Source organism: Peromyscus eremicus, chromosome 17 (assembly GCF_949786415.1).
Source record: "Peromyscus eremicus chromosome 17, PerEre_H2_v1, whole genome shotgun sequence".
NCBI classification, from domain to species: Eukaryota; Metazoa; Chordata; class Mammalia; order Rodentia; family Cricetidae; genus Peromyscus; species Peromyscus eremicus.
In genome coordinates, this window is record NC_081433.1 from 27,212,082 (window position 1) to 27,356,260 (window position 144,179).

The following is a 144,179-nucleotide window of genomic DNA, read 5'->3' on the forward strand; positions in this document are numbered from 1 at the left end:
GTTACGTGCAAGGACATCTTGTGCAGCTTTTTATCAAATCAGACAAGAGAATCATCTTCTGGGGTAGGAAAACTGTCTACAATATTGTTTTAAATGTATTATTTATGATGCCAGCCTTAGCCCTTTGTAGGTGCTTTGACTGTATTATCTTAATGCTTATGACAAAAAGTCTATGATATAAATGGAGGCCCAGAGAAATCAAGAAGCTGACCTATCGCTGACATGGAGCTGCAGCTTGAATACTCTTGATCAGGATTCAGAGTTCATGGTCTTAGGTTCAAACACTTCTGGAATCACCAGTTATTTTTTTTGGATTCTATTTCTTCAAAACGAAAGGATTTTTTAAATAAAAAATCCAATCAATATTTGCTCTGTAAAAAAAAAAAAAGGTTTAATAGAGGCCATGGGTGACATTTAGACATAAGGAAATGTCTTTGTTGCTCTCCTGCAAAACAAAACACAGAGATGATTCTTCACCTGCCCGGAGCCATCACTAAGTCTTTGACCAGGAGCATCTTTAAGAAGATAAAAGTCTGTCTTAAAGTCTTGCTTAATAACTTAACATGCATGAGACAGAAGTTGATGCAAAAGAGCTCTGGACCCTTCTAGCTGACTCCATAGGTGCTAAATGACCAGGGGATGGTAATCAAATGCCAGCTTTGACAGTGCCCTAGGAGTTCACATAAAGAGCTTGTCTGTGGTGTTCCTTCCCCAATAGGCACGTATTCATGTGCCTGTACATGACCATACATACAACACTGAACACAAAATATAATGTTTGAAGTGTACAGTACCTTGATAAATGAGAGTTGTTGTGATGAATGTGGTGAAGCAAAGAAAAAGATAACTGCATTGCAAATCTCTACAGTGAGTTATGATTTGATCAAATTAAGGCATTTTAATTTGTGTACTTTAAATAATAAAGAAAAAGAGAAAACAAGCTTGTCCAAATTGGCCAACTGTAGGAATGATTTTTTTTCCTGTGTACCTACATTAAACAATTCATATTGTAAAGCATGATTGACTTTGAACCATGTGATTTAGACTTAAACCCAAAACTATTTACTGGTTGTTTTATTGCTCTGGAAAAGCTATTAGATTTGTCTGAGATTTCTTTGTAAATTAGACAATGGGAGTAATTATCGCATTGTTGTGGGAAGTTAATGTGGTAAGCTGCCTGACTCACAGGGAGCATGAAATGGATGCTGGCGTCTGTGTGATTATCCTTGGCATCATTTTCCCGTGGAAACAGTATCTTAATCCTTCAGCGCCAATTGGGTGAGACACAGCTCAGGCCCTCCATCATTCAGGATGGAGGAGTAGAGTTGACTGAACTAAAGTACTGAACTCTAAGACTCGAAGACTCTGGGATTCAATGTGTAAGGGCATCTCAGGGTTCAGCAAGAGGTGTTCTGGGAATGATGCAGCTGTACTGTCCTGGGTATATACCCAGAGAACTCTTCACTCTACCCCTCTAGACCACAGAGACACTTGTGTGTCTGTATTTATTGTTGCACTACTTACAATATCCAGGAGATAGAATCAGCCTAGACGTCCATCAGCAGATCAGTGGATAATGAAAATCTTTATCAAACTATGGGATGCTATTTATGTATAAAGAAAAATGAAATTTTCAAGAAAATGGATGGAGCTGGAATTATTAAACAAGGTGACCCAGACTCAGAAACACACGTTGTATTTTCTCTCTCATGTACAAACCCTAGTCTTTTTTTGAATGCAGAGTGTGGAAGTAATGGTGTCCTCGAGCTTGTACCAAGGTTTCAGAGAAAAGCCAATGAATCCAGCCACTGCGTGGTAAGGAAGGCCCTGAAGAGCAGTCCTGAGAGCTGATGTGTGAAGCTATGTGTTTTTAACACAGAAGGATTCTTTTCAGCTTTCAGAAAGAAGCCCTGCGGCCGATTCCAATGAAACATCTTTAGTAACACCAACCACCCTAGCAGGTGATGCTGGCGCAGGAATCCACAGAAGGAAACACCTTACTGTCAGAGGTGTTTCTTTGCAAAGGAAAGGACCTTTGAGTAGGGGTAAGGCCTCACTACAAGATGAATGTGCCTGAAGGCTGCGGTAGCCCCACGGCCTGAAGCACATGTGGCCTTTTTCCTGGGCCAGCTCCAACAGAGCTGCTCAGAGGTTAGCGCTTAGTCCAAGTGTGAGATGAGTTTCCTACTGAATGACTACACTTCCCAGCTTCCTTTGCAGACTATGGACAGTGTTTCTGCCCTTACAAGGGGCTGCATCATCCCTTCTTCTGTAGGTGTTTTGCGCTCTGCAGGCCTGGATGACAAAAAGTGCCCCCACTCCTAAGGTCAGATCAAGCCTCTCTCTTTCTGCCCTCTGTCTCTCTACAGCTGTCTTAAATAATCCAATAGGATATAAGGCTGTAGCCAACTGAAATTTCAGCGAGAAAGACAGCCAGACCAGGGAATGTATGACAAGATAGTGCAGGCCTTTATTTTTGGGGGAAAGTCTGTGAGGGGCCTGGGGTCTCTATAAGATCAGAACTTACTTACAAGCTGAGGTAGTAATGGGGTAGAAAGAGGGCCTGGGGAAGGAGGTTGAAGTCTCCTTTGCTGACCTGCAGTGCTCTAAGGGTAACCAGTGAGTCAGTAAAGAATGTCAGGTGATTGATCAGTATCTCTGGAGGCTGGACATTACTTGGTGTCCCTAGGGCAGGACAGTCAAGAATGTAGAGGAACAAGTTATGATAGGAAAGCAAATTATCATAGTTACCAGAAGTGCCACAGTTCAACCAAAATGGAGGAGTTATACAAAATGGCATGGCCCTGCTTGGCTCCATCCTGAGATGGCAGAGGAGTTGCAGGGGTGTGTGTGCTGGGGGAGGGGGAGATTCCCTCTACAGTAGCAGCAGCTGTGATCTAACACTATGAAACTGGAGGCTAAGTTGCAATGGACACTTGCAACTTAGTGGTGGAGATGCAGGGAACGCAGAATGCATCCCAAGGAAAGATGAACTGAGCAGCAACTCGTGCTTCAGGTCACAGGGCACCAGATGCAGCACTATCCAGTTGCCACTTCTGTGAGCCCCACAAGTCAGACTCACAGCGAGGAGCTGGTGTTTGCCCCGCTGCTTGGTTAGCATTTCCTTTCTATCCTCTTGTTCTCCCCATTTGAAATGGGAACGTCTATAGTGTACCGTGGAATATGGGAAGCACACGACTTGAGCTTAGCTTTCACAGGGGTTTGCTTGCAGCTAAGAGGTAGCTTTAAGTTTCAGAAGAGTCTCTTGATTTGGATTTTTTGAATGACATTGGTGCTGTGGAAAACTCCACTTGTACAATGTAAAGATTTGTCACTCGAATTGGTTTGATAAAATGCCAAATGGCCAGTAGCCAGGTGGGAAGTGTAGGCAGGCTGACCAAACTAAGGATGATGGGAAGGAGAAGGGCAGAGTCAGGGGTCACCAGCAAATGCAGAGAAGCAAGATGAGGATGTTGTACTGAGAAAAGATACCATCCCATATGTATTGGTGAAATTATTAAGGCCACTGCACATAGTTAAAAGGGAGGTTTATTCTGTGGGGTAACTTACAAGTGAAGGGATAGGTAACAGGGTCTGGGAAAGGTGTAGCGCAATCCGGCGGTGTTCTCTGAAGAACTCTGCTCAGTCTACCTCCAGCATACAGGGTCCAGGAACCAAGAGAGCTGGCCCATCCGGATCTCGGGTCTTCAGGGTTCTCTTTCAGCCCTGCCTTGTAGGCGTGACAGTTACTGAAGCCTCAATGGGGGTTGGAACTTCCAGATCAAAGCTGGAATGGCTACCCACTACATACATGGCTAAATGTAGAGAAGAATTATGGGTTAATTTAAGTGTAAGAGTTAGTTAGTAATAAGTCTGAGCTACTGGCTGAACATTTATAATTAATATAAGCCTCTGAGTGGTTATTTGGGAATTGCAGGTAGGAAGGAATTATCTGTTTACACATTGGGGCAGTTAAGACTGCAGCTTCTTGAAGTTGAACTGAAGGTGGTTTCCCTTATGAGGTGGCCATGAACTTATGGTGGTGAGGGGGGAATATTAAGGTTTGAGTGTGCAAGGTCCCCTCTGGGTTCACATGTTTGAGCATTTGGTCTGAAGCTGGTGGAACTGATTTGGGAGGGTATGGAACCGTTTGGTCATGAGGCCTGAGGTGGCTACAGGGCTGTAGGGGTGGAGCCTGAGAGTAACAGGCTTCCTGCCTCCTGTCTTGCTTTCGGCTTCATGGCCACAAGCATATTAAAAAGCAGCTGCCTCATGCTCCTACCGCCAGGGACGGGAGTGGTCTCACCACCATGCCTTTCCCACCACAACCAACTGTTTCATTTGAAATGTGAACTAAAACTAGATCTATTAATTCTTAACTTGTCTCTGTGAGGTATTTCACCACAGTGATGAGCAGAATTCAGAACTACTGGCTCTGATGTAGTCAGTAGGTGAGCTACAGTGGTTTAGAGGTGACAAGGAATCATGAAACCCTACACTTCTTTCTACTCGAATGCAGTTTGCACTGATCACTTACTAACCCACTCAAAGGGGGAATTTGTTCCAGTGTGAATAACATCAGTGGTGTTTGTTACAGGCTGTCACTGTAAGCTGCCTTAACTTGGACTAATAAAACCCAGCTGCTGACATTATATTTTTTAAACACAAATCCATGAGTTTTTTGAAGTTAGTATTAATTATCTTAGATACTGTCAACCAGCTAGGGAACAGATGCAATGGTGCCAAACAGCACTCATGGTGACTGGATACTTGCTTTGATTCATGTGCAATGTGCAGCTTGTAAGGGACCCTTTGGCGTATGTGAAAAGTGGCCATTAAGAACATGAAGCAGTAATGCCAATATGCTATGCCAAGACTGAGTCTGTAGGTGGCAGTACAAACTCAGGTATGGGAAACACAGTCCTCCAAGGCTAGTTTTAGTGGCCTCAGGAAGACCTGCTAGTTTTAGTGGCCTCAGGAAGACCTGCATGCTGAAAAAAAAAAAAGACAGTGTTTTATTAGAGTCATGACACCATTTTCTAAGATCATAAATAGTAACTTAAAAATGTATCTGTGTTCCTGTATTATTCTATATTGTTTAAAGAATCAATCAGACAGCACCACTTGTAAACCCACAGCTAAGCCTAGAGATGACATCAACGCTATTGGTTTTGAATTTCATCTTATTTAATATTATCTGGCTTGCATACAATTGCATTATATCTTTACCTGCTCCTTGCATTTCAAATTTTCTGTGAAAATGTGTAAGTGTATCTCTTGTGAATAGCCTCTAGTGTTATATTTTCCTCATCAAATCTGGAATCTTTCTCACTTGGCACTGGAGTTCAGTCCCTCCATGCTTCTCACTGTATGTAAGAGTTTGTATTTCCTGTCTATCTTCCTTACTTCATGTGTGACATTCATCACATCCACCATTGTTCAAGCTTAAGCAGGGCGGGAACTTTAAAAACTCTCTCACCCTCCTTCCCTCTCAAGCACAGTGTCAAAGCACTCATCCCTTATTCGACCTCACTCCTGAGATCAAGTTTACTTGTCCTCTCTCTGAGCATACTATACGTCATTAATCACTCTGCCCCTCAGACACAGCATCATTCCAGGCTCCTCCCTGGTGCAGGTGATCTGAATGCTTTTGCTTTCTTCTTTACTCTCATTCCTAACTTGGACATTTTGTTGGTAAAACTGGGAAGTCATCACCATACATAGTCTTTGCAACATTTTAATTATGTTAAATTATGTAACACATCTTTACACAATTCTTACATAGTCCACAACATAAGAAACATCTCTGCTTATTTGAAGTAATCTTCCACAACAGTGACACACACAGTACCATTGTCAGTCACATCAGTTTATACTGGTGGCATTTTCCCACCTATGGCCATGGTCCCTATTTGGAAGCTGACATGCTCACACACTCTTCAGCACTGGCCATCCCTTCCCAGTTCAGGGTCCAGAGTGGGGTTAAGATCATTTACTTGCCATGTTTCTTTAGGCTCCTTTAATCTGGAGAGTGTTGTCTCCCTGGCATTAAGAAAAACCGAATGTTTCTCATGTGACTTTTGTTATTGTTACTCCATTGTGATTTGGATACAGGCTATCCACTCTTGGCTCATTCTTACAGTAGGATATGTTCCCTCAAGGGTGCATTAAATTTGAATGATCTGCTCTTGTCTTGAGTGCTGTGTCTACCTATAGGAGGTGATCAGGCCATAAGAGCTGTGCCCCATGAGTGGGTTAGTGCTCTTATGATGTTGCCTGTGGGAGCTGCCTTGCTCTTTTAGTGTAAATTGCCCCCCCACTAACACCCAATCTGCTGTCCTCAGACTTCTAGGCCTCCAGAACCTCAAGGAATAACTTTCTGTTCTTCCTAAGCCACCTAGAGACAGCTGGTAGCTGTCGTCCACAGTGACGTAACTTGGCCACCTACATGGTGTTTGTCTGATTTCCCTCCTCGATGGCTATGGCTTTATTTACTTCCTGTGCAGTGAAGAGTCTGGAGTGAATTATCCTGGATATTGTTTCATTTACATACACACACACACAGGACTGGAAGTTTTTCCAGTATGTGCCTATTACAAGACTCATAATTTATTTCAGTGTAGCAAGAGCAAGAGAACAAACACTTCATATGACTTGAACCCATTCAAATGTATTGTGATTTTTTTTCTCTTGCAGGGTTTGGGTTCTATCTTTGTAAGTATCCCAAGGACGCTGATTGAAATTTGTGTCTGGCTGATATTGAGTGGTGTGTTCTACAAATATAAATCATTACAAGGTGATCTCTAGTGTTGTTCAGATTTTCTGTTTATTAACTGTCTACCGACCTACTAATCATTGAGAGAGCCATGATTATTGAGATATCCAAGTAGACAGAGACATTTCTATCTCTCTTTGCAGTTCTGTTTGGGTTTAGAAGCTGTAGTGTTAGATATATACACATTCAGACCTGCTTTAAAAAAAAGGATGGAAAATTATTTCCTGTATAGATGTTAATGAAATTAAAGATGCAATTGCTTTATTTATATTACATAAGACAGATATCAGGACAATTCAGAGACAGAAATGATAACGTCTGCTTCATATTTAAAGTGGATTTATTATAGACAGCATAGAAGGTGGTCTTTTAAAAATCCAGTTCCTTTAATGCTGTTTTCTTTTGTAGTATATTTAGATTATATCTTAGCCTATTAGGAATGCTGTGGCAAAGTGTCACAAACACTTTGGGGGTTTATAAAGACCAGCAAGTGGTTCCTTGTGGTTCTGGAGGCTTAGCAGTCTGAGCACTGCAGTCTGAAGTGTTGTAGAGAGCTGACTAACTAATTTACACTGGAGGAACAGGTATTTCCCACAGGCGAACTCTTCACAGGCACAGCAGTCTGCTCATTCAGCACTGCTCTTGTGACCCCACTGCTCCGGAAGGTAGACACAGCGTTCCAAAAACAGCAGGTTAGTGCAGTTCAGGGCATCTACGTGGTTGAGTTGAAGTGTGACGTGCTTACCATTCACTGTCTGCTCATCTCTTCTGCACTGGTTGGTCTTTACTGTCAACTTGGCATACACTAGGGCTACCTGGTATGAAAAAAATGTCATTTGAGGAACTGTCTAGATCAGGAAGAGACAGAGAGAGAACCAGTAAGCAGAACTGCTCTGTGATTTCTGCTTCAGCTAATTAAGACATTAAGACTTTTTTTTTTGAAGATGAAGAATAAAAAAAGATTGGTTATTGGTTATCTCTAAGGAGCAGGGGTCTTGAGAAATGGTGAGAAGGAGGCACGGGTGAACACAGGGCTCCTGTGAGTGTACCTTTCCTGGAGGCCTTCCTTTTGAAAGCGTGTTGATGGGTGACATGCTCGACAATAGGAGAGTGCCAGAAGGAGCAGGAAGAGGGTTCCAGCGCAGCTGAGGTGAGGGAAGCCCGGTGCATGCTGTCATTGCCACAGATGACACCTGAAAGCTTTGGTATGGCAGAGGCTCTGCTTTCCATTCCGTTGCTGTGAGAAAACGCTCTCGTCAGAAGCATCTCAGGGGAGGGAAGGGATTATTTGGTTGACACTCCCAGTCATGGTCCATCATTAAGGAAAGTCAGGGCAGGGAGTCATGCAGGAATGTGAGGCAGAAACCATGGAGGAACGCTATTTGCTGGCTGGCACACAGGTTTGTGCTGAGCTAGCTTTTTTATAGCCTAGAGCCAGATGCCTAGAGATGGTGCTGTCCATACTGTGCTGGGTCCGGGTCAGTTAATCAAGACAGATCCCACCCCTCCACACACACACCAGACATGCTCACAGGCCAATCTGATCAGGGCAAGCCCTCACCTGAGGCTTCTCTCAGATAACTTTAGGCTTTGTCAAATTGATAACTTAGGCTAGCCAGGTCACCCAGAAAGAATTAATTATGGTGGTCAGGGGCTGAGCTGAGAGTTTGAACTTTCTGTAGCCACCAAATCCAAATAAGGGGTCACATGGCAGGGGTGCAGGTTAGAGATTCTGAATCCACTATACACGTTCACTGGAATCCAGAAATTACATAAACCCGTGGCAGATGGTGGCAACCAGGTTCCTCCCTGGTGGAGTGGGAAGTTACAGATAAGCAGGGGCTAGATGATCCATATGGCAATGGATTAGAGTTTGAGGTGTGACATCAGTGGGAACTAATTTCAGTTTCATTTAGATGCATGATTATAGGTGGAAGAAGTGTTTATAGATATGTGCATAGATTGAGTTAGCACATGTACGTAATTTCTGGTTTGATTAGCGAGAGCCTAGAAACTGTAATTCTCCAATAGCCTCCTCTTAGCATCTACTTCTTGGTTTGAAATACTGTCCTCCAGGACAGGGAGCTAGGTAGGGCTTCTTGAGAAGGTTCACCTCAGGGCCAAGGCTGGAAATAGCTAAGAGGTGGATGGGGCAGTCTACCGTGCTAGCAAGAGGGGAGATGCTTCAATACAACAGGACAGCATTGGTGGAAATCCAGCCCTCCCAGCAGTCAAGGTGGAATGATTACAGCTGCAGAATCTTCTAAAAGCAACATGGGAGTGTGACAAACAGCATCAAATCAGATCTGTGGGTCTAGATTATAGTGAGTACTTAAATGAATAAATGAGCGAATGGACTTGAGTGGGCACATTCCCCTGCCTTGGGTAGATGCTTGGCCCTCAAAGGATAGAGTACCACTCACTCCATTTTCTGATGCTTGGATGGTGACAGCTTTAAACCTGGCCTCTTTTTCTCCCTCTTCCCTTCTGGTATGCTAGGAAGGAAGGTGGTACCTTAGTTGACAGCTGGAGGAAACTCCGCCGCTCAGCCCGGCCCCTCATCGCCATAAAGAGTTTGCGTTCCCCGTTGCTCCGCCTCTCCCCATCCCTAGCCAGTTTTCAGGTGTAATATTTACTTAGCGATCTGTCTGTCTGTCTATCTGTGAATTAATTAATTTATTTTTTATGTGTATGCCCTGTGTGGATGGGTGTCCAGGGAAGCCGCAGAAGAGGACATGGAATCCTCTGGAGCTGGAGTCACAGGCACTTGTGATTTGCCGGATGTGGGTGGCGGGAACCAAACTTGGGTTGGTTGTCTGGAAGAGCAGCCCAGGCTCTTAACCACCGAGCCATCTCTCATAATTTTTGAAATGGTGGCGTTTAGCAGGCTTCCTTCTCACCTGGAGATGGAACCTCTTTCTTGTCCTTTCTGATGACCTTTTACTGTGTAAACATGTAGACTGTTAACATGATTTCAAAAGAGAGACTTGAGAAAAAGTCACACATGGGGGACTAGGGGGGACTGTGTCCTCTTGGCCTTGTCCCCATTTTCCACCCTGTTTCCTTTTGTAACCAACTTCAAGGACAGCCTTTTTTTTTTTTTCCTTGTGTTTCCCTTTATTACGGTAAGTGGGAGGATGTCTGTTTTCTCATTTTCCTTCTTTCTTGCACAGATATAGCATAAAATAAAATAACACTGTTTTGTATTCAGCAAGACAGTACTGGGGATCGAACCCAGGGCCTCGTGTAGCTCCACCAGTGAGCTGCATCCAAAGCAATTACTTTCTTCACTCCAGTTAGTAGCATTGGCAGTTCTAGATCTCTTAATGAATTGCTTGCAATTTGTTTTCTGTTCAAAGGCATTTATTTATTCACACCTAAAGTTTACAGATCTATCAGTATTATTCCAATAGGAGACAGAGACACTCCTTAAGGGTCGTGTAAGGAGATGTCTTTCTGTTTTCTGACAAAGGGACTCTCAGCCCTTATAGAGCTGATAAGTACAGAAGTTCTGGGTGAATATCCCAGAGTCCAGAGCCCGAGTGTGATAGGGAAAGGTTGCTTTGGCCACTGGAATTATGATGAAGAGTTGTACGGAGTTGACTGTGTTAAGAGGACCAATCCCTTCCTTAGAGGTACGTGGCCAGCCCAGGGGACTTGCCAGTGAGAAACACTCTGGCCTTGTCTCCTGTAGGACACCCTCAAGTGATAGCCCCAGAGCTAAAGAGCCCATAGTAGAGGCTATAGCTGGTCAGTCTGCCAGACAGAGTAGCGACAAGGAAGGGACCTTTGCACTCATTTTTGATACCCATTTAAGTGAGACATGCTACAACAATACGTATTCCAGTAACAATTAGTCCATGTTTTCTTATTTTCCATCATTTGGCCCTATGATTTAAAATAATATTTATGTTAAAAACTATTCTTGCCGGGTGGTGGTGGCGCATGACTTTAATCCCAGCACTCGGGAGGCAGAGGCAGATGGATCTCTGTGAGTTCGAGGCCAGCCTGGTCTACAAAGCAAGTTTCAGGAAAGGCGCAAAGCTACACAGAGAAACCCTGTCTCAAAAAACCAAAAAACATACATACAAACAAACAAACAAACAGAACTGTCCTTTCAGAATAACGTATACTTCCTTGGAAATGGTAGAGCAATGGCAGAGTTCTCAGTCTTCCCAGCTACCCTCCACTTCCTCTACCACCAGCTTTGACTGGTACCTGCTTACACAGCAACCCCAGCTTGCAATTCTTCCTAGAGGAAGTCAGCAAGTGAGAGGCTGAGGCTCTCTTAGCTCCTCTTCCTGCTCTAGTACCATTACCTCTGTCAAAAGTGCATTTTATCCATCCTTGATATTCAAAAAATTCAACCAAATATTCTCAAGTGTGGTGTGACTCTTCCTGGGGAGATATGAACACATGTCTACTCACCCCAGATGGGGCGCCAATGACAGAACATCTGATTAAATTAACTAGTGAGTGTTTAGGTTACTCACAGGAGTAGGAACCAGGGACTATTTACAAAAGATCAAGCCACTCAAAGACAGGTGCATCTTCAAACTCCTCCACCAGCACAAACGCTGTGTCTCTGGAGCTGTTTGTGTGGCTTGCGTGTAGCCGAGCTGTCTGGAGAATACCCTCTCTTAGCAATTGGTAATACTCACATAACCCTAAACAGGGGCTTGTGCAGGGGTGACAAGGTCACAAAGGGGGAACCCACAGAGACAGATGACCAGAACTCATGGGAGCTCACAGACTCTGGACCGACAGCTAGGGATCGTGAATGGGACTGACCTAGGCCCTCTGCATGTGTGTGACAGCTGTGTAGCTTGGTCTGTTTGTGGGGCTCCAGCAGTGGGACCAGGACCTGTCCCTGGTGCTTAGGCTGGGTTTGGGGAACTTATTCCTCATGCTGGGTTGCCCCACCCAGCCTTGATACAGGGGGAGGAGCTTGGTTCTGCCTCAACTTGATGTGCCATGCTTTGTTGACACCCATGGGAGGCCTACTTCTTTCTGAACAGAGATGGAGAAGGAGTGGACTGGGGTGGGGAGTAGAGGGGAGGCGCGCGCGGGGCGGGGGAGGGAACAGGGGGAGAAAAAGGAGGGGAAACTTCAATCAGAATGTAAACTAAATGAAAATTTTAATTAACAGAAAAATAAAAAGAAGGGGCTTGTGAATCTTCAGCATCTCAGGAGCTAAGACTTCCGGGACTGCCTGCTTTCTGAGTCTTTTGCACCTCTCTTTTCCAACAGGGAATGTTTCAATTTGCAGGAAATTGCTACACAACACCAAGCATGTATGTGTCTGTTCTCATTAATTCAGCCTGGGAATTGGCGAGCACTTTCTAACAAAAATAAATCTGCAGCCGAGAAATGCAGGATCGTATGCTCAGATCTACTGAAGAGGCCTAGATATAATGACAACATCCCAGATGCACATAATAAAACAAGCTCTGGCCACTGCCCATACTTGAGAACATGTTGCACTTATCCTGGCTGCTGGATGGTACTAGAATGGAGGCGTGTCCTGCTCGATTTTCTGTTGCAAAATACCTAATGCTGAGTTATATATAAATAAGAAATGTTCGTTGGGCCCACCATTTTGGTAGTTGAAGCAGTCAAACTGTATGGTGCTGGTGTCCTAGAACCTGTCCTCTGGCTGCATCATAATACAGTAGAAAAACACAGAAAACCAGCCCAGTACAAGAGAGATCCCAGCACATGGGGCCTGTTACTTTACAATAACCTGCCTTCCTTCACAGTGCTATCTAGTCACATGAGACCTGGAACCCTTTCAAAATAGCATTGAGCTCTTCATGGGAGTGTTGACCCTGTGACTTAACATCTTCCATCTCAGCACCACCACATGAGGGCAACTTCCCAGCCTAGGAACTTCTTTAGGACTCAACATATGGTAAAATAGAAGGGGTCCAAGTTATCATCATAAGCAGCAGCTGGCAATGACCCATGAGAACCCTGGATGAACAGAAGACTCCCTTGCCCCCCCCATCCTCCCACCCCCTCAGCCCCCAGCCCTCATTCCTCCACCCCCTCATCACCCACCACACACACCCTCCACCCCTCACCCTCGCCCGGTGGACATAGCGAGACTTGACTGCAAATGGAGCCAGGAACGGGCTTTGTCCAACAGCCCACAGTGACAATCGAAGATCTGTCTGCCCTAGCAACAATCCATCCTCCAACAGAGCTGGCCATGGTAGAAGTGGAGGAGGGAGGTCAGAGCAGTATCTCTGGGTACCAAGTTGGCCAGAATGTCATCCCGGCAACTGGAAATTGACAGAAATCCCTGGGTGCAAACTGTCTTGTGGCACCCTTTTGACAAGAGAGTACTTGCTTCTCTACCACTGCCTTAGAAGAAGGGAAAGGGAGTCAGTCACCAACCTGGTTGGGAACCACTTTGGCCAACTTCAGTTGCTCTACTCACTTCTGGCTTGACAGCTTTCTTCTAATTGGTTCTATTCTACATTTAATTTGCATACCCCCCAGCCAATCAGGGCCCTCCAGGCTCTATATACTAAGATACAACACACCCGGGTTTGTGCTTGTCAGGCTCCCAGCCTGAGCCTGTCTCTTATCCTAGGGGCCTGGTTCTAGGCTGTTCACTGGAGAAAGAAGACTAAGAGCCCAGGGGGAACTCACTGCAGCTTCCGCTTCTTCTATTCCAAGACACTGTTTCTGCTTCAGAATCCATGGCTCTTGCCTTGGCCTTCAAGGCCGGCTGCTTCAGCTGTAAGCAAGGAACACTTCCTTCAGCCTTTGAGCCCAGAGAGAGACAGGAGAACTCCTCCTGTGCTTCCTGGTGACCTGCTATTTCCAGATTGCTTTGCTAGGGACTGCTCCCAGTTGATATCTTGACATTCTCTAAGACTTGAGAGTTGTGATGCATGCTGGCACTCTCCTGGTGGCATCTTGAGAATGTAGCATGGACAAGCGCAGGCATCCTGCTGCTGCTGCTGAGGGTCTCGGGGTCTACCTTCCTGTTTGGCTTTCTACTTTCCCATTTGAACAACAGTCATTCCTGTGTAGCAAATAAAAGTTGCCCCTTGTTCACCCTTTGCTATCTGCCCACTCTGTTCGTAGAGGAAGGGAAAAGCAGGAATGTAACAGGAGAATGTTGAGGTTAAAAACTTTGGGTTGGGAAGACGGTTTAGTGGGTAAAGCACTTACCGTGCAAGTGCGAAGACATGAGTTCAAGTCTCTAGAATCTATGTAAAGCTGGGAATAGTTGTGCATATCTGTAATCCCATGCTCTTCTGGTGAGACAGCAACACGCAGCATTCCCAGGAGCTCACACACCTATGTAGTGGCAAACTGAACCTATCTCAAGTACTGCAGAAGGCAAGGTCTGACACCTCAGGCTGACCTTGTTGTACTTGCATTTAAGGCACACATAAGCCTGCACTCAGTTGTATGTACTTGTATGTACACATACAATACACATACACACATATACTATACACTCACATACAAGCATTTGAGACTTCCAGGTAGGATGACAGATTAGAAGCTTTACTGCAGAAACACTGAAAGAAAACAGGCAAGATAACACACAAGAGACAAGTCCTGCAAAGGAACTTATTAAGCCAAGGCAGAGCTCTGCAGGGAACCAGGCAAGCGCTCTTGAATTGGGGCCAGGCCTGCTGAACCGAGCTGCCACAGAGAGCCGCAGAAACTGCAGCGGAAGTGCTGCTCCTCACATACCCTGGACCTGCAGAATCAGAAAAGGGCAAGGTGGGACACGGGGGTCCGGGGGAACCACCAGGAAAGGACTTGCAAACTCCCCTCCCACAAGAAGATTCAAGTAAGGAGTCAGCAGAGCCCGGCAGCTCCACTCTTCTCTCTCCCACACAACACAGGGGGAGCCTGCTAGAGTGGGGGATCGGAGAACTTCACTGTCCAAGTCATGCAGCTGTCACAGAAATTCCTAAGTCCTCTCTTGATTTTATATTTTCAGTGTCAGTCTCCACACTTAGGATTGTTCAGTGTGTCGTCCCCCCCACCCCCACCCCTACCCCCCACCCCCCGCCCATTATACTCCCTCGACTATACTTTTCAGCCATCTCATTCGCTCTACTGACTTTCCACAGCTAATCTGTCTGGGTGTGCACCATACTATCCCAGTGTGTTTATTTAAGTGAAAAGGGCCATTGTTGTTAATTGGCCAGTGTAACATTCGCATGATGAGACTCAGCATCTGTGGGCATTTAGGACATCAAGTAGACAAGACCAGAAAAGAGTTTCCTTGTCACATTATAATTAGAACACTGACTATGTGGAACAAAGAGAGTGTATTGAAAGCAGCAAGAAATGAAGACCAAGTCACATAAAAATACAGGCTCACCAGGACAGCAGAAGATTTCTCAAATGAAACTAAAGCGATAAGAGCAGGACTGGAAGATATAGTAGCTATCACTCATAAGGAAGGAAAAACTTGCCATGATAAAAATAGGCTAAAGGAATTCATGACCACTAAGCTTTACAGAGGTACTTGGAAGAATCCTCCAGAACTGAAGAGAACAATAAATCCATCCATGAAGCTGAAGAAAGAATAAGCCATACTAGAATAATAAGTATGAGAAGAGGAAAACAACAAACATTACAAAATCAACACAGTATGAATCAATACATGTCTTTAAACAATAACTGCATGTTAATGGTCTCAATTCCCCAATCAAAAGTCACAGACTAGTAGATTGGATGGAAGGTCAGGAACAGACCTGTTTGCTGCCTTTAGGAAATACAGCTCACCACAGAAGACAGACACTACCTTAGGGTGAAAGGATGGGAGAAGGAATGCCAAGCACACATCTCTGTTCTAATAGTTGATGGACTAGACAGCAAACTAAAGCCAGTGAAAAAAAGTAAGGCTGCCTCATACCAAGTAAGGGAACAATCCATCAAGAGGACATTATGATTCTAAATGTGTATGTTCCAAACATGAGTGAAACTACTTTCATAATACATATACTACTAGATGTAAAGCCACAGATGACCTTCAGTACCACAGTAGTCGGTGACTTTAGTACCCAACTCTCACCAATTTACAGGCTCAGCCAACACAGACTAAAGAGAAATATCTGAATGAAATGACATCATAGATCAAATGTATTAAATAGACATCTACAGAACATTTCATCCAAACACTGCAGAATATACATTGGTCTTAGAAGCCCATAAAACTTTCTAAAAAATATAGCATATACAAGGAAACAACACAAATTTTAACAAATATAGGAAAATTGAAATAATTCCTTATATTTTATATGATCATAATGGAATAAAACTACAAATCAACAGCAACAAAAACTCTAAAACATACGGAAACTAATGTAGATTAAACAAACGCTATTGAATGATGAATGCACTCTTGAAGAATTAAAGAAGGAAATAAAAAGTCCCTAGAATTCAATGAAAATGAAAACGCATTTACCTAAACTTCTGGAATACAATGAAAGCAGTTCTAAAAGGGAATTTTATAGCTCTAACTGTCTACATGAAGAAATGATAGAGCACTCAAATAAATAACTGAATGATGGACCAGAAGGCCCTGTCAAAAAAGAACAAGCCAAACCCCAAATCAGCAAGTGGAAAGAAATGAAAGATCAAGGAGGATAGTAATTAATGAAATGGAAACTAACAACAACAACAAAATACAAGGGATCAATGAAATAAAGAGTTGGTTCCTTGAAAAGATAAACAAGACCCATAAACCTTAGCTAAGCTAACAAGAGAAAGGGCGAGAAGGACCAAATTAGTACCAGTAGAGACTAAAGGGGAGTCATAGTGATAGCTATCAGTGACATTCAGAAAACCACTAGATCACACCTTACAAACAATATTCCACTAAGTTGAAAACTTCTCAAGAAATTGTCTAGATCCAGATGACATACCAAAATTAAACCACGATGAGATAAACTAAGCAGATCTATAACAAGAAGTGAGATCGAAGTAGTAATTTAAAAAAAAAAAAAATCTCACAACTAAAAAAGAACAGGCCCAGATGGATTCACTGGTGACTTTCACTAGACCTTTAGGGAATAACTAAGACTCATGGTCCTCAAACTTGTCCATAAAATGGGAAAGGATGGAACACTGCCAAGCTCTTGATGGAGTTAGTAGTGTCCTGCTACCCAACCAGATAAACAACAGCAAGGACATTATACACCAACCGCTCTGATGAATATAGATACAAAAGTGTTAAACAAAATACAAACTGGATTCAAGCTTGTGAATTTCAAAAATGTCACTTATTAGGGTCAAATTAGCTTTATTTTAGAGATACAGAGATGGTTTAATCTATGTAAAGCAATAAATGTTATAAATTATGTAAATGGGCTCAAGTGTGGTGGTATTGTGTTCCCCAAAATATTGTGCACCCTAATAAACTTACCTGGGGTCAAAGAACAGAACAGCCACTAGATACAAAGGCTAGAAAATGGTGGCACTAATGCCTTTAATCCTAGCATTCCAGAGGCAGAAATCCCTCTGGATCTCTGTGAGTTCAAGGCCACATTGGAAACAGCCAGGCATGGTGACACACGCCTTTAATCCCAAGAAGTGAGCCTTTAGTCCCAGGGAGTGATGGCAGACAGCAGAAAGGTATATAAGGCGTGAAGACCAGAAACTAGAAGCTTTTAGCTGGTTAAGCTTTTAGGCTTTTGAGCAGCAGTTCAGCTGAAACCCATTTTGGATGAGGACATAGAAGCTTCCAGTCTGAAGAAACAGAATCAGCTGAGGAATTGGTGAGATGAGGTGGCTGTGGCTTGTTCTGCTTCTCTGATATTCCAGCATTCACCCCAATACCTGGCTCCAGGTTTGTTTTTATTAATAAGACCTGTTAAGATTCCTGCTACACTCGAGGAATATCACACTATGAACTCAACAGACACAGAAAAGGCCTTTGACAGATTCCAGTATTTTTTCATGATAATTTTATGGTCATAAAGAAACTTAAACTAAAAGGTGTTTTAGTTAGATTTCTTTTTCTGTGAAAAACATCATGACCAAAAGCAACTTAGGGAAGGGATAGGTTTATTTCACTTCACAGTTTATAGTCCATTATGAAGGGGAAAGTCGAGGCAGGAGCCCAGAGGCAGAAACTGAGGCAGACACCAAGTAGGAAATGCTGCTCACCTCCTTGTTCTCTATGGCTTTCGTGGCTTGCTTTCTTACACAAGCTAAACCACCTGCCCAGTTAGCTGGGCCTTCCCACGTTGACTATTAATCATGAAAATGTCCCCATACCTGATAATTGGCCAGTCTGGTGGAAGTAATTCCTCAACAGATGTTCCCTCTTCCCAAGAGACTCTAGTTTGGGTCAAGTTGACAGGAACCAACCAGCACAGGTCATGATCTAGTAGTACTGAGTAGAGAAAATTATTGAGGAAACCAACTTCTCTTTTGATGAAGTGAAAGGAAATTGATACTATCTGGTTCGGCCAGGGAACAGAATGATGAAGAGAAACAAATTGTTCAACGACACTGGCACTGAGTACAGTTTGGGGGCAGAGAACTGGGAGGGGCATGGGAGAGGCACTGAGGGTGGAGCTCAGGTTGGATTGTGGCCGTTTAGCAAGTGTGGGAGAGAGAGAAGAAGATTGATGGAATTCCTGCCCCACTGGACTCTAGACTGAACCACCAATGCAGGGTGAGCACAGTGCAGAGATGTTAGACCCCTATATTGTGAGCAGTTGCTCTTGCTAGTGTCCCTAAACACTTGGCTGAAAGCTTTCCATATCAGGGGTTCCCTTTGCATGATAATTCCATGCTGCAATGATATCTCTATATTCACGTTGCTTAGAATTCATACGCTGAAAGCTAGTCACCAACATCAGCTGTGAGGATGAAGCCGTCATCAGTGAGATCAGTGGGCCATTTTTCAGGCTATAACTCTGCCCCCAGCCCCTTTTATCTTCTATTGAAAGAAGACACAACCCAGACTTGCCATCTGCAAACTAGGGGGGAAGGCTCGCCGGACACTGAATCTGCTAGGGCTCTGATGTTGAACTTCTCAGGTTCCAGAATTGTGAGTGCTGCTCTTTGTAAACTCCTCAGCTTGCAGTCACATCACTGCATCTCAGACCAAGGTGCACGATAGTATTTACCACCACTGATTTAGGTAGCAAATGATAAGCTATGAACAAAACACCAACAACATGTTGTTTCTTCCTTTCTGCAACTTGAAGGTCTTGTCCCTGAAGTTTGCATTGCATCTTCTTTACATACTCTTTGGAGAAGCACAGGAAAGAGTTAATGAAGACAGACATAAGAGGGTACAAGAGTTAGCCCACTCTAATGGTTGATGACATTTCAATGACTTGTTATAAGTGGAAAGAGTGACATTTTAAGTTGACATACTTCATGAGTGACCCAAGTTTGGATGAGGAATGAAAACAAAATGGTTATAGGTGAAGAAGTGGCTTGTCACTAAAATGGACACAAATACAATGTCAGAGTGCCTGGTGTCAACACTAGAGTATGTCAGCCACCTGTTAACCACGCACATGTAAGGAGGGCTGGGAGATGATTCTCAAAATGTTCTATTAAAGCTAATGAGGGTTCTCACAAAGTGATGGTTGACCACATCACCCATGAACCACTGAGAAAATTCACCCTGATTTGACTCTTAAATAAGCCCCTGTTTTGGCTTCCTTTCCTTTTCTTTTCTTCTTTTTTTCCATCAAATTTCTTCTAAAGTTTCCTTTCTTTCTTTAAATCTTTTTAGACTCTTATCTCCCAGCTGTCGTCCTTCAACATCTTTATCCTTTTGTTGTTTCTTTTTTACAACATATGGGGACACCCACATAGTTCTCTGTTACTCATCACGAATGAGTCTAAGTGCTGAAGAATCAGCTCACGGATAGAGATTCACTATGCTTAACGAACAGAAATTAGCAAAGTTTATAGTTGGAAGAGACAATTAAAGTCAACTTACTCACTGTATATAGTCACTTCCATAAAGCGATTCCTATTCACTTCTATAAAGCTGTCCTAGAATTTTGTCATTAATCACACACTTTGGAATTCATGCCAGTAAATTTGAAACATCCAACTACATTCATAATGGTCACAGCCATCAGATTATTGTAACTTGTGCATATACTATGCTGAACACATGCTCCTGTTGCCATGAGTAATCTTTTTTTTTTTTTTTTTGGTGTGTAGTCTATTAATATGCTGTATTTTTTTTAGTTTAAGTTTATGCTTATGATTGAGTGGGATGTATTTTTTTTCCTCAGGGATGCAATGTTGACTTAACATTTTTAAATGGATCAATGTAATACACCATATTAACTAAATAAGGACTAAATTCCATGACTATCTTAACAGATGCATTACAAAAATCCAATGTCCATCTATTATAAAAGAATGCAGACTAGGTGGAAATAGAAGGAAAGTCCCTGACATATTTGGAAAACCCACCACTGATATCTCAATAACCAGGAAGACTGAGTGCTTCCTCACAAGATGGGAACTAGCTCTGTTCTTGGCTCAACATTAGAAGCCTTAGGGGAGACTAACTTGGCCAAGTTTGTGTTACATGCCTGCATCCTTCTATCATGGGCAGCCAACAGGGTCTAACTATGTGTATTGGTGGGAGGCAAGGACTAGGCACAATAGAAAAAGTAGATGGTTTTGGCAAGAGCCCAGATTCCAAATGGGCAAAAGGTCAGCTAAGTATGGACTTACAGTAAGACCTTCTTACTCTATATCGTGGTCATTTTTTTCTCACTGGTATGCTTTTAAAAGTGTGTCTCCTAGGTGATTTAAAATCTAGCAATGAAGAAGATGACTATTCTGTACTTGAAGCTCTCCTCCCCCAGCTGGATGGCTTCTTTACTTCCTGATGCTCATCCTGGACCAAGTGCAAATCTTTGTGCACCTTTGTGTACTAGGCGTTAGAATGCCAGGTCGTCACCAGCCAAGCTGCTTTCCTTCCTCATTGCTTCCCTGTGTTAAATCAGGACAGCATGGAGGGTGGTGGGCAAGGCACCATCTTTAAGTTAGTCCTTGAAAATCTTTAGGAGCCCTTAAAGTAGACATTTTGGCAAGACTGTGGATTTTCAGTATCATTCATATATATATTTATTTATTCTTACAAGTTTCTGCAGAGCAAATGATTTCAGATAAGAAATTTCATTCCTTTATCATTGTAGTTCAAATCTTGTCAGTGTTTTTGAAAATGTGCATTCAAACTGGGAGTGCACACCTTTAATTCCAGCACCCGGGAGACAGAGGCAGGCAGATCTTTGTGAGTTCAAGGCCAGCCTGGTCTACATACTCAGTTTCCAGGCCTGCCAGGGAGATCCTGTTTAAATTTAGAAAGAAAGAGGAGGGGAAGGGAGGAAGGAAAATGGAGGGATGGAGGGAAGGAGGGAGGGAGGAAGGAAGGAAAAGAAAGATAGAGAAAATGTATATTCATATTGTTATGTACCTATTTGTTAAGGGTTTTTCAAACGTTCTCCAGGAATTATCTTAACTCTTCAGGTACTTCTTGCCCTTGACCCACCTGTCTCTCCAGCTTTACATTTTGTGAATGCCCTGTAAAAAATCCCCCGCTCAAGAGATTCTGCACAAACAGCCGTTTTTAGATCCTTCATCTGTGCCTTCACATTTTCTATTCTTATCAACTGTAATGTTCTTTATGTGAATATCTTATCTATTTAATATTATCTCAGGATAGTGTACTCCTTGAAGCTTTCCCCAAACTGTGCCTCTCCCACTCTGATCCTTGGCTTCCCGTGTTTGCATCTGCGATGTACCCTGCATGCACATTCCTGGACCACACTTACCACACTGTTCTCCAATCCTTGCTTTGCTGGTCTGTTCCCACCGTGGGAAGTCTTGGGAAATGGAATTAGTCAGAGTTCTCCAGACAAACAGAATGAACAGGACAGATATGTAGACAAGTAGGTAGATAGATGATAGATTAGATAGATACATGATAGAAGATAGACAGATAAATAGGTAGATATATAGATAGAGAGGCAGATAGGTGATAGATAGATGATAGAAATTAGATAGATAGATAGATAGATAGATAGATAGATAGATAGATAGATGATAAATGGATGGAAAGATGGATAGATAGATAGATAGATAGATGATAAATGGATGGAAAGATAAATAGATGATAGATAAATAGATAGCTAGATAGAAAGACAGACAGACAGACAGATAGATAGATAGATAGATAGATAGATAGATAGATAGATAGATAGATAGATAGACAAAAGAGAATGAGAGTAATTGACTCACATAATGGCGGAGGCTAAGACATCTCATGATCTGCCATCTGCAGGCTGGAAGACCAAAGAAAATGGCGGGACAGCCTCCAGTTCAAATGGGAGCCCTGAGAACCAGGTGCATCAATGATGAAAGTTCTGGGCCAAGTGCAAAGGCCCAGGAAGCAGAGGGCTGACGGTGTGAGCCCCGAGGCTCCAAGGACCAGCATCACTATTCTGAGGGCAGGAGAAAATGGCTATTTGAGCAGAGGACTGCTGCAGCTCTGCCTCTGTCGTGCTGAGGCCTTCTATAATTTGATGCGGCCATCTGTACGAATGAGGTTATTTTCTTTTCCTGGTCTGAGTACTCAAATACTAACCTCTTCTAGAAATATTTTGACAGAAATACCTCCAATTAACATCTGTGCATCCTCTTGCCCAGCCAAGTCGACACATAATGAGCCATCACAGGCATGCATCTTAAATCCTTTTGAATCTCCAATGATTGGTGTTATGTAAAATTACAAAAAATTCTATGGCCCAGGGAGCGGAACCAATTATCTTAATATACTTTAGTTTAAATTGACTAGGTTTGAGCATGCTTGGTAGTTTTATTAATCTTGATGATGATGATGCCTTTGATATTAGATTCAAATCAAAAGGCACCATTTATATTTATATTTATATTTGATAACAATTCTTCCTAGAGATGATCAGAGGCTAAGGGACTAAAATTTAAAAATCAGAACTAAGGCAAGAAAAAAAATCTTAAAAGACAGGCTTTTATTTTTTGGTGTGTGTATGCATGTACGTATATCAGATGTGTGGCCAAGGAGGCCAGCAGAAGGTGTCTGATCCCCTGGAGCTAGAGTTCCAAGTGATGGTGAGCCATATGACATGGATGCTGGGAACTTCAGGATTCTCAGGGAGAGCAGCAAGCATTCTCAACTGCTGAACCAACTCAGGAGACCCCAAAGTAGAATGTTCAATAGCAGTTCAACTTAATATTTATTGCATATCTCTATGTAAAATACTAATTACTAAGATGTTGGTTCACTTTCAACCAAATATTGAATTTTATGGAAGTACATACTTTTATTATGAAAATATTTTAATTTTCTGCATAAATAGATCTTAACTCTAAGACTATAATCGTAAATGCCAAATCTACTAGAATATGTACAAAGATTGGATAACTATGAAATAAAAATTTTCCAAGAAGAATCTTAATCATGCATGAAAATTATCTAATAGAATTCTAGATGTCTGGAGTTTGAAGTCTAGATTTTGATTTTACAGGTAGCTCAAATTCAGTAGGAATCCATTTATTTCATGACACTATTTAAGGTCACTGGAATGACAAATTTCAAGATGTGTCAGTGGTCATAGATCCTCAATGTACATGACCTTACCTCATCTCAGAAGCTAAGCAGGGTCAGGCCTGGTTAGCGTTGGGTGGGAGAAAAGAAAAAATCTCAAGATGTGCCTTGTTGAGCCACAGCAAATGTCAATAAAGCATTTACACACCAGGAGCATCCTTCTGTAGTGGCAGAAGGGAACTGGCCTTGGGATATAGAACAATGGGTCGACTCATGCAACAATTTTGATTGGTTTTTCTTATCATGTATTATAAAAATTTCCTAGTGCTGGAGAGATGGCTCAGTCTATAAAGTGCTTGCCACAAAATCATGAAGACATGAGTTCATATTTCCAGTTAAAAACATGTCTCCAGTTAGACATGCCAAGGTATAAATATAGTCAAAGTGCCAGAGAAGCAAAGACAGAAGGATCTCTGGGGATAGCTGGCCGGCCAGTCTAGCCAAGGAACAAGCTCCAAGTTCAGTGGGAGACTGTGCCTCAAAACAAAGATGGAGAGTGATAGAGGGAGGAAATTATTAGGTCCCGCCTAGCCCCACAGTCTGGACAAATCTCTCCCACATGATCTCTCGCAGCTGCTTATAAAATAATCATTTAGAGGCTTATATTAATTACAAACTGTATGGCCTATGGCTCAGGCTTCTTGCTAGCTAGCTCTTACATCTTAACTCAACCCATTCTTACTGATCTATGTTTTGCCACATGGCCATGGCGTTACCAGTCTGTTGGCTTCTTGTTGCTCCTTGAGCGATGGGCTAATGTGTCGCCTCACCCCACCTTCTTCATCTCCGTCTTCAGTTTGAATGTACTGCCTAACCTTATTCTGCCTCACCACTGTCCAAACAGCTTTATTTACCAACCAATGAGAGCAACATGTATTCACAGAGTACAGAAAGACATCCCACAGCAGGAAGGCACTTGACATAAATCTCTGACACATGCATATCCCCCACACGAATGCACACACATGATCACACACATCAAATATGTTAGATGTTGGAGCTCAAAGGTGGTTTGTCTTAAAGAGTTAAAACTCTGGGCCGGGACAGCGGTGGCACACGCCTTTAATCCCAGCACTCAGGAGGCAGAGCCAGGCGGATCTCTGTGAGTTCAAGGCCAGCCTGGTCTACAGAGCGAGATCCGGGATAGGCACCAAAACCATGTCTCGAAAAATGAAACAAACAAACAAAAAACCTCTGGGAGTCAGGGAGATGATCAGTGGATAAGTATTCATTTTATAGGCATGAAGACCTGAGTTCAGAATCCCAGAACCCATCTAAAAATGGAAGCTAGATATGTTGATGTAGGTCTATAACCCCAATGCTGGGGAAAGCAGATACCTAGCCAAATGGATGAGCTCCAGGTTAAGTGAGGGCCTTGTCAAACAATAAGTAGAAAGGGATAGAGGAAGACACTCATTTTGACCTCTAGGCTCTACACACATGCACATGTAGGTGCATGGCCACCCTTATCCACACACCTAACATGTACATACACCACACACACACATATACACACAAATTTAAAAAGTAAAAACTTTCAAGGACACTGGATACCAGATCTGTAAAGAGACAATTAGAGTTCAAAGTTGGGCAATAATATCAGAATGCTGACTAGCTTTGTGATTTTTCTAGATTAGGTTAATTGAAATAGGGAGGCCATCCTAAGTATCGGTTCTGGACCAACAGTGAACGCCACGTGACCAGCAGCCTCAGGCTCTTGCCACCAGGGCCCACTCACCATGATGGACTGTACCCTCGAGGTGTGCTTGTCAGGACACTTCACCTTAGCAACAGTAACTAATATAATTGGTGATCCCCAGCCTGCCAGCAGAGTCAACGTTTTAGTACATTCAGGTAATTAAAAATGTTTTAAATGTTTATGCTTTCAATGTTTTTTTAAGTGTTATATTTAAGGCTTTTATGTCTGGAAACAAGTATATATTTTTTCTTTCTTTAAAATTCTTATTTATTTATTTATTATTATTTGGGGGACTGGGTCTAATGTACCGCAGGCTGTCCTTGAACTCACTATGTAGGTGAGGCTGACCTTGAACTTCTGATCCTCCTGTCACCGCCTCTCATAACCATGTATTTCTTTTAATTCTGGTAATATTTCATAATTTTACTTCATATTTTTGAAACACCTAATTTTAATGTTTACATGGTGTTTTAATACTATATATAGTGAAATAATTACACAACATCCAAGCTTGTTAGTATTCCACTGACACTTCACTGTATTTTTTTTTTTGGTATAAATACTGAATATCTACTCAGCAAATTTCAAGAATGCATGGCATTATTACTGCACTATAGATATAATACAGTGCATTAGTTTTCCTGAACATATTAATCTTATAACTAAAATTTCATAACCACTGACACAAATGCCCCCATTTTCCCACCCCCATCCCCTGACAGAACCATCTGTTCTCTGCTTTTATGAACTGGACTCTTTGGGATCATGTAGTGTTTGTCCTTGTGTACCTGGCTTATTCTACATAGCATAATGTCTGTGTTCACTCACATCATTGCTGATGGCAGAGCTCTCTTCTTCCATGAGGCTGAGTAGTATTCCATTGTGTCTATGTACTCCACATTTTCTTTGTTCTTCTACTCATTGGTGGGAGCTGAGGCTCTGTTCTTGTCCATTCTCTTCTGGATACTGCCACAGTAAACACTGATGATATCTCTTTGAGATACCGATTTCAGTGCCTTTGGATGAGTACCCAGAAGTAGACTTGCTGGATCATACAGTGAGCTCTATTTTTAGTATTTTGGAAGAACTTTGAGACTCTTCCCCCACAATGCCTGCATCAATTTAAGGTCCCTACTAACTGTGTACAGTCCTTTTATTCTACATCCTCATCAAGGCTAGATATGCAAGCATACCTAGCTGCTCTTTACAGGGAGCACTGAGCTTTACTTTAAAAGTGTCTGATACCTTTGTGACTACTAAAAAGCTTGGGAAGACATGTTCCTCAAACATGTGTGATGCTTGTTATCACTTTAACAAAAAAAAATCATAGTATTTGTTGAAAGTGTTGAAATTTAGAGCATCAGAGGTAAAATGAAAACTTCCGAAACTTTTATCTAATATCTTGGGTTTGATGCTTTCCCAACAGTTGCCTCATCTTTCCTCATGATGTCCTTAGAAATGTTAACAAATGCAATTTTATCATTATATTAAGAAGTGTGGACAGGGCTGGAGAGATGACTCAGAAGTTAAGAGCATTTGATGCTCTTGGGAAGGGCAGAGTTTGGTGCCCAGTACTCAATTTTCTGTAATTCTAGCTCCAGGGGATCCAATGCCCTCTTCTGGTCTCCTTGGGTAATTGCATGACTGTGGCAGATGTACACACACACACACATACACACACACACACACACACACACACACACACACACACACTTTTTAAAAAGTTGTTACTATTTGGAATGTCCCCATATCCTAATGAATAAGTACAGCTGATGAAGATCTACACAAAGTACCAAGTATAGGAACGGTGTTGGAAAGACAGTATGAAACGCTGACAGTTTCTGATTTCACATGGCAGCTCACTGTCAGGAAGCTATCACTTCTTAAGTTTGGGTGTTAGCGTCTGTACTAATTTCCCCGAGGAACAGAAACGTCTTGCCTCACAGATCTGGAGACAAGAGTCCGAAATAGAGGTGTGAGTGGGACTATGCTTCTTTGAATCCCTAGGAGAAGGATCCTTCCTGTGCCTGCCAGCTCCTCATAGCCCTGGATGGTTCTTGGTTCGTGGCATCATACTCCCTGACCCTGCCCCATCTTTCCATAGCATTCTCCCATGTCTTTTCATATATCTTCCCGTGCATTTATACCCAGATGCCCTGCTTCCATGATATTAATTCTATAGGATTTGGACCCACTGCAATCACCTCATCTGAACTGGTTAAATCTGTGATAACTGTGTTGTCAAAGAAGATGTATTTGGGAATACCAGGAGTTAGGACTTCAAAATATTCTTTTGTGTGGACATTTACTAACCATCGCCATTACAAAGGCAGAATCTACCATATCAGAAAAAGCAATACTTTTTTTATGGCCAACCACATATCTGTGTCTGACCAGATTTATTCATAGACTGAAATCAAAATACCATTTCCTAACAGACTGAGTTTAAAAGCCCATATGAGAATTCAGCTGTCTTCTGTGAAGGTCAGTAAAGAGATTTTTGACAAATGTAAAACAGTGTGGTTGTGCTCATTGGCTTATTTTAGAAAAAAAAATGAGTATTTTTCATAAAATATGTTATTAACAATATATGACATGCTTATTATTTCATTAACTACATTTTTAATTTATGATATGAAAAATATTGATAGATACAGATAAAACTTGATAAAGTTTCTTAGTGAGGAGAATCCTTTAATAGCTTTCTAGCCTTTGTTTGTAGGGATAGTAACGTGGGTATTCAATAACTTCTCTGAAACTCAAATGTGTCTGAACTTGATTGTATTGGTGACTTTTCCCCATGCTGTGGGACAGAACAGCTGACAGAGACAACTTAATGGAAAAAAGATCTACTGTGGCTGGTGCCTGGTGCTCTCAGATGGTTCAGCCCCTCGTGGCAGGAAGGGCATGCAGGAACGGGACACTTCATGCCATTGCAGGCCAGGAAGCAGGAAGAAGGGAATGCCACCATTGTTGGATTTTCCCTTTTAGTCCTATCCAGGTCTCCCATCCATGGGATGGTGCCACGAACCCTCAGGGTGGGTCCCTCTGCATTCCATTAATTTCTTAGGGATATGTCCTCACAGACACACCCAGAAGTGTGCCATAAACTCTGAGATGATCCTAAATCCAGTGGAGTTGGAATGAAGATTAACAATTGTCAACTCCAGGAACGGTCTAGTTTACGGCTTTGTAATAGCTATATTTTGTCTGGTCCATAGAATCCCACCTTAGAAATAAGTGGTTTAGAATTTAGGGAAGGACTCCAGTGAACCCGTATGCAGATATTGGCAGCCATTTTTCTGTGAAGCTTCCTGCTCTCTAGCTCTCTGGTCTTCAAGTTCTGGCTGCTCCACGCTGCCTCTTCAGTTCTGTGTCCTCATCTGCTTCCAGTGCTGGGAAAGGACTCGGGAGAGAAAGTCTAGAGATTAGAGGACTCCTTTGCACTTCCCTCACAGGGATTACTCTCTCCTGCTGTCTGTGCCAGATTCCTGGAGACGTTTGTTTGCCTCGGTTTTCTAGTTACATAAATCGCAAAGCCAGTATCTGTGCTGGCAAGTGTCTTGTCAACCTGACCCAGTCTTGGGAAGAAGAACTGCGATGGAGAAAATGCCCCTTCCAGCTTGTTCTGTGGGCATTTTTAAATTAATGATTGATACAGGTAGGCTCAGCTCACTGTGGGAAGCACCACTCATGGCCTGGTGGTTCTGGGTGGTTTAAAAAAGCAGAGCAAGCAAGCCATATTTCCAACCTTTGAGATTTCATTTAATTGTGCTCAGGTTATACTTTTAATTGTGAGCAAACACCCTTATCAACATCAAAATCAATTTACATAGAGTTTGCACCCCACTGAAAATATTATTCCAATGGGCTTCAGATCAACTTTTCAGAACTACTCCTGTGTGGTAAATAAAGATCCCCCCCCCCAAGAAAGTAACTTATCATTGCAGTAGGTATGTTAGAATGAATGGTTTCTTTCTTTTAATCTTCCTGAAGGAGACTCTGAGGTGAAGATTTAGTGAAAGTGGCTTATTTTTGGAACATGATTGCCAGAAAGATGGGGTGGGGGCGAGTGAGAAAATGTGACAGAAAAGAAAATGGAGCCCAAATGTTGCCTGGCTGCTGCCGAGGCCAGCTGCAGGATCATCAGAAAACATGCTCACGGGTTATTCTACTATACAGTGTGGGAATCGGGAGACTCAGCTACCAGTTTCTGTCAGCCGCTGGCTGATGGCTGCTTCTGGGGAGTGTGAATTCCATTATCTCACCTGAGAAGGCACAGTAGGATATGGAGACCAGAAAATACACACAGGGAATGGGAGTCCGCAGCTGGAAGTGTCTGCAGAAGTGGTAATGGATACGGAGGCTCGGACAGGACAAAAGTTTCTGCTACAGACAGTGATTTAGTTGAGGGTGGTCTTATACCTTCATTAAGAAGCAATCAGTGGTTGCTGGCAAGAAAGCTAAATGGACTCAATAGGTTATATGTACATGTGTATACACACACACAAACACACACATATATTCATATACATGCACACATGTAAATGTATATATCCATATAACAATAATAAAAGAAAAGACCATGAATTTGCAAGGGAGCATGATAGGAATTGGGACGGGGGGGGGAGTGATAGAGATTCAGGGTTCATGTATGAAGCCCCCCCAAAAAAAGTGTAAAAAAATAAAATTAATTTTTCATCTCCCTATAAACATATGAACTTGAAGTTTATCAATAATGTAAAACGTGTCATAGGCATTAAAGCAAAAATGTAGATAAGTCAAAAGGAAGAAGAGGAGGAGGAGGAGGGAGAGGAGGAGGAAGCAGTGTATCCTGCACTGCCATCTGAATACTTGAGTTCAAAAGGCTTGTGTCAACCACTTTGATGTCACGTAACTTAAAAGTTTAAAGCATTTACTTTTAATGACAAAAACCATTCTTTCCCTCTCCATCCCCATTTATCTTGGAGTTTAATGAATGTTCTTCTTTATTTCCTGATTACATATCAGAGATATAAATGTGTTGAAGCTCCTTACATCCTTACCTGTCTTCAACAGTAAAGCCAGCGTGGTCATTTACTATCGCAACATCCATTCGTCTCAAAATTACCTTCCAGTGAAGTCCAGTAGAACCTTCCTCAGTGGTGGAAACATTCCTTCCATGCCTTCCCCGCGCAGTATGGAGAACCTGGGCAGCCAAGAGCTGCCCATCAGTGTGGACACTCAGCACGTATGGTTAGGGCTGATGTGCTGGGTGACACATTCCCAGTGGCCTCCCAGGGCACTGAGTAAAAGCAGTCTTTGCAATGGCTGTCACCGCCTCTGCCGGTTAGCGTTTTGACAATCTGATACAAGTCAGGGTTATTTGGGAAGAAGGAACTTCATTTGAGAAAATTCCTCCATCAGACTGGCCCGTAGGCAGTTTAAGAGCTTTCTTGGTTAAGAGCTGATGTGAGACCCACAGGGGTCCAGGTCCCCCCATACTGGCCACCTGGTCTTGGGTGGTATATGAAAGCAAGCTAGTAAGTAGCACTAAGCCCTGGCCTGCTTCATTTCCTGCCTACCTCCAGGTTCCTGCCTTGGTTTCCTGCCCTGACTTCCCTGGACGATGGAACTATAAACTGTCAGCTGAAATCAACCCTTTCTTTCCTGAGTTGCTTTTGGTCATGGTCTTTATCACACCAATAGATAGCTGAGGAAGGCACGGCCTCTTCCACGCTTCCGGCCTCCACGCTTCCGGCCTCACTTCCTCAGCTTCCATCCTCACTTCCTCCACCTGCCCCTCACTTTGTAGCAGCAGCGCGGTCTTCTTGCTCGACTTTGTTTCCCCCACAGGCTTCTCATATTCTCCGCTTTCGGTGTTCTTTCTTTAAATATCTCATGGCTCGGTTCCTCCCTTGCTTTAATTGCAGAGTTTAGAACATTTACATTTTGTGTGCTTATTGATTGAAATCTATGCATTGCCGCCTCCATGGACTGTTTGTTTTAAATTTGTGCCATCTGTCCCTGGCTTCTTTTTTGGCCCCTTATTTTCTCCTGCTCCCCCCCCCCCCCAGTTTGCTAATGCTTCCTCCTTGGATAACCTTGTATCTCTGATAGCTCGTTGACCTCTTTGTTCCGTAACCTCAGTGATCGTTTCGGGTTTATAATCGGCATCTTCAATGGATCACATTCTAGTGTCAGATAACACTCCATCACCAGATGCCCCAACGCACACAGTCACCTTCTCAATGTCACGCTGCATGTAGATTCTTCTTCTTGGCCTTTGAGTCTCACCTGTCACATGGATTTCTCCTGTATATATCATGAATACTAACATTTGCCATGATTATTTCTACTCTAAATAGTTAACTACTTTTCAGAGAAAATAAAAAATGAGATGTTTAGTATTTCTGTTGCCTTTTTTCCTTCTGTAGATTTAAGTTTTCCTTCTGGATCTGGTGCTATTTCTCTTCTGCTGGAAAAATCCCTTAAACAATTTTTACTTACTTTCTTTTTTTTAAAGATTTTATTTATTTTTCTGTATGTGAGTGTTTTGCTTACATGTATGTACATGCACCACATGTGTTCCTGGTGGTCAGGAGGCCCGGAGACAGCATCAGACCGCCCCCCCACACACACACACCCCTAGATGAGAGTTAGAGACAGGTGTAAGCTGCCTTTTGGGTGCTAGGAACCAAACCTGGGTCCTCTGGAAGAGCATTCAGTGATCTTAACCTCAGAGTCATCTTTCCAGGCCCTCTTTTAATAAATCAGGTCTGCAGTTGACAACATCGCTCAGTTTTCAATCATTCTGTTTTTCCTGTTCAATTTTTTTTGTTTTAATTTTAGCTCCACGTACTTTTTTTTTTTTTTTTTTTTTTTGCTGTTAGCACTTTAAAGGCATTGTTTTGCAGTGTCTTGGCTGGTTGAGTTTCTCCTGAGGATTCTTCTGTGGTTTCTGTTTTTGTCTCAATTCATATGTATCATTTTGCTCTGTGGCTTTTGATATTTTCTCTTCATCATTGGATTTTCAATTTTCAAAAGAGATTTATTTTATTTGTGTGTGTGTGTGTGTGTGTGTGTGTGTGTGTGTGTGTGTGTGTAGACGTACACCCGAGTGAGTAAGTGCATGTGTACACATGTGGGTTCCTGAGAGGACCAGAAGATGTCAGATCCCTCAGTGCTGGAGTGACAGGTGGTTGTGAACCACTCACTGTGAGTGCTGAGAACTGAACTTGGGTCCTCTGGAAGAGCAGCAAATACTCTCAATTCCTGGGCCATCTCCCCAGCCTCCCCCCAAACCCCCCAACCCCCCCCCCCCCCCCCCGCCACCATTGGCTTTCACTTAATTATAAAGAATCTTCATATACACTTTTTGTATACACTCTGCTTGAGTTGTTGAGTTTTCTGGATGTGTGAGTAAAAATTATCTAATCTATAACAGGCTCTCTTAAGCTTTTTCTACTCACAACTCCTTTTTCACCAAAATATTTTAAGGTAGTCACAGATACATAAGTATACACAGTAGATACAGCATATCAAATATTTATTGATAATAAATCATAATGAAATGTGTTTTAAAATAACTATTTGGTATACATGTAATTTTTATATGTAAAAGTAAAGAAGAAAGCAAATTCACATATTGAGATAAATTTACTTGTTTATTTTTCTACAAAAATTAGTCTTAGCTGAATCTTTGACACTACAAGGTGTAGAACATCACCCGCCTTTTTTAGAGCTGACTGATGTTTTGAGTTCATAATCATCAATACTGGACAATACCTTGTCACATAAATGTGTAGTGGAATGGCTGAACTAAGCTCAAGGGTCATTCCAGAAGTTGTCAGAAATTCTGCCCTAATTCCAAGCCAAAGTTCATTGAACAAATTTTTAAAAACCAAATTTTAAAAGCAAACATTCTAGCATAATGCAGTCAAAGCTATAATAATTTGCTATTTATCCTCTGAGGCACGAAGGCAGGAAGACATAAATGTTTTTGTTTTGGTAATTAAACCACTGAAGTTCTGTAGAGTAGAAAACTTTCCATGTACATTTAAAGAATTCTAGTTCATAACGTATGATTGTTTCAACTCTGAGTGGGGTGTTTGGGGCAGTATCCATCAGTGTTAGGTGTCTTGACATCATGTAGGATGCAACACGTATGTTGAATGTCCAGAAGCAAGGCAGAAGTGAAGGGCACAGTGTACAGCGGGCAAGCACTGCCAGAAACATCTGGGGCATACTCCATATCTGAGTTTGAATTAAGCTTTGGTTGTTGAGCATTCAGAATCCCTTTACAATTGCCAACGTTTTCATGGCCCTCAGAGTTACAGGATTCCACTTGAGGTCATGACCCACAACTTAGCATCTGAGACCTAGAAAAAGTTTTCAGCTATTATTTCTTCAAGTATTTGTTTGACTCATTTTTAATGACCCTCGCTGCTTGTATATTGCATAGTTTAATACTATCCAGCATGTCCCTGAGGACTCTTCACTTGCTTGGTTTTTTTCCTTGCGGTTCATTTTAGATATAGTCTATTGTCATGTCTCCAAGTTGACAAATTTTTACTTCTACCGTTTCCCATCTGTTATGAATCATATCTGATAACTTTTCCAGATCCACAAATCCCACTTGACTCTTCACTCATTGCTTCGGGACTTCTATTTTAGAATTCTTATCTCCTAATTTTTTCATCTCTGCCTTCCTATTGAATGCCCTCGCTTTTATTGTGAATCTTCCTCCTGCTTCTTTTGTGGCCACTGATTTTTATCAGATATGAGATGCTCTTCAGTTTACAATGCTGGAGCTCTCATTGTGCTATATTCCTTTAAGAAAAACTTGACTTTACAGTAGGTCAAGTCACTCAGGAGTTCCTTTCACCCTGTTGAACTTGATTTAGGCTCCTTTGGGGAGGATCATGGATGTTTCCAATGTTCTAACATTGTGACATGATGTTGCCACCTACAAAATTCATCCTGCAGAATGATGCAAAAGGTTTTTTTTTTAAATCACATAAACATTTTTTAATGCTTTAAGTAAGTTTACAATTTTGGGTTAGGCCACACTCATACATAGTTGGACACATAGTTATACATAGTTGGACATAGGTGATAGAATATCATTTATTCTGAGAGGCATGTATGTACCAGGAACTCACTATGTAGACCAGGCTAGCCTTCCTTAAACTCACAGATATCTGCCTATATCTGCTTTAACTCAGGGCTTGGATTAAAGTCATGTATTACCACTATACCTAGTTAAGAATATTTATTGCCTCACTTACAAGTCTTGGACCTCTGAAGTCTCTCCCAAATACCTTAATGCTTATTGAAGTGTTTTCACTCTTACTGGAGAAGACTCAGTTCCTGCTAGGCAAATTTGGAATTGCTTACCATAAGATGTTCTTTCGTTTGTTCATTTTTTTAACTTGTATGTATGTGTGTAAGCCTGCATGGGTGTCAGTGCATCACATGTGTACAGGGGACCTTGAAGTTCGAAGAAACACAAGATTCCCTGGACATAATCCAGGTCCTGTGCAAGGGCAGTGAGTGCGCTGGAATTCCAAGCCACCTCTTTAGGCCCTGCAGGAAGTTTCCTTTCTCCTCTTCCTCCTGTCCTTGCCCAGGTTCATGGCATTTTACATGATGTATACTCAAACTAGTCCAGCATCCTTATAAAGGGTACCATGTGCAGATTTCTAAAACTTTCTTTGTATGGATTCCTTCTCTTTGGAGCTGTGTCCTGCATTCTATCCTCAGCCTCCCGAACTCTTACCTCTATGTTCTTAACAAGGTTGCCAGATCTGTGTGGTCTTCCTGCTTCTGGGATCTAACCTGGAAGTTACCTCCAGGGGAATGGTAGGCCAGTTGTTTCCTCTCAGTGGTCACCGCTCTGAACTGCCTGCTGTTCCCTATATTCCATCCAGTTTTCTTGTGGTGTGTGATGGTGTTTCCCAGTTCTCTGTTCTCCCAAAGAGAAGTTTTCATTGTCTTCTTTTTGCACAGGTGACACCTTCTCCATGAGTGCCGCATGCCAATGTTCTTGAGTATGGGAACACTACCCTCTACTTTCACCAGCTAATTTCACTCTATATTCCTCTTGCTTTATTTTCTCCACAAGAATGATCACTTTGTAATAAACTATGACACGTGCTAATTTATCTTATTTATTGCCTGTCTTTTCCTCTATCCCCTGTTGCCAGCCACATTTACTAGAATGAAAGCTCTACAGGTGGGTATTTTGTCTGTGTTATTTATCATTGCATCCCCAGGTCCTGGAATAGTGCTTGGGATATCAATCAATATTAGGACCAATGACGTTCTGTGATGTTGGAGTTTGAAATGAAAAGTTCATGCTTGGCGGTGGTGGCGCACGCCTTTAATCCCAGCACTCGGGAGGCAGAGGCAGGCGGATCTCTGTGAGTTCGAGGCCAGCCTGGTCTTCAAAGTGAGTTCCAGGAAAGGCACAAAGCTACACAGCGAAACCCTGTCTCGAAAAACCAAAAAAAAAAAAAAAAAAAAAAAAAAAAAAGAAAGAAAGAAAGAAAGGAAGAAAGAAAAGAAAAGCTCCCCAAATACACATTTTGAACTTTTGTTCCCAGTTAGTGATGGCACTTGGGGAGGCTGTGGAACATGTAGGGGCTGTGGCGTGGTTGGCAGACATAGGTCACTCTGGATGGGCCTTTGAAGGTGATGCCTAGGTCCTGTTCTCACTGTTCTCTCTGTTTTCTAGTCTGCCATATTGTCAGGAACCCCTGCTTCATACTCCTGCTGCTGTGAGCTCTACCATGATGGACTAAAAGCCTCCAAACTGTGAGCCAACATTAATCATTCTCCCATTAAGTTGTTTCTGTCAGGGGTGGTCACAGTGAAACAGAAGTAACTAATGGATTTAAGCCTGGTCAACAGTCCTGAGATTGACACCAGGAGGTCTGAATTAAAACACCAAGAAAAGAGCATACAAACAAAAAAACAAAACAAAACAAAACAAGAAATACAACTCAACATAGTTTCTGAACTCAAAAAGTCAGTTAAGGGCCAATGAGGCGGCTCAGCTGGTAAAGGCACCTGTGGCCAAGAGTGACTACCTAAGGTCAGTCTCCAGGAACTGTATGATGGATGGAGAGGACCAGCTCCTGCGAGCTGTCTTCTGGTCTTCACATATGTGCATGCTCCATCCCTCCCCCACAAGAATAAATAAAAGAAATGTAATAATTTTTTAAATGCAGGTAAGAAACCAGATTAAGTTAAAGATTCTCTAGACAAAGATAGTCAAGCACTGAGCTATGCCATGCAGGCATTACCTGCTCAGGAGCTCTCCCTAGAGGAGGTGAGCTCCAAGGAGGTACATGTTACGAAAGGGCTGTGAGGTTTTGGAGCCACAAAAGATTAGGAAAAACATTCTGAAATGCTTGCTCTCTGTGCTCCTAAAGCACCTATACTTCCTGCTCTCTGAGTCCACACCATCACGGGGTGGGGGGCGGAGGGGAGCCTTTCTTTTAGGTTGGTGAACAGACAAGCAGAACAGCTATGATAGGCAAAGGAACGGTGACATTAAAGATAGGAATGAGCTCACTGGGACTCTGCATCAGTTTGTCACTGCTTTTAAAGACCCCTATGAATGTCAAAACAGTTCAGGTGTGTTATCTCACAATCATGCCAGTCACTGGTCTCAAGTGGTTATGATAATAAGATGTTAGCAGGGTCATGCTCCTTCTGGTGGCCACCAGGAAGAATCCATTTTTTTTTTAACATTTTGAGCTCCTAGAGGCTCCCCACTTTCTTTGCTTCATGACACCCAGCCAGCTAGCTCATCTTTCTAACCTCAGTTCCTACCAGACTTCTCCCTCCCTGGTCCTGCCCCTCCCTCCCTCCTCATTCTCAAAAGGATTCTTGTGATTACACTGAGCCATCCAGGGTAGACTCCCATTTTAGGACCCTTAATTCAAGCACATGTGGAAAGTGCCTTGGCCATCGTCTTAGTCAAGGTTTCTATCACTGTGAAGAGACATCATGACTACAGCGACTCTCATAAAGGAGAAATTTAATTGGGCTGGCTTATAGTTCAGAGGTTTAGTCCATTATCGTTATGGAGGAACATGGCAGTGTGCAGGCAGACATGGTGCTGGAGAGGGAGCTGAGAGTCCTACATCTTAATCTGAAGGCAACAGGAAGTGATCTGGCACACTGGTCATGGCTTGAGCATAGGAGACGTCAAAGCCTGCCCCATAGTGACACACTTCCTCCAACAAGGCAATACCTATCGCAACAAAGCCACACCTCCTAATAGTGCCACTCCCTATGAGTTTATGGGGGCCAATTACATTCAAACTACCACAGCCATGTAAACCATTGTAGGCTCTGAGTATTAAGATGTAGACTATTTTTATTGGGTGGGACATATTCTGGCTACCACAGACTTAAATAAGAGACAAAGTGTCAAACATGGGGAGAGGGGGAAAAAGGAGGACAACACATATAACTAAAGGGAATGAGGTCCAAGAATAAAATGATTTATAGACAAATTAAATGTTACTTATTTATATCACCTACGCCTGCAGTTTCTCTGCTGCTAAGAGCTTTTAAGAGCCAATGCTATTTATAATAAAAAAACAATAAGGCAACCATTCTGGAGGTTATATGTTATGGATTACATGTTTGTGTCACCTGAAGTTTGCATGATGAAATTCTAAGATGATAGATAGTGATGAGATAGTATTAGGAGCTGAAAATTTTGTGAGTTAACTAATAATGAGGGTGGAGCCTCTATCATGGGACTAGTAACTATGTAATGAGGGTGGAGCCCCTATCATGGGATTAGTGCCCTTTTAAGGGGCATAAAAGAGAACTTTCTTTGTTTCTCTGTTCTTCTCCATGTGAGGATTTGACAAGAAGACAGCCTTCTGCAAAGCCTGAATTTTCCAGCACCTTTGTCTTGGATTTCCAACCTCTAGAACTGTAAGAAAATAAATGTCTGTCAGCCACGCCATGTATCTATGGTAACTTTTTGTAGCAGATCAAACTGGCTGAGACAACATATAATCTCATTCAATTGAGGAATGGTCCCAGGTGTATGGGTTTCTGGTACCTAACCCATTAGCCTTTTGTGAGGACAAGTCTATGTTCTCACAGCTCTGATTGGCTCTCTTTGTCACTGGATATCATTAAGGCATCTAAAATGATCTGATTTCAAAATACAAACATTTCAGAAGAAACCAACATCATCTCTTAGAAGAGTTTTGTTAAAACCAGGCATTTTTTAAAAACCTGCCTTATGCAATCAGAGCATACAACACATTTAATAAAAACTTCAGAGCATACGGCATTGTGGTGTCTTCCGGTTGGTGTGATGGGGCCACAGCGAACATGAAGAGGAGGGACGGGTTAAAGTGAAGCTGTTGGACTACTGTGCTGCAGATACGATCTAAGGAAGCACTTGGCAATTCATTTTTTTCTGTTTCTATTTTTTTTTCGAGTGCTTTACTGCTGTCTCTCATTCCCATAGACTATAAATGCTCCTTGCCAGTTTAGCATAATACATTCTAACTCCATTCTGTTCTTTCCAAGAAGCTGACATTCACCTCTGCTGGCTTGCTGGAGAAAAAAAATGTTGACTTCACTAAGAAAACGAGGTAGGAGGTGCAAGGTGGAAAGCTCCCGTGAAAATCCATCCACCCTTCCTGAACAGCGGTGTGTGAAGAGGATGACCAATAGCTAAGCTGCCCCGACTCTCTTGGGTTCATGCTTAATTCTGTTCAGAGGCGACTTGCCCAGTCAGGCATATGGACGGAACCAGGAGTGTTCTTTCAGACTGTGGCAGTGAAAGAATGATGTCTTTAGAGCCACCATCACCGTCATTGAACCTGGGTCACAGAAAGGATTTATTCTGTCTAGGTACACAGAGACGGGGGCTGGGAGGAGAAAGGAAGCAGGACCAGGAAAAGAGGCAGGGTCAGGATGCACCACAAACATGTGGGAGTTGGGGGAGAGGGAGAAACGGAGATAAGGAGAGAGGAAGAGGGCGAGGGTTAGAGACAGAGGGATCCTATGCTTTGCAAAGTGAGGTCAGAACACCAGGTATAGTGCATCACCTGAGAGACAGATATGCTTCAGGTCTGTAAAGGTAAAAATCTCTGAGTGAGGTTTCCAGGTGACTCCTGTGCAGACCAACCCTTTCGGTGTCCCTAAAGGACAGCTCCCAGTGAGCCCAGCTCTGTTTCCAGTCCCATTGAGGGTCCGTGGCACAAAGTCACCAGCAACAATGCAAGGAAACCTTCCTGGACAGCGGTAGGTCTCGCCCAGATAGTGGCGCGCACAAGATGCGCACCAGCACACCCGCACACCCCAGGCTTGGATTCAGCAGCCTGCAAGGAGGCATGGGAATTGCACACCCTCCTCCCCGCCACCCCACCCCCCCGCACCCCTCCTCCTACACCGCGTCCCGCGCCCCTTGCTTCTCGCTCCTCCCTCCCGGGCTTTCCTCACTCAAGCGCGCCTAGCGAGAGCAAGATCCCACAGTCTGTCCCTCCCAGGCATGTGGTGCCGGATGCTCCTGCTTCTTTTCTCCTTGGTGCTGGTATCGCTGGGCAGCGTCAGGCACTCAAGGGCAGGTGAGTGGGGCCGGTGGGCAGGAGCGCCCTGGGAAGGGTGGCAGCTCGGGTTTGCAGGGTGCAGAATGTGGGGTGCAGGGTCGTAGTATAATGTACTAGCAGCGCGCTGCAGAGACAGAAGGCGAACTTCAGGAGACCTCGCTGAGTGTGCTGTCCCCAGGTGTGCAGTGGCAAGTAGGGTGTAGAAGGGTGATGCTGAGCATCCTGCCGGGACGGTCCTGGATCATCCAGGATTGCCAGGCCCTTTTGCAAACCTGTGACTAGGAGGAGAGGTAAGATCAAGGGCAAAGGTTTTCTTTTCTCATGGAGTCACCCAGCAAATGCAAAAGGAGCTCTTTTCACCCCGAGAGCTTAGAACACCCTACCTCTTACTCAGATCCTTCCTTCCTCGAAGTCCAGACCTGGTGGTACTCTTTCTAGCTCTACTTTCCTACCAGCCGCCATGGGGTGCCTTAAACTGCTCCTTGGAAATGGAGTGGATGGGGGCACTTCCTGCAGGTGCCACTCCAAAGATCCAAAGATGTGATCAGGGGGAGGAAGGACGATGTGTCCCAGGGTGGCTGAGACAGGGACAGTTCCCAGAAGATGAAGTTACTAGCTGCTCATGCTGGCAGAGATCGGAAGGATCCAGCATTTGAGAAACACCTGCCTAGTGGGGCTGTCAATCCCGCCGCACAGGTGCCCGATCCTACCCTGATCACCAAGGGAAGAAGGCACGTGTGAAGTTATTTTAATGTTTGCATCTTATTTCTTGGTCAAGCCAACTTTAATCACTTTGGAGGAGACCTTCCAGGGCTCTGACCCTCAGGATTTGTGCCTAACCTGCTCCAGCATCTAGGCTAAGGCTGGTCTCCCCATATTACTTCTGAAACAGAATTTAAAGTTACTTGTTTTTTTTTTTTTGTTTTTTGTTTTTTAACTAAGCAGTGATTTCACACCTTTTAGTATAAAGGTATCTTTGCATGTGCTTTAGGACAACATTTATCTATGTTCGTGATACCATGATTATGAGAGCCATTATAAATTTAATGTCAATAGATGTTAGTAAGTACTATATAAATGCTTTAATAGTGAGCACCTATTTATATTTGGAAAGTATCACTAACCGGTCTGCAGGCAATGTCTATAATTTATATGCATTTTTGGTTCCTAGATAAGTAATCTCTGAGACAAAATGTTCTTCAGCCATGATTCTTCTAATGGTCTGAGTTTTTGAGGGTGAACTGCAACCCTGAGATCCTTCTGGAAGGATCTGCGGCAAGAGGTAGTGAACGAGTTCCTGGTTTATGAGCATTGATTGGCGGCTTCTGTGTCAAGTAGTGCTCTGCTCACTTGAGGCTCCAGTCTCCTTTTTAGGATCACTTATAGCCCAGCCTCATCGTCTGCACAGGGAAACTGAGGTCACGTTATCAGTGTGACGGAGGGTGCATTGAAGAAAGGGCAGACTTGACCACTCTGTGATATGGCTAAGGCTTTTATTGTAGATATGAGAGAGAGAGAGAGAGAGAGAGAGAGAGAGAGAGAGAGAGAGAGAGAGAGAGGCAGAGAGAGAGAGAGAAAGGCCAGAGGCATCTGGAAGAGTCCAGAGCAGAGAGAGAAATAAACAGTCTGAACATGGCTAGCAGACTGGATATGGCCAGGGCTGGGGGAGTAGGAGAGTGGGAGGAAATCACAGAGCTAGCAACATAGCAAGTGAGAGAGAATAGAGCACAGTGAGAGAGGGGAAGAGGATAATAGAGTGTAGACTCTCTTACACATTGTAGACTCCAGCCGACCCAGGCTGGACAGCTTATGTTTCCTAGGAACCAATAATTATCTTTTCCTCCCTAAGTGCTGGAAGAATAGAGAACAACCAGGTCTAAAGAGAGTGAGTAGCTAGGAGGAGAGAAGGACCATGAGACTGGTGTGGGGGCTTTGAAATGTATAACAAGTACTTGAGAATCGAGACCGAGGGAGCCTGGAGGCCAGCACTTGCTTGGATATGCACCCACAGGTGTATGTCAATAAAGCCATAGAACCCTTCTGTCAGAGGTAAGGGGGATGACTCCTTTTGACAGATTGGAATCATTTTCACAAGTTCCTGGAGAATGCTGGCTTTTATCTAACCACCAGATATTCCCTCTATATCCAAGTTAAATCCCCCTGTAGTCCAGTTCAGATAGCTTGAGACCTAACAGTCAGTCAACAAGTAGTCCAACCAAAATGCTCCAACCCAGGTGGTCTGTTGACTGAGCCTGTTCCCATGGTAACAATTAGCAGACATTGAATGGTCTCAACAGCTTTATTCATCTGACAGCCTAGATGAAATATGAGGAGATGCTAAAGGTGGCCACTAATCCAGTAATAAACAGTATCCCTGGGAGTTTTATTTTTAGTGCTGTCTGCAAGCGGCATTTGCTTTAAAATCAACTAAGTTGATAACACAATCTTAGAAGAAAGCAAGTCTCCTGAGAGGAGCGGTGTGTGCGTCAGCTTCCATGTCCACTTCCATCAATTAGCTACCCATGGTTGCTGCTGCGAGTGGAACTTGTTGAGTCTCCCACCCACAGTGTAGACCCCAGCAGGCTCAGGCCAGATAACCAATGTTTTCTAGGAACCAATAATTGTCTTTTCCTCCCTAAGTGTTAGCTCAATATAATAAATATAATATCCCTCTGAGGATATTCTACATCAGGCTTTTGGTTTAACCATTGAACACTAAGCTGAATAAATAGAAGTTCATGACTTGAATGAAACAATATAAATTCAACCTTTTGCAAATAACTGAAAGCTTCCAAATATTGATAGCATAGCTGTTAGAGAGGCATCCTTAAAGGGATGTTGTGTTGGACCCTAAACTCGACTGTCATTAAACATGGGTCTGTACATGCCTAAGATTAAATGAAAGTACTTCAACTCCAAGTCTTACAGTCTAGACCTCACGCTAGTAAGTGCTCACATTCTGTGGCTCTGTGACCAAGCTATTGGTCTATAATGACCAAGCTATATATCTATTGATACACAAGTGTGAATCTCCTTCAACCTACCAGGAGAACAGGCACACAGTAAATCACCCTGAAACTACTTACGATACCAGAAAGACCTGGTTCCCAAGGAATTTCCTGGTGAGCCCAAGTGGGTTGGGGAGGGGGAACTTAATCTTCCTCGAGGAAAGAAGGTCTTTCAACATGACACTCCATGGTTTCTTGTCATGAAGAAATGTTGTCTTGTGCTGTGGGGGCCAGAAATTCTCACAACTCTGCTTCTTGCTTGCCGAACGCAGGTGAACCAGAGTGCAACAGGACAGGGCAAGTGGCCTGTGGTGAAAAGTGCATTCCTGTGGCTTGGCTCTGCAATGGTGAGCAAGACTGTCCAGATGGGACTGATGAGCAGTGTGGTAAGCACTTTTCAAGATGGTATCATGCACCAGTCCTGGTTTCCAAGTCCAGGGTGGACATTCTTAATCTGAAAATCTGAAATACTCTAAAATCCAAAATGTTTTTGTACAAATATAATACCACAGTGTGACATTCCATACCTGACTTTATGTGATGGGTCTTAGCCAAAAGACAGGTTCACTGAAAATATCATCTAAAATTACCTTCAGATTGTGTGTGTGGAGTATATTTGAAACCCAAGCTAGTTGGGAGGCGGAGACAGGAGGATCACAAGTTTAAGGCCAGCCTAGGCTATAGCCTGAGTTCAAGACTAGCCTGGAAGAATTATCAAGACCCTGTCTCAAAATCAAATGGTTGAGGGATGGTATATAGAATGTGCAAGATCCTAGGCTGGTCTCCAATGCTGTTAAAAACAAAACAAAACAAAACAAAAAACCAGAATTATTTAGATTTAGGCCCATCCTTGTGATATCTTAGTGTGTTTGTGCATATGTATGCATGTGTGTGTGTGTGTATGTGTATGCATTTGTGTGTATGCAAAATAAATGAAAAAAAAACTTTAATCTGAAACACTTCAGAAAGTTCCCCGAATTTCAGATATGGGATATTTGATGTGTATTTGGTTGACAGTGTCCATTCTCATGGTTTTTGCCCCCTAAAGGGATATTCAAGCATGAGGAGTGTTCTGAGTGGTCACAGGCTCTCAAAGACCAATTCACACATCTTCAAGTATTAATGGAAGCATTGTGGGAACAAAATTTGCACTTAAATTTAGGCTTAAGCATTGGTAACCATATTAGCTTAACAAGACTAATCCGGAAGCTCTTTGGGAAGCCTTACAGACAGACCATAATACTCAAAATTCTTTTGTATGCAAATTGAGCAAAAAAGCACAAAACTGTTAGAAGTCAAGTTAAACATTTGGCAAATAGTTTACTGCTATAAAGCCCTAGTTCTCGGTGCTTACTGTGTTCAAAGCCCCGGGTGGGTCACCTGAACGCTAGTACAGGCAGAATGCTTCTTAGCAATGAGTCCTATTCTTTTGTCATGAGTATAAGATGGGGGAATAAAGTCCTCATGAAAAGAGAGAGAGAGAGAGAGAGAGAGAGAGAGAGAGAGAAAACCCAATGCCTTGGTGAGTATGTCCTTTCATTCACTATCCCCCTTTCATCTTCTTGGGTGGTCACTTGATGTTTCTGCCTTCACATGACATACTTGGTATCAAAACATGCTCAGGACTCAAGGTGAAGCTCCAAGGCTGAGGGTGTGCTTAACATATGCAAATCCTGGGTTAAACCATCAGAATCATAATAAGCCAAAACAAACAAATGAACAAATGGAAGTGTGTGTATGTATGTTCACGGTCGGAATACACTTTTATACTTGCTTTGTTGTGTGGCCCTCAGGCACACTACCCTGGCTCTCTAAGTCTCCTTCCTTAGGTAGAACTACTTGAAGGTGGATTTGAAGCAAAGTCTACTAGTTCCTGGCTTGTTTTAGATCTGGATATAGTCTTGGAGATCAAAGGAATTCAAAGAGGTAGACTGCCCTGGCTTCCAGCCACCTGTAGGGGTCAAAATGTATCTGAATGGTTAAATGTAAATAAACTTCAAGTCTGTTGTGCAAAACCCACCTTTCACGTGTTCTTTAGCTGTGCATGGCTAGCTGCCTCTTTAGACAGAACACTTACAAAGTGTTTCTGCTGTCAAAGCTTTTGCTAGACTACAGTGTTCTAAAAGACAGCAGTTAGTCTTCACTCTCACCTTGACAGGCTCTAGAATCATCCAAGAGGCACGCTTCTAGGCATGTCTGCAATGCTATTTCCAGAGTTTACCTGAGGAGGAAAAACTGACCCTGAATGTAGGTGGCACTTTCCCATGCACTAGGGCCCCAGACTGAATAAAAAGGGGCGAGGGGAGGCAGAAAGTGAGCCAAGTATGAGTGGTCCTCTCTCTCTGATTCCTGACTGAGGATGCATTGTGACTAGCCACCTCACACTCGGGCCCCTTCTCTGCCATGATGGACGGTATCCCTTATTAAACCGTGGACTGAAATTATCTCTTCTTCTCTCAAGTTGCTTCTGTCGAGTATTTTATCACAGCAATGAGAGAAGTAAGTCATACCATAGGGTTGATCTGGGAGTGTGAGGGGAGCCAGCAAGCTCAGGGTTGTGATCAGTGTCAAACTTAGAAGTAATGATTGCTTTGCTATTTAAAACGCATGACATGAAATCCAGCAAACTGACGAACCCTGACAAACCCATCTTCCTCCATGCCTGTTCTTGACGCCAACTCTGGCCGGCAGAGGAAACATGTCTTGGACACCTGCACGCCTGGCCGTGTGATGATGGGAAGTGTATTCTTACTAGCTGGCTTTGTGATGGTGCCCGTGACTGCTTAGATGGCTCCGATGAGGTTAACTGTGGTAGGTACAACTTACTTTTCAAATTACACCCATTTATTGCTTAGTTATGTGTGTGTCCAGGTGCACATGCATGTGTGTGCCCCATGCACCATCCCATGGGTGGGGAGGTCAGAGGACAACCTGGGGAGCCGATTCTCTCCTTGCACCATGTGGGTCCCAGGGATTGAACTCATGTCAACAGGCTTAGGGCAAGGGCTTTTACTTACCGGGCCATTCCATCAGCCTTGTGCAAGTTATTGTCGACAGCCCATCATCTCTCTGCTCACTCACAGCTTGTATCAGCGTCAGCAAAGCTAACTGAAAGTAAGCCATGGAAAGCCGTGGAATAGCCTGAGGCTGCGTGGGCTAAGCCAGATGTTATATTGTCTTTGGTGTTAGAAGGGACTCTTAGACCCATTTCTTTTTCTTTTTCCAAAATTATTAGCTTTATTGAGTTTTTGAAAACTTCTTTGGGGGAGAAACTTGAGTACAGAAAGTCACACCCATGTCCCTAATGACATCTAGCTAGCATCTCTTGACAGTGGTTTCATAGACCAAGTCCATGACATGGCCATAGTACTGACCTGAATAAGCATGTCCATCATAGTCCAGCAGTTCTGCCTTGCCCACCTAGCCCCTTCCTTTCAGAGAGCTTGGCAGCATGTCCGGATGACAAAATCCAGTGTCCAGGAAAGGCTCAGTGTCGGGATGCTTGGGAACACTGTGAAGGCCATCAGGACTGTGAAGATGGGTCCATACAAGCACACTGTCCCCACAGCCATTGCTTGGCTGGGCAGTGGCAATGCCGGAACCGGGCATGCGTCCTGAACAGCTGGAGGTGTGACGGCATCGATCACTGTGGGGATGCCTCAGATGAGGAGGACTGTGGTGAGTCTGGCTTCCCTACTTAAGTTTCCAGGGCAGGGTGTAGTGCATGGGCTGCTTTTTACTGGCTACATTCAATCCCTATCACTGAGGCTACCATCCTTCATCTAAAAACAGGATGCTCCCTAGCAGTGGCCAATGCGTAGTTATCCATGGCAACCCAAACGGCTGCTTAAGTAAAACCTCTTGTAATGTATGTGCTAAATAAGCACTGCCCAGCATGTTCCCAGTGCTGATGAGCAATCTATAGAACACCTGAGCACCAGTCTCGGCAGGGAGCCGAACAGCAGATGATGGCTGTTCTCTCACAGTGAACACTGATGGTGAAAAAACTCCCACTAAAACGCGGGAAATCCACCCCCAAAGTGTGGCGAGCAAGGCATTCCTCTTCCGGACACTCTCCAACCCCAGGATAGTGGAACCCCTGGTTTCCTGGTGAACCAAAATCTCACTCAAACTTTTGTGGAGTTAAGGCTGCAAATTTTAACATGCTCAGCTTCTAACATTTGTACCATTTAGTGGTTTTCAAAGGAATACTCATTTCGGGTCAAGTGACTGACTCCAGTCCAATTTTAATTCCAACTATTTAAAGTTACATCAGTCAACTTTAGCACGCTTTCAATCGAGTGCCCAGATGTCTTGCTATTTTTACGATTGAGTCTAAAGCCCCAATTCTCTGAAGAAGAAAAAAATAAACAACAACAACAACAAAAAAAAATCAGTTCAAAATGATAAGCTTCAATCTCCAACCTTGAATTGCTTGGGCTATGGAAATGTTGCCACACAAAACCTACGGAAAGAATTGTCTCTGACTCCATTCCTGCCCTGTAAGTAGTGAAAAAGACAGTTCAACTTCCTCCACAGCCTCCTGTCCAGAAGGCACTGTTCGCTGTGACGGAGGGAAATGCATTGCAGCATCTCGGATGTGTGATGGGGAAGCTGACTGCACAGATGGTACTGATGAACTCAGTACGTGTGGTAAGAAACCGCTTCCTCAGCTTAAGACAGGAGGTGGGGAGCCGGGAGGAGGCAGCTTACTGCTTTCCTTACTGTATTAATTACAACTCGCCTGGCTATGCCAAAATCCCTGACAGAAGCAATCAAGGGGGGGAGGATTGGGGCTCGCAGACAGAGGCGGGGTGAGGCGGGTCGTCCCAGGGCATCATGGGTGTGTGGTTGCTGCTTTTCTCATCTCCAAAGAAGGGGATGCAGAGAAATGGGGATGGAGCTTGAACCGTAAAAGACCTGCCCCCACTGGCCCACTTCTGCTAGCTAGTTCCCACGTCCCAAAGGTCCCACGCTTCCTAAAATAGCACCATTATCTAGGGAGCACACGTTCAGACACGGGAGTCTGTAGGTGACATTTCAGATCCCAAACCTAGCAGTTATCATCGGGGCTGACTCCTTGAGAGTATGCTTAAAGTGAAAGTCATACACAGGCAATTACCTTTGTCCCTTACATTTCACTACATTGCATTTCATTTATTACATTAGAGGTCCTAGCTTTGGTCTTGTGAATATAAGCAAAATCCCCTACCTTGCAAAATTTCAAGAGCTATTTTCACTTTGTAGCTCTAAGGAGATGGGTTAGCAAAAAAAAAAAAAAAAAAAAAAATCTAAATACTATACTGCTTCTAAAGTCTGGGATAAAGCCAGGAGTGTACCCTCTAATGCTGGTATTATCCATGTCACAACAAGGGCCATAACCTCAGCTGAGGCTCAGCCATCCGTAGCAACATCCTCAGACTTCACCTATCTAGATGATCCCTCTCTAGAGAACCTTTGCTGAGCCTGGTGCACACAACTGCTTGTGTTCGGCTTTCAGCTTGGGGATTTTATATGACCCAACACAGCTCTGCAGCTCCAGTACAAGAAAACCCCCAAACCAGTGAAAGCAATAGAAACCATTTGGCAAATGTCTGGGGGAGGAATGAATCAATTTGTTTAAGAAAAAGTAAAATAGAATTCTCCAAGGATTTAACTGAGGAAAAACCTCAGAAAGCATGTTTTCTGGTGAGGAGAGAGGTTATTGAAAAGTAACTCTGATTTTTTTTTTCTTCGAGACCTGGTTTCTCTGTGCAGCCCTGGCTATCTTGAAACTTGATCTGTAGACCAGGCTGGCCTTGAACTCAGGGATTTGCCTCCCAAGTGCTGGGATTAAAGGCATGTACCACCATCACCTGGCTGTAACTGACTTTTTAATCTTCTGATTTTCACTAGAAGAATCCCTGCTGCTCTGCTAGAGAAGTGTCTCGTTAGGGTTTCTATCGCTGTGATGAAACACCGTGATAAAAGAGCAAGTTGGGGAGGAAAGGGTTTAGTCAGCTTATATTTCCACATCGTTGTTCATCATCAAAGGAAGTCGGGACAGGAACCTGGAGACAGGGGCTGATGCAGAGGCCATGGAGGGGTGCTTCTTACATGCTTACTTCCTCTGGTTTGCTCAGTCTGCATTTTTTTTTAATAGAACCCAGGACCAACAGCCTAGGGATGGCACTACTCACAGTGGGCCCTCCCCCACTGGTCACTAATTGAAACAAAACACAAAAACAAACAAACAAACAACACCTTACAGTTTGATCTCATGGAAGCATTTTCTCAACTGAGGCTCCTTCTTGATGACTCTGGCTTGTGTCAAGTTGACACACAAAACCAGCCAGTACAAGAAGGGAAAGTGGGCATCTCACCTTAAGTCATTTTTGTCATCTGACTCCTATCCCCCATGCTTCTAAAGACTCCCCTAAAGGCTTCTGAAGAAACGTGGTCCTATAGGAACACAAGTAAGAGTAACTCAAAGCACTAATGACCAAACCAAGTATAGGTTTGGAGTCTGGCATAGATAACTCATTGTATTCATAAATACAATATACAGGGCCAAATGTCCTCATTACCCATGGACCCCACAGGAAACACATAATAAGGTCCTGGATTTTCTATAGAAGGACAATAAATACACCAGCACTTGAAATTGTCTACCTGGTAGTTTGGAAAGAAACACTGCTGCCCTACTCCTGGGTTTCTTATCTTTCTCAGCCCCATACTCCCAGGTGAGAGGACAGGGTCAAAGGTTGTCTCAAGTGGTCATCTGTTCTTCACCCAGCATAGAAGGTGTATGATACAACATGGTTTATAAAGCGTTAATCTCCACTGAGTTCAGTTGTTTTGACTGCTGCCTTGTCCCTACAGGTAAAAACTGTTCCTTGCTGAATGGTGGCTGTGAGGGGCCATGCAGTGATACCCACTGGGGTGTCCAATGTTCCTGCACATCAGGGTGGCAGTTACAGCCTGATGGATGGAGCTGTGGAGGTCAGAGCTCACCTGGGCTCATTCTTTAGAAACATTCTTATTGTGGCGACATGTACACATGAATTTTAGCATTTCAGCTGTTTTAATTGTCCTGTTGTTGACGTTTACATTTATAATGTACACCTGTCACCACCATGCATTTTTCAATCTTTTCATCATTCCAAACAGAAATTCTCCATCTATGTAACAATAACTCCCTATGCCCCATACCCCTTAGCTTCTGGTAACCTCTCTTGACTTTCTGTTTCTGTGAATTTGTGTATTCTGCAAACTGCCACAGAAGTGGGGTCACACAGTGTTTGTCCTTTTGTGTGTCACATATCTCTGGGGTTCATCTATGTGTCAGTGTTCCCTTCCTTTTAAAGACTGAATGTAATTCTATCTTATGCTTGCACCCAATTTCACCTATTTAGCTATTAATGGTGCATTTGGGTGGTTTCTGCTTGTGTGTGTGTGTGTGTGTGTGTGTGTGTGTGTGTGTATGTGTGTGTATATGATCATGAACAACACTAGCATGGCTATTGCTGTAGGAATATAAATTTGAATCCCTGTGGAATGGTTGGAGCACACATATTTCCACCAGGAACAAAATTCTAATTTCCTTGTCAATTCTAATTATTATTCTAGTTTGTGGGAATTGCAAGCCAAATATTGACCAAAGACAAAGTACTAAGTGTAGTGTCCTACCTTATGGAGTTCAAAGAGTTTCTGTCCTTGAGCAAATATCCTTGTTACTTCATGGCCAATCACCAGGTCTCTGCAACCAAGGCTGGACAGATTGTGGACTTGAAGTATGCTGTATTTTTTTTAATTCACTTGTCCCCTTTAGCTGACCTTCTCCAGGCCATTCAGTCCTCGGTTTTCATTTCTCTCTTTTGTAAAATGGGATTATGGAACAGGATGACTAAAATATAATTTACATGTCCTCATTATTCTTAATAATATGAAAAACATATGACTGGTAATTTATAACACCTATCTATAAATACAGGATGATAATTTAGGTTGAAACGTAACACAAGAATAGAGGATCTGCTGTGTTGAATGTGTTCACATGCAAGACAGGCTGAGCTCTGCTCTGAGCCCTATCTCTATACTGAGACTTTTCTTCATGATGGACCTGCAGGCCTACCCACCTGGGAAGGCTATATAGAAACTTTAAAATCATGTTCTACAATGGCTTTTATATTAAGATGTCATCAAGAGATGTTATGAACCTACTTTGAAGTTCATTACTTATAGTTAAAATCAAATAGATTGTAGTAATTAAATTTAATTCATCTTATTGTTTAAATTAAACCAATACTTTGTTATTAGATTTATTAATTCTTAATTAGAAGCTGGTCATGGCCCTCAGAAGCATCCAGGTAGAGTTGCAGCACACTTTTTGGGTTCTGATTCATGGCAAGGCTTGGCTGGTTACGAGCTTGACTGTAGCTATATATCAATTATACTCCTGGGACTGAAAAGTATTATGACCTAGGTTTGTGTGGTTTAGGAGGAATAATGTTTTCCTAAAATATTCCCCAAGGGACCATTTTCCTTCCTATTACAAATACATAAATCTCTCACAGTTTTGTCGTTTAGCTGATGAAGAGTCCTATTTGTCTCATGTGGTACGGGATAGAATTGAACTTACGATGTAGTTGAACATGAACTCGAACTCCTGATTTTCCTGTTTCTATCTTCCCAGTACTAGGTTAATGGGTGAGTGTCACCAAGCTTGGTTGGTGACCAGAGGCTCTGAAAACCAATTGTGCCTTAGCTCAATTTGGTATCACGTCTGTGAACATATCCTATTCCATCCTCTTAGATGAAACATTCTGTGGCATGAATAGTGAACTCTAGGCCCTGACACTTGTCATTCTGAAACAGATTCTGGTGTGACTGGCAGATGTATAGCCTAAGAATGTTACTAGATTCACACAGATTGTGTTTTATGCCAGCCAAACAGCAGGGTTCCCTGTTCTGTAGCTTCTGCTAATTTATATCCACACAAATGGGAACTCTGTGGTGAGCCAGTAACTTCTGTGCACTAAAATACTGAAGCTCTAATTCCCGAGTCATCTCTAACTTAGGACTCTCTGTCATCAGATATAGACGAGTGCTCTCTGGCATATGGTCCTTGTAGCCAACTGTGTCATAACACACCAGGCTCTTATTCCTGTGGCTGTATTCAAGGTCATCAGCTCTACAATGGCACAGACTGTCGAGTTACAGGTGAGTTCTATAGTCAAAGCAAGCCCAGTTTCTACTCTGTTCTTAATAGTAATTATAGAGGAAAGTGACCCTGATTATTTATTTTAAAGTTTAGTACTAGATGTGATGCTTTTCATTCCAAAGAAGCTGCTACTGTGATTGACATTGCCTAACCAGAATGTCAGTTGCATTGAGTGTCTTTAAGATAACATAGTCACTCTGTAGGCAATAGAATTAGGTGCTCCAGATAATCAACCAGTTGAGTTTTAATTTGGCCCATGCTCCTTTGCCTTGGGGTTGCCCACATGTGACTACTATGTGACAAGCATGTATTAGAGTTCTGTCTAGGTGAGCAACTGAATCTGAAATCAAGTAAGGCAAGAATATTCCAACAATTAGCTTTGAAGTTCTGGGATTGGGGAAAGGAGGCACCAAGACAGCTCACAAATCTCCTTGGAGTGTGCTCAGCCTATGCTTTAAGAATAAGCAGACTTAGGTTTAGAAGAAGGAATAACAACTGTGGTTAAAGGGAAAGATGTAAAAGAAAGCTCCAGAATAATTTATTACTATCTCCTTCTACTGCAGATGATGATGTTAAAATTCTCATAGCAGCAGATAAAGAACTTGGTATCCTGCACCGAAGAACAGGTGTCTATGAGATGCTGATCCCTGTACAATCAAGGCCCATTTCTGTTGCTTATGACCTGAACAGAAACATGTACTTCTGGGTAGATAAAGTCTTGAATGTGTTCACCTTTGGGAAGCCAAACTCTGTTCCCCTCTACCCAGGTATGTTCTTTGGCATTAAAATTTAACTTCTTACAGCTTCTTATGTTAATGATACAAAATCCCTGGGATTGCCAACCTTAAACAAGAGAAAAGGTTTTTTTGAGTTTAAATTTTGGGGGTGGTCAATTAGCCACATACCATGGCGGAAGTGTAGGGGAGAAAGTTGCTCACTCCATGACAGCTGGGAAGTAAAGGGAGAGAGGACAAGAACATCATCCTATATTTACCTTCAAGTGGACCCTCCTAATGAACTAAAACATCATATTAGACCCTTCATTGAAAGGTTTCTACTACCTGCAAACAATAATGCCCACAAGGTATTAGGGGACCAAAGGGAACCAAGCCTTTAACCTGTTGGCTCTTTGTGATACATCCCATGTTCAACTCACAACTTTACTTAAGCATACTGTAAGAAGTATCTATACCTATATCTGATCTATATCCATAGATGGGCAAGCTTTTGTGACTTACCTGTTATGAAGCATAAGAATATATAAAATCCCAATGTGAGACACATATGTGGTGGGCTGACTCAATAAGAGCATCACAGAACATTGCTTGTTGTGTGCATGAGAGTGCTTTTTTAATTTAAATTTTTTTTACATACCAACCCCTGCTCCCCCTCCCTTGCTTTCTTCCACTCCCTCCCACCTCCCCCTCATCCCACCCCCATCTGCTCCTCATGGGGGTAAGGCCTCCCTTAGGTAGTCAACACAGGCTGGCATACCAAGTTGGGGCAGGAACAAGCTCCCGCACCCTGTCCCCCACCATCATGGCTAAGTAAGGCATTGCACCATAGGAAATGGGCTCTAAAAAGCCAGTTCGTGTACCTGGGATAATCCTGGTCTCATTGTCAGGGGACCCACAAACACATCAAGACACACAAGTGTCATCCACATTCAGAGGGCCTAGTTCAGTCCCATGCAGGCTCCCCAGCTGTCAGTCCAGAGTCCATGAGCTCCCAATAGTTTGGATCAGCTATCTTTGTGGTTTTCCCCATCATGATCCTGACCCCTCCTCTATCTCTTGCTCTTGCAATCCCTCCTCCATCTCTTCAACTGAACTCCAGGAGCTCAGCCCAGTGCTTGACTGTGGGTCTCTGCATCTGCTTCCATCAGTCACTGGGTGCAGGTTCTATGATGACAATTAGAGCGGGCACCAATCTGAGTGCAGGGGAAAGCTAGTTCAAGCACCCTGTCCACCATTGCTATGACTCTTAGCTGGGGATATCCTTTTGAGTTCCTGGTGATTTCCCTAGTTCCAGATTTCTCCCTAACGCCTTAATGGTTCACTCTGTCAAGATATCTCTTTCGTTGCACTCTTTCTCCATCCCTCCCCCAACTTGGCCATCTCGAACCCTCATGTTCCCAACTCCCATCCCCTCCCCTCTACATGTCCCTCCGAGTTTACCCAGAAGATCTTAACCCTTTCTCCTTCCTGGGTCAATCCATGCATGTCCCTCTTAGGGTCCTCTCATGAGAGCGCTTTTAAGAAGTATATAAATCTTGGGATGTACCCTTAAGCCAGAGCCTTCCCATCACTAGGTGTTTGAACCCGGGTCTTAACTCCTTTGGCCTGCCTCTCTAAGATAAGGGCACTAGCCAGAATTTGTCTCACTAGGTAAGGGTAGGGATTAACCAGGCGGCACAATGAGGAAGGGCATGGCGCAGCAAGCATGGTGGCAGACAGAGTGATTCCCAGAGCCCTCTGGGGTGACCAGTGTCTGAGCTGAGGCCACACACTCTCATATTCTTTGGTTGTGCTTCTCCTTGGGTCCTCCATGCATGTTAGAGACTCCATGGAATACCTCTGGCCATTATTCCCTGCGTCCTCTCTGCCCCATTGTATAGAGCCAAATCGATTGTTGAAGAGTTGTGTCAAAGACTGTTTTCAAGGTAAGCACAGGCATGGAAAACTGCAGGCGTAACTCTGTCTCCTGTCAGCAGAACTTCCACCCGTGAGCAGTATTTCTCTGGACTGGTTCACGGGACAGTTGTACTGGGCTAGTAGCTCTGCGAGGGTCATCTGTGCTGGCTTAAGTGATGGCAGAGGCTATGTCAAAATCTTGGAAAAGGATCTCGTGCCAGAGGAGCTAGTGGTGTTTCCCGCAAAGAAGTAAGTAGAGTGTTTCTCTTGGCATGTACCCCAAAATCTCTTGGCACTTTACATACTTAAGAAGAACGCACGCCAGCCTTAAGATTTCATTTGTGCCACAACATTCTGATTTGTACATCTTAGACTGAATTTCATGCAGCCAAACTTTCCATGCCTGATGAATACAGGAGCTGGGCTTCACAGCTTTGAGTTGCAGGACAGAGACAAAGCTCACAGGAGAGAGCTAAGGGAGTTGTTGAGAAGAGTATGTGTACGCACGTGAGGGCATTTTTGAAAACTGTATTCCTTCTGCTTGCAGGTATTTGTATTGGGTAAATGGAGGCAAGAATGGGGTCAAGACCGTTGAGACCGCAGGAATGGATGGCTCTGATAGAAAGGTACTAACAGTGGTGACCACAGAGGAGCCTTTAAGACTGACACTGGACCATGTGACTGGCAGACTCTACTGGATCCGTGGCTATAAAGAGGTACTATAGATAGGCCCAGAAGAAATGGGGACTCTCTTTTGCTAGGAGCCGGGAATGGGTCTATAGATATGCACACTCTTCTCTGATGTCTAGCATTAACTCCACGAGGTAATTTGTGTTGCAAAAACAAGAAAAGCAAGGTTTAATTGCAGAGCGTCTTTGAGTAGAGCAGACTGTCCCAACAGCTTGGGAGACTGGGTGTGCTTTTTTTCTTTTTTACGTACTCTATAGCCCAACAGTGCTAAATTTCTGCAGTTATAAAGGTTATGATTTATGTTGTACCCATGATACAAGATGTTTTTTAAGATTTCTGGGAACTTCCATAGAAGCGTATGGTTACTTAGGCACTATGGAGCCCTGTACTCAGATTTCCAAGGCCTAATGTTGCAGTTTATAACATCCCAATTTGGGAAGTGACAAGCGAAAAGGTCATTATGACATAGTGACTAAAAGCAGAGGCTCCCAGCCTGGTGAGTCACATTTTCAAGTCTCATTTCCTCGTTGTGATTTTAGGCTCATTAAGATGCTCCTGTGAGCATTCATCGCTCTCTCTGAGAGTACATAAAACACCCACCTTTTGCAGCAATCACAGGACAGAGTGAACAGCATTGGTACCATGTCTGGATGTAGAGCACCTGGGATAGTAGCTAAAGTCTGAACGAGAACCACTCAATTGTGCTGACTTCGACCGTAGACTCCACAATCTTAGATGAATTCCTCCCTATCGGCTTGATGTCACGGGGATATTTAATCAGTGTCCAGAAATCCCTGGTGACAGTCACATCAGCAGTGCTTGCTGATGCTATCTCTAACTCACAGGACTCTAATCCTTCAGTCCATAGAGACAATGAAAGTGGACGGCAGTGGGAGGTACACCTTTCCTGGGGTATTTGTGGAAGATGAAGACCCCGTTGGCTTGGCTGTGTTTGAGAATGCTTTCTTCTGGGCAAACCAAACTCAACTGATTCGTACCTCACCTAGCAGTCCAAAGGAGAGAGAGGTGCTGCTCCGTACCTCCGCGTCTGCTCTCTCAGTCCTCCACAAGTCCCAGCAACCCAAGAGTAAGTGAACCACTTGCTTCTGAATTGCTGAGATGGGAACTGCCCAAGATGAGACCTCAGCCTGTGGTTGAAACTTGCTGTTTTGAGGCAGAGATATGTTCTAGTCTCTTCTCTTTCCAGTTGTACATAGGACTTCTAAGTATGGGGAGCAGATCAAAGGCACCATGGGGAAGCTCATTCCAAGTCCAGTGCCTGTGCACTGTGCCTGGCTAGAGCATCCTCTGGACTTTTAGGGTCCGGGGCATTGAAAATATAAGTTCTGGGCTGGAGAGTTGGCTCAGCAATTAAGAGCACCGGCTGCTCTTCCAGAGGGCCCAGGTTCAATCTTCATCACCTGATTTGTGGCTCACAACTGTCTGTAACTCCAATCCCAGGGGATCCAATGCCCTCTTCTGACCTCCTCAGACACCAGGCACATATGTGATGCATATGCATACACATAGGCAAAACACTTATACACAAAAAGTAATAAAATAAGTGAATCTTAAAAAATAATTAAGAAAAAGAAAACATAAACATACATGTAGGCAAAACGCTTATACACAAAAAGTAATAAAATAAGTGTGTCTTAGAAACTAACCATGGTGGAGAATATAGATCCCTTTAAGGGAGTCTCCCAGTAAACCAATGGGATACTCATTCTGCCTAAACTCCAAGGGAGTGGGTGCAGTTGGTTAAAGTTTGTTGGCCCTATCGTAAGACACATGGACACTTGTCTGACAGCCAGTCAGGAGACCAGCATAGTTCAAAGGTCAGCACTCCCATGGAAAGTGACAAGTGTATTTGGACTCCTCTTAAGGTAGACCATCTTACCTCTTCTTCGCGACTGAGTTTTGAACGGTTTGGACAGAGAATCTGAAACGATGTCCCCTGGTTCCGTTTAAACAGGCAGACACTCCACGTGTGTTCCAGGTTCTTGCAGTCACCTATGCCTCCTGTCCCCCGTCCATCCCAAGGGCTACAAGTGTGTCTGTCCAGAGGGACTGTTCCTTTTACCTTCTGGTACATGCAGCGGTAAGTGCCCTGGTGAAATGGGTGCAGTTCAAGAAGACTTGCTCCAGGTTAGCCTGGACATAAGGCAGATTCCGTTTCTGAATCAACCACTCTGTTCCGACACGCTCCGTTGATGACCAGTTTGTTGTCAAAACAACTTGATTCCATTTCTGTTTGATTGTTTTTGAGATCGGGTCTCACTGCGCATCCCTGAATGGCAAAGAACTCACTAAATAGACTAGACAGGTCTTACAAATCACGGAGTTCTTCCTGCCCCTGCCTCCCAAGTGCTGGGATTAAAGGTGTGTGTGCACCTCCATTCCCGGTCCCCTAGATTTAGTTTTGTGATAGTGATAAACTACCTAACAAAAACCTAACATTTAACCATTTTTAATTGTATGGTGGCATGAGATGCATTCATGTTTCTGTGCAACCTCCACCAAGATCCATTTCCAGAACTTCTTCATCTTCCTAAATGATACTCTTTGAACCTTAGACATTAATTCTACTCACTTTCCCCTGCCAATCACCATTTTATTTTCTGACTGTGTGGACTTACCTATTCTAGGTACCATATTTGGTGCAATTGTGGGATATTTGACCCTGGTGTAGTTCCCTTAGAATAACATCTTTGATGTTTGTCTTAGTTAGGGTTTCTATTGCTATGGTAAAACATCACGACCAAAAAGCAAGTTGGGGAGGAAAGGGTTTATTTGGCTTACACTTCCATTTTGCTGTTCATCATCAAAGGAAGTCAGGATAGGAACTCAAACAGGGCAGGAACCTGGATGCAGGAGCTGACGCAGAGGCCATGGAGGGCTGCTGCTTACTGGCTTGCTTCCCATGGCTTGCTCAGCCTGCTTTCTTATAGAACCCAGGACCAGCAGCACAGGGATGGCACCACCCACCATGGGCTAAGCCCTCCCCCATTGCTCACTGTCTTATGGAGGCATTTCCTCAACTGAGGCTCCTTCCTCTCTGATGACTCCGGCTTGTGTCAAGTTGACACAGAACGAGCCAGTACAATGTTATAACTCTATGTTCTAGCATGTGATCGAATCTCATACACACACCCTTTTGACTTTTGAAATGGGTCTGGACATACAATCTGGGGTGGCTTTGCATTTACTCTGTGGCTTGTGCTGGCCCCAAATTCACAGTCTTTGTGCCTCGGCTTCCTGAGTGTTGTGATCACCAGTGTGCACCACAGCTCCTGACTTCATCTTATTTATTTTTCAGTCTTGTTTGTTATATTGTGAGAAGGAGCACATATGCACTGCCATGTGCATGTGCCCATCAGAGGACAGGTTGGTGAGCTGGTTCTGTCCCTCCACCTTTCTGTGGGCCACACAGGGATGGAACTCAGGCTCCCAGGCTTGCATGCCAGGCACACGTACCCGCCGAGTCATTTCACTCCTCACTATTCCTTCTGAAGGCTAAGTGATATTCTACTTTATGAATATAGTTCATCTATTACTGGACAGTTGGATTGGATTTTTAAGGCATAAAATAGCAAATATAATTCAGGTTTACATAAAAATTTTGTAAGTAAATTAATAGAATTACATATCCTGACTTCGTTTTTAAGCAGAGTCTCTGCTTGGACACTGTTTTAGTCCGGTATTGTTAACACAAATCCTCCACGTTGCTGTTTTATCGCTAAGATATTAAAGTCTATACAATCTATTGACTTTCTACCTAACCAATTGGCTTTTAAAACTAGGACATGAAAGTTTTTTAAATTTTCATTTAAAAGTTTTTTTTCCACTTTACATTCCAACCACAGTTCCCTCTACCTCTCCTCCTCCCTCTCCCCCACACCCCACCTCACCCCTCCTCCACTTCTCAGAGAGGATAAGGCCAGCTGTCTCTGTGGGTTTCCCCATCATGATTGGATAAAAGTTTTAAGAAGAATAAATCATGTAAATATGTTTGTGCTCCAACTTATTTTTAAAAACACAGTTCACAGGGCCAGCTTTAAATGAAACCATGGTGGAATAAGCTGTAGTTGCTAAGTAATCAGCTCAGACTCAATTTTTAGCATTATATATTGTGTGCTGTTAAACCCACATACTCAACTTTTTTTTGAATAAGAGAAAGCATTAAAAAATTCTTTAGTAACTGGGCAGTGATGATGCACACCTTTAAGCCCAGCACTCTGGAAGCAGAGACAGTCAGGTGTCTGAGCTCGAGGCCAGCCTGGTCTACAGAGTGAGTTCCAGGACAGTCAGGACTGCACAGAGAAACCCTGTCTCTTGGAAGAAAGAAAGAAAGAAAAAACAAACAAACAAACAAACAACAACAAATCTCTAGTATCAAGACATTATTAAGTCAAGGAGTGCAGCATCCCAGTGATTCAGCCTTACCCTTCCATGGACAACCGGAAATATCCAGTGCCTCAGGACAGCTAAGTAACACTGGCATTTGCCCAAACGACCCATGTCTTTAGAGGCTATGGTAGTCATGTGGTCACGTGGTCATGTACTGCAGAGGCAGGGATGTAAGACACTGGATGTAAGACATTCGTATGGGTGCCTGAGCTTGAGATGAGGCTACTCTCAGAAGGGAACCCAGGATTCATCTGTTAACTGGTCAAATGGCAAATCTCTCCCTTCCCTTTGTAGAATTAAAAGTTGTGTTTTCTTCTGGCAAACGTCTATACTTGTTGAAAGTCAGCTCTATGGGAACCGCTGTAGAGAGAACTCTAGTTGAGGAGCATGCTGGGAATCTCTACTTACTGGATATTGATTGGAAAAGGAACTTCATCTATTGGTCAAATGCCCAGGGACATCTCGTTTATTCAGCTGGATATTCGGGACAAAAGCAAGAGATTTGGACCCAGCATACAGGTGAGCTGTGGTAGCCATCTTGTTTTCTTCCTTTATTTTCTGGTTCTAAATGTGTAGGGCCAAAAAAGTGTATCTATCCCTAATGTGAGTGTATTTTCATGCCAAAGACTAGGTGTGACTAGTTGAATGTGGTATCTGTTATTGACCCATTGTTCTTAGACATGACCACTGCCATCAGGCTAAATAGAGGTAGAAGAGGTTTTGTTTTTTGTTCTTTTTTTTTTTAAATTTTGCTTTCCTGGCCTTAAGTCAGAGAAGAACAGAAAAAAAGTCTTTCATTCTTCAGTTTTGCATTGCAGATTTTTCATATTCTAATTTAAAAGTCATTTGCAATGCAGATTTCAGGGAGAAAAAGCAAGATATTTTCTTAATATGGCAATATATACTTTCCCTTCCCACACTCCTAAATGCTGCACCTCACCCTCAAGCCCCCTTGTTCTGCCTAAATGCAGCCAACATCTCCTTTGTAAAGAACTGAGACTCGAGCTCCAGGGTGAGTAAGTAGATTTCTGAACATCTGTCCCTGTGTGCTCTGCCAAGTGCTAAGGCTAATGTCTCACTATGAGACGTGCCTTTGACACTTTCCTTGGGGTTGTACAGGACACCCAGAGGACTGGGTAAGTACAATGGCTGGTGAATAGCAACTTCTCATGCCCCAGTCAGAAAATATTCAGGACAACTAACCGTGACAGCACCTAACAGCTATCTGGGAGATGCTTGGTTGCAAATGTCTTCCCATTTATTGGAAATGCTACCTTCTCCCCGCCGGCTGGTCATCCTAATTGGCTTCTGTGTTGCAGTTATATCAAGGACTGCTGGTGTAATCTGAGCTGGCTCTATTGTAGAGCAGTGATAGCTTTCCATAACTATAATAAATGCCCAAGGTGATCAATTTGTAAAGAGAAAATCCGAACTGAACGAATAATGCATGAATAAGTCAGAAAACAAGTTTGTTTTAGCCCTTAGTCCGTTCAACTTTACACACTGTTTTTAGACCTCTGGTGGTGGTACTGGATGCCAAGGGTGGGAAGTGAGTTGTGGACTTCAAATTCTCACCTCCAGGCCAAAGAGGAAAAAAAAGAAAAAGAAAAAGGAAGAGACTGGATACTCACAGACACTTTGAGGGCACATATTCCCAGTTACCTGATTATCTCCCGTTGGTCCTCATCCATTAAAAGTCCCACAGCATCCCAGTAGCTCCACAGGCTGGGCATCAAGGCACTAGCATATGAACCATAGTGGGGTATTCAAGATCCAACCAAACTGGTACAGTTGTTAAAAACATAGCAAAGACAACAGTATCATTCCTGCTAGCCAGATGTGTTCATGAATTATGTGGCCTCCTTAAAACCCATCAGTACAGTTAAGTGTCCTGATATCAGTGTTTTCTGTTGGGCTCATTGCTCTTATGCTAAAGTGGAAAACTGAGGCGAAGAAAAAAATCCAGTTAAAAATTCTCAGTGAAAAAATGAGAGGACTTCATAGTCTATCTCTCTAAGTACCGATGTGACGTTGTTCAAAGGAATCCTGTGAACCTGGCAAGTAGGTTTTCAACCTCAAGTCTGCAAAGGGCAAAGATGAAATCCATCATTCAGTAGAAGAATGAGCGTTTCCTGTAAATTGCAGCATCTGACAGAGGAGAGAGAGCATTGAGCTTGGGCAAGAATGACTTCACAGATATGGAGAGAATTCCGACCTAATCTTACAGAAGTTCCTCCCGTGAGAGGTTGTGATGCAGTAAAGGAATGACCCCACCCTAAAGGAAGAACAACAAGTGGCACATTAAGCCCTGTGTGTACTGCTTTCCCCATGACACCCCACTCCCATGACACTCCTCCCCCATGACACCCCTCTCCCATGACACCCCTCTCCCATGACACCCACCCCCATGACACCCACCCCCATGACACCCCACTCCAATGACACCCACCCCCATGACACCCCACCCCTCACCATGAGTTACCATTCATGTACTTGTCTACTCTCTCAGTAGTTAACATTGTGTTCTCCCTATCATGCCCAGTAGATGAGCGGCAAAGTTGATGTGTTTAACATCTGGCTCTCTGCGTACTACAGTTTGGATAGGAAATGAACCTCATCCTTGGCCCAGTCATCTATTTCATGAAGACTTGGCTTCCTGGTGGCATAGCTAAGATCTAATCATTAGGATGCTAACTTCAATAGATGAAACCAGGGAGGAGTTCAGAAATGAATGGACTGTGAGAAGTCGGAGCCTGGCTGAGGGAAGTAGGCTGCTGGGGATATGCCTTGGAAGGGACAACCTGTCTTCACCCTGCCAACTTCCTGGCCATGGTGGGGTAAACCACTTTGTTTTCACTACATGCACTCTGCTGCCTTGTCCTGCTTTACCACATAGAGGCCCAGAAGCATTGGAGACACATGGCTGTAGACTAAGCCACGGGCCAGAATAAACTCTTCTTTCATTACTTTTTATCCCAACTCAGATACCTTGTTGCAATGACTAAAACAAAACAAAACAAAACAAAAAAACCAGGAACAAAAACATAATAGGAGAAAGAAATGTGTGTGCATGTTCCCTGGCATATGCTTATAGTAAAGCTTACTGATGAATAATACACAATCTATAATTTTTTTAAACCTAAGATTGAACACTCTTTCTGGTAAAGCTGTGGAAGAGTAATTTTGATTTGAGTACTATATCACACTTTCATTTCCATAAACAAGTGAAACAAAGGCGGACTGATGAAGAAGACATAATGGAATTAGCTCATCAGTGCCCTAAAGGGTGGCTTGGATGACCTCAATAATTATTATAAATACTCAAAAATGATTCTTGGATTATTGGATTTGTTGGATATTTAGGGTTTAATTAATTTCACATGTAAGTGGAATCAGTACTGGTAACATTTTTACTTCCTTTACATTTATTTTGTGGCGTGCGTGTGTGTGTGTGTGTGTGTGTGTGTGTGTGTGTGTGTGTGCATGGGTGTTCATGCACATGGGCCACGTGTATGAGTAGCTCAGAGGATAGCTTTCAGGAATCCGTTCTCTCCTTCGACCATGTGGGTTCCAGGGATCGAACTCGGGTCATCAGACTCGGTGGCACGCCCCTCTACCCATCATGCTTTTCTTAAGACTAAGGTTCACAAACTTTGTATGAAGTGCCAAAGAGTGACCACCATGTTTGGTGGATAGTTGTCATTGTATCGTGAAAACAGCATTATACAATGTGTGAATTGCTAGCTATATTCCATGGAAAGTTACCTATATCAAAAGGCAGTGGACCAAATTTGGCCCAAGGTCAATTATTTATCCACCTCTAGTCTAGAGAACAAAACACAACCAACAAGGAATCCCAAAACATACACTCAGATGTGTTGTACAGACTGTTTTCATGGTGTAAATACTCCCACAATGCCAGCTTCCAAGCTACCATGTGACGTGGTTAAAATGGAATGAGAAGTATTCTTGGAAGCAAGCTTTACACAGTATGTTCGCCGTTCAGGAATGATGGACTATAAAAACAAAAGCAAGCTACAGTTTTCCACAAAATCTCGATGTCCTTGAACATCTACATGATTCCATAGGTGGGAAATTCCACATCTGTCCTCATTTAGTGATGTGCAGGAAGTGTTTTATAGAACTACTTTGGTGCTATATGTATAATGCATACAGGAAACAAAAACAAATATCATATTTAGACTCATGTCCCATTCTCAAGCCAATCTGGAAAACTCCAGAAAGAGTTCCAAATCCAGAAACGTGTACAGTTCCTTGATAAGGAATTCCAAGCCAGTAATAGTAAATTCTAATAAAGCAATTAAGAATATATTAGTTGAATATTTATTACTTTTAGTAAATCAATAAGATTAATTTAATGTCTTATATTGAACCACCATCTTGCTGACTTCCTGGCAGTTGGGTGTTGTGAGCTTGTGTGGTCACCTTTAGTAACTTACCATAAAATAGCAGACACTATTCTAAGATTTCCTGTTTTAATTCTGCTTGTAACAACTCATGAGGAAAGCATCCTTATAATGGATTTGAGAAAATGGAGGCGTAGAAACAGGGAAGCATTCTGTCCTTCTAGCTTGATACTGCTCTTAATCTTAATGGTAGGCTGCATCCTACAGTAGATGAATCCTAGCTTAGCTCTGCCATTGGCTGGTTATATTGGGCATGAACAGGAAGGGAAGAGTGCTGGAAGTTAGTGCCTAACTCAATTATTCACATCTGAAAAATGATACCTGTCTTAGTTAGGGTTACATTGCTGTGAAGAGACACCATGACCACAGCAATACTTATAAAGGAAAATATTTAATTGGGGCTGGCTTACAGTTCAGAGGTTTAGTTCATTATCATCATGGCAAGAAGCATGGTGGCATGTAGGCAGACATTGTGCTGGAGAGGTAGCTGAGAGTTCTACATCTTGATCTACAGGCAGCAGGAAGAGAGAGTGACACTGGGCCTGGTCTGAGCACCTGAAATGTCAAAGCTTACCCTCAGTGACACATTTCCTCCAACAAGACCACACCTACCCCAACAAGGCCACAACTCCTAATAGCACCACTCCCTATGAACCTATTATGGGGGCCATTTTCATTCAAACCACCACAGTACCCAAGATTTTTATGTACTTGGTCCTTATCATACCTGTACCTTCTCATTTTAGATTTTATTCACTGTTACTCTTGGTGACCTTGCATTCTATCTAAAGTGATGTCACTCTGTCCTAGTCTATTTTCTCAAAGCAATTTTGAGCTCTAGTCCCTTGATTATATAATTGATTGATTTGCATATTGACCTGTGAGAAGAAGGAATGTTACTCTAAAGTTATAGGCCTGTGTTCAAATGCAGGCCACTTAGACATCTCTTTCAAGATGTAGTGGATCTTGCCAGGTGGCTGTGAGGACCATTGGAACTCAAGTGACAAGCTGCTGGATCCAGAGCAGGCATTATGAGGGTCATGTTGCAAAGAAGTATCTGCTCGAGGGGCCTGCCCCCCTTTTCTCCCTGACCCATTTGAGACAGTGTGCGGATACACCTAGAAGCCTTTTCTAATGCAGCCTCTATTCCTCCTACAGTCTGCTCAGCCAATGTGGACATATCCACCGGGAACCTGTTCTGGCTACCCTGTGACCGAGGTACGATTCAGAAGACCAGAGTTCCTGGCGCTGACTCGTACACTCTCTACAGCACTCGCAACATTATACTCCAGCTGCTCCTTGACTGGCCCAGACAGGTGCTGTACTGGGTAGAGAATGGGAAGCCCCTGCAAAGCATGACCCTTGACGGCAAAACCAGACAGGAAGTTTGGAGAGGCACCTGGGCAGCAGACACTCGGATGGCCTTGGACCTTGGATCTGCTAGTATCCTCTGGACCACCAAAGGGTTGGGTAAGTACTATACAACAGTTCAGTGGGTAGAGTCTGAGGCCATATGCCCAAGCTTCTTTTTAGTATAATGCTTCAAGTAATTTTTTTTACACTTGAATTATTTTTTGTGTTTGGGCTATGGTGGAATTTTTTGTTTTAAAATTTTAACTGACACATAATAGTTGTACATACATATGGGGTAGAGTATGATATTTTGACACCTGTATTAATACAATACATAATAATCAAATCATAGTACTTAATATATTCATCACCTCGAGCATATACTGTTACTTTGTATAGAGAATATTCAAAACCTTTCTTCTAGCTGTCCTACTTATTCTGAGCACTGCTTAGACAAAGACTTTAGTTTGAAATTTGACAGTTACTGCAAGGCACTTACTTCAAACCCATCTCTTGTCTAACAGTCTGGTTTAGGAATTTTTTTTTAAAAAGAATACCAGAAATAATAGACTTAAGAGCATCAAAAAATATACCTAGTTGTTTTTCCAAAATTTTGTTCCAAATTTGTTTTTTTCTTCCACAACTAGAAATAGCAGAAGCAAACATCCTCCACAAAGGAGGTACCAGGCTGCGGTTAGACCTTGGAAAAAAGGTGTAAGCTGTAACTGTGCATTGATTGCTCATCTTCTTAACCAACAGCTACCTTGGGGCCTGGTGGCAACATGCTGATAGCCATGGATTTTAGCATATGCTACTTTTCTATTGCTGTGATAAAAAACCGCGACCAAAAGGTTTGCCCAACCCTCCAACTTATGGTCCATCACAAAGGAAGGAAAGTCAGGGCAGGAACTCGGCAGGAACCTGGAGGCAGGAACCACATCAGAAGCCATGAAGGAGCTCTGCTTAGCTTAGCCGCTAGCTTGCTCCTCCTGGCTTTCTAAGTTTGTTTTCTGATATAACCCAGGACCTCTTGCCCAGGGATGGTACTGCCCACAGTAGGCTGAGACCTCCCACATCAGTCATTCATCAAGAAAATACCCCACAGGCTTGCCTCTGGGCCAGTCTAACGGTGGCATTTTTCAATTAAAGTTCCCTCTTCACAGATGACCCTGGCTTGTGTCAGGTTGACATAAAACCTAACCAACACAACACACATTGAGATAGTGATGTCATAGCTGGTGTCTCTGCATGGCAGACCTACAATTCCCAGTTTCCTGGAACTTAAGATATACATTAGTTGGCTGGACAGTGGTGGCACACGCCTTTAATCCCAGCACTCTGGAGGCAGAGGCAGGTGGATTTCTATGAGTCCAAGGCCAGCCTGGGCTACAGAGTGAGTTCCAAGACAGGCACCAAAACTACATGGAGAAACCCTGTCTCAAAAAACCAAAACAACAACAACAAAAAAGATATTCATTAGTTAACTTTAACCTATAAAACTAAAACCTGTGAAACTTGGAAGGAGGGCAGTGTGCTTCCTTGGAGTTTTGGGTCTTTAGACCTCCATCACATAGCACTATGCACCCCACCTTGCTCAGGGTCACAGGTCAATCTTGATTCTTATGCTTCCCTAGGGCTGCACAGTTTTAGTCTGCTAAAAAACCGATCATGTTCCCTAAACGCATCCTGGAGTGATGTGGTTATGGTGGCCCATGAGCCCTACCTGGTGACAGCAGACAAGGCAGCTCTTGTGCTGTGGAACAGGAAGACACTGGAGCCCTTCTCCACCCTGAAGGAGCCACACATAAAGAAAATGATCATCTTGGCAGAGAACCAGGAAGTGCCAGGCAAGTCTTTCTTTGTGGGGACGTCCCCCATGTTTTTTAGGGTAAATCCTGGGTAGGCTTTTGTTTATATTGACACTCGTCTCCTCTTCATTCTGGAAGCGCCCCTCCTTAACTTGTTCATATTCTGGGAGTGTAAGAACTGAACACACTTTTTCAAAGTTGCTATGAGATTTAGCCAGTTAACAGTGACCATAAAAGTTCTAGCAGTTCTCAGCGAGATCTACCCACTGTGGCCCTTGAGAGAAGGTCTTTCATGTTAGTATATTTAAGGCTCTTAGTCTGGGTATGAACATAGCTCTACATTATCCCCAAACTGATTTACTAAACAAGCCATTCTTTCATGAGACACATAGCCATGACATTGCACAGGTGGCCCTCTGTGATGTCCCTCCAAGGCTGTAGATACACATTGAATATCCTCTACCCAAAATATTTAGGACCACAAGTATTTCAAGTTTTGGATTTCTATTTTAGGCTTTGGAGTCTTTTTCAGATGCATAATGAAATATCTTATGAATGAAACCTAAGTGTTAAGTGTGAAATTCATTTATAACTCATGTACACTTTATACACCCAAGCTGAAGGTCATTCTCAACAACAGTCTTAGTGTGCCTGCCTTTTGAGTGTGACCTGACACATGAAGTAGGTGTAGTTTTCTTTTGTGACATCATGTTGGATTAAGAAAGTTTTAAGTCTTGGAGTCTTGGATTTCAAGTTTTTGGACTCAGCCAGTTCCAGGGACAGCATCATTCTTTGTTTTGCTGGAGGTGGGTCAAGGCGAAGCAGGCTTACATATTATCTTTTCAAATGATCCTTTGGTAGAGCAAAAAACATCCAGTCGTAGGTTATGAAGCAGAAAAAGAAGAATTCCCACCCCAGATTTCAGAGCCTTCCTTCATAGAAACAGCTGGGTGTATGAAGAAAGAATAAAATGAAAAGGGCAGAACCATTTCCTCTCTGTATCCAGTCCCACAATCTCCCATCTCCATCTTCTCTGTGACCTGTATAACTTTTTGACTCACTGGTTGCTTTATCCTGATCTTAGGAGTTACAAGCATCAGGTCTATGGATATATTCCTGAGGTGGTCATGCGCAGATATAGTTAATCTTCCTGCTTTAAATCCTATTCCGATCTCTAACACATCTGTCTGTTGCTGCTATAGTTGCCAACAAACACTAATTAGTAATTTGTGACACTGTAACTTAACGCATTTCAACAAATGAGTGCCTAGCTTATACTGGCGCTTATCCCATGCTAGGGAACCAGAAGGACTGTTGTGCATTACTTAAGGGCAGGGACACATTCTGAGAAACGTGTTACTAGGTGGCATCATTGTGTCACCATTATAGAATGTACTTATACAAACCCAGATGTAGACTGACAGTACACCTATTCCAAATAAGAGCAGTGGGTTTGTTCATGCCAGTTGATTGTAGTAACTCTGAGACAAGAAGTTTGGGGCTCTGTTATGCTCTTATGCACCACCCTGTGTGCAGTTTGTGATTGATAGAACATGATGTGATACACAGTGACACTCTGATTTTTTCCCTCAGATGCAAATAGAGCATCAGATAGCTCAGAGAAGAGAAAAGAACTTGCCCAAATTCAAAGCCAGTAGACAAGGGGGTCTATGCAGCTCACTTCCCTAAGTGTGCTTACATCGGGTGCTCTCACTGGCTCTTGTAAGGTAGAGCCAGGTGGATACTCAGCCCCGGTGTGGCTTTCCAAGGGAGGGGACAGTGGGAACACGCCCCACTGCTGGGCCCTCCTGGTCTGATTTGCTGAAGTGACATGGTTTGCTCTAGACCCTGGGCTTCTGGAGGCAGTGCCCACTGTCCCTTCCCCTCCTCCTCTTCTCTGCACCCGGTCCTCTGTCCCGTGCCAGGATGGGAAGGGATGCATTCCCAGGGAGTCCCTCTGCGATGGTGAGCGTGACTGTCAGGATGGCTCAGATGAAGAGAACTGCTCCCACGTCTGCCATCAACCAGGTTGGTCACCCTGTCCTCAGCGCTTTGTGCCAGGGTCATCTTCGGGCACATGATAGGAATTGCCAGAGTATGTTCTTAGTTGTGACATCCCAACTTCCCCTGGACCAGTTTGCATGCCATCATCTGTCGGAATCCTGATTCCCTAAGGATACATTTCATCCATCTGTCTGTTGCCTGGTTGCTTCCATAAATCTGGTAAGTGTTTCAACATTTGCCTTTTTAATAGGCTGGTCCACAGAACGACCTAAATGGCCCACTTACAAGAGTTGGTAGTGATTTGTCAAGTTGTCAAAGCAACCAAACACATGATGTCTTATTCAAATGACTTAGTTCAGGTTGGTAACATCATTGACCTGAGCACATTATTAAGCTGGCATCTGTATCCACTAGACATTAGAATGCAGAGCAAATGCCCTCTGTTGATCCCTCAGACACTGGAACAAGGTGAAGTCATCTCATTTTCAATCTTCCTTCTGACCAATGCAAGCCTTGGGACTTTTCCATGCTAGGGGTCTTCCAGTGTCTGGATGGAAGCAGGTGCATAGAGGAGAAGTACCACTGTGACGGGGCTCAGCAATGCGCTGATGGGTCTGATGAGCTGGGCTGCTGGAGGCCCCCTGAGGACTGTTTACTGCGTTGTGACAACAAGACCCGGTGTATCCCTAAGAGTTGGCGATGTGATGGGAAGCTAGATTGTTTGGACAGAAGAGATGAGCAAGGGTGCAGTAAGTTCCATGAGCTTCCCAAGGTGTGTGTGTGTTTGTGTGTGTGTGTGTGTGTGTGTGTGTGTGTGTGTGTGTGTGTGTGTGTAAAGAGGGGTGCTGAGTCTCACCATGTAGCCCTGGCTGACCTGGAATTCACAAAGGTCCACCTCCTTCTGCCTCCAGAGCTCTGGGACTAAAAGGATGTGCCACCACGCCTGCCCCCACCCAGGATGTCTGACCCCCAGGAGCACTTCCAACTGTCTTATAGTTGAATTATCCTGTTTTGGGAAATTGTGTTCTATAACGTTGTTCTGAATGATAACCTACACATTACCCATTGAGCCGGTAACCATTGCTCCTGGAAATAAAAATCTAAGGCTGGATTTTGTCAAACCTCTGGTCACAGCATCTTTATCACCTATTGGTAAAATAATAATAATAATAATAATAATAATAATAATAATAATAATAATAATATTGGGGTTGGAACTTCCAGATCAAAGCTGGAATGGCTACCCACTGCAAGCACCCAACCAATAAATATATTATTGCATTGTTTTTATAGCACTATTTAGAGATGCCTTTAAAGTGTTGATTTATTAACAATCACATCTAATTTGCTTTATTAGACCCACCAGAGCCTTTTTCTTGGTATGTGTGTTGGGGGGCATGGTTTGTTTTTTTAGACAGATCCTCAATATGTAGCCATGGCTGGTCTGGAACTTGCTTCATAGACCAGGATGTCTTTGCACTCACATAGATCTTCATGACTCTGCCTCCAAGCACTAGGATCAAAGGTGTGTGCCACCATACCTATGATGGCATCTCCTTGTGCTCAGAACATATGACAGAACTTTCGTTGCTCTCGGGTTATTGGAATAGAAAATCATCAGAGAATGAAATGTGACAAGTAGAGTTCTAAGTAGGCTGCACTAAGGACTCTGGATTCCAGTGTAAGAGTTGACACAAGAGGCACAGTGCTACCTGTGTATCCCAGCTGGGAACACATACACACACACACACACACACACACACACACACACACACACACACACACACACACGGTGCTGTACTTACTATAGAGATTTGATAGGAAAGGTTTGGAGCTAGAGGCATCTTGAGAGCCCTACCACACACACCTCTTTCCATCACAAGAGTATTTCCATTAGGGGAAAGCAGGTCTAGCGTCCAAAATTATTTTTTGTTACGTTAAAGCTCTACTTCCCGGAATACTTTACATATGGTCTTTTCACCCACTAGGCCATATCATTTGTAGGTCTTGTAATTTTCCCTTCATTTTTATGGGCTACAGAGTCTTTATTTCTCTTTCTAATGATGTGGTTCAAAGGCCTGCATCACCTTGTGGGACTGGGGTAGAGAACTGAAGTGAGAAGAGCTGGGAGGGGCCCCAGCAGGTTTGGTTGTGGAATGGACCATGTAGCCAGGGCTGTGATTGCATGTGGGGCCAAGAACCCATCAGGAGGAATGAGATACTTGAAGGAGCTTGTGCTCTAGATGGAACATACCTTTGGTACCTATTTATGTCCTTTTCTGGGGCTAAATCAAGTAGTTTTTGTCTGTAGGCATTGAGTCCAACAACAAAAATTATAGAACATGTTGGATGTTGTGAGAGAATTTTTTTATTGTTAATGAATAAAGCTTGCAGAAGAGGGTCCTCACTTTGCCTACACCAGGGTCTATGTTTAGGTCCTCTCATCCCTGTCCCTCGGTCCTCATTTGCTAGGGCCAAGACAGGACTAGGGTATTAGGTTAATAGTAAGTCCTTCCTAGTATAACTTACCTTGAGATGATTTCCTGCCTGATGGGGCTGGTTCCCAAGGTGACAGCTGAACTTGGGAGAGTCTCTAAAGTGTTTTCCTTGTCACTGGGTTTCTTCAGGGTTGCCTGAGCTCTTACCCCGAGTATTACCTTTCTCAGTTCATGAAAGGTGCAGCTCCTCTGAATTTCAATGTGAGAACGGCCAGTGCGTGTCTTCGTCTCTGCATTGTGATGGGAACCGAGACTGCCTGGACCACTCAGATGAGGAAGGCTGCCCTGTTGCCCTACAGTGTCCGGAAGGGGAGATGAAGTGCCCGAAGAGTGGAGAATGTGTGTTGGCGGAGTGGATATGTGACCATGATGTAGACTGTAAAGACGGAACCGATGAGAAGGTAGCCTACCCCTCCTTCAGAAATATGTAGAGGTACCAGAGCCCCTGAGTAGCCAAAGGGAGTCAGGTCTCGGGTTTTCCCAGGATGCCAGAGTGTATGGATGCCTAAGTCTGTCATAGGGTGTGGCATTGTGTTTGCTTAGAGTGGACCCATATGCTCCCATACATCAAATCCTCTTTAGACTACTTGTAACAACTAATGCCATGTTTATGCTGAGTAAATAGTTTCCACACAGTATTGTTTAGGGAGCAGTAACAGGAAGCAATCTGTTATGTGCATGGTAAGGATTCAGTTTTCAAAAATATTTTTGATTCTCTCTGCAGAACGGCTTGCTGACTGTAGGTCTCAAACGCCACAGTGACACATGCTCTCTGCTGGGAAATTCAGGAAAACACAGAGGCAGATTAGTCACCCATAAGCTGCATCTGAGTAGGACCGGGAGGCTGTAGTCAAACTTCTCAGAGGAACTTGTGTTGTAGGAGGATTAGAACGTGATCACCATGGCTCGATTAGCCAATCCAAAGCTGAGCTCTGAGACTGGACAGACTTGTCCCTATTTCCTTTGAATTGTCACCAAGGAGCTTACTGAAGCTCAAGGACTGTCCCAGACACTGACTGATTTCACATGACCTTAGTACTCAGAAGCTGAGAATGTGTCTAAAGGCTCCAAGGTTGGGCAGGTACACAGCTGGTCCCTCCCAAGTCAGAGGAGATGCTAAAGATGCTCTCTTTTATTATCTTATTTTTGTTGTTGTTGTTGTTTTGAGACAGGGTTTCTCTGTGTAGCCCTGAGTGTCCTGGAACTCACTCTGTAGACCAGGCTGGCCTTGAACTCACAGAGATCCACCTGCCTCTGTACCCTGAGTGCTGAGACTAAAGGCGTGTGCCAGCACTGCTCTGCAATGCCGTCAATTTTAATTCACTGGAGCATGTATCGTTGTGGCAGAAAGAGCTCTAGGTTCATTTCTAGATTGGATTCTTTTGCTTCTGTTATCCGGATGAAATGAAGACTTCCCAACTGGTCACTCCCCCACACTTTCTTTCTTTATTTTCCCAACTATTCACAGACCAGTTTCTTTGTTTGCCTCACCTGACAGGCCACCCCTTGTGAACAGAGGTACCTCTAGTTGTATTCTGCTTGGATGCCGCTGTGTCCACAAGAGGGAATGCTGTCCAAGGCAGCTCTAAGCTTGAGAACCCCAGCAGAAGTCCAGACTCAACCCCATTTGAGGTTCTTTTCTTCCTCAGTCTGGGTGGGTGCGTGAGTGACAAGGCCGGTGCCATGGTCTTGTTGCCATCCCTCATGGTGAAATGCCAGCCCTTCTCTAAGATCATGGTCTGCCGGAAGTTGAGGCTGAGCCTCACTTGGGTCCTCTCCAGGCATGGCAAGTTCCTTCCCTAGAGGCCAGATGACACCACCGGCCATTACCCAAGTCAAGGAGAACATGCCAGGCATGAAATGAGAACCACAGGGCTTGTGGCAGTCACTGTTCTCCTTGATGAAATTGTAAACAGCATGAAATAAAGTCTTCTAAACACAATAGGACGGAAGTACATAGGAACTCAGAGAGACTTAGGCAGCATGCACAGGGCCTGCATGGGTCTGCACCAGACGGGTCCCAGAATTAAAAGAAGTAGACACATGCCCCCAGCTTAGAAGCTATCTCCAATTGACAACCACTTACAAATGAAATTTTACTTTTCTCCAAGGGAGTCTCACTGGGCAAACAAGCTACTCTTAAGGGTAGGCTGCATGTCCAGCTACTGAAAGAGACTCACATAATTTGTGTCCCTTTTGGGCACTTAGATTTCATCTGGCATCCTTGCAGAAACTTGAGAGTAGTTTTGTTGGATGGGGCCTTGTCTAACTCTGCAACCTTCTCCCTTAGCTTGAGGGGGGCCACTGATTATCATTGTCTTCTTAGGACTGTGACCCCAAGGTGCTTCCATGTGGCCCAAGGCAGTGGGCTTGTGGAAGTGGGGACCAGTGTGTGCCTGATTTCTGGCACTGCGATGGACAGAGCGACTGCAGAGACAGCAGCGACGAGGCTGGATGTAAGTGCAGGGCATCCTCACTGAGGCAGGCAGAAGCCAAGTGCTTTCATGCAAATTCTGCAGAACCTGAAGTCCACCCTCATTTTCTCATTAAGGGGGTCTTGGTTGTGTACGGAGGAGCCTTGTAGGGGAGGGATGCTTAGGGCTGGATTGTAAAACTCTAGTGGAAGGCAACCCCCTCCCCAACAGGTGCTCCACAGAAGTGCCCAGATTCCGAGTTCCAGTGTGCTGCTGGTGCCTGCCTCAGCTTCAGCATGGTGTGTGACGGACGAGAGGACTGTGCCGATGGTTCCGATGAGGGTGGAGAGTGTTCTTCATCAGCGTGCAGCCCAGGGCAATGTTACCACTCCTGCTACCCGTCCCCAACTGGGCCAGTGAGTTGCTGAAGTTACTGTTTGTTCCCTATCAGCCACATCTGTGCCGAGAAAAGCCAGTAGTGAACTCATTCAGGTTGTCCCCAATGGCACCTTGATCTCAAGGACATATGCCTGTGGCCCTTCCCATCTTTTCTTGAGCTGTGGGAGAAATGTTGCATGGTGCTAAGACCCAAACATCTGGACAGGTCAGGAAAATGACAACTTGAAAGTTGCTTCCCTGTGGATATTTGGAATGCACCATGCTCTTAAGTCGGGAACTGGTTATGTTAAGGCAGTATCACTCAGCAGTGTGCAGTGAACTCGATTCACATAGTCTAGTAAAAGTGTTCTGATATTTGGTAACAGCAGCTCTCTACTGGCAGATGACCAATTCAGTTAGCTTCATGTGCTTCTCTTCTCATGAATCCAGTAAAGGCTCTGGTTTCCTGGGCTGAACCAACCATTGTTACTCTGGTTCCACAATGGCTTGAAGGGTGTAACAGGTACAGGGAGGTTGATGTGGCAGAGAAGTGACTGTTCAAAGTAAAGCTGCTTCAGTTGTCAAAATGGAATGTATCACCCTGTGAATTTCATAGGAAGATCAAAGTTCTCTTATCAATGCTGTTCTGTCTTCAGAATGTGTTGATGGCTTCTTATCTCTTTCAGATGTGTGCCTGTGCCCCAGGCTTTGAGCTGGGAAGCAGTGGTCAAATCTGTCAGGATGTCAATGAGTGCCAGCAGCCAGCTGGTCGACCTTGCAGTCAGACCTGTATCAATACTGAGGGCTCATATATCTGTGCCTGTCACCCTGGCTACTTGCTGGGCCCTGATGGCCACACTTGTAAGGCAACAGGTAACCTGGAGCTGGGAATGTCTTCTAAGTCCTGGATCATGAGTGTTGAATCCCTAGCTCTGTGACTGTGGGTCCACCTGACTTATCCTACCCAACATTTCGTTCCTGCCCATCTGCCCCAGTATTTCATTCACAGCCAGCTCAAGGCCTATTAACAAATGTGTGGATAAAGAAAATGTAGTGTATATACACAATGGAATTTATTTGGCCATAAAGAAAAATGAAATTGTGTTAAGGGCAGGAAAATGGGTAGAACTACAGATTATGTTAAATGAAATAAGCCAGACTCAAGAAGACAAATATTGCAGTTTTCCTCTTCTATGTGGAATTTAGATTTCAATATGAATAGATGCATGTCATAAAGTGGATGGGGACAAAGAGGATTGCAGAGGGGAGGATAAGAGAGGGTGATAGAGGGAAGAAAGATAGAATACCACGTATTTTCTCTCATATGTGGAATTTGCACATGTGCCTTGTGACGTAAAAGCAGAATAGGGACAGTTTGAAGAAAGGAAGTAGACCAACATTGTTGGGGAATGGTAGTGGGTGGAGGAAGTAGATATGAGCAAGGTACGATGATGTGTATAATGCAAATGTCAAAAGGGAACTCATCATTTTATCCACTAAATAAGAAAACAAAGGAGATGCTGCCTTTTGTTGTTGTTGTTGTTGTTGTTTTTTGAGACAGGGTTTCTCTGTGTAGTTTTGGTGCCTCTTCTGGATCTCACTTTGTAGACCAGGCTGGCCTCGAACTCACAGAGATCTGCCTGGCTCTGCCTCCGGAGTGCTGGAATTAAAGGTGTGCACCACCACCGCCCGGCCCAAGATGTTTAATTTAAGCTAATAATCAATGTATTCTATATACCTTTAAGGTTGTGGTTATTATTGTAACCATTGTGTTATGAAGCGCTCCTTCCATTTGAGCTAACTGGCAGCCCAGCCTTGGCCAAAAGCCACCATACCATGCCGTAGTCTTTCACTCTTTAGCACATGCTGATCTTTGCTGTATGAACTCCTCTATGGTCAAGTTGAAAGCTGTTTCTTTTTGGCAGGTGCCGAGCCAATCCTGATAGCTGCAATTGAGTTTAACCTGTTCCTTTCTGGACTGAGAAGCTTAAAAGAAGATATCCTGGCAACTACAGACAAGGACCTGGCTATTCACTCTCTGGACTATGACTTAGTGGATCAGAAAGTCTTCTGGGCAGATCCCAATGCAGAGAGTATAAGGTGGATAAGTATGGCCACGAAGAAGGATGGGATGGTGGTGAGAGGTATGAGCCTCTGGAAAGCTCTTCTTAAATGTACAGAGCATAAACAACACAGTGAGGGGCAATTGATGTAAACACGGGTTGGGATTTATCTCCTGGATTAGAAGGGACCAAGGCTTGCTGGTTAGTAAGAAATAGAAAGGCACAACCATTGTCATCTCAGTGGACATGGGTCCTACCATGCTGCGAACCATCGACCACTGCTCTTAATGATCATTCCTCTACGATAGTATTTTGGGATGTATTAATAGTTTTCTCTGTTGGATACGCATCTAGCACTTGGAAAATGAATGAATATGGCATGCAAGTCTAGAATCTCTTTGCCTACTGAAGTTACAGTTTAGCATCAGCATACCTGTTGAATGGTCTCTTTAGGGATAAAGCCAGACAGTATAGCGGTCGACTGGATTGGAAGGAATCTCTACTGGATTGATGGGAGAGCTGGCCAGATTTTGGCAATTCAATTAACTGCTGTTGGGAGAGAAAATTCTGAGTACACAGTTGTCCTGGATGATGCGATTCAGCCCCAGTCTTTGGCTTTGGATCCCCTAAATGGGTGAGTTAGGTGTCAAAATGCCTGGTCAAGAACTGTAAGCTGCTTATTGGGCCTGGTTCTACTTTTATGCTACTATACTATTTTTATATCCCTTTGTAATCTTTGTAAGTCAATGTTTTAAGAAATGAATGGATAGATGTTTTCTCCAAAGGCAATCTACTGCCTTACAGCCAGCTTTTATTCACACAGATTGATGTACTGGTCTGAAATCGGAGAAGAACCTCAAATAGAACAAGCTTGGAATGGACGGTAGCAGCAAGAAGATACTTGTCAATCAAGGCCTTGGTCGGCCCACTAGCATAGCTCTTGACCCGTTAAGGTTGGAAGATATTCTGGTCTGATGAGAAATTCCACTGCATTGGCTCTGCCAACCTAGACGGTAGTGGCCTTAGCGTAAGTGTCCTTTTGACATTGGGCTCAGTTGAAATACCATGTGTCTTGTGTAAAACTCACCCCAGAAAGCTCACCTTCACCGTTGTAGATGATGCAGCTAACAGAAATCAAGAACCCCTTTTCAGTCGCTGTGTTGAAGATGAAATCTTCTGGTCTGACCTGAAGACAAGAACAATACAGCGCGCAGAGAAGATGACAGGCAAGGACAGGGCTGTCCTCATCAAGCGCCTCTGGACAGCCCTTTGGACTCAAGGTAAGTTGGGTACTCTTAAATATCTTCCTGGTCCTCCACGAAAAAGACATGTCTATGAGCTACCCAATCACCGAGTTTAGTGGTGTCCGCCCATAGTGATTAAGAGCGTTGTCTGGCCTGTGGCTGTAGCTCCGTGGTAGAGTGGTACAGGCTAAGAAAGAGAGAAGGGAATAAAGAAGAAAGAGGAGGAGGAGCAGAGAGGGAAGGAAAGGAGAGGAAAGGAAGGGAGAGGGGAGGAGGGGAGGGAGGGAAGGAGAGGAGAGGAGAGGGGAGGGGAGGGAGGAGAGAGAGGAAGGGGAGGAGAGGAGAGGGGGAGGGGAGGGAAAGGGGAGAGGAGGGGAGGGGAGGGGAGGAGAGGGGAGGGGAGAGAAGAGGAGGGGAGGGGAGGAGAAAGGAAGGAGGGGAGGAGAGAGGAGGGAAGGGGAGAGGAGGGGAGGGGAGGGGAGGAGAGGGGAGGGGAGGAGAGGAGAGGGGAGGGGATGGAAGGGGAGAGGAGGGGAGGGGAGGGGAGGAGAGGGGAGGGGAGGAGAAGGGGAGGGGAGGGAGGAGAGGGGAGGGGATGGAAGGGGAGAGGAGGGGAGGAGAGGGGGAGGGGATGAGGGAGAGGAGGGGAGGAGGAGGAGAGGGGAGGAGGATGGAGAGGGGAGGGGAAGGGGAGGAGAGGGGAGGAGAGGACAGGGGAGGGGAGAAGAGGAGGGGAGGGGGAGGAGAAAGAAGGAGGGGAGGAGAGGAGAGAAGGATGGGGGAGGAGAGAGGAGGGGAGGGGAGAGGAGGGGAGAAGAATGGATTGACTTTCTATTGGAAAGGATTTAGCACTTAGCAGCATCCAGCTCTTATCTTTCAGATAATGCACGAAGTCCTCCAGCCCAGGTCTTCCAGTCCCTGTCTGGACATAGGATGTTCCCACTTGTGCCTTCTGAGCCCACGAGCCAAGGGAAGTTGTCACTGCCCAGTTGGCCTCCTGCTGGCAGATGATGGGATCACCTGTGTCTCCTTGCAAGAGTCTGAGTTTGTGTTCCCTGGTCTTGCCCACTGTTCTCACCCAGGTACTGTTCTAGAGCTTTCCTGACATGCCTGCGCTGAGTTTGTGTTCTGTTTTAGACTTTGAGTATTAGGCTTCTCCACATACAGTTGTAAATGGGAGAGGCCCCTTTCCCTTGGAAAATTCTTAAAATAGAAACTAAAATTCTTAAAACTAAACTTTGTTTAGTATTGACTATGCACTAGGTATCCTGTGCTGTAGAACATTTTGATCTTAAAAGGGCTGTGGTGACCCACATAAAGTTCCTTGAAATGTGTAAATGAAAATGATGCACATTTTAATTCCTTTAAGATAGTGGTTCTCAATCTTCCTAATGCTGCAACCCTTTAATACAGTTCCTCATGTTATGGTGACCCCCCCAACCACAAATTATTTTTTGTTACTTTATAACTGTAATTTTGTTGGTCATACTATAAATATCCATGCTTTCCAATGGTCTTTGACAACCTCTGTGAAGGGGTCATTCAACTTCCAAAGGGATCATGACCCACAAGTTGAGAACCATTGCTTTAAAACATTTTAGCACATTGGGACACAGTGAGATTAGAGAGTGAAAACACATTTGCCTCTGTTCAGTTACCCAAGCAGTTGTAAGGATTCAGCTTAGTTCTGATCCAAGCAACTCCCTGGGTTCCAGCCTGGGAAGGAAGCACATTTTTAAGGGATCACTTCTGTCTTACTTGGGTTTCTGTTTCTGGGAAGAGACACCATATACACGGCAACTCTTATTAAGGAAGACAATTAATTGAGGGGGGCTTGGTTATAGTTTCAGAGGTTCAGTTCATTATCATCATGGCAGGCACATAGGTGGACATGAATGCTTCAGGGGTAGCTGAGAGTCCTACATCTTGCAGGCAACATGAAGTCGACTGAGAAACTGGGCAGTATCTTGAGCATAGGAAACCTTAAAGCCTGCCCACAGTGACACACTTCTTCCAACAAGGCCATACCCACTTCAACAAAGCCACAGCTCCTAATAGTGCCCACTCCCTAAGAGATTATGGGGGCTAATCATATTCAAACTCTCACAATGTCTTAAGACTTAGAGTGCAAACAAGCAAGTCCCCACCCAGAGGACTCATCAGTTCTTGGCATTGTAAAATAATGAAACAAATTTTAGGGTTGAAGATCAGCACACTGGTGTCAGTGTGATATTAATTAATAAGTATCATTTAAAGAGACGGGCCTTTAACAGAGATTGTATCTTCAAAGTACGTGATGTGCTGGTTAGTTTTATGTCAACTTGACAGAAGCTAGAGTTATCTGAAAAGAGGGAGCCTCAGTTGAGAAAAATACCACCATAAAGTCTGGCTGTAGGGCATTTTCTCACTTGGTGATCAATGAGAGAGGGCCCAGCCTATTGTGGGTGGTGGCCATCCTGAGCTGGTGGTCCTGGGTTCTATAACAAAGCAGGCTGAGCAAGACATGTGGAGCAAGCCAGTCAGTAGCACCCTTCCGTGACCTCTGCACCAGTTCCTGCCTCTAGGATCCTGCCCTGTTTGAGTTCCTTTCTTGACTTTTTTTGATGATGAACTGTGATATGGAAGTATAAACTGAATAAACCGTTCTCTCCAGCTTGCTCATGGTGTTTCATTACAGAAACAGTAACCCCGACCAAGACGTGGATTTCAGGACTTCTAGTGCTAGAGGAACCAGGAAAGGAACAAATTAGCAGCTTTCTGCTTTCAAGAGATAGAATGTCTGAAAATATTATTTTAACAATACTAGCACCAATGTCATATTGAGATAAAAAAAATTAGAGTAGACCTGACCAGTACCATCTACTTAATTTTTCCCCATAGATCTATCTGAAAAAATCTTAAGACCACAGCACAACCAACGACTGTACCAGAACACAGAACACTTCCTTTTACCAGTGTCAACCAGCTGGCGTCAGTGGATTATCTTGTCCAGAAAAGGCCCTCTACCTGTCAGAGCTGAATGCCAGTGACATCAGGCTACTGCGGCTGAAGGAAACCAGGGAATTACTCTCATGGAGAAGAATCATATCTGGGAAGGGGACAGTGACTGACTTTGCCCTGGACTGGCTGGGTGGAAACATTTATTGGATTGACAGTGAAAATCCCCACATCAATGTTGCTTCCTCAAAAGGCCAGTATCCCATTGTCTTGCTCAGTGAAAACCTTTACCACCCCACCTCTGTTGTCCTCCATCCACCTACTGCTGTCATGTGCTGGGCAGACCTGGGTTCGCAGGATCATGGGAGACATGGCTCCAGCATTGAATGTGCCTCTATGGATGGTAGCAGGAGAAAGGCGCTGTGGCTGAAATCCCAGGTGCCTGTGGGCTTGGCCTTTTCGGATTCAGGGACCCGAGTGTACTGGGCTGATACTGGTAAGCAATTAATATCTGCACCCTAAATATGAACCTGACGGACCCTGCACTGGGTAATGAAGTTCTGGTCACTGATCTTCAGCTATAACCTTAATGAATGTTCAGATCTCATTTACATCTGCCAACACAGTAGAGACAAGGAGAGTCTTTTCCTAAGTAGCAGAGGATAGCCCACAGGGTCATGCCATTCTCCCTTGTAAAAGATAAGACTGAGAACTCAAAAAATATGAATAATAATAGGGAGATGGTTCAGTGGAAAAGCACCTGCTTTGCAAGCATGAGGACCTGTGTTTAGATCTGAAGAACCCATGTAAATCTGGGCACCATAGCACGTGTTGCTAATCCTGGTTGTCCTGTGGTGATATTGGAGGTGGGAGCTTATGGGCCAGTTAGCCTGGTATATGCAGTATATTCAGTAGTGAACAACAAAGAGCATCTGCCTCAAACAAGAAACCTGACTTTGTCAGCTGACCTTAAAACATATGCTGTGATATAAGCACACCTGCCCTCACATGTATACACATGACTTACATACACACACACACACACACACACACACACACACACACATACACATACCCCACATACACTATACATAGTGTATTTATATATATACTATGCATATATATGCAAATCACTGTGAATCATGCACACACCACATACACTAAGTATATAGTATTTATACACACTATACATATATAAGTATATGCATATATATGCACGTATATAGATGCAAATCACTATAAATCACTGTTACAGAGACATGAATGAGGAAGAATCAATTTCAGAGCCTGAATGGCAAACAGTGTCATCCGGAAGCTGGGACAAACAAGACATGACAAGTTCCAGGATATAGTACAGCTGTCAGGACCAAAGGAAATTAACTGGCCATCTCTTCCTAGGGCAGGGGCTTATTCAAAGTATTCAGCTAGATGGCTCAAGATACAGGGTGGACCACCAAGGAGTTAAGGATCTTCACCTCTTTGCCTGTGGCCAAGACATGATGTTGTGGACAACAGTTGATGACGGTAGGTCTTGTTGTACAGATTGATCTCTAGTCTGAATTCACTCCTGGAATCCAAAGAGTATCTGCTTCTGCTTAGCACCTATCCCTAGCAGTGTCTTTCTTTTAGAGGAATAACCAACTTCCCTAGCCTAGAGAAGGATGTGTTAACAATGCACCTGTGACTTGGAGAACCTGTCACTTATTTGGTTATTCTCTATAGCAGTGGTTCTCAACCTTCCTAATGCTGCGGCCCTTTAATCCAGTTCCTCATGCTGCTATGACCCCCAACCATGAAATTAGTTCATTGCTACTTTGTAACTGTCATTTTGCTACTGTTATAAATCATAATGTAAATGTCTGATATGTAGGATATCTGGTATGGGACCCCAGGTGGGTCACTACCCGGTGTTGAGAACCCCTGCTCTATATAAATAAGCTTAGGTCCTGAAAATTTTGTATGTCATTTGATGCTCCTTACTGCTGTGACCGATCTGTCACTGTGACAAACACCTCTGACAACCGATTAATGAGGGGAAAAGGACGATTTGGACGCACAGTTCCACAGGTTTCAATGCACTTGTCCCGGTTGCATTTGGCTCTTTAGTGAGGAAGTACATTATGATGGGTCATGTGATGAAGAGACAAATTCCCCCACGGAGGCCAAAAGTAAAGAGAGAGAATGAGGAAGGCCAGGGACCTAAAATTCCAATCTAGGGCATACCCTTAAAAATCTAACTTCCTTCCCCTTAGACCCGGGCTGGAGACCACGCCTTCAGTACATGGACCTTCGGGCAACCTAGTGCAAGGGAGAACTGGGCCAGGAGTTGGAGCTGGGTGGCATGCCGGCTCTCAGTTACTAGCTATTCCAGTTTACCAGTCAAATGACAATACCCGTCTTAGCTGACAAAGTGAATATGAGGTACAAGGTGGATTATACAACATGCTTTTGTTTTCATTTTTAAATTACTTTTTTTCTGGTTCACAAACGAAGACGTGGGTTTTGCTGTGACATTTTCAAACATGTTTATTGTTATAGTTGGTTCTTATTCAAACCCCTACTGCCTTTCCCAAAGCCCCATGCCCTCTGCTATTGGCCTCCACCTCCCCCCACTGACTCCTGCTTCTGCTTTCCTGACACACATACAGCTTTATTTGAGACTTGAATATGGGCCATTTCTAGGATATTAAGGGGGTTGCCCAAAAACCACAGTGTTCTAGTACATTACGGTGGCTATGCTTGAGTCCTGTGAATAAACGTCTGGTGAGTATCTAGACTTGGTGAAACTGGAGACAAGATTTAAAATAAACCTGTCTCCTTAAATGTCCAAATGTCAATCACAGCAGAGCAAGTTCTCAGATCAAGAATCTGAGGTGTGTGAGGAGCCATTTCCCATCCATTTTAGGATCCCTCACAGCTCCTCCTCCACATGAGCCCTTTCCAGAGATGCGTCCTAATGAGTTTTGAGACAAGGCCTCATTAATCACATAGAGTACATTTAGGTGTCACTTGTTTTAATTTTCTAGTTCAATATTTATTAATGCACTAGTTACAGTTTATTGACATGTGACTTGGACTTCGATCATGCTTGTGTGTTGTTTTTTGAGACAGCGTCTCACGCTGTAGCATAGGTTGATCCCAAATTTACAGTCTTCCTGTCTCAGCCTCCCACGGGGGGGGGGGGGCTAGGATTATAAGTGTTTGTTACTACACAGGCCTAACTTTGTGACTTTCTATGGAGGACTTGCCTAACATGTGACTTCATTTGGGTTGGAAATTTGCCATTTTTAAAAGTTCCCTCAGAATTTCTTTCTCACAATAAAACTCAGAAAAATAGGCAACTACTGTGAAAACTTCTTTTTGCTTCATTGGATCACACAGATGAGTCCAAGAGTCTCTACTGAACCCGTTTCTTTGCCTAGGAATGGTTCTGCCATGGATTTTATTTCTGTTAACAGTTACTCTCTGGCTTTCGTTTCAGCCCAGATCACCAAAGTTTGGTACAACAAAGCTCGAGTCTCAGGAAACCAGTGGTTCCAAGTAGACCAGAAGATTGTAGACTTAAAAGTTTATAGTATACTGAGGCAGCAGGGTAAGTACATCTCCAATGACTGTGACAACAATGCTGTCCGCTGAGTTCCCAAAGAGGGGACACTCTACCCTACCGTCTCCTTGGAATGTCTCTGTGTGTCCCATTGTGTTAAAATATTCTTCTCTGAAATTCTCACTGGTCTGCACAATGCTCTTGTATTTATGCAGTTCTCTACAGTCTGGGTCAGGTACACCATTGACCCCTTGTGAATTGTGTACCAAACATGGCCGTGCTAAATCCACTGGGCTGGGAGTTGGTAGACTTGGTGTCCTGGCTTTCAATGGCTATTATGGGAGAGAGCTGACTTCTAAGGAGCGGGCATTATTCGGGCTCATGGTTTGTAGGTTTCAGGAATTATTCTGGCTCGTGGTTTGCAGGTTTCAGGCATTATTCCGGCTCGTGGTTTGCAGGTTTCAGGCATTATTCTGGCTCGTGGTTTGCAGGTTTCAGGCATTTTTCTGGCTCATGGTTTGTAGGTTTCAGGCATTATTCTGGCTCGTGGTTTGCAGGTTTCAGTTTTCAGTGGCTGTCTCCTTGCCTTGGGATCTATGGTACAGCAGCAGTTCATGACAGGAGCGTGTGGCTGGCAGAGAAAATCTGTTCACCTCATGTCTGAAAAGCAAAAGAGGAAGAGACCAGAATCCTAGAATGCTCTTTGGAGTTGTGCGTCCAGTGTCTAAAAACCTCCCACTAAGCCGTATTTCTTCTATTTCCAGCACCTTTCAATAGTGTTGTACTGAGCTCAGACCCATTACCATAGGGACCTTTGGGAGGCACTTAAGAGCTACACTATAGAACCTGTGTTCTGTTTTCACTTTCGTTCTTTTAAGTTTTATTTTCATTATTTTTTTCCTCCATGTACCTTCCAGACTCTGGCTTCCAGTAGTTGATGTTTGATTTCCTTTTTTATGTTGTTGTTTTGTATATTTGCTGTGCTTGGGATCTCATCCAGACCCGGTGGACAGAGGGCCTGAATGTTACCAATGAGCAAGCCTCCTCCACTCACGTATTTTTAATTGAAAATCGATGTTTTCATACTGTATATTCTGATCTCTGTTTCCCCTCCTCCAATTCCTCCTGGACCATCACCACTTCCCCAACCACCCAAATCCACACTCTTTCTTTCTCTCTCTCATTAGAATACAAAGAGACATCTAAAAAATAGCAGAGATAATAAGATCAAATAAAAACAAACTGTAACAGGACAAAATAAACAAACAAGGGAAAAAAGATCCAAAGAAAAAGCACAAGAAACACACACAGACATTAAGACACATACCAGTCACATACACAGAAACCCATAAAATCAGAAACCAGAACCTATCCCTTTGTTCTTGTAGACTAAACAATACTAACACACAACAGTCACATACACAGAAACCCATAAAATCAGAAACCAGTACATACCACTTTGTTCTTGTAGACTAAACAATACTAGCACACAACAGTCACATACACAGAAACCCATAAAATCAGAAACCAGAATCTATCCCTTAGTTCTTGTAGACTAAACAATACTAGCACACAACAGTCACATACACAGAAATCCAAAAAAATCAGAAACCAGAACAGACCACTTTGTAGATTAGACAACACTAATGTTATTATAAATGAAACACCACTTGAGAGTTGAGAACACCTGCTGGTTGGTGCAGGCCCATGGTTCTAGCTTGGTGGGGGCTCAGGCAGGATGATTCCAAGTTCAAGGTCTGTCTGGCTTACAGAGTGAGTTCAAGGCTATGTGTGGAACTTAGTGAGATCCTGTCTTTAGAAAAAGGGGGGACTAGAGGAACAACTTGGCTCTTGCCTACTACATGTAAGACTTTGAGTCAAATCTTTAGCAACACACACACACACACACACACACACACACACACACACACACACACACACTTGAACTCTGAAGCAGAGCTAGCCTTCCTTCTACTCACCATCAGTAGTATCTATGTTGCTGTTGACTGAGCCTCGAAACATCAACTTGGGAATGGTCAGATGTGATTTGGGCACATTTGTCTTAAGAGAATACTGCTCCATTGTTTTTTTGCAAAAGTCAAACCTCCATGGAAGTGTGTGCTAGTCATGGGGAGGCTGCCAGTCTTGGTTCTATGAGGAGATAATTTTTAGACTTCCTCCAAGTGATAGGTGGTCACTTAAATTTTCTGTTGCTTAGTTCTTAGAGCTAGAAGGAGGGAGCTTTGCACCCTTCTGTATGTTTATCTGCATCACATACAGCTCTGTGCCCCAGGGCCTGGAATGTCCCACAAGGCCAGACCTCATTAGAAGTTAAAGACTAAGCCTTGAAGAATGATCCTAAATGAGAGATGGCTCCCTTAATCAGAGTATAAAAGGAATAATAAACCTCCCCGCTTCCATGCTTTCAACTAACAATAGTTTCACTTCCAAGGCCTTTCTGGTTCTGTCATTGAATGGGTTTGAGTGAAGCATGCCCACAATGTAATTTTGAATGATTAAGAGGTCCCCTCAATTTTTCTTAAGACGGTCCCTTGTGAAATGTTTAAAGCCATGTTGATCTATGAAGAACTATCAATTACTCAGACCCTAGTTAACTAAAAGGAATCAAATTGAAGAGCTAGGTAATTTGTTGGAAACAACTGCATCTTTTGAGGATAATGCATTTGTAAAAAGCTTGTAGAAAATTCTCCCAGAGCCTAACCTCACTTAATATATTTTTGGTTTGGGAATGGGGGGAATGTACAGGTAACAACAGCTGCTCCAAAGACAATGGAGGATGCAGTCATATCTGTTTACCAAATCCTGAGGGCAAGACGTGCAGGTGTCCCAGTGGGTACTGCTTGGTTGATGGGCACACATGTGTGGAAGGTGTCCAGTGCTCTCCGCCATCACAATGTTGTAAGGATGGTCAGAAGTGCATTTCCGTGGAGCAAGTTTGCAATGGTCATGTTGACTGTCTGGATGGATCTGATGAAGTGGACTGTGAGTATCTCGTACCCAGCATCAATCGCGCATCAGTGTTCATGGCTTTTGGAAATATCCAATTCAATACCATCCCTTAAATATTTATCCAGGATCTCACTGCCATGTTAGCACTGATTTTTGTTATTGAACAACGTGAAATCTCTACTTGTGAGCAATTGGATGTAAATTGTTATAGATTCCGCTGGAAAGCTAATATGCCTTCTGGTTGTTAGGACAGGAAGCATGAGAGTGAGCTGCAAGAAGCTGGGCAGTTTTACATTGTTTGAAAGGACCTCGATTCTACCAGTTTAAATAGAATGACTGAGTAACCATAACCTAGGGGAAGGAGGTTAGGCAAACAATTCCATGTGTCTTGGTTTTTACAGGTATGAATCCAGGTAAAATCCATTCAACACCAATACTTGAGAAGCTAGAAGCTTGGGAAAGGTGGACACCAGAAGCTTCCAAACTTTTCCAGGCTACTGAGTCTACCACAGGTGTATATTTAGGAAAAGAAGGAATGAGACATCCTGTCAGAAAAACAAGACCAGAGAACAAGGTCCCCACAACCAAGGGAAGAGAGGAAACTGTTCAGTCTGAGGATTTACAGGAGGCAAAACATATGCCCTGTAGCCAAGACTTTTGCAATGGGAGAGGGACATGCACCGTGGAAGGGAAGCTGAGGAGATGCCGCTGCCTACTGGAATACGGTGGAGAGTTCTGCGAAGAAGCACCCCACAGCCCTGCCACTGTCTATGTGGCTCTGAGTGCAGTCATTGCTTTGGCAGCCATTCTGGCAGCTCTGGGTCTGTTTCTACATTTCAGAAGAGAGCGTAAATTCAAAAGGTAAGTGACTATTTCTGTCTTTACCGGAGAATTACATTTCCAAGGCAGCTTATAAGATACGATGAGTGGGGTTGAAGATTGAAGTCCACTCTAGGAGTTCATTCTCTGAGGAAGGCTTGAGATGATGAGGCAACCTGTTAAACGACCTGGAAAAATAGTAACTGGGTCAGTCTCCTCGAGTGAGACCCGAGGTGTGCGACACAGCGTAGGTTGTGAGACATTTGCAAAGGTAAAATCCGATTTAACAGCTGTCGGCGAGGAAGCTACAGGAATGTAAGTGAGGAGAGTCCCCATCTATGAAGTAATGGGTGAGCACCAGCGATTACAGGTGCGTCTGTCAGGAGGTTGTGAATCTGCTAGGGTACCAGGCTGCGGGGTCACAGACAACATGAATGCGTGTTCTCAAGAAGGCGGGAAGGCTGAGATCTAAGAGTTTGCAGAGCTCTGTGCTTTGTTGTTCTCTCCTTGGCTGGTCAATGGTGGGGTGTCTCCCTTTCCCCTTCATAATGTCTCCCCCCCATGTGTGTCTGTACCCCTCTTCTCAGGGAGACACAGTCATGTTGTGGTGGGGTTCATTCTATTGGCCGCCTTTAACTTCGGCACCTCTTTAAAGAGCCTAACATCACCATCTATATTTCGTGGGTTTGGAGCATTGGCAGGGCATACTTAGTCCACATCTGGAGGTGAAATTCAGGAATAATGGCAAGGATTTACACTAAGTTTTATCCTAGGGCGAGAAAGCCGTTAAAGAAATGCACGATAACCAAATGGTACTTCTGACATTGTAAGATAGAGCAGGAAGGTGTGTTTGAAGAAAGTGATTGAACATACTGAGAAGGAACATTAAGCAGCCTAAGATGAAGGATTATAAAGGAACCTGATGCTTTAGAAGCTGCCCTGCTGTTCTGTCTTCGATTTCACAGACGGAAGAAAAGGCAGGAGAATGAACATGTCCAAGCAAATGCTGGTTAATACATAACCAGTTCACTCTTGGTCCTTCTGATATGTTTACCTGATTTCCTGCTGAACTTGTGTCCCACTGCCCCTTACCTGTCCTTGAAGTTATTCCTCATTGACTAGTCACTGGCCTTCCTTCAGGGGAGAAGCAATCCTACATTGCATAGTAACAAATAATAATTGACTCAAGTATTATCCACTCTAGATCACTGGCTTTATTTAAGAGATGGTTAAAATGAAACACCATTTCTGTGTAATTAACCATGACAGTGGATACGTAAGTACACACTTTTTAGACTTATTTGTTTTTACATTGTGTGTGTGAGTGTTTGTCTGAATGCATGTCCACTGTATGTGCAGTGACTTCAGAGGCTACAAGAGGCCTTTGGATCCCTGGAACTGGAGTTCCAGACAGTTTTGAGCTTCCTTGTGGGTACTGGAAACTGAATTCAGGTCCTTTGTAGAGCAGGAAGTGCTCTTAAGCACTGAGCCATCTTTCCCTTGGTTTTTATGCAAACTAATCTCTTGGTATTGTTTCTTTGATTGTAGAACATCATCAAGGAATTTGGACTATGATAAAGAAAAAAACCAAGAAGAAGAAAATCTAATGAATAGTGAGACTTTTGTCAATGAAGTTTATGATGAGCAGGTATGCTGAGGGAGTCTGGGAAGTCTCTTTGAGGAAAGGGGATGGTGAGACATGCTTAAAGAATTCGATTGTGAAAAGTGCAAGCTGGGTGAATGTGGCTGTTATTTATATGAACCTTCTGCTTACCAAGTCTTTGGTCTTTAGCTCTGGTTTGAAGAATTCCAATGAAACATGCATGAAATAGCCTAGACATTTCAGTGCACACACGGGGCTAATCATGTTGGGAGTGGGGTGTGCTGATATTAGAACTAGAGCTCCCCCAAAACTTAGGTACTCCTTCCCTGTGATCTCTACTAACATCTCTAGGTTCCATCAACTCTATTTTCTTGTTTTATGTAAATGCTACATATGTTTTCTAACTTCAACTCTTTTCCCACAGGAATCCTTAACCTCTTTACAAACGGAATGACCTCATTTAAAAAAAGAGCTGACACCTTTCAATAAATATTGCTTAACCAGTTCGTTGTATGCTGTCTTAACTTCCCAAACCATTGGTGGTAAATGGTGATTACTCCAAGTGATTCCTTCGTAAAGTAGAGACGGTCATCTGGTTCTGCTAGTGGATTTTTTTAAAACCATAGATTCTTAAAGATGGTGAGAATTCAGTTTGATTTCCATGTAGCTTAGGCTATGATTCAGCTACAAGTGTTCTTTACCCCAAGTCACCTGACCCAGTGCCAGTCAGAAGTCCTAGATTTAAATCTTGACTCTGACACCAACTTCAAGGTAGTTAATCCTCTGAACCAGTTTCCTAGGTTACCAAAGAGAGTGATCTTCTTGCATCTCAGTTAAAAGCCAAGTTCTTGTAGATTGGCCAATGTTCAAGTATTTGTTCTCTAGCCTCACTACCCCAGATAAATTTCACTTCTAGGTTGGGACTCATTTCTAAAAAACTGTTTCCTTTATGATAATGTCAGTCAATTCTGAAATGAATGGGACAGGTAAATAGACCTTGCAGATATGGAATTTCAGATGCATGATATGTCTGATGCTATTTAAAATGACGTCAGTGGCCATTGTGGTCATCAACATAGGACGTAGGCTATACCAGGGTTAATCCTAACTAGCTCTTGTCTGCTGAGGACCACACAAGTGCTTGGCCTTGCTGGGTTATCACTGCTTCCTGGGCAATCAAAGGCACTGAATTTGTGATGTACATAGGGTCAAAATGGTTGTGTGGTCTAAAATTTGGTAGGAGCAACCTTGGACAAATCACTCCATCCTGTATAATGCTCACGTATGGCTTAGCTTGGTACCCAAATCCAGTGACATGAGTCTAAACTGTAATAAACCCAATATCATTTAGAAGAGTTTCCTTGTTTGGATCCTTTCTAGACTTTTGCATTTTGCCTCACAGAATGAGTTTGTGTAGGCTGCTAAGCCTAATGAGAAGCCCTAGGCTTATTACTGTGGGAAAGGCATAAGATGTTCTGTGCTCTTCAATGAGGTATGACATCTCATAAGTAAAGATCAACTTGATCAGAAGAACAAACACCAGGGGAGCTGCCCTTCCTAATCAGACTGTGCTGGGTCTTTCTGTCTGGAAGATAGGACAAGCATCATTAAGTTGTACAGAAGTTGTACGTGAGAAAACTCATCTCCACCTTCCAGTACCCTGTGTCTCTTCACCCACAAAAGGAATTTCTTTTCCTACCTCCTAAAAGCTAACATCATTGATCATTCTGCCCTTGCCAAGTCTCTGTCTTCACTTGTCCATGCATGTATGAAAGTGACATGAGAAAAAAATCAGACTCCAAAGCAGGTATGGATGATGTACATCCGTATGGTTATTACTTTGGGTAGACTGGACCTGCTGCCTTGTTGCTCTCGAGACCTTTAGCCTTCTTGCAGACCCTCAGGACTTGTGTTCTGGCTAGGTCAGTCAGCTTCTGCAGGCTCTATGCTTGAATGTGACTCTTAGTCACTCCTTAGACCCGGATTCCAATGCAGACCCCAGAAATTCCTGCCATTCCCTTTGCTTTGGAGGAATAAGGTCGCTGGCCATTGTCATTCAGCTCCCTGTGTGTCGTGTGTCACCCGCCTCCTCTCACCATGTGTCTGACCTATCCATGTTTTCCCAGGAGTGTATGCGTAAGTACACTGCACCTGAATCTATTTTAACATATCTCTTAATGCTTTCCCCATTCATGGATTTATAAAATATACTGAATGTCCATTTCATCAGAAGGGCATGATTCCAGAGTGGAGTCTCAAGTTTGTATTCAACGAGGCAGTGGTGGGGCATGCCTTTGATCCTAACACTTGAGAGGCAGAGGCAGGTGGATCTCTGTGAGTTCAAGGCCAGCCTGGTTTACATAGTGAGCTCCAGGACAGTTAGGATGATTACAAAGAAAAACCCTGTCTTGAAAAAAGAAGAAAGTAAAGAAGTTTGTATTCAACGATTCTTAAGTCAGTTTCACAATCTTATCTACTGGTAGAAATGATACATTTTAAGCTATAAGAGTCTTCTAGTGTGACTGTATCTGTGTTATGTATTAATTTATCAGTTTCTTTACACCTAAATGTTATCGGAACCTCAAGTTTATAACTTCTTAGTTAGTACCTTGACCAAAGCAACTTGAGAAGGAAAGCGTTTAATTGACATATCCTGAACCACAGCCCACCTAGAGAAGCCAAGGCAAGAACTCAAAACGGGCTGGAACCTGGAGGCAGCAGGTGATGGCAAAGCCATGGAGGGGTGCTGCTTACCGACTTGGTCCTCATGGTTTGCTCAGCCTGCTTTCTTGTAGAACTCAGGACCACCGGTCCAGGGCTGACTCCACCCACACTGGGCTGAGCCCTCCCACATCAATCATTAACTTTAAAACAAATGTCCTACAGGCTTGCATACAGCCCAGTCTCACCGAGGCATTTTTCTCAATGGAGGTTCCCTGCTCTCAGATGATTCTAACATATGTCAAGTTGACATAAAAACTAGCTGGCACAATAGCCTAATTTGGCCAAACTAAATAAATCCATTTCCTTTACTAATGTCTGTTTCTAAAACTCTTTTAAAACATGGAAATTAAAGTGGCAGGTTATGGAGTCCGGTTCCTATAACACGAATAGACAGAGCAATACACCTATGATAGAAGTGAAATCTCTGGGTTTTCTTCTGGACAAATAAGGGTCTTTAGAAATGTTGATTGGCCTCTGCATTAGGCTCAAAGACATACCACACACTCGACTTCGCACGTCTGCTAGCAATTAAAAATTAAATTGGGCACTTAACACTTCTCATAGAAAACAACCAGGAAAGGGGGAATTCTGGGAGGGTGCTGCCATTTTCACTCCTGGAAGGCTTCAGGAACTCAGAGAAACCGAGAACTCTGACTATAGAGTTTGTGGCGCTCAGATCGGCTTCTAGCACGTAGGCCAGTCATCTACAACACAGTTCGAATTGTATGTCTGTGCTCTCAGCCAAGCTCTTAACTGTTACCCTCAGTGAACCAAAGTGAAGGCGGCCCTCTTGTTGTCTCCAGCAGCCTGTCCAGATTCACAGATGAGGAAATGAAGCTGGCCGGGGCAAACCTCACACCAGCAACTTAGACTGACCACACATAGGCCTGGGAAGTCGTCCACACTGTTCAGCCCCCGGCAGCCCAGTGATAAGAGGAAGCCATTTTGGAGCCCCATGGCATAAATGGCTGTTGAGGTGTGGGGAAGGAGTCGGCAGGGGCTTAGCCATGCAAGTGGCAAAGGGGCTTGACACCTGTGAAATAATATTCCTATTCTCAGACCCTCTCTCCACCTAATAATCCTGGTCCTTTCCAAGTGGAACAGTGGACCCACCTCCTTGTCAGTATGGAAAATGCTTAAATCAAGTCCTTGGTTTCATTCTTTGCTCTACTATCTCACACAGGTCTTTGCAATGCCTCCCAAACTGGCCTTGGACTCCCAGTACTCCTACGTCAGCCTCCCAAGTGCTGGGATTAAAGCTATGAGCCCACACTGAAGGCGCCCCACCATATCCCCCACTGAAGAAGCAAGTCCCTGGTCAGCAAGGTCCCCTATGCTGAGCTTTCTCTGAGCCTTCCTTGGTTTGAACAAGTTCATCTTTGTTTTCATGGCCGTCCTTCTTATCATGGGAGGACAGGGGAAGAGGTCTTTTTACTACTCACAGCTCAGTGAGAGGACACAGAGGAACACGGGCGGGGGGGGAGAGAGAGGGTGAGAATCTCAAACACTTTTTATTTTTATTTGAAGTGATAGATAATTGAGTCCTCATCATTCTTCCCACACAGGGAAAAGCAGCTCATCTTTAGTGACACCCCTCCTGGGAATTGGGAACAGTGGCCATAGGTACATAATAACTTTCTATATGCATGACAAGTTATATATGAGGAGAGGAAAAGGCTTTTAGTGTGTGTGTGTGTGTGTGTGTGTGTGTGTGTGTGTGTGTGTGTGTGAAGCAAATGTCACAATGTCCCTAGGCTGGCTTCAAACTCACTATATAGAGTTGTATGACCTTGACCTTCTAATCCTCCTGTCCCTCCTTGCCAAATTCCGGGATTACAGGCATGGCCCATCACACCCTGAGAATCCGGGGCTGTGAGCCTGCAGTGTGTTACCTGCCCGATGATGTATGGGGCGATTTGTGCCTTGACAGAATAAAATGTTCCTCACCAGCTCTTCGTCTGTCAAACTGCTTCTTATTCTAAAGGCGTGCTACAACACTGATTGTATTTGTTCTAGACTGTGTTTCCTACTAACGTCACTATTATTTGCCCAGTAAAGAGCAAATGTCAAGATGTGCCTCGTCTTAACTGCCAGCTTCCAGTCCTCACCACGAGACTATAAAAGGAAAGAAAGTGAAGCAGAGCACAGAAGGAAGAGAATCATGGGAGTGGGCTGGGCCATCCCCTCTGCCTGCAATACTCCCATCTCTCTTCTGTCATATTTCCGCTCAGACATTACCTTTTACCTTCTCGATTTTTTTCTAAAATATCATCCCCCTGCCTCCATCCATTGACCCTGGCTTACTGCTCTTCATCCTATTGTGTGGGATCTCCCACTAGAGTACGTCAGAGCCAAATTGTTTTGTTTTCCAGGGCTCACAAGTGTGCTTGCAAAATGTCAGCTGTTTAAAATACTTACTGGGTGGATGCGGCGCGCAATAAAGAAGAGGTGGTTTCTGGAGCAGCCTGCCAGCCCTTTCCACAGCCTCCAAGAAGATAAACAGCTTCACACACACACACACACACACACACACACACACACACACACACACACACCTCGTCCTCCTTGGTGAGGCTTGCATCCCCGGGAAAGCCTGAGTGGAGAATACGCATAGCCGATACGGGGGGTAAAACAGTCTCTCCTTGCCTTTCTCAGGCTCTAGAGGCCTCCAGGCAAACCTGAGCAGCCTGGAAAGACTGTAGCCATCAAATGGTGACACATACTTTATGTGCCGACCGACCGAGAGGATGTATCATAGGTGTATGGTGCAAGGTGGCAGTGCCATCCTACGTCAGTGAGCTAACTTCAGTACAGCATCTGATTGGCCAGCATCAACTCACTTGGTGGGGAATCACACTCACAGCAGGACTCCAAAGACTGGCTCCTCGAACTCGAACATTGTGTTCAAAGCCCATTGTCAGGGTGTGTTCATCTGTGGCAGGGAATGAGCACTGGGACAAGAAAAGATCCCAACCCCATGCAGCAGTCTCTCCCCATGCTATCCTGAACATTTTTGACCGAAAAAAAGAGTTCATTTTAAAAGGGAAGTTTGGACCCATTCCTGCTGATGGGGAGGGGGATAGTTTTAGCTTTCAGTGATTAAATATTGATCATCCCAGAAAGATGCTTTGCCTATAAGTCAGGGAGAAAAACTGGGAAGGGAGGAAAAGTAAAGGGCAGAAGAGACCAACTTTGTTCAAACTTAGTGCACACCAGCAGTACTTGGAGTCAAGATGCAGGTAAAATTCAGTACTTTCAAGGAACCATGGCCTCCAAGTTGTTAGCTACCTCTGGACTTCGAAACCTCCAGCTGCTACCTTTGAAGTGGAAATTGAATACATCCGGGCTACACTCTCTGTTCCAGCTCTGCACTCGCAGTATGCTGGCTAGTTGTATGTCAACTTGACATAAGCTAGAATGATCCGAAAGGGGGAACTTCAATTGAGAAAATGCCCCCATAAGATCCAGCTGTAGAGCATTTTCTCAATTAGTGATTGACGGGGGAGGGCCCAGCCCACTGTGAGTGGTGCCATCTCTAGGCTGCTGGTCCTGGGGTCTATAGAAAGTAAGCTGAGCAAGCCATGAGGAGCAAGCCAGTGAGTAACACCCCTCTGTGACCTCTTTATCAGCTCCTGCCTCTGGGTTCATGCCCTGTTTGAGTTCTTGTCCTGACTTCCTCCAGTGATGGACTATGATGTGGAAGTGTAAGCCAAATACACCCTTTCCCTCCAAGTTGCTTTTGGTCATGGTGTTTTACCATAGCAACAGAAACCCTAACTAATACACATAGTAAACTTCCATCTTCTAAAGCTTCTGTGTAGCAGGTGCTCTGAGGTCTGTTGATGAGTGGGTCCTGCCTCCAGCTGCAATTAAGTGAGGCAAAGTCCCAGCTGGAGCCTTGCCACTTGGAATGCCTCCAGGACTGTATATATTGTGGCAGTGGTTCTCAACCTTGCTAATGCTGTGACCCTTTAATAGAGTTCCTCATGTTGCAGTGACTCTCTAACCATAAAATTATTTCATTGCTACTTCATAACTGCCATTTTGATACCATTATGAATTGTGATGTAAGTATCTGATATTTAGGATATTTCATATGCCATTCCCAAAGGGGTTGCTACCCCCAGGCTGAAAATCACTGCACTGGGGTCTTCTGGGATCTACTTATGAGGCAGTTTCAGAGTCTGCAGCATGGGAATCTTCATTGGAAAGGGAATCTAAAGTGATATGCCTGCATGTTAACTTTGGGGTCCTCTAGAAAAAAAAGGTGATTTCGCTACTAAGTGGCAGGGATTGTGAATTCCTAACTTCTTGGCCCTCCAGAAACTTCAGTTTCTTCAATTTTTGCTTCCCATGGTCAGGGAACATTTGGTTGCCTGAACGTTTGGTTCCCACTTCTGTACTTCAAATAGATTCTGTTTGGTTAAGGGCACATTTAACTCCATTGCTTAGCAAGCCAGAGCTGCTGGGGATTTGAGCCCCTCTATGGAACACAGCTGCCTGCCTAGGACATGAAGTACCTGGGCGAGAGGAGGAGTGGACTTCTACCCTCCTCCCGAAACTGGCGCTTCTGGTTCTTTTCAACAATAGACTTGGCTCGCACTGAAACCAAGTGAGCCTGAAAACAAAGCAATCCGGGATTTCAGTGGGGCCCCTTGGCTCCTTTCAGTAATCTTAGGCGGAGATGAGAGTTCTTGATTGCAGACAAGGCGTCTAAGCCGCCAGGAAACTGCTAGTACCAAATGCTGAAACTCCCCAGGGTGACACCGGAGACAAGCTTTGGTAGGGATACGGACACTTACATTTAAAATCTTTTTATTTATAAATAAGATACATACGTACGGACTTTAGCCAAACGCAGCTCAACAGTTGGTTTTTTTTTTTTTTTTTTTTGTATAAAATATATCCCTGTCCGGGGTGAGGTATCCAGGAACAAACAGAATAGTGTAGTGTCAACTTCTTCATCCTTCTGGCTTCTGGAAGACAATCTTTTGAATAAGCTCAACCTCCCACACAGAAATAAGCGACTAGAGAAGAAAAATACTACGTAGGCACGAAGAAATATAAATACGAGTTGAACAAGTTACTTCACTTCACAAAGCCATTAAAACCGTTGGCTTCATAGAACATCCTTCAAACACAGTCAGACAGACATAGTTTTGACCCTTTGAGTTCTCTGGAAACTGAAGCAGGGACGGAGAAGAAAAAAAAACAAACAAAAAAAGCCAAATCACCTCAACAGTGACGTTTATGAAGACGCACAGGTAACTTAGAATACTGTACTTTCAAGGTGTTATACCGTCTTAAAGCCTGTTGGCTGGTTGCGATTTTGTTGTGGTTGCTACTGCGATTAACAGTATGCAAAATGCCACCCATTCTTGTCCCTGCATAAGAAGACCTGATCCCTCAGGAGAAAAGTGAAACTCCTTCAGAGTAAACGAACCCAGCCTAGTATCTGGGGAGGAGTTTGACCCCCGGAAAGGAAGTGTTGCCCTCCAAACAGTAAGGTGTTCAGGGTTCTGGTTGCAGACATCATGGCAACGCACAAACTCAAATCACCTCCAGACCCCAGGCGCAGCTCAGGTAGACGGTGGGTGAGCTGTGTCTACAGGTCGGAGTCACAGGGCAGCGAATTGTGGCAGGGCCGAGTGCTGCGAGAGGAGGAACCGCCTTGGGAGGAGGCGGTCTTCTCTTCTCCTTCAAGCACATCCACTGGGTTGGTGTAGGCCTTGGGCGGCGGCCGTGGCATCGGGAACCCGACCTTGAGCTTGCTGGTGGCCCGGTGCTCCTCGGCGGCGGGAGGAGGCCGATGCTGGCCCCCGCTGTAGTACTTGATGGCCGGTGTGAGGGCGGGCTCCGGCCAGTCCACATAGACGGTGCTGATGCTGCTGCGGCGCGGGCCTGCGGGGGGCGCCTTGCGACAGCGGCGACAGCGCTCTTCGCACCAGGGCGCAAAGCTGAGCGCCAGCGAAAAGCCGCCCAGCAGCAGCAAGCAACTACCGAGGTAGCCCAGCACCAGGCTATAGCTGACTTGCAGGGTGACCGGGCTGTCCGGGGCGGGCAGGACGTTGCGGTCCCCCAAGAAGTGGTTGTACCAGGAGACCGGGACGAGGCTGAAGAGGCCGGCGACGAAAAGCACGATGCCCGAGAGGCCCGCTAGCCCGAAGTGGGGTTCATCTTGCCAGCAGCGCACGCCGAGCGACGCCAGCAGCAGCCCCAGGGCGGTGATGGCCAGTGACGTGATCATGAGTCCCCGGGCCGCCTGCACAGGCTGGGTTTGGAAGTAGTTCCAGGGGTCGGGCTGGCCGCACTGGCGCTCGCGGCTGCTCTGTTCCCGACATATGTCCCACAGACCCTGGTACAGCACCATGTCCACTGGCTGGTCCAGAAAGCCCTTCAGCTGCCGCCAGCCCGGGGTCAGCGTACTGATGAGATTGAGCAGCAGCCCGCAGGGCGTGAACACCATGCCCAGAGTCATCACCACCGGCGTCCGCATCCTTTCGTAGCTTCGCGGGTCCCCAGCACCCGGGCCTGCTCAGCAGCGCACCCCGGACCCAGGGTCCCCAAGTCTGCGAGGCTGCCGAGCTGGGGTAGCAGTGATGCTCACTGCGCTCTCTGGACACTCTTTGTCCCCCGCGCGCGGGACTGTCCCCACTGAGCCTCTCGCACTGAGTCCCCTCCTCTCCGGCGTCCCCACCGCTCCGCCCTCTCGCCCAGCCGCTGTCCCTAATCGAAACTGGCTCCGAGTCCGGTCAGACCGAAACCGCGCGCCCAGGTGCGGCCCCCGCGGCCAAACCCTACCCCATGGGAGGGGCAGGAGCGGCAGGGCCACCTGGCAAGAGGCGACCTCGGACTCTGAGGACCCGGACACCCCACCCCGGCCAGGCTGCTTCGCCCCGCCCACTCGAATGGTTTAGGGATCGAGCAAAGGTCGCCCCGCCCTGGCTCCGTGGCGCCGCCCACGCTCTTGTGGGCGGGACGAAGGGGGCGAGCCTCTGGTGTCGCCTCACCTGTCGCCTGGCTGTGCACCTTCCTTGCTTCCCAATCCATCTCTGTTCAGAAAGTTTCACCACCCCCTACACACACACACACACACACACACACACACACACACACACACCCGACCCCTAGCCTCCTGACTCTGCCTGTGGGCCCTGCCGACTTAAGTCTTCCTCCACTCTCAGCTGGTGACCAGCGTCCCTGGAAAGTTTTGCACTGCTACTCGCAGCCACTCACGGTAGGGTGGTCCGCCCAGGATGCACAGGAGCGGTGTGCACCGCAGTTTCCAGGCTCCGGGTGTATTTGTATCCTAACAGTTGCGCTATGGAAACCTTGCTAGATTTGTTTAATTACGACTCCACGGTCCGCAGAAAGTTCAACTCCTAAAAAAGCGAGAGTGTGGAAAAGAGTGTGGATAAGATAAGCGAGAGTGTGGATAACTCGATGATTGTTACATTCAGGACTTGCAGGCCTATAACGTATTTCGGAAACGCCATGGTTTTATTTGTTCTGAAATGAAGCTTTCAGATAAATGCAAAGGGATGGAATATGCTTGATTATTGCCCAAAGAATAACAACTAGCTTTTTCTTCATGAAAAAAGACAAACTTGTAATCAAAGAAATATAATTAGAAGAAGCACCTTATTCTCCTTGATTGGTAAAAAAAAAAAAAAAAAAAAAAAAAAAAAAAAAGCTTCAAAATCTGTATTGGCAAAAGTAGGAGCCAACCAGTGATCCCTGATGTCATTGATTTAGGGTACAGCTTAAATAAGCCAGTCTGACAGAATACAATGTTTACAACACACATGTTTAAGTTTCCTTTTTAAAGGTTTACATATGATGAGCATATAATTGCACAGAATAATGAGTTTCATTTGACATCTCATACATGTACATCCTGTGTTTTACTCATTGACTATCACCTAGTTTGGTCCCAGTTTTCAAATTCATCTTAACTGTCCCATTTGCATATTTATGAAATATTTGCATTTTCCTTTGATTTTCACACTACACTGTTTCCCTCCTTAAATACCATTAAGCATTTCGCACATATTTACTTTACATTTGGGCAAAAGTCATGCTTTTACTTTTAAAATGTTCTTTTACAATATTTTTCTGTATTCTCTATATTCCTTACAATGGAATTTTTTTCCTATAATTTGTTACAAATTAAAACTATTTAGTAAAATCAGTCACTTTAAGTGTTGTAGTAATTTTGAACATTCTACAGTGGGCCATCCCAGGGATGAGAGGCACTACTTTCAGGGTTTATTTTTTTTAAATACGTATTTTTAATTAAAAATTTTAAAAGATTATATTTTTTAAACAGTGCGTATGTGTGTTTATGTCATCGTGTGGTGTGTGTATATGTGTGCACACAAAAGGGTAGACAATGATACTGGATCCCCGGAGCTGTAGCTTGAGGTGGTTGTGAGCCACCAGAAATGTGTACTAAGAACCATAACCTCATCCTACTCAAGAGCTGTATAAGCTGTAAGTCTCTTAGCCAACCCCATAGTTTAAAAAATTAGATTGTGGCTAAGGGTGCTGCTCCAGTTCGTTTTCTGTAGATGTGATAAAACACCAACCGAAGCCAACTTGGGAAGGCAAGTGTATATATGGCTTATATGGCTTGTACTTCCACATACATCGCAGTCCATTGTTGAAGTAAGCCAAGGCAAGAACTGAGAGCGGGAACTTGGAAGCAGGAACTGAAGCTAAGGCTGTGGAGTACTGGCTTGATTCTCAGTCTTGAGCAGTTTGCTTTTTTGTATAACCCAGGACCACTTTCCCAGGGGTGGCATCGTCCACAGTGGGCTGGGCCTTCCTACAATAGTCATTAATCAAGAAATGACCCTCTAGACTTGCCCACAGACCAATCTGCTGAATGCCTTTCTTTAAATGAGGCTCCCTCTTCTAGGATGACTCTAGTTTGTGTCAAGTTGATGGAAAGCCACCAGCATATGGACTGGCTATAAAATTTACTGGCTTACTCATTTTCAGCTGCATAGCTTTGCAGCAAGAACACACTCCCATTGTGCAACTCTCGACCCCACCCTGCTCCAGAACTTCTGGACATTTTCAAACTGAAACTGTCTGCTAAACAGTGACAAAGTGCATTCCTCCATTCCTGCAGCCCTCACCCACTACCATTCTACCTTACCTCCATAGATTTAACTAGATACTTCACGCAAAGGGATGTCAGCTCTGCTTGTGGCTAGCTTATTTCACTAAGCAGAATGTTCTCAAGGTTTATGCACATTGTAACTGTATAAACTGAACACAAGACCACACCATGGTATGGTTAAAGGGAAGGTTTTTTTAATTGTAGATATGAAAGAGAACAGCCAGAGGCATCTGGAAGAGTCCAGAGCAGGCAGAGAAAGTAGTAGACTGAACATGGGCCAGCAGACTAGAACTGACCATGGAGGGTGGGGTGGGGAAGAGAGAGAGAGAGAGAGAGAGAGAGAGAGAGAGAGAGAGAGAGAGAGAGAGAGAGAGAGAGAGAGAGAGAGAGAGCAGGCAAAGAAAAGAGAACATAGCTGGAATAGCAGGATTATAAGGAGAACGTCTAACCGCAGAGAAGGAAACCAAGATCTGGAGAAGTTTAGGGTAGAGCAGGAGGCGAGAAGAGCTGGGATGCTGTAATGGACAGGGAAATGTGTAGCAAGTGTTTGTGATACTGAGGGAGCCTGGAGGCCAGCATGCCCTTTGGTACGCCAATAGGCACCACAGATAGCCATGTGTCCCTTCTGCCAGTGATAAGGGAAATGGCTTCTTTTGATGGAGGGGAACCAGTTTCCCAATTTCCTGAGGAATGCTGGCTTTTGTGTGATTGCCAGAATTGGGGGAAATGGAGTTACCATTGGACCCGACAGTGACAGGTATCATAGTTCTTTTTGTTTTCAAGGCTGAAGGGTTTCCTATGGTGTCTGTGCCACTTGAGTTCAGCCCATTAACTCTCAACAGATGTTGGGTGATTTCAATGATTTAGCTGTTGTGAACTGTGCTACGAAGATGAGTGTCTTGACATCTTTTTGAAACCCGCTTTTTAATTCTTCTGAGTTATGTCCACAAGTGGAATTGCAGCATCATATGGGAAACAATAGCCTCCCTTTATTTTCCCACCTTGGCCATGGGAGTTCTGATTGCTCTGATCTTTTTTTTTTTTTAAATATATTTCATGTATGTAAGGGTCCACATGCCACAGTGCATATGTGGAGGCCAGAGGACGACTTTGGGGAGTCAGTTCTCTCTTTGCACCTTTATGTGGTGCTGGGATTGAACTCAGGTCATCAGGCTCGTGCAGCAAGCACCTTCGACTGCTGGGCCATCTTGCCAGATCACTATATTTGGTTTAAATGGATCTTTAGAGAATCCTGTTTCTTCATTTTTCAAAAGTACTTTTGAATTAAAGGACCTTTGAAATTTTCTGCTTTGATGCAAAGAACGAAGATGGGTATGTTGGTGTTTTCCATTGGGGTTTTCACAGGTATTTTCAGAAATGATGGAGAAAGGTGACGTGTTTAAGATGAATGATGTAGTACATCCCTGTATTCCCAGGGTTTGGGGTGCTGCGGGAGGAGAGCTGTGAATTTGGAGCCAGCCTTCACTGTATGAATGCATCACATAAAAATATAAAAGGGTGTATTTTAGTATTTTTGTTGGATATCTGTAGTTCACTTCTAAACTCACTACCATGAACAGTATGGCACGAAGGAGCTTGCTTCCATCTGTCCTGCAGTGGGACCTGTCCATCTATCCTGCTGTGGGACTTGTCCATCTGAGCAGATTACTGTTAGGTCTCATGAAGTGTGCATAGGCAGAAATGGCAGTCTTGACTTCCTCTAGGTTCCTGCCCTGTTTGAGTTCCTGCTGTGGGATATCTTTCTGTACACTGTGAATATGTGTTGCTCTGATTGGTTAATAAATAAGCTGCTTTGGCCTATTGGCAAGGCAGTTTAGAGGCAGGTGGGAGATCCAAGGAGACAGGAAAGAAAAAGGTGGAGTCTGGAGAGATGCCAGCCACCGCCAAAGGAGAAGCAGATTCCAGCAGACCAGTAAAGCCACAGAACATGCGGCAAAACATGCCTTTAATCCCAGCACTCAGGAGGCAGAGCCAGGCGGATCTCAGTGAGTTCAAGGCCAGCCTGGTCTACAGAGCAAGATCAAGGACAGGCACCAAAACTACACAGAGAAACCCTGTCTTGAAAAAAAAAATAGATTAATAGAAATGGGTTAATTTAAGATATAAGAGCTAGCTAGCAAGAGGTCTGCCATAGGCCATACAGTTTGTAATTAATATTAAGCCTCTGAATGATTATTTTATAAGCGGCTGAGGGACCTCGGGCCCCGTGGGACCTGAGGAATGTGGGACCACAGGGCCATGGTGAGACTGGAGAAACCTTCCGGCTACAAGTTCCTGTCTTGACTTCCTTCAATATAAATAGCAATATGGAAGTGTAAGCCAGATAAACCCTTTCCTCCCCAAATTGCTGTATGGTCATGGTGTTTTTGTCATAGCAATAGAAACCCTAACTAAGACGCTCCCCAATCCCCATGTATCCCCAAACTCTTGAGACAAAAGATTCTCTGGACTAGAAGGGCTGGAGCCATTAGCGGGGCCAGATCCCTAGCTCAGTGGTAGAGTGCTGGCCTAGCATGTCCAAGGCCCCGAGTCGGATCAGTAGTACTGCAAAAATACATTGAAATGGCAAAATCGCAGGTGTTTGCCTGAAAACAAACAACTCCTGGGATGTGCTCTCCCAGCTGTAACTACCCAGACTAGGTTGTTGTTAGTTAGCTTTTCTGTTGCTATGACAAAATGCCTGAGGAGGAAATGCTTGTTTGCTCATAGTTTCAAAGGTTTCAGTGCATGATAACTTCCTGTTTCCCCAGCTCCGGTAGGGCAGTATACGATGTAAAAGGGCATAGCAGAGTTTCGATTAATGCTCATACTGTGGGAAGGAAACGCATTGGGCACAAACTCTATCCTTCAAAGCCATGCCTCCAGTGGTTTACTTCCGCCTGCCAAAGGCCCACATCTGTGTGCTCATTTGGCTATGAACTCAGCAATGGGTTAAGCTATTGAAAAGGTCAGAATCCCCATGAATCAGAACCATTCCCCTCTCAGTGGCTCCACCTCTGAGCACCTCTGCCTCAGACCCAAACCTTCAACATGGGAGCCTCTGGGGTACATCCTAGGTCCACACCAACAGTAGTGAGTCTATAGGGCCAGGATTAAGAGCGTCTGCCCGTAACAGAATGAAAATCCAGTGGAGGAAGGCACACATTGCTGCACTAAAGCCAGACTGGTGAACAGACGGAGAGTGACATTATGGAACTGAGGAAGCTTTTGACAAGAGAGATGTCCATAAGGAAAAGGGGCTGTCTGTCACTCACTTTGGGGTTGGGTGGGGCAGAACCTTAACAGCAATGCCTGCTGTGAGAACACTGTAGTCAGAGGTTTTCCTGTGTCCCACCTGGTCCTGCAGCCACTCAGAACCAAGTGAACACACAGAGGCTTATATCAATTTCGAATTGCATGGCCATGGCCTATGGCTCAATTTTCTTGCTAGCTAGCTCTTATAACTAAACTCAGCCCATTTCTATTAATCTATATGTTGCCATGTGTTCTGTGGCTCTAACTGTATGCCATTTACATGCTGCTCCCTGGATAACAGGCTGGCATCTCTTCCACCTCTGCCTTTCCTCTTCCTGTCTATCTGCTTGTATTTCCCGCCTGCCTCTAAGCTGCCCTGCCATAGGCCAATACGGCTTTATTTATCAACCAATCAGAGCCACACATATTCACAGCGTACAGAAAGGCATCCCACAGCAGAACACATATTCAAGAATGCAAAATGGTCATTGGTTCTTTTTACCCAATAGCTTTTGATTCCTGTCATCCTTCTTCCCATCCCACCTCTCAGCCCTTGTTATTAAATTTAGGACACATAGGAGTCTTGTCATTATGGGAGGTTGTAAATGGCACACCATAAAGTATATGTAAATGGGCTATAAATGACTCTTTTACTTTCTTTTTTTTTTATTGCTGTGAAAAAACACCATGACTAAGAGCAACTTCAGGGAGGAAAGTGTTTATTTCATCTTCCACTTCCGGGTCACAGTCCGTCATTAACTCAAGGCAGGAACCCAAAGACCGGACTGCGTGCTATTCCACAGGGCATCACCTCTGCGCAAGGACCTGGCTCACAGCAAACCGAGCACAGAAAAAACCAGGGAGGATGCTGATTGCTGGCTGACTCACAGGTTTATGCTTAGCCAACCTTCTCATCCAGCCCAGAGATGCTGCTGCCCACAGTGAGTCCTCCCACATCAATGATCAATTAAGACAACCTCCCCCCACCAATGCCCACTGGCCAATCTGAAGATCGGATCTAAATGCTCCTGGAGGCTTTCCTCTCAGATGACTCTAGATTGTTCCAGGTTGACAATGAAAACCAAGTGGGCACTGACATGCAAGAAAATGCACACAAATGAGGTATAACTGGTGTGTATACTCTGCATATATCATAACCTGTTAAACGTATATATCCGTGCAAACACCTAGGTAACCAAGATGTAAGCACATTGTTGACTCTTAAAGTTTTCCCTCTGGTGAGCCATCTCCCCTCTTCCTGCCAGGCAATCCTCAGGAGCCCTCTGCCTGCTTTCTGTCAATACAGAATGATTTGTAACGTCTAGCATTTTGTATTATGGAGGCACGTGCTATACGTAGCCTGGAATAGAATTTCAGCTTGTCACCAGCAGCTCATCAACTTTCCAGTTTGATCACAGGGACCACCTGGGGTGCCTTGGCAAACAGGTTGCTGAGCCACATTCCAGACCCCCTGAATAGGGCTCTCTCAGGAAACAGTGAACCCCCAGTAGATTACAAGGCCCCAGAAAGTTTTCCGGCTAGGGAGAATAGTTTCTGCTTTTGAATGTGCTTCATAATTCACCTCCACCTTAGAATCAGAATTATTGTGTGTGAGAAGAGCATGGGTACATCATAAACATTTTATGACTTGAATCATCTTCCAACATCTTATCCGGGTGGAGTGAGCAAGCCGCAGGTATCACTTACCAAGGTGAAGAAGGAGCCCTGTTTACTACTTCTAAAGCCTTCCCTCTAACTCTTTCCCCTTCTCTCTCCTCCCTTCTCCCTCTCCATGGGCTCTTTCAGCTGACCAGCACTCTCCCATGCTGTCCTGATTAACTATACAAAGTTAGCTCTCTTCCCTGAGAGCCTTGTTGGCGGGATTTCAATGGAATCCGGTGCTGCATTAATCCTTCAGGAGATCTTGCACAACCCAGCCCTGGCTCTGTCCTCTATCCCGGCCTCTTCCTCCAGTTCTTACACCCCCACCGCCTCATGCTATTTCCCAAAGCTCCTGTTCCCTTTTACTTCAGAAGCTCTGCATACACCGCTTTCTTCCTCAGTGCCCTGTCTGCTTCTGCTGAGCCAGGAGGCACCCTTCAGCTCTTTGCCTGATGTTCGTTTTCTCCAGCAGTTTCCTCTTTGCCTAGGTTAAGTTACGTCGCCCTGGGTGGTACTTCCGTCACCCCACTTCTGTCAGCACACTTGCCATATCCCTTTGTACTTCAGGTCTTCTGCCTAGTGTGCCACCCTGTGAGCTAGGGACTTGTAGCTTGAGTTTTCCTGCCTGGCCCACAGTCAGGACAAATCTCTCTCACCTGCCAGGCCCACAGCCACTCAGACCCGACCAAGTAAACACAGAGACTTATATTGGTTACAGACTGTATGGCCGTGGCAGGCTTCTTGCTAACTGTTCTTACAGTTTAAATTAATTCATTTCCATAAACCTATCCCTTGCCACATGGCTCGTGGCTTACCAGGATCTTCACATGCAGCTTGTCATGGTGGCGGCTGGCAGTGTCTCTCTGACTCAGCCTTCCACTTCCCAGCTTTATTCTCCTCCTTGCCCCGCCTATACTTCCTGCCTAGCCAACGGCCAATCAGTGTTTTATTGATTAATCAGCAACACATTTGCCATACATCCCACAGCAGGGACTGCTCATCCTCCGCTCTCTCCTGGAGACCTTGCTTGGATGCTGGCCCACTCAGCCAATTGAGTTTGTTCTGTCTGCTGTGTTCTTCCATGTGGTGTGTGGGAGACCCGCTCCCACTTTTTCCCCAGGATGCTCTTGAGGATGGAGGAGTGAGAAATATTTAGATAGAAAGATAGAGGTGAGAGAGTGCTGTGGGATGGTTTGTATGTCAAATTGCTCTGATTGGTCAATAAATAAAATGCTGATTGGCCAGTGGCCAGGCAGGAAGTATAGGCGGGACAAGGAGAGAGGAGAATTCTGGGAAGTGGAAGGCTGAGTCAGGGAGACACTGCCAGCCGCCGCCATGACAAACAGCATGTGAAGATGCCGGTAAGCCACGAGCCACGTGGCAAGGTATAGATTTATAGAAATGGATTAATTTAAGATATAAGAACAGTTAGCAAGAAGCCTGCCACGGCCATACAGTTTGTAACCAATATAAGTCTCTGTGTTTACTTGGTTGGGTCTGAGCGGCTGTGGGACTGGCGGGTGACAGAGATTTGTCTTGACTGTGGGCCAGGCAGGGAAACTCTAGCTACAAGAGAGTCAGATAGAAACAAAGGATAGCCTCCAGAGGGCTTGGATCAATATCTCCTGGCCCCCTCTATCTCTTCTAAAGGGCTTTTTGTAGGAATGCCAAGGAGTGGAGCAAAAGACCTCCCCCTAGCACAGCCAGGTGCAGAGCCTTCCAATTGCCTGGTAACCATGTACATGGTCAAGTCATCCTCTAATGCAGCCCTGATGGGTAAAGCAAGCTCAGATCTCACCAGGAAACCTCTGTGGGCCTCCACAATGGTGTCCACAAAATCCTCTTAGGAATGGATGCCCGGTCAAGATAGATGATTACACACATAGCCACAAACACACAAGTCTGTGTATTGAAGGGTTTGTTTCCCTCCAGCATAGTAAATAAAGAACAACAGGCTAGGTCTCGAAACTCATGACCAAGAAATTGGAAGTCTGGGGGAGTTTGCTTACTCTGCAAAAAAGGGAAAGGGGATTGCACTGAGACTAGCGGCAGACAGCAGAGCTGGCCGGTTTGTTCTGCAGGCTCAGAGTTGAGGCTGAGAACCAAAGCCTGAATCAGAGCTGCAGGAGTGCATTACTAATGAGAGTGTTACCTGTGCCAGCTGCCCTTAGAGGCTCCTTTCTGAAGAGGGCCTTGCGGTCCTGTAAGGATCTGTTGGCTGTTGGCAGCCCCAGGGCTCAGGGTGCATGGGAACACTCAGTGACTATTTCTATTAGCATCCACAGTCTCGACCCCGGAGCCCATCCAGTACAAAGTCATGGCCTTCTGCACTGGTTTCATGGTGGAAAGTCACACCTCCAACTGTGGTGAGTTAAGAGAGTCACCAACCACATCAGTTTGCTGCCATGAGATGTCGCCAGGTTCCCTATCTCTGGCCTCCTCTTTTACAGTCCAGTGATTGAGGCTTTGAACATGACTGCTTGTCTTCCTATGGTGAATCCAATCCAGTAAGGTCGAGAATACAAGTTAAACTGGAAAAGAATTAGATTATAACTTTTCCTCTACAGTTAAACAGCACCAAAGCAGGCTGAACTGAGTGAATGGCACTACCATAGACTGTTGACATCCCAGGAGAGTACAGAGGACCCAGAGTCTCCTGGCTACTTTTTTTTTCAGCTGCCACATGTACCTAATTATAGACTATAAATTAAACCTTGACTTAAAAGTAGCCCCTGTAGCTCAGTATCACATCACTCTGTTTGTTTGCCAAACCTTTGTTTTTCTTGTTTTATTTCCTGGCCATGAGATGAGTTTTTCTCCACTTCATGATCACGCCAAGACAAGGTCAAAGACGAGGAAATCAAGCATAGATCAGAACCCCCAAAACTGTGGCTATGGCATTCCCTCCTTTTGTGTGTGACTGTATGTGTGTGACTGTGTGTGGGTGAGACTGTATGTGTGACTTCGGTGTGTGTATATGTACGTGACTCTGTACGTGACTGTGTGTGTGTGACTTCAGTGTGTGTGTGTCTGTGTATATGACTATGTGACTGTATGTGTGCATGACTTTGTGTGAGTGTGACTGTGTGACGGTGTGTGTGTGGCTGTGTGTGAGACTGTGGTGTGTGTATATGTGACTCTGTATGTCTGTGTCACTGTGTGTGACTCTGTGTGTGTGTGTGTATGTGTGTGTGTGTGTGTGTGTGTGTGTGTGTGTGTGTGTGTGTACTTGCAGAGCTCAGAAGAAAATGAAGGTGTTCTGTTCCACCGCCCTCCACCCAATTCCTTTGAAACAGGATTTCTTAGGCTGATGGCTCTAAAGTCCCAATAATCTTGTTTTCTTCTCCTCCACAGTGCTGTGGTTCCAGGCACAGGTGGCCACACACAGCTTTACAAGGGAACTGGAATCCAAACTCAGGTGCCTACGATTGGGCTCTTGCCCACCAAGCCACCTCTCCATCCTTAAACCTTATAATTCAGTTACCTCAGATATTCTGTTGCAACAAGAAACTGCCTGGCCCCATTACATAATGACATATTAAAACAAATGCATTCAAAACTCAGAGAAAAGCGAAGGTGAAGAAATGTGCACAGGATATGGAAGGATGACAATTATGGAGGATAAGGCTTAGTGTATGAAATTGTTTTGATGTCAAATAATTAGATGAAATTTCAAGTAAAATTAGAAAAAATACTAGCCTATGCATCAGAAAAGAAGCTAGGACTTTGCACCTATCTAAGAAACAATGAGAAAGCTCAGTGCCATAGTGAACATAGACAAAGAATGTGTGTAATCATGGAGGGGAGTAGCTGGCTAAGAGCGAGCTCAAGGGTGACAAGTCACATGACTCCTTCTTCCTATAAATGCAAAACAAACTAGAATAATGAATGGTGAAAGGGAAAAAATAGTACTTAATTTGGGTTAGAATCAGAATAAAAACTCTTTGTGGAAAGTTCCAGGCCAGCCATGGGGAAAAAGTGAGAACTCTGTTTCAAAACAAAACAGAACAAAATAATAATAATAAAAAAAATCCCTATAGTCCTGCTAGAGGTGGAGAAAGGGGTGCATTTACTCAGAGATGGCATGAGGTCTGTTTTTCAGAGCTTTATTGTGTGGCTGTCCTTTTATTTCTGAATTAGCATTTGTTCCAAAGAAATAAACAGGTAATATGAAAATATTTACTAGGAGGGGATTCACCAGAGTGTGAAATAGAAAAATGTTAAAAGTGAATATACCAAAATGTCAACCTTGCAGGGATGGGATTTACAGTTGATCTGTTTCCTTTGAGCTTTGGCATAGTTCCCTTCTCAAAACAAAAAGATGATTCTAAAATTAAGTTGCTCTTTATTTTTTTTTCCATTGAAGAAAAAACTTTTTCACTTTTTTATTTTGACGGGGTCTCACTATATTGTCACCCTGGGTGACCTGGAGCTCCAAGGTAAACCAGGCTGGCCTTGTCCCAAAGACCCTCTTGCATCTGCCTTGAAGGTGTGAGCCCTGCCATCCTTAAGACAGACATTTTGCTTTCATAATTGCATGCATGGAGTCATGACCACAACTACACCTAACCTGGTGTGGAAAAGAGCAAAGTTCGGTTTTGATGTCACATCAGGCAAGTCACAGAAACACACACAGTAGATGACAGACACATATTCCATTTCCTTTATTTCTAAGCAGTCTTCTTTTGTATGCATGGCATTGAAACACTAAAGGAACACACAGCAATGACAAAATTCAGCATGCAAGTCAGTCACAATACTCAAAATTGATATTGGGCAGTATTTTGGACCTTAATGTTTACCGTATCTTTTCCTGTAGGTTATTCTTAATATCATATCAATCAAACCTGTTGAGAAGTATTGAGGAACATATTTTTTCTTTTTCTTCCTGTAGCTCTGCATACCCTTTCCTGGTTGCTAGGCACATAAGACAATTTTCTGACCTAAGGTTATGTTTACAGTGTCATGCTATGTGAATACTGGGTATGTGTGGAAATAATCTGAGCCTAAAATTACGGACAACAATTGTGTGTGGCTTACTATAAGTTTTACTAGGAGAATCAAACTGGATTTGTGAGAAAATTTTAGCCTAAAAAAACAGAGATAAGCACTTGTTTTCATTATTTCGAATGATATATAAAAATTATCAGCAATTCTGACTGGTAGATCCTCCAGACTTGAGTAAAAAGCTGTACAAAAGGCCACCATGGTCCCTTTTCCTAGACAGTCATTCCCTGTTGTACCTCAAGGGGCAGGGCATGCTGACTCGCTGGCACTATTCCTTAGCTGAAGACAGTGTGCAGCTGACCTGAACAGTTCCGATGCTCAGATGTTCTGTTCTCCTCGGTTATGCTTCACCTAAACAGAAATGGGGCGAATTTTACAGAGACAGCCATGATCTGAGAAGCAAGGGAATCAGATACATCACCAGCATGTGTGCAGACTCGCCAGTACAGACACATGCGGGGCTGCATGCTGCTCACATCAAGCTTAGTGTAAAATGAATGCCATAAAAGCGGAGCCGGTTACAAATGGGAGCCATTGAGAACGGTCATTCTCAAGTTGGTTCAGCAGGAACTCCACCTCGTGGAAGCCATGCCGAAGGGAACCTGCTAAACTTGCAAAACTTGTCAGCTGTTTGTGAAGCTTGATGCCATCAGGGAAGTCTTTTATCAGTTTTTCGGTTCACTTGAGTCAACAGCAACACACAATATCTCCTACTGGCTAAGTATTCTTGGGTCCCTGACCCTGTTAGGCTCTGAAAGGCTAACCCCAAATGCCCTAATGGGGAATAAGAATGTTCCTTGTCTTCATGCCTGTCCCTTCCCCCCCTTCCTCCCTCTTCTCTCTCTCTCTCTTTTCTTTCTTTCTCTCCTTTCTTTCTTTCTCTCCTTTCTTTCTTTCTCCCCTTTCTTTCTTTCTTTCTTTCTTTCTTTCTTTCTTTCTTTCTTTCTTTCTTTCTTTCTTTCTTTCTTTCCTTCATCTGTTTTCTCTCCCCTCTCCCCACCCCATGCCTCCCTTTGGTGCTACAGAATCAAACCCAGAGCCTTCTTATGCATGCTAGGGAACACAGTCTGCCACTTCCCCGTACCCCCAGCCTGGAAATGTTCAAACAGGCAAATGATGGCCCTTAAACAAGCTTAGAAAAATGCATCTGCTAAGTCCCTGTGTTTCCTGATCGGAGGTACGGAGAGGAAAGGCGGCTGACAGAGCCATACTGTGAGTCAACAGCAGCCGACCACACAGGACAGAGCTGAGCAGAAGGCACACTGGGCCACCAGTGTTTTGCCCCTGGGCAAGTGGCGTTCTCATAAACCATTGTCTGATGAAGCAGCGCAGGTTCCGTAGGAGAGTTATAAGGACAAGAGGGATGGCCCATATAAAAGACACAGGACAGAGCAGGCACTTACAGAAAGTATTCTTTATAGCATCAACAAGAACTAGACAAGTCCATATTTGGAGGATACTGGATCTCAACACTCTTCCACTGTTTCTAAAATTTACAATGGACAGATTGTAGGTTAGAAATGGGCCTCCTGTTTCTGAAGAGCACAGTGTGGCATTGACTATGGGGCTAGTGACTTAGAGTGACCGGCGGCCTCAGGGTCTAGCTGGTGTCCTGTAGCTCTGGGAAAGAAAACAAGAGTCAATATACAGTTCAGTTTCAAAACCAGTATGTCCAGCCACAAATCAGTACAAGCAGGGACATTATCAATAACTGATCTTTCACCCTCTCTCCATTTGTGTTTAGAGTCAAGGTTTTCATAGCCCTGGTCAAAACTGAATGTTGAAAATGTAGCCACTTTTAAAATTGAGTTAGTAAAATAAATAAATAAACAAAATTGAGCTAGTTTTGCAGAAGGGCTTACAAAAATCTTAGAATTTGGATCTGGCCAACTTTTATAAAGACTACTAAAGCTAATTAAAAATATTTTTCTCAATCATTCAAAATATAAACAAAACATTTCTAAGTCCTAATAAGTTTGTCTAATTGGAAAATCTGGATATAAAATTTCAAGTTGGGGTAATCGAACGACACTGTTCAGGGGGCACAAACCTCAACTGCCAGAATGAAGATAAAATCTAAAGAAAATGAGGTCTAGGGTGTCGCTCGGTTGGCAGGGCACGTGTTTAGGATACATGAGGCTGTGGGTTCGAGCCCAAGAGCTGCATAATAGATAGAGCATGGCTATAATCCGAGCACTTGTGGAGTGGAGTCAGGAAGATTAGGAACTCAAAGCTATTCTTGGTTTCGAGGCCAGTCCTCTCTTAAAACAGACAGAAAGGAAAGAAAAAGAAAACCTTACAAACTAGATCTCTCTCTTAAGGAAACCTAGCAGGATGGCTGTACTGTGGCCTACCCCTTTATCAGATCTGAGATACGTGTGATTTCTGCTTTGGACTTGAATATAAATCTCTAGAACACACAGTTTTCTCAGAGTGCAGTTCATGGACAATTCTATTCATATAGTTGCCCAACTCGTTCAGAAGAGCAGGTTTAAATTAATTGGCAGATGCTGGCGCCCTTTGGGACTGGGGAGTACCTGCTGATTGGGTCCATGGGGAGGATGCTGTCTGGATGTAGAGGATTAGTCAGCTGGCAAACTCTTGGGAGAAACAATGTCCTTGGATGCAGAAGTCGTGACCATGCTACTCATTAGCCACAGAGCGTATGAAAATTGACTGAGTCTCTAGGGCAACAAAACCTACCTGGTGAAGGCAAGAGTCCTTTCCCTGTATGTCCTTAAGAGGGGAAGACATTTCTGGAGAGAAATGAGTGAACATGGAACTGCATGATAAGCAGGTAAAAATCATGTGGAAATGACCAACCTCGTCTAAAGCCCCGGGGCAACAGACACTATATAATTGATAATGGTGGGGGAGGGTGTGTATGCTCACACACATGTTTATGTATATGTGTGTAGCGCTGTGGATATCTGTATGCTGTGAATGTGTTGCTCTGATTGGTTAATAAATAAAGTGCTGATGGGTCAGTAGCCAGGCAGGAAGTATAGTATAGGCGGGACAAGCGGAGAAAAGGATTCTGGGAAGAGGAAGGGCTGAGTCAGGAGTCGCCAGCCAGATACAGAGGAAGCAAGATGTGAAGGCAGAAACAAGAAAAGGCACCAAGCCACGTGGCTAAGCATAAATAAGAATTATGGCTTAGTTTAAATGTAAGAGATAGTCAGTGGTAGGCCTGGGCTAATGGCTGAGCAGTTTTAATTAATATTAGCCTCTGTGTGTTTACTTGGGTCTAAGCAGTTGCAGGACTGGCAGGTGAGAGAGATTTGTCCTGACCATGGGCCAGGTGGGACACAGGAAAACTTCAGCTACAGTATAGGGGTATATATATATATATATATATATATATATATATATATATATGTATGCGTACACATAGAGGTTTGAGATCAACCTTTCTGTCATTGCTCAGGATGACAAAAGACTTCTTTTCTCAAATTAGCTTTCTAACAATGTTTTTCTTAAGATAGTTTTATTGTTTAAGAATTTCATACCTGTACACAATGTATTTGGTCATATCTGCCTCCTGTTCCTCCCACCAACTCCCCCTTGAACCCTCCAGCGTATTCCCCTCCCAACTTCATCTTCTTTTTATTTTTATAACCCGCGTCCAATTAGTGCTTCCCATATGTGCATGGGTGCAGGCCCATCCACAGGACTATGGGCACCCAATGGCCACACACACACAAAGAAAGATGACTGTTTGTTTCCCAGAAGCCAGTGGAGGGGGTCTCAGCCAGTTGAGCCTCAGTGGGACCGGGATCCAACAATTTGGCTAAGGCACCAAGCCCCGGAGAGTCACCCATCTCTTTTTCCCCCACATTTGGATTACAAGTGCAGGAAATCACACCCGGCTGCTGAGGGATGTCTTTCTGTGTGCTGTGAATGTTATGTTTTTCCCATCGGTTAATAAATAAGCTGCTTTGGCCTATGACAAGGCAGCTTAGAGGCAGGCAGGCAATCCAAGGAGAGAGACAGGAAAGAGAAAGGCAGGGCGGGAGAGACGTCAGTGGCCGCCAAAGGAGAAGCAAGATGCCAGCAGACCAGTCATGCCATGGCCACGTGGCAAAACATAAATTAATATAAATGGGTTAATTTAAGAAGATAGAGCTAGCTAGGAAGAAGCTTGCCATAGGCCATACAGTTTGTAAATAATATTAAGCCTCTGAGTGATTATTTTATAAGTGGCCAGAGGAACTCGGGGCCAGGTAAGACCTGAGAAACCTTCCAACTACACTTGGCTTTCCTGTGGGAGGTGGGGAATCGAACTCAGGTCCTCATACTCTTGCAGCAAGCACTTTAGCCATACACTCTCCCAGCTCCATAGTAACAGGTTTTGCTAGTTAAATGGAACATGACCTATCCTCTTATATATATATGTATTGTGTCAATTAGCCTTTATTGCTTAAAATTTATATCAACATTTCATGACTTAAATGACAGTGTTTTAGTATTACTTTTTAATTGAGTGCCTTGGTCGGGTGACAGTTCTTCAGGTTTTGCCTAGGCTTAGTGTCATGCTGAGGCCAGCTGGCAGTTGGGCCAGAATGTGAAAGCAGGAAGTCCTCTCTCTTCTTGTCCACTAGGAGGCTGCTCTAGTATATATATTTCAGTATATTTCAGAGTATAACCCTAAGGTATGGGCATTCTCAGTGTGGGCTCACATTCACAGGGTCACACGGACAATCGAGACTTGGTTGGGAGATGGACTGACCATCTATGGTATGGAGAGAGGTGAGGAGTTGGAGTCATCACTGAGATTGCCATAGTTGTGTCCAGCATATTTTTGTAGGATACTTGTAGACCTATATCTTAAGAACGTAAGTCTGCCCCCCCCGCCGCCCCCCCCCGCCGCAGCCCCCCCCGCCACGCGCCGCCCCCCCCCCCCCGTGTCTTGCGTTCTGTCTCATTATATAATATCTCTTTCTTTCTCATTTATGCTCCAACCATGATGTCGGCTTTGTTGTCATTTATCAGGGTTGCAGAGATGGCTCAGCAGTTAAGAGCATTGGTTGCTCTTGCAGAAGTCCTCAATTCAATTCCCAGCCCCCAGTGGCAGCTCACAATCTGATGTTCTCCTTCTGGTCTGTATACATATATGCAGACAAAGAGCCTGTATGCGTGAAAAATAAATCTTAAACAAACAAAAAACACTTGTCATACAGCCAGGAACCCTCCGTTGGAGTTAAACAGGTGCTGATCCCATGGTCTTGGGCTTCTAAAACTGTGAGCTAATCAAATAGCATCAGCTATTTTGTTATAACAACACAGAACAGACTAAAGCAGCATATAAATGTGATATTTCCTCATATCCTCATTACAAAAGGAGTTTAAAAACACTCACAATTATTCTTAATTCTGCTTTTTTTAAAACCCAGTGTATCCTTTAATGGTAAAAAAAAATAAATCCACTTAAACCAACAGTCAACCTTTAAAGTGGTCAAAGGACAAAAGCATTCCTCCTAAGCAAAGATGGCTTTTAATCATCGAAGCTCTAATTCATGCAATTAGATGGGAACCTAAAGTTAAGAGATTTTTTTTTGGAGGGAGGTCAGAAAAAGTCCAAAAAATAAATCCTCTTCACACAAGCCACAGAAAAACAAACTCCCTAAGGTTTCTATCAAGTTACAGTATTTTAAAAATGCCTTCCATATTAATATAGAAGGGGCAGAAATTCTGCAAGGTCCCATCCCTAGACAAAGAACTCCAGACAACCAATGACCAGGAGGAGGAGAATTAGCTTCTTCCAGGGCTGAGCTCCGATTTGTTGTTTAATGAAAAGTGGCTGGCCCCCAAACCACATACACACAAACAATAAAAATGGACTCAACAGGTTGTATTTTTCTATGCCTGTGCATACATTCACGCACACACAGAGAGAATATTTGTTTACACTGTGTGAAGATGTCTCACTGTGATTGGTTTAATAAAGAGCTGAATGGCCAATAGCTAGGCAGGAGGGAATAGGCGGGACCTCCGAGCAGAAAGAGAGGAACTGGGGATGAATCTTGGTGTGTGAGAGACACCAACAAGACACTGAAGAAGTCAGATATACAGTACAGAAGAGAGATAACCAAGCCATGTTACAGAACATAGATTAATAGAGACAGGCTAATTTAAGTTATAAGAGCTAGTTGGGGCTGGGTGGTGGTGACGCACACCTTTAATCCCAGCACTCGGGAGGCAGAGCCAAGTGGATCTTTGTGAGTTCTAGGCCAGCCTGGTCTACAGAGTGAGATCCAGGACAGGCACTAAAACTACACAGAGAAACCTTGTCTCGAAAAAACAAAACAAAACAAAACAAACAAACAAACAAACAAACAAAAAAGAGCTAGTTGGAGAAAAGCCTAAGCTAAGGTCAAGCTTTCATAATACTGTCTTCATGTCATTATTTGTGGGCTGGTAGCCCAAAGGAACATACGACTACAGGGCTATCAACTTGGGAGGCATGGGAGGGTTTGGGGGAGGGTAGCTGGGAGGAGGCAGAGGGAAGAAATGGAGGAGGAAAGTGATATAATTCTACTTCAATTAAAAACATGCTTAAAAATTAAAAAATAAAAAGTGTGGTTCTAGATGGTAATAGGCAAAGTTTAATTTCTTCCCTTATTGAGTAGGCATGGTCATGTGTTTTACCTTGGTCAACAGGACTCCACCATGTCTGATATCATCACATACTTAATAATTACTTGAGCTTTTTGGAATGAGCTCTGCCAGTGGGTGGAGGATGGAAGAGTCTTTAGAAGAGAAGCAAGGCCCAGTTCACAGCTAGCACCTCCATCCCAATCAGCCAAGTGCAGTCAGGCATGAGCCCAGGAAAGATCAGCAAGGAACCACTTACCAAAACACAATAGTCATAGTCAACTTCATTTCTCAGAGTCCTTTGTTACTCAGCAATGACTAACCGATACAGAGCAGTGTTTTTAAAGCCATGTAATTGTAGCTACCACTTTTGAATTATTCATCTGCACATTTCCTTGCTAACAAGAAACACTGAAAACTAGGACCAGAGAGAGAGGTTAAGTGAGGGTGGTCTGGGGGAAGGTTGTGTCTGGAGTTAGTTTCCTTGATGCATTCATTTATCCATCCGTTCACCAGCTACTCAGTGCTGGTAACAAGAGAGGAAATTGGATTTGGAGGGACAGACAGGCATATGGTACAGCCCTACTGCAGAGAGGTAAACACAACAGAAAGCATGTGTAGAGTACTATTTTTAGACACAGGGCAAAGGTGGTGGTGGGGGTCACCAAAATGACACCAGCATTAGGTCATAAAGGGTTTGGCACGATTTTGTGAGGCATAGAAGGTTAGGACAAGACGAAGGGCTAACTCTCAGAAATACTTAAATATGTACAGGTCGGGAATGGGACAGGGTGAGGGGTCTGCAGCAGCTGGGCACCAGGAAGTCCCCCCAGTGTGACTCGTGTCCTTTGTCAATCTTGTTCTCCAAATTCACTTTGGAATGTTAGCCTCAAATAATTGTCATTTCAGCTGACTTTTTAAAGTCCTTTTAAAACTGTTTGTTCCATTTTATGTGTATATGTGTTTGCCTGAATACACACACACACACACACACACACACACACACACACACGCACGCACGCACGCATCCCACATATATATCATGCCAACAAAGGACATTGGCACTGGAGTTGCAGGTGGTTGTGAGCCCCTGTGTAGGTGCTGGGAACCAAATCTGGGTCCTCTGCAAGAACAGCCAATCCCCTTAGCTGCTAACTCTCTCTCCCCAGCCCTCCCCACCCCACTTTGAGAAGTTGGGTAATGTGAAAAGGACGGTTCCCATAACCGTCACCTTCAAGCTCAGATGCACACTTGTCCTTTCCTGTCCTCCTCTTTTTACCAGGTCCTAACTGTCACTATTGACTAGTTTTATTAAACAGGCCAATCGGCACCCAAAGATGACATTTAGAGGCGGGTCCTCTTCCAAAGTGAACCAATGGGTTTCTTTTCCACCAGCTGGAAGGAGAGAACCCTCCTCCTTTAGGACTGGTTCCATCTCTGAAACAGACTCTCTGGCTTTCCCGTGGCCGGTCTGAGGATCATTTATTAGAATTTGACCCACAGTCAAGTGTTCTTCATGATCATTTGAATAAGTAGAGAAATCTTTCTTTTAGAGTGTTAAAATTCCAATGAATCGTCCAGCGATTTCCCCCGGTAGATACGTAGTGAGGTGAACATGTCAAGCATTGTTCTCGGTTTTGACTAGCCCACACATCAGCTGCTGCGGTGTTGGTAGCGTTAGGGAAATCAAGTCGTTTTCTAGTCACCCGGCACAGGTGTTCTTAGTGAATGTAGAAATAAGGGACATTCTCACCCTTCTTCAAAGCCTGATGGTAGAATCAGTGCCCAGAGTAAAAGTGAGTGAAAATGTCAGGCCCAGACCTTTAATTAAAGTAAACACATCTAAGGCCATCTTACTGGTGCTCTGTGGCCCCTGCTTTTATTCTCACTTCGATGACCCATTTTCTTACTCGTTTTTGTTGTTGTTCTTATGTTCTGTTTAAAAATAAAGTTTTCTTGTGTCTTGGGTTTTCTTGAGTAGCACAGCTCACTCTCTCGACAGACACACATGTGCCAGAGCCTTTGTGCTGAGGACTATGGGGAAGCATGCCTAGCCAGAGCCTTCGTTCTGGAAGTGAGGGAGCAGAGGACACCTTAAGGTCCTTGGCAGATGGGCAGCCACCAAGCAGGTCAAGCGGAAAAGAGATCAGACCACAGGAGATTCTTAAAGATCGTCAAGTGTGTATCGGTGTGTCTGTATAAATGTCTAAAAGTGTGTGGGTAGAGGGGATGCCTGAACACATAGAAGCCTGTGTGTGTGTGTGTGTGTGTGTGTGTGTGTGTGTGTGTGTGTGTGTTTCTCATCATCAGAACTGTTCTAAAAAAGCTAAGGCCTGTTCATAAAGTGAACACATGGTGCCAGATTGGGAACAGGGTCTTCATTTTGAGATCTGAGTAGTGTTGCTTCTAAATAAATGTTTAAGATTTTTATTTTTTGTTTTTAGTGTGTGTGTGTGTGTGTGCGTGTGTGTGCGTGCTTGGTGCCCATGGAGACCAGAAGAGGGTGTCAGATACCCTGTAGTTGAGTTAAGGACTCGCATGGGTGCTGAGCACTGAACTCAGTTCCTCCAGAAGAGCACCAAGTATTCTTAATTGCTGAGCCGTTCTCGGGGCCGGAACTACGTAGTTCCAAAGCAGGGTGACACTGTGTTATGCCTGGTTTGGTTCTTGGTCATTAGTTATCAGCATGGTGGAGGAAAAAAGGAGACAGGAGGACTGGTTAGAGGGTCCTGTAATTTGGGGGATGACAGCTGTTAGAACTGAACATTAGACAGACAGACTTGGAGAGGAGCAGCGTTGATATGGTGAGCAGGGTGGGTATGATGGAGGGAATGAAAAAGGCTGAGACTCTGGGAGACGGAGAAGAGGGTCTTTGCAGGGCAGGTAGATGGGGAGGGACAGGCTGGGATGTGCCATGGGATGAATTTGACTTTGGTAGTTTATATACCTCAGAAAGGCTCATCCCATAGTGACGCTGGTGTCTGAGATGGAGCAGAGCAGGTTGGAAGCCTTTCCTTGATTGCTCAGTGCCTTTGTAGGCCTGCCTTCACCTGTTTAGAAGCTTTCCTCAGCATGCAACCTGGTTTCAGTGTCACGTGATCAGTGATAGAATTTCTCATGGCCCTCTACTTTTCATCATTTTTTCCCCCTGAATGTGCTGCTCTAGTATTTAAAGTAAATGATAGGTCAGTCACTTGAAAATAAAAAGGACCATCTGCCACACAGCATATTTTTTCCTCAAGGATGTAAGGCTGACATTCTCCCTGTTTCTCTCACTTCATTTTAATCTTTATAGCTATATCTCATAGTTCATCCATTTTTTTTTTTCTGTTCCAGTATGATCTTTCTCATCTTCCATTTGGTGAGAAGCAGTAGATGGCAGTGTGACCTTTCCTCTGACCATCTTCGGACAAACAGATCTGCATTTGCATAACTAACTGTCTGTCTATCGCCTATGGATGTGGGGTGCAAGGAGATAGAGGGAATGGACTCTGCTCCCCAAATGTCACCCCAGAACCCACAGGAAACAAGATTAGTCATAACTCCATGACCGTAACTTGACATGTAAATATTCTGGGCATATCCTCAGCCAGAGATGTGAGAAAACGCCCACCATAAAAATAAAAATGCTGTGGGAAATTTCCTCCCCGTGGCTAACTTCCACAGTACTGAAAGGCAGGGGCTAGGCAGGCTGTTGGGAAAAGAGATCAGTGATCTTACCCAGCACTAGTCCTTGCTCGGTTCAACACCAACCTGTCAGACAACATACACTTACTGGTGGGCAATAGTGGTGCAGCTGTTATAGGGTGTAGCTGGTTGGATTTGAGGCTTACCCAACAGAAGGGGATTCCATGCTTGGTCCTGTAATTCTGGTCAAAAGCCATGGCTGGACAGGCCATAGGTTTTAGAGTAGAACCTGCCACTTATTGTTCTGCTAAATGGTTACGCCATCAAGTTGTCTTCCAAACATTTATGTTCATACCCACAGACCTGAACTACTCTCATCCTTGGTCAGAGAAGCTTCTCTTTACAGTGGGCAGCAGTCAACGCAGAGATTCATAACTGGTCAAAGAATTGAGAATAAGAGACTGAGTGATCATCCCTAAAGGGACATCTCTGGCCTCACCTCCATCAAGGCTCAGAGAAAGTAGTGAAAGAGGAAGCAGAGGGAATATAAGAGCCAAACCATGGGGACATGTGCCTTCAATGTCTTCTGCTGTTTCAAGTACGAACTCATAACGGCTGCGGCTACCTTCACAAGACCTCTACAAGATCAAGCCAACCGAATTCCTGGAGCAGATGATCTCCCAGCCTCAGGCCTGGCTGAGGAGCTACTGGTAGTGTGGAGAGTTGCTGGCAGAGGGCGAATCATTCTTTTTCTGATGTGTGGTCAATGGTCGGTTTCCCATATTGCAGTGGGTGGCTCTACCTCCTTCACACATGAGCAGTACAAACTCGACCTAGTAAGTAATCAAAAACAGAATAAAACATGAAGTTGGGAGGGAGTATGTCAGTGGGGGGTGTGGGGAGAATTGGAAGGAGGAAATGGGGGGGGTAGATGTGATCAAATTTCTTTGTAAACATGTATCAAATTCTCAGAGATAAAGAGAGAAATGTAAAACTTTTAAAAATAGGAATAAAAATGTCCAAGTTCCTGCCTTTTTTTTTTTTTTTTTTTTTTTTTATTGCAGTACCTCCCTGGAGCACATAATAGCCCTGTTAGGAGCATGTGTTGAATGAACGACACCTAACTTATTTAAGAGATTTCTCAACTCCACAGTGACTCCTCCTTTCTTTTATTGGGACTGCTGTTGTAAGGGAACACTGGTGTCAGTGTTGGTTTCCAAACAAGTCCTACATCGCTGAAAGCTTTTGGTGACTCACAAACGTTTTGACACTTCCACCACCAGCAAATCACTATTTGGTAAAAAGAGGCCTCGCAGAGACTGCGTCCAGCTCGAAACACAGCTCTCACTGGAACTGGGTCTTAAATGATCCACCAGCCACCTTTCTTTGTTCAGTGGATGGTCTTCTGACAATCAAGGCACCTTCCTCTAGTTGATAGGCTGAAAAGGCGTGGGCGTTTCCATAAAGACAGCATCACCAGCACCTTGAATGTTGGGTTAATGTGTACAATCTCGTCTTCATTACTTTTCCCTAAGGGACTTTCAAGACTCCAGCTGGGCAATGCCAAGGACCTGACAAGTGTTCCTTTCGGCACTAAGATCCTGCCAGACAAATGAGCCAATGGGAGAGGAACCCACTGTGAAGCTGTTTGTAAGTGATGCTTGAGACGACCCACTTTGACCGAGGCAGTACTGGAGTTTATTATTGAGTATTTTGGTTCCTGTCATGATCAACACCTTCTTGAAGCCTCATTTATTATTCTGAGCAGAGTTTCAGATTATAGGCTTGAACGTTTGGGTGAATTCGGGCCACTGCATTGTTCACAAGAAGCTGAGATGACCTGCTTTGTGTTTGTTCATAAAGAAACAGCCGTAGCTATGATTTTTCCTGGGCATCCTTGGGTGCAGCACACTCAGCCCACGCCTGCCCATTCTCTTCTCTTGTACCAGGATCTGCCATGTGACTTTTCTCATGCTCCCCTTGCCTGGCAGAAGCTCAGATCTTGAGGACGGCGGGAGCCAGACGGGTCTGTAGAACCAGTTCTACCAGTCACCATCAGTCAATGCACCTCCAGGCCGAGCAAGACACGGGAAAACAAAACAAAACAAAAAACCTTTGGTGTAGCTTGGTGCGTGGAGGTCCGCTGTCCCTCCAAGAGCCCGTGTGAGGCTAGGCTTTAAGGGGCTCTGAAGCAAAAGCCCACCCTGGTTTTTGTTTCTTTGTTTTTGCCCCCACCCCCACCCCGCCCAGCACTTTGCTCTAATTTTCTATAGAATGAGCTTTCTCTGCCAAGCAGATGCGTTTTCACAGCTTCCCTCCTTCTTTTAGATATCATGGATTCTGATGTGGTCTAATACTAAAATGTCCACATCTGTTTGGGTACCAGCAGCCGCTCCTTAGAACCGACCTGCTTCTAGCTAGGGAGCAGGCATCATGGCTAAGTGTAATGGACTTCCTTTTCACTCACTCACCTTGCTTCTGAGATTCCACCCCCCCCCACCCCCACCCCCCCGTGTATGTGCTCCTTTGGGATTCACAGGAAGAGGGGAGAAGAGTGGAATGTCTCAAGAAAACAAAACAAAACAAACAAACAAGCAAAAACAAAAATTTCAAACTTGAAATCCTTGTGTCCCGCCCTCTTCTGTGGGCCAAGAAGGCAAATGTTGATTCTTTGTGGTTGCGCGCCCTCTTGTGGATATTTGGGAGCACACCCACTAGGCGCAACCCTCTGCCGTTCCATAGATGGTTTGCAGCTGGGGCAAGCATTCCTGTCTCCGCAGGAGGTTTTTTCTTCTCCTGCGATGTGTTTTCTTTCTTGCAGCCCGGGTCAAGGTCAGTTTCCTTCTGTTGGGCATGCCTCTGGCACATAGGAACCACGGGTTTTGTGAAGCCTCTACTGCCTGGTCCCTGGCTCCGTCCCTTGCCTTCAGTGACAGTCAGCACAGAATTTTAGTTCTTTTTATGAAACACGCGTGGGTGGGACTATAGTCTTTTGCAAGCAGGCCTTCCAGTAACGCGTGGGTTCATCCACTCCCTCACTCTTCCACATCCCTTTTCTGTATCTAGTCTGAAGTAGGTGAGTGGTAGAGGAGGAGCTTTTTTTTTGCCTGCTCCCACTGAAGAGAATTGCATAAAAGCCCTAACATTTCCAAGGATACCTCACTGGCAGCCTAGTGCCAGTCTAGTGGCCTGTCTAGTGAACCCCGGGTCTTCCCTTCTGAACGTGAGGGGAGTGAAGAGTAGCAGGGCTTGGAATGGCGAGTGGGTTTGACATGGAGGTAGTTACACCCCTGATTGCCAGTTTGGGACCATTGGTCCAAACTCTCCTTACGCTTCAATGTTATCTGGGAGTCTGGAGTTAGTGCCTCTTCTACAAAAGATAGAACTAAGGCTCAGAAAAGTTAAATAATGTAATGAGTCTTTCTTTGTATCCCCAGCCAACTTGCAAATGATGCAGAGACTTATTAATTACAACATTTTGGCCTTTAGGTTAGGCTTCTTTTCAACTAGCTCTTATAATTTAAAACAATCCATATTTTTATTAATCTGTGCTCTACCACGTAGCTCTTACCTCTATCTCATTCTGTGTGTCCAATTCATTCCATGTCTGGCTGGCGTCTCTTGCGTGCCTAGATTCATCTCAAGTTTCTTCTCTCTGCCTGGAAGTTCTGCCTATTTCTCCTGCTTAGCTATTGGCCATTTAGCTCTTATTAAACCAATCAGAAGGCACCTTAGGAAGGGACATATCTTTGCAGTGCAAACAAATATTCTGAAATAGTCCCCCCTTTTTGTCTTATTAAAAGTAAAGGTTTTAACTCTAACATAGTAAAACTGTATACAATAAGAACAATTATCAAGTAAGGATAAGATAAAATTCACGGTGTCCAGTCCATTAGTATTTGTCAAATTCAAAGAAAATACTCCATTATCTATTCTATCTCGGTGAGTCCAAAGTTTTGTACCTGATACATAGTTTCTATCAAAACTATGGAAAATTGTAACTATAACTATCTAGTCTTCAACCCCATCAAGGACCAGAGAAAGACATAATAGTACCTGTAAATAGGAAGTGCAGAGCAAACAACTTTCAAAACTAAGAAATGACAGAGACAGCTGGCTACCTGGACAGTCATTCAAGGTTCCTCTGCAACATTGGGGCATCCATCTTCAGCCTACAAGCCTAGCATATCTGACAGACTTTTCTGTGAAGCAGGAATTTTGAAGGACTGTCTTACCTTGTCTTGGCAAAGTTTGGCAGTCACTTTCTTTTGTGTCCTGCTTGTCTAGTTTGGACAGCATGCTGTGAGCAGTCAAGGCAAGGGCAGTTTCCTGTCCAAATGGCTAGCTTTTACTACACTGAAAGTAAACTCCATATGGAGGTTCTTTGATGCCTATCATCTTTTTTTTTGAAGTAAATTAGTGCTGCCAGGAGCAGATAGATGTGTCTCACTGTCATGAAAAGCCTTAGGTTATTAAAATATCAGAAATGCCATATTCTGAATGTCTCTGAAGTGTTTGAAGAACACCTATCTATCTAAAATATATCTCTGTTTGACTTAAAAACATACCTAACATAGCAATAAGTTTGATTATTATAGATGACTAACTACTAACCTGTATTTTTTAATTATACATTACATTGTTAAATGAGCTGCATAGATACAATACCTTAAACGAGAGAAGAAACATATATGCAGTATAACAAAAATAACTTTAAATTTGTATCAATATACAAAAATCCATACCAATGTAAAATATTTGAGATTAATAATTGCTTTTTAGTTTAAAGAAGATTCAATAATCTACCTTTTTATCCTATCATTTCCATATCCCCCCTTTTTTATTTCAGAAAGAGATCCCTAAATCTAATCTCCTTTGTTCAGCTTTTTCCCTGACTATTATCCATAACAACTTGTAACCAAGCCTCCTAAACAATGACAAACATCCATAACCCACAGAATGATCAAAAACTACAAACCCCACCTCCTAGAAATGCGGGCATCATGTTCTTTAGATTGCTTCCTGTTGTCTGAGGGAGACGGCATCTTTGGGGGACCCTGAGAAAATTGGGATATGGTCAAGTACTGGAAGAGCTAGGTGTATTATTATTATTATTGTTGTTGTTGTTTAGTATCTGTGTAATTGCAAAGTATAGAGCTTATCTGAAGTCTTGACTGAATAGTCTGTGAGGCTGGACCATCTCAGCTAGCAGTTTTGAAATTGTTTTGGATGAAAGATTTGAGGAATCTGCAACAGAGGCATTCTGAGAGGCTGGATCACCTAGGATACTTGTCTTTATTGGTGTCTGGCCCTTTTTTCTGAAAACACATAAACTTTTAAAGGTAACATATGTATCTGCATTAACACAAGTATGGAATGGGAGGTGTGCATCAGACAGTTAAATATGATTTTCTGTTTTCTGTTTGAGCAGGTAAAAAGGCATCTGTCAACTTATAAGTCTGTTTGGACTGTATAACCAAACCTCTATCCATGCCATATGAAAGGATGGTGTGTAATAATAGGTCATGATGACTTTGTAGCCAATAAGATTTATCATGTCTCTTCCAGTCTCAGAGCTGTTCCCATGTAGAGGGATCAGCATACATGTCACCTGTCCTGTAGTCTTTCTTGGTTTCTTTTTTCATGTCTGTAGCCAAGATTTTCAGAAGGTCTACCCCAATCAAACCTTCATTAATTTTGAAGAGAACCATAACTTTTTCTTTCCTGTGGAAAAAAAGACATAACCTCTCCCCCAACACATTTTCTGACTTTATTTTTGAAGTTGTGGGAGGCCAGCTCCCACTTTTTCCCAGGGTACTCTTGAGGAGAGAGGGATAAGAAATATTAGGTAGAAAGAGTGTGGAGAAGAGACAGACAGAAATACAGGATAGCTTCAGGAGGGCCTGGATCAATATCCACTGGCCCCTTCCAGCTCTTCAAATGGGCTTTTTATAGGAATGCCAAGGGGTGGGGCAAAAGACCTCCCCTAGCACAACCAAGTGCAGACCCTTTCAATCACCTGGTAACCACACACATGGTCAAGCCATCCCTTCATGCAGCCCTGCTGGGAAAAGCAAGCTCAGATCTCACTAGGAAACCTCTGTGGGCCCCCACATGAAGTTAAGGCATTCTTAAAATATCTAGAATATTTTAATTTAGCAGTTTCCATAATCCAATGTCTTTCAGCAGCTGTTGTTTTGTGTACATTAGCATTTTTTAAAAATCAAAGTCAATAAAGCATCATACAGGATCCAGATACTCTATGTATTTTCCATCTTTATGTGTCTTATTTCCTTTATATTACTTTATTCTCTCTTTAAAGATTTCACTTTATTTTTAAACTATTTTTCTATGACTGTCTATACACACTTTCTTTTCTTTCTCCAGCATTTAAGCACATTTTTAAAGCACACTGTAACCTGTTTAGAGGTTTTCTCGGCCTAGACCTGACTTTATGCACATCTGCAGTGTTCTGTGAACACATGAGTCAAACCTGAAACAGTCAGGCCAGCTGCCCTGTGGCTAGTTTAGCACATGGCACACTGGTGGCTGGCTCCACCCCTTCAGGTCCTCAGGCAGCAGCAAGAACAGTGCCTAACCATCCCAGCTGTGGTGTATTGTGGCAGGCACTTGAACCTAGTGCTGAGTAGCAAGTGGTATGTCAAGTGCTTTGCTGCACAGTAGGGACTCTTAAAGGAGCCATGACTCCAACTCCAAACGCGCAAGTTATCAGGCCTTATGTGGACATACATGATGAGATGTTGGGGACCATTTGTAGTCCGACTTTCCTTTGGGCCATTAGCTCACAAATAACAACACGGAGACTTGTTAATTATGAGAGCTTGGCCATTAGCTAAGGCTTGCCCCAGAGCTCTTATAACTTAAATTAACCTGCTTCTATTAATCTACATTTTATCATGCAGCTTTTTACTTTTCTTTCATTCTGTATACCCACTCTGTGTCTCTTTGGTGTCTCCCAGGCATCCAGATTCATTTGAATTTCCTCTCTCTGCCCGGGAAGTCTCATCTCTCTATCCTGCTTAGCTATTGACCATTTAGCTCTTTATTAAACCAATCAAAAGGTGCCTCAGACAGAGAAACATCTTTATAGTATAAACAAATATTCCTCAATAGAGTAGCCCACCCAGGTTTATGTGACCAAGACACAGTGAACGTGAATTTTGTTTATTGCTTTTTCATTATTCCACGGACTTGGAGGGAGGAGAGAGAGAGAAGAGGGAGGAGGTAGAGGGAGGAGGGAGGAGGGAGGAGGGAGGAAGGGTTGTGATCTAATCTCTCAGTTCAGAAGTTGCTGGAAATGGAAACCCTGCTTTAAAGTCAACTTCACACCAGGCCTAATCTCTCACATGGTCCAAATTGACCCGAACCTTTTCTGTTATAAAAACCAAGGCCACATGGAGTCCAGGTGAGTGTTTGTTTGCCTCTGGAGTTCCAAACAAAGGCTCAGGATCCCCCATGGCTTCCAAAGTCCTTTTCCCCTTTTGTGTAGACTAGCGGGCCATGGAGGAAGGTGGAAATCAATTGCTTTGTCAATACATATCTAAAATGAAGAGCTACACGGGTATTGTGAGACTCAGGACTCCCATTTCTCTTCTCTTCTTGTGACACTCTTGTGTGAGATGTTGGTGGTTAGCATTTGTTTTCAGTTGATACTGGTTTCCTAGGGCTGCTGCCTGGGAGCAGCACTCACCAGGTCACTTCAAACAACACACACCTGTTCCCTCACATTCTTGGAGGCCAGAGGTTCTCCTTGCCGTTTCTTACAGAACTAGAGCCCCATCCACCCTTCAAGGTCAAAGTGCACAGCACCCTGCCTAGCCGTGAGTTTGATTTCCAAGCAGCAGTCCTTCAGACTCACAATACCCTTATGTTGATAATACAATTGATTTCCACCTTCCTCACTGGCCCTGTTAATCTTCACAGAAGGGGAAAAGGACCTTGGAAACCATGGGGTTATCCTGAGCCTTTGTTTGGAACTCCAGAGACCAACAAGCCCTCACCTAGAGTCCATGTGGCTTTTTTTTTTTTTTTTTTTTAAATAACAGAAGAGGTTCAGCTTACTGGCTCTGCAGACGTTTGCTGAGACAGACACTGGTGAATCATATAGGCCACACAGGACCCCTTCTCATCTAGGAGCCAGCCCAGGGGAACTTGGCAGTCAGTCACAGCCCATGGAAATTCTAGTGCAGGTAGCTTGTATGAATTTTTCCAACAACAATGGATTAGGTTTATTATCTAATGTTAATAAAGCTGGTTAATGCATTGTATAATAATATATATAATAAATACAATGCATTATATATGTGTATATATATACACATATATACCTACAAATGGTATTTTATATAAAGAAAATTGCATTTGTATTATACAGATATGTAATATTTATGTACTTGTTACAGATAATGTATATGGGTTATACATAATACTTAATACAGAAGAGCCATCTAGAAGCTTTCAAATTAAAGGCTACAGTCACAACCAAAAAAAATATAACAACTTTAAGAAAGTTTTTTAATTGAAATTCTAAGCCAATTTCAAGTAAATGGGAATGCTATTGCCTTCAGTGTGTGCTGTCAATCGACTGCTTCCTAAGAACACTCAAGAACAGTGTTCAAAGGTCACAGCAAATAGGTCACTATTGTTGGCTTGGCAGCCTTGGCAGAGTCTCTGGGATAATTTCTACAGATTCTCCCATGGGAACTCCTTCCCACCCCTGCAGGCATAGAGATCATGTTAATAAATATGTTAGTGTCAGTAAAATATCTTATTGAATTTATCTATCACATGTTTAAAGATAAAGTTGACTTTTTTTTTTTAAATAGACAATGCCAGCCTTGCCAAGTCTTAGAGTCTTGAGTGGTGGTGGGCATCCAAGTTTAAGCGAGACAGTAGCAATGGGAACAGCAAACTCCCCGAGAACTTAGAGACAGACGCATTGGGTCATTTCCTAGCGAGTGCTGAGAGGTGGAGCTAGAAGGAAGGGTTGCTACTTAAAAATCAAATTTGGGCCTGAAGCAAGCCCTGAACAGTGTTTGAAAGGTGACAAGAGCTTTCTTAATGGAAGAGTCTAAGTCATTAAGTAACAGAACAAGGAAAATAAAGCCAATTATACTGCTAGGCTTTTCAGTGTGTCATTCCTTTTGAAGACAAAAACACTTACTTGTATTTAGAAGGAGGTGAGGGAAAAGCTTTAGTGGAAATAATACGCACAACAAAGACTAATGTGCAGTGTGAGGTGGTTGTGAGAGCCGAAAGAACACAGCGGTGCTCAGCGCCATCCGTAGAACTCCGCTCTGACCCGGTGTTCGGTCTTACTCAACTTCCTCCCGATGCAGCTCTCTGCAGAGGGTGGCCCTCATCTCTCTGTCCTCACCCCCCTCATTTCTCTCCATGCGGCTTCAATTAGTTCTCTTGTGTCCCACAGAAAACCATGACTTCCTTATCTTTTAAATCCGAGGGTTGATTGCCCATGTTTGGAATGCAATTTGGCGCAACTGTCTTCCTCCGCGTTCATCAAGGTCCGCTCTCAGTTAAAAGCCATCCCGTGCTTTTCACAGTGTGCCTCTTTCTCCGCCCGCACCTAACTAAGCACTTGGTTTTTGCTCCACCAGGAATCGCTTCTTTGAAATGGTTGGACTCTCACCCCTTCTCATCATTTAGGCCTTAGGTGTCCCCTGGATGTTCCCAGGGGCTTTCCCTGCTGCAGCTGGCAAAGGGAGGTGCTACCTCATTCCAAGAGTCTCCCATTATCCCACAGGAGCTAGATCCACGTGACTCTGCACTGCTTGTCCCTTACGTGCCCACAGCTCACCCTTGGAGAAGGAGCACACTGTACAGATAGTTGGCCTTCCTCACTGTGCTGCTTCGTTTTTATCAACTTGATACAAACTACAGTCACCTGGGGAAAGGAAATTTCGGTTGAGGAATTGCCTCCATCAGAGTGGTCTGCAGGAAAGCCTGTGAGGTCATTTTTTTGATTAATGATTGACGTGAGAGGGCCCAGCCCACTGTGGGCAGGTGCTATCTCTGAGTTGCCTAAGGGCAGCCAAAATGCTTCCAGTTTCTGGTCCTCACGCCTTATAACCTTTCTGCTTTCTACCACCACTCCCTGGGATTAAAGGCTGCTTTCTGGGATTAAAGGCGTGAGTCACCATGCCTGGCTGTTTCCAATTCGGCCTTGAACTCACAGAGATCCAGAGGGATTTCTGTCTCTGGAATGCTAGGATTAAAGGCGTGTGCAAACATTTTCTAGCCTAAGTATCTTGTGGCTTTTCTGTTCTCTGACCCCAGATGAGTTTATTAAGGTACACAATATTTTGGGGAACACAATACCACCACACTGGGTAGTATAATAAAACAGGCTGAACAAACCACGGAAATCAAGTCAGTAGGCAGTGTTCCTCTATGGTTTCTGCTTCAGTTTTCAGTTCCTGCCTCGAAGTTCCTGCCTTGAGTTCTTGCCTTGGCTTCCCTCCAGGTTGAATTGTAACCTGTAAGCCAAATTAACCCTCTCTTTTCCAAGTTGATTTGGTCACTGTTTTATCACAGCCACAGAAAGAAAACTAGGACACTCGCTGACACATTGCTAGTGCCTAACCTAGAAGATGTGTTCAATAAACATGTGTGGAGTGAAAAATTTAAACGTTGATAGTGAGCTTTCAATATATTTGTTCTCTCTCTCTCTCTCTCTCTCTCTCTCTCTCTCTCTCTCTCTCGATGCTTCTTTTTATTGTTTGAATGTGGAATGTGTTTATATACTTGGTCTCCAGCTGGCAGCATTGTTTTGGAAAGTTGTAGACTTTAGGGAGTGGGGTCCAGCTAGGTCGTGGGGGCTGGCCATCATGGGTTATAGCCTGAGTCCACTTTCAGCTGGAACCCTCTTGCTTCATGATCAACTTTGCAAGAGACTTCCATAGCAGACTTCTGTCACTTAGCCTGGCCATACCAGCTGCTATCCCTCCCCTCACACCACAGACCCTCTGAGTCATGGGCCAAAAGAAGACCTTGCTCCATTAAGTTGCTTCTGTGAGGTCTTTGGTCACAGTGCCTAAACATATGTGTGCAGACATCAGTCTGAGGTCTTTCTCTCAAGTCTTTTTGATTCATGCAAAAGCACAGAATTGCTGGATCATGAGGAAATCCTGTATTGAGCTTTTTGAGGAGGTAAGCTGGTTTCCATGGCAGCTGTATCAGTTTAGATCCTGACCATAACAGAATCTTCAGTAGTGCATCCCAACTCACTTTGTTTCCTCGTGTTTGTCTCATACATCCAGGCACTCAGCACTTTGAGCTCTGATAGCAAGTGATTCTAATATTATGCTGTCCTGGCTAATATTATATAAACTTGACACAAGCTAGAGTTATCTGAAAGAAGAGAACCTCAACTGAGAAAATGCCTCCATAAGATCCAGCTGTAAGGCATTTTCTTGATTAGTTGTGGGTGGTGCCATCCTTGAGCTGGTGGTCCTGGTTTCTATAAGAAAGCAGACTGAGTAAGCCATGAGGAGCAAGCCAGTAAGTAGCACCCCTCCATGGATTCTCCATCAGCTCCTGCCTCTAGGTCCCTGCCCTGTTTGAGTTCCTGTCATGATTTCTCTATCCCCAGAAATCCCGCCTAACCTCTTCCTGCCTAGCTATTGGCCATTCAGCTCTTTACTAAACCAATCACAGTGACACATCTTCACACAGTGTAAAGGAATGAATGAAGGCCACATTTCCCAGTGATCTTACAGAATCATGGAGCAGGCTCTCAACGTGATACTCGGCTCACATCCGTGCTCAATAAACCGGATTATTGACATCATTATTGGGATCAAGTGACATGCAAGATGTCCGACATAGTAGATTGACTAACGTGGGAGGTGTAGGTGTAAGAGTAGAGTGGATGAACTTGGGCTGCCTATTTCAGGGTCCACATTTCCCAACCAAGCTTAAAGAATGGAAAAGACAAGAGGTAGCTCCTCTCAACTGGAGCTCCGCAGTATGTGAGATTCCTGCCTGGCCTTTCTGACTCCACCTGCTGAACTGAAATGATACTTCATTATTCTAAAAGCTTGGATAGCTTTGTGTGGCCTGATTTGCTTTTTGATCTATGATTAGGCTTGTTACCCATCTGTGCTGGCTAGTTTTATGTCAACTTGACACAGGCTAGAGTCATCTGAGAGGAGGGAACCCCAACTGAGAAAATGCCGCCATAAGATCACATTGGAGGCAAGCCTGTGGGGACATTTTCTTAATTAGTAATTGGTGGGGAGGGACATTCCATTGTGGGTGGGTGTCATCCCTCAGTTGTTGGTACTGTGTTCTATATGAAAGCAGGATGAGCAAGCCATGAGGGGCAGGCCAGTCAGTAAGCAGCACCCCTCCATGGCCCCTGCATCAGATTCCTGCCCTGCTTGAGTTCCTGCCCTGACTTCCTTTAGTAATGGACTACAGTGTGGAAATGTAAGTCACATAAAACCCTTTCCTCTCCAACTTGCTTTTGGTGATGCAATAGCAATTCTAAGACAGAAGTTTGTATCAGGATAGTGGGGTACTGCTGTGAGAGACCTGACTGTGTTTGTTTGGGGGAAGACTGTGGAAGGACTTTGGAACTTCAGGATAGAAAAGCCGTTCAGTGTTGAGAACTTAGTGGGATGTTCTACAGGATCTTAGAAGATAAGAGTGTTGAAAGCGATGCAGACGACGGAGTCCTAGCTTGTGAAGGTTCAGACGGAAGCAAAGACTCTACCAGGCCAGTTCTGTGACGAATTTCTGGTGTCTGGTCAGCTGGAGCTGAAGAATCAGCAGTGATTGTTAACAGGAGACCAGAACCACTAAAGTCAAACCTTTGTTTTGCTGAGACAGCGGATGTTGGTCAGCTGGGGCTGAAGAATCAACTGTGATTAAGAAGAGGCCAGCACCATTGAGGTGAATCTTCTGAGAAGTGTTTCCTCAGAGTCATCACGTGCAAGCTGTGTTTAGAGGTGGCCAAGGTTGTACCTCGTGCTGGCAGCCAAGCTTGGTCATGGGTTAGAGTCTCCCAGGTGCTCCTGGTTTTGAAGGCATGAAGGGGTCATGGAGAGCAGCTGAGACTTGGCACTGTGAGAGGCCATGGGTGAAGGTGCAGCCGAGTACCAGCAGAAATCCCAGGACTGAAGGGGCCATGGAGAAAAGTTGAGGCTTTGCACTATGAAGAGAGCCCAGGAGAGGCTACTGGTGAAAGTGTAGCCCAGTTGCAGCTGAGACCTCAGCATTTTGGAGATGCCAGGACCATGGGACTATTGCCAAGAACAGCAGCAGCAGTGGAGTGGGGTGACCCACGCTCAGAAGACAAGCTGTGTGTCTACAGAGGGAAGAGCTGGAGAGGTGGCCCAGGCCCCTTGGAGGAGCCCAGAAGATTGTGACTAAATCCTAGCTATTGAACGTTGAATTATTTACACTGCTGCCATTTGGTTTTGCTTTGTTCAGATTATAACTGTGCCCTGGTTCTTCCCTCTTGAAGTAAGAAAGTATTTAACTTCTGGTTGACTTTATAGGAGTCCACAGTTGAGAGGCTTTGAGTTTTCAAAAGAGACTTTGAGTATTTACAGAGATTGGGATTTTCAAGTATTTGAATTGGTAAAAGACTGTGGGACTTTTAAGTTTGTAGTATGTTTTCTATTTGTGATATTTATTAATCTGAGATCTCGGGGATGGACCACAATAAGGAAAGGTTATGTCTTAAAGTGTTGTGTGTCAAGTTGACAAGAGGTTGATTTACTGGCTCGTTTTATGTCAACTTGTAACAGGCTAGAGTCATCTGAGAGGAGGGAATCCCTACTGAGAAAATGTCTCCATAAGATTGGACTGTAGGCAAGCCTGAAGGGCATTTTCTTAATTAGTGATCGATGTGGGAGGTCCCAGGCTATTGTGGGTGGGGTCATTCCTGGGCTGTTGGTCCTGGGTTCTATATGAAAGCAGGCTGAGCAAGCCATGGGGAGCAGGCCAGTAATCAGCACCCCTCCATGGCCTTTGCATCAGCTCCTGCCACCAGGTTCCTACCTTGCTTTGAGTTCCTTTCCTGACTTCCTTCAGTGATGGATTACAATGCAGAAGTATAAGCCAAATAAACCCTTTCCTCCCCAACTTGCTTTTGGTCATGGTGTTTCATCATAGCAGTAGTAACTTTAACTAGGACACCACCTAAGCACACCTTTATCAATAGTAACTGGATTATGATGGTGTCCCAGATGAATGTTATAGGGAAGCAGGAGTGAGGCATTGCTCAGCATTACCCAGTGAGTGGCTATGGTGGTTCTCTTACTTGCTTCTTGCTTTAGTGAAACAAATCATTAATTAGCTATTAGAACACAAGCAGTATGTGGCCCCAGGGCAATAGAGAGCTTGCACGATGTGGTAGAGAGTCCAGTGGGTCTAGAAGCATAGCTTTAGGCTCAGGGTCTGCTCAGCTCCCCTGGTATCCTTTGGGGTTCTCTGTCCTGTCCCCACTATCTTCAGGGAAGTTTCTGCCCACCTGCTACTTCCCCTAAGGCCGACTAGGCCTTTCTATGAAGAGTCTCTTGGTGGTGTTCCTCCATCTGCCAGAAGGGGTCAGCACATCTCAGGGAGTAAAAGGCACTAGACTTGGGTACCTGTTCTTTTGTCACTAAATTTGGGTGGGAAGGGGGGGAGAGACCGTGAAGACTATTGCTAATGTCTTAAAACAGTGCCCACAGCAGGGTGCCTGGGCCGCCTTTAAGAGGCAGCACCATCCCACCAAATTCTTTCAGCTTGGCACGTGTATGCGTACCAGGGACAGTCTGACAGGGACGCTGTCTCTTTTTCTACTGAAATAATTTATGCTCAGGACCGCAGGTTATTCATATGTAAAAATGAGGATGGTTGTGTAACTACCTCACAGGAGGAAGTATAAGGAAGCAAGCGTCCTTTCTTTATAAAGTTAGTCATGTGCTCTCAAGTACAGAGCGTTAGTGACTTACCCTTGGCTGGAGACACCATCAGATGCCACCTCTCACTGCCCTTCCGTTGGCCACCTAATAATTAGCATTTTTAATTGACACCCGCTAATGGAGTTTGTCACTGAGAGTAGATGAAGGTACATAGAACATTTGCTGGGTTATAGAGAGTTTTCTGGCTCCTCTGAGAAAAGGCTCTTTTGGAGCATCCTGGGACATTCCCTCGACTGAGGTGACCTGAGACAAAGCTCATACCCTAGATGCTGGTACCAGGAGGCAGAAGCCCGAGAAGCGAGTAGTGGTTTGTCCCCTACAATGTATGTCTTGTGCAGGGGTGGAGGGGTGGGGATCGAGGAGGAGGTGGATGAGGAAGGGAGGGGAGGACGGAGCATTTTCAAAGGTGTCTGTCTGTCCGTTGGGATAATGGGATGTAGTCTCCCAGTAGAGGCTGGGGGTCTTGAAGCTTCAGGACTATCCCCCACTTCCCACCATGGATTTTGCTCACTGCCCCCTTTACTGGAGCTGGGTAACATTCTTTGGCTAGTGGGCATCACTCCAATCTCTGCCCATGTCCTGTTGGAGCTCCCTCTTCCTCTCTCTTTTAAGGACATGTGACAACATTCAGGGCATACCCAGGTAATCCAGTACGGTCTTCATGTCCCAAGATCCTTTGCGTAATGATACCCGCAAAGACTTTTTCCCATGAGGTAAAATTATAGGTTTCACAGAAGAGGGCAGCATGTCTTTGGGAGCTGTTTTTCAGCTACAACAGTGGAGAGTGAAGATTCTGATTTATTACTAGACTTGGGACCTAGCAGACAAGAAGGGAAATCACCTGAGCAGAGATTCTGCCAGCATCTCCCCTTCTCTGCCAAACAGGGCATGTTCAGAGCATGGCAAGAGACCTTTGAACTCAGCAAGCACTGAATGGGAGAAGTGTTGGAGATATGAGAGATACCGTAATGGCACTTGAAGCCTTCCACGGAGGCACTCAAGGTCTGCGAGATGGGGGAAGAAACATCCCCTGGAAGAGGCTCGGCAAAGATGTCTTCTAACTACTTCACTCCGCCATGAGCTGGAAGCAGCTGCAGGCGGTGTGTGTGTGTGTTCCATGGCTGTGGCCTCATTCCAGCACAACTTCCCTGCAGCTCCTGCTAAGAACAACCTAACCCCTGGCACCACAGGCAAAACAGACATCCCCAATATCTCAAAGGGCTATTATTTCCAACAAGTGCATGAAAAATGAAGTGAGTTGAAAACATACCATGGAATACAGCTAGAAGAAAAACTTAACAATTGGGACTAGTATATAGTTACATTTATTTGTGTATGAATGTTTCGACTACATGTATGTACATGTAACAAACGTAAGCAGAAGAGAGCGTCAGGTCCTGGGAAGTGGAGCTATGGATGTCTGTGAGCAACTGTGGGGGTGCTGGGAATCAAACCCAGGTTCCCTGCAAAAGCAACAAGTGCTTTTAACCTTAGAGCCATCTCCCTAGCCCCAAAAGACACATTGTTGTTTTTAACAGATTTTAAAATTTCTTTCCCTTGTTTTGTTTTTGTTTTATTCTTCTCTCACGCAATCCATTGCAGTTCCCACATCTCCACTCCTTCCAGGACCCCCACCATCTTACCTCTCCCCCAGATCCACTCCTCTTCCTTCCCCTTCAGAAAAGAGCAAGCCTCCCAGGGATATCAACTAAACATGGCATAATAAGTTACAGTAAGACTAGGAACATCCTCTCATATCAGGGGCGAGGCAACGCAGTAGGAGGAAAAGGGTCCCAAGGGCAGGTAAGAGTCAGAGACAACACCCACTCCCACTATTAGGAGTCCCACAAAACACCAAGCTAACAACCATCTTTGCAGAGGACCTAGCACAGACCTATGCAGGCTCCCCGATTGTCGCTTCCCTCCCTATGAGCCCGGCGGAGTTGATTTTGTGAGCCCAAACCACAGATTCTTAAGACAGGTCCCTTGGAGAAGGAGGTGTCAAGATGGAATTCTACGGGCATGAGACTGACTGGAGGAAAGACATGTGGAGAGAGGAGGAAACAGGTGCAAGAAAAAATGACCTACAGAGCCTGGTGCAGCTGAGAAACGACAGAGAGGAGATGGGAATATTGGAAGGCAGGACTCAGTCTGCACAGTGGCTCCAAGTCTTAGCCAGGTTGTTGGAGGATCCGCACAAATACTGACCCTTCCAGGATCCCCACACGGAGCAAGAGTGAGTGGCCTGCCTCCCACATTCCTACCTGCTCAGTTACTCACTAGGATCAGACTGGGGGAAAGATGACCTCAGCTTGAAAGCTGCAGTGGGTCAAAGGTGTGGCAGGTGTTGCCGGTCCACCAGCTGTACTTGGATTGGATGTCAGCGGTTTCCAATGATGCGCATGCTCTTTAGGACAGTTAGCGTAATTATCCAATCACTTATTTAAAAGCGTGTCAAAGGGCCTGCTGAGAGATCAGTCCAGCGCCTGCCTTTCAGGTCAAAGGACCTTCATTCAGATCTCCAGAAATCATGTAAAGGCTGCTTTAGGTTGTGTGCGCTCGCAACCCCAGCAACTGGGCAAAGCAGAGATGCGCAGACCCTGGGGCTCGTTGACCAACAAGCCTAGATGAGTGGAGGGACTCCAGGTTCAGTGAGAAATCCTGTGTCAAAAAATAAAGTGGGGTGTGATGAAGGGAGGAAGCCAGCACCAAGCTCTGGCTTCCGTGTGCACACAGCTGCACACACATACAAGCAGGTACATATACCATATAAACAGATAAATGTCATGCCAGAAAGCACTTAAAATCATTAATGAGCATATAGACTTTTACTGAGGAGCTGGGGGTAGAAGAAAGAGGTGAATTATATCAGCTGTTCTCAACCTGTGGGTCACGACTCCTTTGGCAAACCTCTATCTCCAAATATAGTTGCAGGACAATTCGTAAAAGTAACAAAATCACAGTTGTGAAGTATCAATGAAAATAATTTCATGGTTGGGGGTCGCTGTAACATGAAGGTGGTGTCGTATTAACTATCCTCTCACATTAACATGAATAATACATGTAATAACGTGTATTAAAGGGTTACAGGGTTACAGCATTAGGAAGGTTGAGAGCCACTGCGTTAGGTCAAGAGGCAAAGGGCTTACAGGACAGCTCAGATTGTGAATCTTTTGAGCATTTTGGAAGCTCGGTTGTTTTTTTTTGTTTTTTGTTTTTTGTTTTTTCTTCTATGAAATGCCACCAATACCATGTTCTTACTTAGGATTCCCAAAGCAAAGCTAGAATCTGGGGTGTCCAATCCCCACCTCTGCTACTTGCTGGCAGGGTAGCCCGGTAATCTCGTCCCTACAGGAGAAGGGGCACAACCACCCCATCATCAGGGGTCAGTTCTCGCTGTTTCCCTACAGGCTTTGCTGTGATACTCCATGGTAACGGATTAAAATGAGCCACTAAGGGAGGAAGTACAAAGTGTTGACTGTAGATTTGATAGAGGGTTGAGGCTGATCGAGGATTGAGGCTGGAGCTCAGCATACGGTGCTTGCCCAGCATACACAAAGCCCTGGGTCCCACGCCCAGTACCCCCATGCTATTTTAAAAGAAGCTAAGTTGAGCATCACTGTTAGTTAGAGATCCCATGTAACACCCAAACCCCCGTTACCACAGTCTACAGGTGGGGTATCTCACAGCCAGCAGCATCAGGTACCCTGAGCACCCTGTAAGTCCCTCCTTTGCCCTGGCCAGGTCTCAGGGGATGCATGACTTTTTAGTGTTCTAGGTTCTACTAAGACTACAAATTCTGCTGGCTGCCAGCTCCCTTCACCAAAGGGGATGTTTTCTATTTTAATTTCTTACATTGTTTCTGCAGAGATGTCACTTGCCACACTTACTTGAGTCCCAAATGCCCTTTGTATTTAAGTCCCACCATTAGCTGATGTACAACGAAGAGGAGTAAATGCTCCATTGAGACCAAGGTGGAACTCATGGCGGTTCTACGTGCTGAGTGAATCGGTCACACCAGCCTCTCCCAGCACTGACTTTTCTCATCCACTCTGGAGCTCTTGACAGTGTCCCCAGCTTTCACCCGTGCTGTCAACTTCTGGTAACCATTTCCACCATTTATTTCATTAATTAATCACACTGTGCCTCCACTTTATGTCCTCTATGGTGCATGGTTCAAACATCGAAGGATGGAGAAGTCACCTCGGGCAAACCGAGTCAGTAGGTATCCATAGAACCTACGATTCTGTTATTCTAATGAATGTCCAGGCAATGCTATTGTGCCCTTGCCTGGGTGCAGTTGGACAAGCAAAGCTATGAAACACTAGATTTGTTTTTCAAAGGGATGATTGTCATCATTCTTTTTCATGATGAATATTCACTCCACACAAAGCAATGTGTAGGGTACAGCTCTGGTCCCTTGCCTCCCTGAACACGCTGTAAGTTTTCCTTCCCATGTGAAACCCCAGGACGATCTTGCTAAGGATATTTTACAGACCCAACACGTGGAGCAGAAACAAAGCACACAGTCCCGAGGATGTGATGACAGTTGCAGCAGCTGGGGACAAGTTTGCACATGCAGGCAATGACAAGCGGGCCGTGTGCATGTCTGTGGGTCACGTGCATGCCTGCAGCAACTGTAAAATGCTTGAGATTAGAGGATGGATTCCAATCTTAGAGAGTTCAGAGATGTGAAGAGGCGGAGGATTGTGTGTCTTAGAACCAATGCTAAATGCCCAGTCGTTCAGTCTTTTTCTTTCTTATGCTTCCTTCTTTCCTCCTTCATTCTCAACTTGAAGCATTGTCTTCAGGGGCCGATTGTACTGCTGATTGGATGTGGAGAATTGACCTTGGTTTTTAGGGAGTGAATTATGTGCCCCACCCTGCTCGATCCAGATTCCTGCCTGAATCATCAGAACAGCTCTCATCAAAGAACTAGTTGGAAGTTCTCTGTCCCTGAGGCTGCCTGTCATCTTCCAGCCAGGTCACTCATTGTCTTCCTCAGAAGCCCCTGCATTATAATTCTTTCTGGATACTTCCCTGGGATGGCAGTGCCTTCTGGGAGCTTGCGAAGTGAGTGTCTGGCTGGGATGCGATGATTGTTGCTTTAGTAATGTGCTGAGCCTGGTACATGATGATTGCCTGGAGAAAGTCTGTTGAGCGCTCTGCAGCGATAAGCCACACGGGTCAGTGATGCCTGGAATTCTCCAGGAAGAGAGGATGCCCGGCTGGAAGGAGACTGAATTGCGATGTTGCTTCACACAGCTGGAGGAGGGCAAGGTGAAGGGGGTAATTCCCACTAGTTATACCAGGAATTTTTCTCACCACTGGCCACATGAGCGGCACTTGACCCGGAGCACAATATCACTGGAAAGGGGAGATAGGATAAATAAACATGTAAAGAATTTAAATCACTAGCTCCATAGTTCCCCAAATATTTTCCATGGAGAAACATTTCAGTTTCCAGGGTTTTTGTTTTCCCAATTGTTTTATTGTGTTAAAATACACAGATAGCATTTATTATTGAAACCGTTTTTAACTGAACAGTTCAGGGATGCTAAAAATACTTGTAACATTGTGTAACCATCATCACCATCCATCTTCATAAAGTTTTTCATCTGATAAACTGATGTTTAAAACCTATTAATAATAACACTTGGTGTCCCCTTCCTTCCTATCCCTTGCAAACATCATTCTACTGTCTGGTATCATTGTTTTTTTCCAAAAGAAAAAAAGAAATATTTAATCTGGAGAATGGTATAGCTGAACATTTTTATAAATGTTTAGAATTTTGGGGATTGGCATAATAATTGTCATATTAATTGGGTGCAGTGTGATGTTTTAACTTATGCATTGAATGAGCACTGATCTAATCAAGGTAATTAGCAGCTCCCAGTCATTAGCAGTTATTTATCTCTGGAAACCTGTAGGAGGATCCACCTCCTTCTGGCTTCAGCTTCAGAACTCAGGATGCTGCATCTTCAAGGATGACCAGAGAGTTGGTCTGGCTTCAAATTTCTATAGCATAACTTAAACATTTACCTGATTAGGTCAGGTTCATCTCAAATAATCCTTTATTCATTAACTTAAAATCAGCTCAGTAGGAATCTCATCTGCATCTTCAAAATCTCCTCTTCCATAAAAAAAAGAAATCATGGTATGACATCCCATCATAGTCACAAATCTTGCTCACACTCCAGAGGCAATGACTACTTAGGACTCTAAATAAGGGTCAGAATTTGGAGTCCATGTTAGAGTTCCGTCTGCCGTGTAAAGTAAAACATGTATGTCCATTTAGCAATTTGAGATCTCTGCAAAGTAAATATCAGAAGGTAAGTCAGCAAAGGACACCACAGTAAACCCAACAGCTTAAAGCAAGAAGAAAGCTCTGAGAACAATAATCAAAATGGAAAGGGTGCAACTCAAAACTGGATGTCATGCAAAGTGCTACAAACATGTCTACTCACATGTCAACACGTGTGGCAAATGTATGTGCCCCAAATTTGATTATTTTTCCCAAATGGGTAGAGGGGGCTATATTCTTGACTCCTGATGAGCAATGGCTGCTATTAACTAATACAGCCCTTTCAGAGTTTCCCATTTAGCATTGTGTAGTATCTTCCTATGCACATGATGAAGACTCAGCTGATACAGGGAAACCCCTCCACATCTCCAGGGTTCACTCTGTGCTCTCATCTCTTCTCTGGGTCTCTCTTCTGGAAACTCTTGCTGCCTGGTCTTTTGGGTTCTTATCTCCATCTCCTTGCCCCAGGGAGTCCACCAGCCTTTGCCTGGGTTTCCGTTCTAGAACACGAGCAAGCCTCACCTCATTGGTTCTCATCTCGCCTGGATTTCTGTTATCCATGGTCCGATAATCAGTTCATTAAGATTCTTGTCTCGGCCGGGCGGTGCGCATACCTTTAATCCCAGCACTCGGGAGGCAGAGGCAGGCGGATCTCTGTGAGTTCGAGGCCATCCTGGGCTACCAAGTGAGTTTCAGGAAAGGCGCAAAGCTACACAGAGAAACCCTGTCTCGAAAAACCAAAAAAAAAAAAAAAAAAAAAAAAGATTCTTGTCTCATATAGTTTGCCTTTTTTGTTTGTGTGTGTTAATGTCAGGCACTCTATCCTGGACAGATGCAGCAGACTTCTTCAAGCAACATGTTCTTGCATGTATGTCAAATGATTCTACAGTCTCTCACTGACAGGCAAATGAGACACAGGAAGGCTGTAGGTGAGAGCCCATGGCCAACCTGTCTCTGTTCATGAAGTGGACCCTGGGAGGAGGGCACACAGTCCTCGTCTCTTACAAAAGAGATTCTAATAGAATCTTTCCAGCATGGAGCATTTCTCAAGGATAATTATATTATAAGCACTGATGGGAATTATAGTCGCAATTACGCCAATTTCCATATTTACTGCCCAGGGTTTCAAGCACTTCAGCAATTAGAATTTATTAAGTGTAGCTACTTAAACATACCTCTGCTTTAGGAACTCGACTTCATACAGTCTTTACATTAAAAACGTCCAGGTAAAGCATATATTCTTATAGAG

The 144,179-nt window shown here is 44.2% G+C and overlaps 2 protein-coding genes across 2 annotated transcripts; one reads left to right on the forward strand and one right to left on the reverse strand.

Annotated features, from left to right (window-relative positions):
- Positions 1-39,613: 39,613 nt before the first annotated feature.
- Positions 39,614-90,172, forward strand: LOC131894632 (low-density lipoprotein receptor-related protein 1-like). The gene is given in 39 exon segments (XM_059244936.1): positions 39,614-39,689; positions 42,952-43,065; positions 45,371-45,490; positions 46,118-46,357; positions 47,219-47,332; positions 49,541-49,660; positions 51,755-51,880; positions 52,445-52,648; positions 54,595-54,763; positions 55,062-55,230; positions 56,066-56,291; positions 57,180-57,305; positions 59,909-60,133; positions 65,200-65,511; positions 67,029-67,241; positions 69,048-69,230; positions 69,740-69,955; positions 71,873-72,105; positions 74,031-74,160; positions 74,350-74,534; positions 75,183-75,369; positions 76,422-76,640; positions 77,013-77,193; positions 77,383-77,431; positions 77,433-77,510; positions 77,512-77,586; positions 77,675-77,717; positions 77,720-77,814; positions 77,816-77,839; positions 78,684-78,857; positions 78,859-78,890; positions 80,684-80,790; positions 80,793-81,236; positions 82,139-82,264; positions 84,222-84,332; positions 87,051-87,287; positions 87,656-88,115; positions 89,622-89,721; positions 90,101-90,172. Coding segments are annotated over 39 exon segments (6,273 nt in total). The 3' UTR covers positions 90,131-90,172.
- Positions 90,173-97,263: 7,091 nt separating this feature from the next.
- Cldn23 (claudin 23) lies at positions 97,264-99,273 on the reverse strand. Its single transcript, XM_059244625.1, has one exon. The coding sequence runs from the start codon at positions 98,894-98,896 to the stop codon at positions 98,006-98,008; it is 891 nt and encodes a 296-aa protein (XP_059100608.1). The 5' UTR covers positions 98,897-99,273; the 3' UTR covers positions 97,264-98,005.
- Between the last annotated feature and the right edge of the window lie 44,906 nt (positions 99,274-144,179).

Bases quoted from the DNA above. Each gene is read 5' to 3' on its own strand.
- Cldn23 (XM_059244625.1), bottom strand. From the start codon at position 98,896: ATGCGGACGCCGGTGGTGATGACTCTGGGCATGGTGTTCACGCCCTGC.